Source organism: Anomaloglossus baeobatrachus, chromosome 2, assembly GCF_048569485.1.
Source record: "Anomaloglossus baeobatrachus isolate aAnoBae1 chromosome 2, aAnoBae1.hap1, whole genome shotgun sequence".
Taxonomy (NCBI): Eukaryota; Metazoa; Chordata; class Amphibia; order Anura; family Aromobatidae; genus Anomaloglossus; species Anomaloglossus baeobatrachus.
In genome coordinates, this window is record NC_134354.1 from 633820421 (window position 1) to 633964599 (window position 144179).

Here is a 144179-nt window from a genome sequence, read left to right on the forward strand (position 1 = left end):
CCCCACGCACATCATCATCAGCGCGGGGGGCAGTGAATTAGTATGGTATACTCACCGGTCACTGTTCCCTGCAGCATCGCGATGTCCTCCTGTCTGGCGGCCGCTGGTCTGTGTAGAGAGCGGTGAACACAGGGATGACGTCATCACTGTGTGCACCACTAGTCTCCACACACATCAGCGAGCCGGCAGACAGGAGAATATCGCGTTGCTGCAGGGGAACAGCTCCACACAGGTCAGCAGCGCTGCTGCTGACACAGAGGACGTGATTGATGCTGCAGAGAGTGAGGAAAGGTGAGTATAAACGTTTATTTTATTTTCTGTGTCATTGGATACAGGCCATATAGCAGGATAGGATATACAGCAGGATGAGGGCATATACCAGGATTGGGGTATTATGAGCAGGATGGCGGTATATAGCAGGATGGGGGTATATTATGAGCAGGATGGGGGTATATAGCAGGATGGGGGGCATATTAAGAGCAAGATGGGGGTATGTATATAGCAGGATGGGGGTATATAGCAGGATGGGGCTATATAGCAGCATAGGGGTATATAGCAGGATGGGGGTATATAGCAGGATGGAGGTATTTAGCAGGATAGGGGTATTTAGCAGGATATGGGGGCTATACAAGGATGGGGGTAGTTATCAGGATGGGGGTATTTATCAGGATGGGGGCTATACCAGGATGAGGGACATATATACAAGGATGGGGATCATATACAAGGCAGGAGGATCATTACCAGGATGGGGTACCTTAGTAGAGAATTTGGTGCCATTACCCCCATAACAGTGTCAGCAGCAGATCCTTGCCCCATAACAGTGTGTCATGACCACATTTCTTGCTTAAAATTTAATTTTCCTATTTTCCTCCTCTAAAACCAAGGTGCGTCTTATGGTCCGGTGCGTCTTATAGTCCAAAAAATACGGTATTTCTGACGCTATTCACCCTGCCGCATTCAACCCATCAGCAGTCTCTACACATTGTTCACAGCTCCATCCAGGCAACTTCAGCAGCTTTAGATTTATCATATTGTTCTATTATCAACTGTATTCATATATTTATACTATTGTACTTATACTGCTTTTTTTTTATCAGACTTTTTCTTGGGTTTGATTTTTAAATGGTTAATGGTAAGAGGTGGTTGTTCACATCTGTGGCAAATTAGCAAATTAACTCTACACCACCTACCTCGAAAGATTTTCTTTTTATTTCCCAGTGAAACAGCATTCTGTATCATGACAATGATAAAGGCATAAAGCCGAAACGCGTCTTGTCGTGCGTTTACAGCAGTAATAATTTTTTCCCTCTCTGCCTGAATTAACTTGTCATTTGCTGCTATCTGATATTTTTATCAAATATTGAAATTAAAAAGAATATTTTAGATTTCATCTACTGCTGAGCTCGCTGGATTTTGTCTTTCCTCTTCATGTTGAGTGTGGGCAAGAGCTCCTGCCATTCAATCCGATGCAGAGACTTCGCATGAAATAGCAGTATATATACTGGACTTTTCTGTACGGTAAGCTGGCTTCCTTCTGTTTTTTCATTGTTATTATTATGGTGGTACATTCCCCCCGTTGTTATTATTATTATGGTGGTACATTCCCCCCGTTGTTGTTATTGTTATGGTGGTGCTTCCCCCTGTTAATGGTATAGTGGTTCGTCCCCCCTGTTGTTATTATGGTGGTATGTCTCCCCATTATTATTATGGTGGTATGTCCCCCGATTATTATAGTGGTACGTGTCTCCTGTTGTTTTTATGGTGGTACGTTTCCCCCTGTTATTGTTATGGTGGAACGACCGACCCGTTATTGTTCTGGTGTCATCATGGTGGTACGTCCCCTGTTATTGTTATTATGGTACGCCCTCCCATAATTGTTATGGTGGAAAGTCCCACCCGTTATTTTTCTCTTGTCTGGTGGTAGATCCCCTCCTTTATTGTTATAGTGTAATTATGGTGGTATGCCCTCCGTTATTCTTATGGCAGTACATCCCCATCCATTATTGTTATGGTTGTATATAGAGTCCCCCCTTGGTGTCACATCCCCCGTTATTATTGTGGTACAGTCCCCCCCCCATTAATATTATGGTAGCACAACTCCCGTTATTATTATGGTAGTACGTCTCCACCTGTTATTGATAGGGTGGAACGACCCGCCCGCTTTTGTTCTGGTGTCTGGTGCTACATCACCCCCTGTCATTGTTTCATTGTTATGATGTCATTATGGTGGTACATCCCCCATTATTGTTATTGTGATTCGTGCCCCCCCCCCCCCGTTATTCATATGGTGGAATGACCCACCTGTTATTGGTCTGGTGGTACATCGCCCCCCGTTATTGTTATGGTGTTACTATGGTGGTATGACCCCTATTATTATTATGGCGGTACATCCCACCCATTATTGTTATGGTGGCATGTCGAGTCCCCCCATTTAAATGTTATCGTGATAATTCTTGGTTCACTATAGTGGTATGTTCCCCCTCCTGTTGTTATTAAGGTGGTACTGCCCTGTTATTGTTATGGTGGCAAGTCGTCGCCCCTCCCCCACCCCTGTTGTTTTGGTGGTATGTCCCAACGTTATTGTTATGGTAGTTTGTCCCCCCCTCCGTTATTGTTATGTTGGCACTCCCCGTTATCGTTATTATGGTGATACCTACCCCCCACCCCTCATTATTATGGTGCTGCGTCTCCCTGCTGTTATTGTGGTGGTACGTTCCCTCCCTGTTATTGTTATGGTGGTATGCCCCCCCCTCTCTTCCCCCTGCTGTTTATTGTGGTGGTACGTCCCCCCTGCTGTTATTGTGGTGGTACGTCCCCCCTGCTGTTATTGTGGTGGTACGTCCCCCCCTGTTATTGTTATGGTGGTACGTCCCTCCTGCTGTTATTGTGGTGGTACGTCCCCCCCTGTTATTGTTGTAGTGGTATGCCCCCCCTCTTCCCCCTGCTGTTTATTGTGGTGGTACGTCCCCCCTGCTGTTATTGTGGTGGTACGTCCCCCCCTGTTATTGTTATGGTGGTACGTCCCTCCTCGCCGCCGCTGGCTCCTCCTCCTTCTTCTCACTTCCATCTCTCGCAGGCTTGTGTTCACAACAAAGAGCGGCCGCCTCTCCCCAGTCCCGGATCCCCGCAGCCGCCACTGCCCGGAGCGGGCCTCACACAACATGGTGAAATTAGCCTTCAACTCGTCGCTGGCACAGAAGGATGGCAAGAAGGAGGATGAGAACAGCGAGGTGCTGATCATCCCGGAGAGCAAGGTGAGACAGCGGGGCACGGGGCCGGCAGCGCGTCCTGCAGTGTCATGGCGGGGCTGTGCAGGTAATGGCGGAGCCGCCGGCGTCACCTGTGCAGGCTGTGAGCAGTGCTGGCGCCACGTCCTCTGTCCGGGGAGAGGCTGCGCCACCTGCGGGCTCGGGTTACCTCTGGCGCCGTCTGTGCCCGGAGGAGGAGGAGATGTAAGATGGAGGCAGCTGCGTGTGCTAATCAGCCGGCAGCGTCAGGATCAGCTGTGTAAGATGGCGGACAGGAGCCGCATGTGTGTGCACAGTGTGCGGCGGTACCGGGGCTGTGCTCCTCAGTGTGTGATATGTAGCACTATGGCCGGCCTCCTAGGCACATTACCGGCCTCAATGGGGCAGATGTGCTCTATATGAACGGGCCGGCAGCGGCGGGGTCTACCTGTACCGTGGGGGTGGGGGGGGGTGGGGGGTGGTGGTGTCTGCCTGTAGCGCGGGGGCAGGGCCGGCAGCGGCGGGGTCTACCTGTACCGTGGAGGCGGGGGGGTGTCCGCCTGTAGCGCGGGGGCAGGGCCAGCAGCACAGTCTGTGCCCTCCACAGTTTCTGTATGGCCGGTATGGCGCTCCTCCGCACAGTGCCGGCGCCTGGCGTAGTATACAGCCGGCACCTGAGTTCACCTGTTGATGCCAGAGCTGGCGGGTTCATGTCAGTGTGACTTATGAAATGTGTAATAGACTTGAGGAATGACCCCTTTTCCCCCCTCCAAACTGCTAATAATCCCACAGTTCGCTCTTCTGAGACCCAAACACCGCTCATACAAACCGAGCAAGAAAAATCAAAAGTGGAAAAGCCGGAGCCGCCTGCGTGGAGGGCTCGTGCCATCTGTGACAGTGCGTGGACTCACAAGGTGCGGCTGATTTCTTGGGCACCGCTTTGTTTTGTTTTTTTTTTTGTTTCTCCAGGAAAGTGAGAACTAGAGGAGACAAAGTGTGGCTAGAATGGACGGGAGGTCGGTGACACCAGGACACGTTTCTCCCATTGCCACTTTTTTCGTGGTTATGACTGGTCTGGTTTTAGTGATGTGGGAACAATGGGGTGTTTTTTGTTTTTTTTTTGGGACTGAAAATGCTTGTGCCTTGTACTTTATTCTCTGACTGCTCTCCGTGGTGTCTGTGGCCTCCACACTTGTCACCCTCCTGCTGGGACATCGGGGTCACATCGTTCTGATAATGCCTAACCTCCCAGATTCCTCCGCCAGTGCTGGCAGAATGCCGCTACATCATTGTGGAGATTGTGGTTAAGCCGCTCACCAGATCTCTGTGGATGTGCCGAATACACAATCCTAAAATCTTTTGTCTTAGGACAAGTTCACACCAGCGAGCAAAACGATTATCTGGTTTTCATCCAGTGAAAAAAGCTGCCAATTCTCTGTATGACATTAGTCTTTACATTCGCAGCCAAAAAAAGGTGTCTGTGGGATGTCCTATTTTTGTTAGAGCAGTTGGACCAGAGATGCTCGTGTGACAGTGGCATAACCAAGTCTTGAAGAATGACTTCATTGTGCGGCCTCTGTTAGGTGTGATCAATCTCTACAAATGGAGGAACAGAGATTACGGAATGTGGGTTCGGGTCTTTGATAAAACGGATAACAGAAGCAGAGACACAAACTGCATACAGGCATAAGAGGTGGATTGCCAGGCAAGACATTGGAAAATGGGAGGAGCAATGTGTAAGGGGAAAGGAGATTCCAGTTCATATGGTGCTGGCAGAATGCACATGAATATTAGCTGCCCACAAAAAATTGGTGAATATAAGAATTGGGACTATTCCAAAAGCCTTTTTTTTTTTTTTTTTTTTTTTTTTTTTTTTTTTTTTTTTTTGTGACGCATAGGGTAAACTTTAAAAGGGTATTACCATCTCCAAGATCCCATCCCATCCCAATATGTGGTAGGTATAATATTACCAAATACCTGGAATGAGAAATGTATAGTTTTGATATAGCTATGTCTCTTGCCTCATGTGCAGGGCATTGCAGCAGCTTAGGTATCCATAATTACGTTCAATCACTAGCAAGTAACTGTGTGAGTGGATGTAACCATGCAAACCTGGCTGCAATGCCCTGCACATGAGGTAGGAGACATGGCTATTGGAAGCCCTGCTGAGCCCGCTGCAGTCTTCAGTGCTGATCATGATTCGGCATATTTCTCAAGTTAAGATTTCATAATCCAAAAACAAGTATTACAAGTGGACGGTTGAGAATTAGGAATGAGTTTGCACTTGCCGTGTGTTGCTGATAAGGCCGAGCATGCATATGTCGTGTGTCAGTGCTGCGGCCTGCGTTCGGTGACTAGGCCTGGGAGCATTTTGTTTTTTCTCTTCCCTCTGCCTGCTCTTGGTCATGATCCTCCATTCTGCCACTTGTGCTCTGATGTTCTCCATCTTATCTGCGCGGTTGGCATGATATATGTTGTTGTCGTCTCCTCAGGCTCTTGGAGCCGTCCTAGTTACATGTCTAAAGGCCCCTTTACACACAGACTTTCTAGCGATCCTGACCTGGCCGGGATTGCTGGAAAGTCTCTGGTGAGCTGTCAAACAGGCAGACCTGGCCAACAACGCAGCAGCGATCCGGACCTGCAGAGCGATCTCGCTGGTCGTTGGGGACGTGTCACACAGCAGCTATTGATGTTGTAATGGTGTCAAACACACCGATACATGCTGCGCAGCGGGAAACAAAGGTCCAAAGAATGGTCCTGAACGACTTGTAGCAATCAGCGACCTCACAGCGGGGGCCAGGGCGCTGACGCGTGTCACACACCGCAATATCGCTGGAGAGGTCGCTACTACGTTAGAAAACCGGTGACGTGGCAGTGTGTAAAAGGGCCTCAAGTTCACAGGTCCCTGCGCATTTAAAGGGGTTGTCTTCTAAGGAGCAGAGCTCATTGTGGTCCTCCTGGGATGGCGTCGATGGTCATCTGTGCTACAATTTTTCTGGAGCATGCCACCATAGGGAGAAGGAAGCTTGGTTAGAGTAATGCTGAGTCGCCCAGAACTAGAAGAGCGCATGGTAACCCACCTGTTCTCTGTATTGGGCCATGTTCACACACGCAGTATTTGGAGAAGTTGTTTACCTCAGTATTTGTAAGTGGGTAATAAATACTGAAGTGGTGACGTGCTTCTATTCTACTTTTCCTCTGATTGTTCCACTCCTGGTTTTGGCTACAAATAAAAAGGTAAAATCTCACCAAATACTTAATGTGTGAATGATTCCTTATAGTTGGGACCTCTAGGGGGAAGAAGTGTAGGGCAGTGCGGTGTCTCGGGGTTAGCACTGTTACTTTGCAGCGCTGGGGTCCTGGGTAGAGATGAGTGAACCCGTGGCAGTTCGGCGGGTGCAGCTGAACCAAACCTCCACTGGTGTGGACTTGACCCGAACCCCAATGGAAGTCACTGGTAGTGCTGATCTCTACTTTTTTAGAGCCAGCCTAAAGCAGGATGTCTCGGGGGATGGGCAGGGTTTACTCATATATTTACGTTTATTTACGTTGCACACTACATGTGATAACGCTGTTGTTAACCCCCATTGTGAGCCGTTTCAGACACTGCAAGCGGCTTGCACTGAGCGTCCCCAGCACAGCAATGCTCTCATACGTAAAGCACCCGAACTCAGTTTTTCTTGATAGTGCACACAATCAGGACCCGCTGCGTCCTGGACACGGTAGGTCCTGACCAGTGCGGGACTGCGAGTCTCCTCTCTCCTCTGCAGGAGATCACAGCTGCTTGTGACCACGATCTGGACTCGGGCAGTTGCAGGCTCTCACGGTGTTATCCTTGCAGAGAACACTTGCATGTCTGCAGCAAAGAATTGACATGCTGCGGCTTGGGAAACAAGCAGAGTGGGCACGGGATTTCTAGACATGCCAGCCGCTGTGCTTAAACTGTACAAAGCAGCATTTTGGATTCGGAGAAAACACTGCATCAAAACGCTGTGAACCCGGATCATGGGAGCGCAGCCTAAAAGCGGTGTTCGGCCTGAAAACCAGACATTGGGTTCGCTCATCTCTAATCCTGGGTTCAAATCCCACCAAAGACCATATCTGCCTGGAGTTTGTTTTTTCCCATGTTTGTGTAAATGTTATCCGGTCTCCTCCCACACTCCGAAGACCTACTGATGGGGAATTTAGATTGTGAGCCCCCAATGGGGACAGTGATTATCATGTCTGTAAGGTGCTGTGGAGTTAAATAGGTACCATAAGTGAATACAAGAAATGAAACACGGGATTATTTTCCATTGCTTACAAATGGAATAGGAGCTGCGCAGAACTCGCTGCTATTTCTATGCTCCATTGGTCCGGTCTTACAAGGGGCCCGGTCTCACTGGCACGAATATGGCTGTATAAGACATTTTATATGCTTTTTGGGTGCTCCAAGTTTTAGATAAGTTACGTGGGCCAAAGGTGATTTCAAGATTAACAGTTGTCTGCAAAAGCAGGAGTCCAGCGGTGGCTATTAAGTGCCCTTGCAGGCCAAGTTCACACATGTAATTTCTGCATATTTTTATTTTGTTTTTATATATACACTACATTTTCTTCAGATATCCACATAATGTGCAACAACAATCTTCTGGTGAATGCTTTGTTGCTGTTTTATATTTTTATTTTTTTTTCCTCCTTCTGCATTTCTTAGTGCAGATTTTTTTTTTTTTTTTTTTTTTTTTTTTATATATATATAGATATAGACTATATTAAAGGGAATCTTTCAGCACCTTGACCTTTTTAAACTGTTATGGGCATATAGGTTATAGAATGCTGAAAAAAGCAATATGCTAATGACCCTCAGCTCAGGCTCTGCTGCGAGTGTGAGCCGAGTGTCATGTGACTGTGAACCATTCCTGAGATCAGATCACAGTTCTGCAGGAGAGGGCGGGACTAATCTCCATTGTGAGCCTGTGCGCATCTCGCTCTGCACTTGAATGACATCCAAGTGCAGTCCGCTGTTTATCTCACACCCATAGACTTGTATGGGTGCGAGTGGCACGGCTCTCGCAGACAATCGCAGCATGCTGCTTCCCCCCCCCCCCCCCGACACACCCCCAACCTCGCAGATCTGAGCTGTAGCTTTGTCATAAATAAGGCAGAGTGCAATGCGAGTTATACACCAGTGTGACTCTGCCCTTATTGATACTCCTGCAGGTTCCTCTCAGCTTCAGCCTCTATCTCACATTGTTGCAATGAAGCAGAGCTCAGAGCTGGAAAAAGTTGTTTCATTTTCTCCTGTTACTTGTCTCACACTGGTGATGCGTTTTTTTTTTATTTTTTTTATTATAAATAACTCCGCCTCCAGAGCTTATCTTCCAGGCAACATCCACCCCCATAGCCTGGAAGAGCTCATTTAAAGTGATAAAAGATGATTTATCCACATGGCTTCTGATATGAGACACACAGGTATAACTTTTTTCAGCATTCTATATCCTGTATGCCCATATTAATAGGTTAGATAGGTCAAAGGGGGTGACAGATTCCATTTTACGTTGTCTATCTACACTGCTCAAACAAAGGTAACACTAAAATACCACATCCTAGATCTGTTATGAAATGTTTCAGTTGCAAATCGTCATTACATAGTAGAATCTGTAGGGAGCAATAAAACCTAAAAATAATGTATATCAAAATTAGTATCCCATGGAGGTCTAGATTAGGTATGATGCTAAAATCAAAGTGGAAAATCAAATTACAGCCTGCTACGTCTGTGGAAATGCCTCAAGACAAGGGAATAAGGCTCAGTAGTGTGTGGCCTCCATGTGCTTTATGAGCTCCCTACTATGCCTGGGCATGCTTGTGATGAGGCGGCGGATTCAAGGTATCAATGTACAGATATTAAAAAAAAATATATATATTTTTAGAAAAATGATAAATTACTGATAGTTAAATAGACCCAAAATAGTAAGTGATGAAAAATAAGAGTATACAGACTGATAATCTACATACCATCAAAATTAATTGCCATATGCAAAACCTGTGTACCACTATGCTACATACTGAAAAGGCCTTACCAATGAAACACCCTGACTTGTTTCGCCGTGGCTTTTTCCAAGGGCGTATACCTTTTATGTAATTTTCTTATTGTGCATCTGATTTTAATTTTTTTTTTTTTTTATATTTGTGATTTATTAATAAAGATGATTTTTGATGGTCATTGAACTTGATGAGCACTGAAGTCACGAGTTCAGCGGCGTTTATCACCGCAGGTGAAGAACTGAGCTAACCTCTTGACATCGATGCTCGTAGTGGCCTGATCTAATGATGTTAGCTCAGGTCACTGCACTGCTCTCCAAGCCAATGGGAACGTTCTGGTCTTTGACTGGGACAGTGAGTAGAGATCGTCGTGTGACCTCAACCACCCCCCCCCCCCCCTCCCCTAATGGGGATGGGGTGCGCCGGACCTAAATTTGTTTTTTCATTCTTACAAATTGGTAAAAGAGGGAATGTTTTGGGGAGTGTTGTATTAGTTGCTGTGACATCAGTAATGCCAGGTGACATTACGCAGCTGGTATCAACCCCGTATATTACCCTGTTTGCCACCGCACCAGGGCAACAAGATGAGTTGGGGCGAAGCACCAGGATTGGCGCAGCTAATGGATGAGCCAGGTCCAATAACCGTGGACCTCCCTAGTCTAAGAATGAGACCATAGCTGTCCGCTTAACCTTGGATGGTGATCCAATTTGGGGGTGACCCCCCCCCCCCCCCCCCCCCCCCACACATACTTTTTTTTTTTTTTGTTTTAAATCATTTAATTTTAAAATTATAGCGTGGGGTGCCCTCTGTTTTGGATTACTGCTTAACATTAGCTGTCCTCAAAAAATAGGGGGGACCCCCACATCGTTTTATTCAAATTATTTTTTTGGATAAATACAAGGCTAAAACACCCTTTAGTGCCATATGAAAGGCACTAAAGTGTGCAAGATTTCAATATGCTGGGGAGTGGAACATTGTCTGTCTTTTCTAATATCTATCTTGCTAGCTTTTGAGTATGTAACCCTCCTTCCGTTTTTGTGGGTGTTTTTTTTTTTTTTTTGTTGTCTGCAAAAAACGAAATGCACACTGGACCGTGAACAGAACAGATGTAGATGTCACTCGTGCATCCGTGGAAAAACAGCACTGTTCTTTGCTGATCGCAAAAATGGGATGGTCGTGTGAATGTTCCCAATAAGGATGAGAACAGAGAAATAATCTGGTCACCACCTGCAGAACCTCTCCTTTATAGGGGTTGTTGTGCTAATTCGTAATAATTTCTACCTGTTATATGCTCTGTTTGCGCAACAGCAAGAAAAATTGATTCGCAATCAGTGTTGCTTCATAACTTAACAGGTTGATTTCACAAAAGTGACTTGGAAGTACATTGTGTTGTTCCCTTTATTTGTTTGAGCGGTGTAGGTTTTTTTTTTTTGTTTTTGTTTTACAAGCCAATGAAAAAATGTAGTGAAAAACTGAAAGTTCAACAGGGTTTTCAAGTGTAAAGTTTCAGGAGTTTTCATGACCTCACATCCACTTTGAACAGTTAAAGCCATATTTCTTCCTTAAATGCAGTATTTACGCTGTGTGATGATGCATTTTTTGCTTTATAAGACGCACTTTTGTTCCCCCAAATTTTGGGGGAAAGTAGGGGGTGCGTCTTATAAGCCTAATATAGGGGGTGTATATCTATATATCTATCGCTGCAGGGTCCAGGGGAGGTGGGGGCAGCTCTGGAGCGCAGGTGAACGCTGCGGGCTGCAGCCTTTAATCTCCTGCTCTTGCTCGTATAACATGCACAGCCGCAGTCCATCTCCGTGGTGCTGAAACTGCACCGCAGTGACTGGCTGGGGGAGCGGTGCATATTTATGTCCCTGCGTCCCACTGTGATGGTACATGCCCCCCCCCCTGTGTTAGATATGGTCCCCATGCTGCTGCTCATTTAAAATAAAAAAGCTTTACTTACCCCCTCCAGCGTTTCTCCCCGGTGTCCCTGCTTCCACTGTGATCAGGCACGCAGAGATCTCACTCTGCTGTGCCGATCACATGACTGGCAGCAAGAACCAGGAAGTGGAGGAAGAGAAGCAAGGAGGGAGACAGGAGGGGCTTGTGCAATCCATAGGGGGCCATAGGCAGCACAGGGGGACTTGTGCAATCCATAGGGGACCATAGGCAGCACAGGGGAACGTGTGCAATCCATAGGGGGCCATAGGCAGCACAGGGGAACGTGGGCTATATTCAATATAAGGGGGCCGTATCTAGATGGGGGGCTATGAGGGACATATACCCTATATGATTTGTTAGGCCTAAGCCACACGGCGAGAAAATCGGTGCGAGTGGAGTGCGATAAAACATCGCATTCCCCTCGGACCAATTCTAGCCTGTGTGACAGCACACATGAGCGATTATTTTCTCAGCCCTAATTGGACCGAGAAAACAATCGCAGCATGCTGCGATTGTAATCCGAGACTCTTTCTCTCGCACCCATTCAAGTGAATGGGGCGAGAGAAAAATCGCACTGCACTCGCGGTACACCGGTGTACTGCCAGTGCAATGCGAGAATGTCTATAGCCGGCTACGCAGTAGAGAGGGAGAGAAATCCCTCCCTCCCCTCCTGAGTGCCGGCCCACCCCCCGCACCTGAGGTCTGCTCGCACGAACGGACCTCAGTTGCAAGGACACAAGCATGAGACTCGGCTCTGCTGTACTGCCAGTGTGAGCCGAGTCTCATGCAAGGGGATCGCAGTAGTGCCCGTGTGGCCCCGGCCTTAGACGGACACTGGCGTTATAAGATGGACCCCATTTAACATAAAAAAAAAAAAAAAAAATTCTTTTCCTTCACCAAAATTGGGGGTGCGTCTTATAATCAGGTGCGTCTTATAAAGCGAAAAATACGGTAAGTAGATTTTTTTTATGAAATGTATGGGAATAATGGACAGGCCAGGAGCTGAGACGTACAGCTGCTGCATTCACTCAAAATTCCTTAGGGCTGTTGTTGTGTTTTTTTTTTTTTTGTTTTTTTTTTCCTCTAAATCTGACTACGCCTTAAGAAGAATCGCTATTTCTGCCCATCTCTTGCCTGTTTTTAGGTCAAGCAATTGTTCTCCCAAGATATGTGTCCATTTGATGCCGGGAGATAAAGAAAGTTCCTGGCAGTACTTGCTTCTCCTCGTTTCCACAGAACAGTTGGCTGCAGAGTCATTTGGCACACCCCAGCAGAATGTTAGGAGTTTGGCTTCCGTCTCACTTTATCCCACGTCTTTTGTGCTTTCACTTTGGTTTTTATCACTGGTTCTGAGGATCAGGACTGGGTGGGATACGTGCGCATGGAAACTGTCAAAACAAGGTTAGGTCTGTGTGTACTGATGAACGTGTATATGAATCCTGAACTTTTATGGGATCAACATTCCCAACTCTTGGGTATGGTGGGTGTCATGGTACACACCCCAAAAAATGATATATAAGTTACTGGACAAAAATATAAATGCAACAGTTTTGTTTTTGCTCCCATTTTTCTTGAGCTGAACTGAGATCTAAAAAAGCCATTTTATTCACTTTTTTTTTGTCTAACTCTGTTAGTGGGCCCTTCTCCTTTGCCAAGATTATCCATCCATTTCACAGCTGTGGAATATGAAGATGCTGATTAGATAGCATGATTATTGCACAGGTGTGCCTTAGCCTGGCCACAATAAAAGGCCGCTCTAAAATGTGTAGTTTTACAGTATGGGCTGGGGGGGGCGGCTCCAGGTGGGTCAGAAACTGTCAATATCTGGTGTGACCACAATTTGCCAGTCCGCCATCTGCCCTGTACAGTGAAAACTGGGCTCATCCTTCAGGAGAATGCTTCTCCAACATTTCAGATGCCATCGTATGTGAGCATTTGCCCACTCACGTCGGTTAATATGACGAACTGCAGTCAGGTGGAGACCCCGATGAGGACGATGAGCAGCAGAGGAGCTTCCCTGAGCCAGTTTCTGATAGTTTGTACAGAAATTCTTTGGCTATACAAACCGATGGTTGCAGCAGCTGTCCGGGTGGCTGCATTCAGGCAGTCATTGCAAGTGAAGATGCTGAATGCTGAGGTCCTGGTCTGTTCAGTTGGATGTTATGCTAAAGTCTCTGAAACTTTTTGTTTGTTGTTTTGAGACTGCGTATGGTAGAAAAATGAGCATTCAATTCACAGCCAACAGCTCTGGTGGACATGCACACTCCCTCAAAACATACGACATCTGTGGCATTGTGCTGTATGATAAAACTGCACATTTTAGAGTTGCCTTTTATTGTGGCCAACCTAAGGCACACCTGTACAACAATTATGCTGTCTAATCTGCATCTTGATATTCTACACCTGTGAGGTGGATGGATTATCTCGGCAAAAAAGTGCTCACTAAAGGCCCAGTCACACTAAACAACTTACCAGCGATCCCAACAACGATCAAACCTGATAGGGATCGCTGGTAAGTTGCTAGGAGGTTGCTGGTGAGATGTCACACTGCGACGCTCCAGCGATCCCACCAGCAACCTGACCTGGCAGGGATCGCTGGAGCGTGGCTACTCTAGTTGCTGGTGAGCTCACCAGCAACCAGTGACCAGCCCCCAGCCAGCAGCGCGGCGTGGAAGATGCTGCGCTTGGTAACTAAGGTAAATATCGGGTAACCAACCCGATATTTACCTTGGTTACCAGTGCAAGCAGCTACACGTGCAAAGAGCAGGGAGCAGCGCACACCGCTTAGCGCTGGCTCCCTGCTCTCCTAGTTACAGCACACATCGGGTTAATTACCCGATGTGTGCTGCAGCTACATGTGCACAGAGCAGGAGCCGGCACTGACAGCTGAGAGCGGCGGAGGCTGGTAACAAAGGTAAATATCGGGTAACCAAGGACAGGGCTTCTTGGTTACCCGATGTTTACATTGGTTACCAGCCTCCGCAGAAGCCGCCTCCTGCTGCCTGCACATTTAGTTGTTGCTGTCTCGCTGTCACACACAGCGATGTGTGCTTCACAGCGGGAGAGCAACAACTAAAAAATGGCCCAGGACATTCAGCAACAACCAACAACCTCACAGCAGGGGCCAGGTTGTTGCTGGATGTCACACACAACAACATCGCTAGCAACGTCACAAAAGTTGTTCGTTAGCAGCGATGTTGCTAGCGATGTTGCTTAGTGTGACGGGGCCTTAAGGCCCTGTGCGCACGCTGCGGATTTACCACGGGTTTTGCTGTGGAATTGCTGCAGAAAATGTGTCTATTGCTGCAGTCATTCCCCAGCAAATCCTATGGGTTTGAAAAAATGCTGTGCGCACTCTGCGTTTTTTTTTTATTATACCTGTGGATTTTCTGCTGCAGAATTAATGAGCATGTCACTTCTTTTCCGCAGGTACCTGCGTTTTTTGCCATAGATATTGGTAAAAACCGCGGGGACCAACTTGTAAAAGGGACCAACTTGTAAAACCGCGGGTGCGGGATTCTTTCAGAGGGTCAGTTTTTTTTTTCTTCTTAAGAAAAAGGCACTTACTAGTGTGCACATAGCCTAATACAGATTTAGACAAATGTGTCAACAATATTTTGAGAGAAAAAGGCTTTTTGTGTGCATCGAAAGTCTTAGATCTAAAGAGTTTAGCTCATGAAAAATGGGAGCAAAAACAAAAGTTGCTTTTATATGTTTAAAATATATATATTTATTAAACATTTTTTTTGTGTGTGTGTGTGTGTGTGTGTGTGTATGTGTGTATATATATATATATGTATATAATATACATGTGTGTGTGTGTGTGTGTGTGTGTGTGTGTATATATATATATATCTCACACACGCACACATTATTATAGCGCCATTTATTCCATGGCGCTTTACAAGTGAAAGGGTATACGTACAACAATCATTAACAGTACATAACAGACTGGTATAGGAGGAGAGAGGACCCTGCCCGTGAGGGCTCACAGTCTACAGGGAATGGGTGATGGTACAATAGGTGAGGACAGAGCTGGTTGCGCAGTGGTCTATTGGACTGAGGGCTATTGTAGGTTGTAGGCTTGTTGGAAGAGGTGGGTCTTGAGGTTCCTCTTGAAGCTTTCCACGGTAGGGGAGAGTCTGATGTGCTGAGGTAGAGCGTTCCAGAGTATGGGGGATGCACGGGAGAAATCGTGTATGCGATTGTGGGAAGAGGAGATGGAGATCTTGTGAGGATCTGAGGTTGCGTGCAGGTAGGTACCGGGAGACTAGGTCACAGATGTAGGGAGGAGACAGGTTGTGCATGGCTTTGTATGTCATGGTTAGTGTTTTGAACTGGAGTCGTTGGGTGATGGGAAGCCAGTGAAGGGATTGGCAGAGTGGGGAGGCCGGAGAATAGCGAGGGGAGAGGTGGATTAAGCGGGCTGCAGATTTTAGGATAGATTGGAGGGGTGCAAGAGTGTTGGAAGGGAGGCCAGAGAGCAGGAGGTTGCAGTAGTCGAGGCGGGGGATGATGAGGGCATGCACTAATGTTTTTGCTGATTCTTGGTTAAGGAAAGCATGGATCCGGGAGATGTTTTTGAGTTGTAATCGGCATGAGGTGAAGAGGGCTTGGATGTGTGGCTTGAAGGATAGAGCAGAGTCGAGGGTCACTCCAAGGCAATGAGCTTGTGAGACTGGGGAGAGTAAGCAACCATCGAGTTTGATGGAAAGGCTTGTTGGAGGAGATGAGTGAGGAGGAAAGACAATGAATTCTGTTTTGTCCATGTTAAGTTTTAGGAATGTGTGTGTGTGTGTGTGTGTGTGTGTGTGTATAAAAAATAGTGAATAAATACACCCCCCACAATTTGCTCTATAGAGAGATAGAGATATATAATATATCCTTTTGAAAAGGAAAAAACATAGTATGCTGTCTCTTATGCTCTTATCTAAAGTAGTCGTGCACACGAGTATGGTAATAAAAAATGCTGATTTTCCTTGCTGCTACCTTGTATTGCTGCCTGGGTCCTCCTGGCTGCAGCTATCAGATACCTTACAGCAGAGGTCTCAAACACGTTGGCCGCATGTGGCCCCTGAGGCTCCTTGTTGTGGCCCGCAGACCCCATGATGATCGAGGCCCTATCCAGGGGTTTGGCGCTGACAGGACTTTACTACAGTTTAATAATTTGCGGTGCCGCGCAGAGCAGCTGTCTGCACTATACCAATGGCTACCGCCCGCCAATCGGATCCAAGAAGGTGATGTCGCTGTATGACGTCACCTCCTTGCATCTGATTGGCTGGTGTCAATCATCTGTATTGTGCAGAAAGCTCCTCTGCATGTCACCGCAAATGATTCCTTTTGTAGTAAAGTCCTGCCAGCGCCTACCCCCGGCATAGGGCCGCGATTGTCACGGATCTGGACGCGGCGGTTCCTGTATTGCGGGGCTGCTAGTCTCCTTCGCAGGAGACTGCAGCTGCCCATGCACGAGATCAGGGATCGGTGCTCTGCGGTCTCCTCGCTGTGTTCTAGGGAGTGCACGTGCAAGAAATGTTCTTGAGAAAAATCACTTTTCTAGTGCGCACATAGCCTAAGACCCCTTCCTTACAGGGTTGTTCTCATGTTATTAACTTGGTATAGTTAACCTGACAGCATGAAAATAAGCTTACCAATTGTAACTTTCTGTTTGCTGTGAGAAATGTTATCTTGCATAGCATATATTACATCTGGTTTCCTTTTATCTACCATCAGTTCCTGAGATGTTAACTCTGAGATTGAAGACAACTCTCTAGAGCCCATTTATTTCTATACAGCAGTCAGCAGTTAATTATGCTTGATTTTTTTTTTCCCATTGACTTCCATTATTCGTTATGAATACCGAGCACCCAAACGTGGTAGTGTTCGCTCATCACGAACTGTTAGGCCTAAAACACACGGCATGAAAATCAGTGCGAGTGGAGTGCGATAAAACATTGCATTCCACTCGGACCAATATTAGCCTGTCTGTCTGCGCCCATGAGCGATTTATTTTCTGAGCTCTAATCGGACCGAGAAAACAGTCGCAGCATGCTGTGGGTGCAATGCGTTCCTTTTTTCTCTATCACCCATTCAAGTCTATGGGGCGAGAGAAAAATCTCCGCGGTGTACCGCACTGCACTTGCGGTACACCGGTGTACTGTGAGTTCAGGGCGAGAATGGCAATAGCCGGCAACGGAGGAGAGAGGGAGAGAAATCCCTTCCTCCCCTCCTCAGCGCCAGCCCGCCCCTCCTCTGCGCCAGCCCGCCCCCCACAGCTGAGGTCCGATCGCATGACACTCGGCTCCTGCTGTGCTGCTAGCGAGAGCAGAGTGTCATGCCAGAATCGCACTAGTCCCTCGTGTGGTCCTGACCTTAACGCTGATATCAGCAGGTTCAGTGGATTTAAGCCTGTGATTGTGGCTAATTCGTGGCTCTTCCACATCAAATTCTCAGAAATGCTGTTGATTAACTGCACAGTGTAGACACAGATGTTCCTTGTGATTAGAGGTACAACCCTCCCTCCTCTCTCCCCATACATGCATTTAAATGTGAAATATTGGAAATTGGGCTAGGTGCCACAAATTAGATCCAATCTTTGTGAGTGGAATGTAATAAAAGTACTTCCCTTTTGCTTCTTAATTTTGAGCCATTGTGTATTTTTCCTGTTTGATAAATAATTTTTGTGCAATCTTCCACTTCGGTTCCTGTTTAACATTATGGAACATTTAAAAGCGCTTTCACGTTAAGCAACCAAAAAAAAAAAATAATTTTGAAAGGAAATCTGTTAGGATTTTGCTATGTAATCTGAGTAGCCTGCTGTAGGAGTTAACAGATCGGAGCTAGGAGTCTCTTCTCACTGTGGAGTTGTGTGTTTTAGCTTCAGGAGATTACCATATTTTTCGGACTATAACGCGCACCTGACCAGAAGACGCACCCTGGTTTTAGAGGAGGAAAATAGGAAAATAACATTTTAACCAAAAAATTTGGTCATGACAGACTGTAATGGGGCGAGGATCTGCTGCTGACACTGTTATGAGGGTAATGTCCCCAAATTCTCTACTAAGGTACCCCATTCTGGTAAGGATCCTCCTGCCTTGTATATGATCCTGCTCATATACCCCCATCCTGCTCATAATACCCCCCCATCCATCCTGCTCATGGTATACCCCCCCCCATCCATCCTGCTCATGGTATACCCCCCCCATCCATCCTGCTCATGATATACCCCCCCCCCATCCATCCTGCTCATGGTATACCCCCCCCCATCCATCCTGCTCATGGTATACCCCCCCCATCCATCCTGCTCATGATATACCCCCCCCCATCCATCCTGCTCATGATATACCCCCCCCCATCCATCCTGCTCATGATATACCCCCCCCCATCCATCCTGCTCATGATATACCCCCCCATCCATCCTGCTCATGATATACCCCCCCATCCATCCTGCTCATGATATACCCCCCCCATCCATCCTGCTCATGATATACCCCCCCGTCCATCCTGCTCATGATATACCCCCCCCCATCCATCCTGCTCATGATATACCCCCCCCATCCATCCTGCTCATGATATACCCCCCCATCCATCCTGCTCATGATATACCCCCCCCATCCATCCTGCTCATGATATACCCCCCCCCCCATCCATCCTGCTCATGATATACCCCCCCCCCATCCATCCTGCTCATGATATACCCCCCCCCCCATCCATCCTGCTCATGATATACCCCCCCCATATCCATCCTGCTCATGATATACCCCCACCCCCCCATCCATCCTGCTCATGATATACCCCCACCCCCCCATATCCATCCTGCTCATGATATACCCCCACCCCCCCATCCTGCTCATGATATACCCCCCCATCCATCCTGCTCATGATATACCCCCACCCCCCCCCCCCATCCATCCTGCTCATGATATACCCCCACCCCCCCCCCCCCATCCATCCTGCTCATGATATACCCCCATCCTGGTATATGGCCTGTGGCACAGAGAAAAAATAAACGTTTATACTCACCTTTCCTCACTCCCTGAAGCACCGATCTCTGTCTCAGCTGCAGCGCCGCTGTGTGGAGCCATCACCGTTGTCTGCAGCATCGCGAATCGATGTCTTCCTGTCTGTGCCGGTCAGCTGAGCTGGTGGACACTAGTGGCGCGCACAGCGATGACGTCATCGCTGTGCGCGCCGCTAGTGTCCAGATCAGCTGACCGGCACAGACAGGAAGACATCGATTCGCGATGCTGCAGGGCTCCACACGCGGTGACTGGTGAGTGTACTGATTAACTGCTCCCCGCGCTGATAATGATGCACGGGGGGCAGTGAATACAGCCGCACATGATCATTCCAGGCTGTAGTTGCCAGGGGTGATCACGTCCGGCTGTTATGCGCGCACCCAGCCGCCCATCACCCCCCCCACCTGTCAGCGCCGGTTTCGCTGAGAGATGATGGGCGGGAGGATGGGCGTGCATATGTAATGAGCGGGCCCACGTGGTCACGGCAGGTGCTGCTGCAGCCTGCTCGTGCCCCCGATGGCCCGCTCCACCGCAGCACCCACATTCCCGGCCACAGCCCTATAGTCAGACCATAAGACGCACCCCCCACTTTCCCCCAACATTTGGGGGGAAAAAGTGCGTCTTATGGTCCGAAAAATACGGTATCATTACTGGACTATTTCAGCTAATTCTGCACACCCATTGCTGTGATTAGCAGCTCACGGTCTATGGACATTGTATATAGAGAGCCTGAGCTCTACTTCATTGCTAAATCTAAAAACTCTGTGTTAGAACTGCTGCACCCAGTAATCGACCGTATTTTTCGGACTATAAGACGCACTGGACTATAAGATTCACCCTGGTGTTAGGAGGAAAATAGGAAAATTAAAATTTTAAGCAAAAAATGTGGTCATGACACACTGTTATGGGATGAGGATCTGCTGCTGTCACTGTTATGGGGGTAATGTCCCCAAATGCTCTGCTAAGGTACACCATCCTGGTATTGAACCTCCTGCTATATATATATATATATATATATATATATATATATATATATATATATATATATATATATATATATATATATATATATATATATATATATATATATATATATATATATATATATATATATATATATATATATATATACCCTATCCTGGTATATGCTCTTATCCTGCTATATACCGCCATCCATCCTGCTATATACCGCCATCCATCCTGCTATATACCGCCATCCTCCTATATGGCATGTTTCCTGTATCGCACAAAAAAAACGTTTATACTCCCCCTTTTTTTTTTTTTTTTTTTTTTCTCTACGTACCAGAATCACTGACATACACAGACCCATTTATGATCAATGGGTCTGCTCACACATCAGTGATTTTTCACTGACCTTGTCTCCGTGCGGCGTACCCGCGTGTCCGTGATTGCCGCACGGACACATGTCCAATTTTTTTCTGGCATCATTGATGTCCCACGGACCACGCAGTGGTGTGATCCGTGAAACACGTGCCAGAAAAATACGTGCATATAAAATAAAAATCATTTTTACTCACCTGGCTTCAGCGGCGCTCTGTGGAGCCTGGTCTGCCTGCTGCTTCTGAGCCAGCTCATTACTGTCGTGCATATTCATGAATGCACGACACAGCCGACCCGGAAGCATCCTGAGATCCTGCGGGGGTCAGCGCCATCCAGATGCTGCACCGCGGGAGCGGGCACAGGTGAGTTAATCTCTATGTGCAATCACGGAGAACTGAGCCCAGATTGCACTTAGACAACCCACGTGTGCCATGAATCACGGAACACGGAGGGACATGTGCGTGTTTTACACGTCAGTGAAGAACGTCTGTTTTTCACTGACAGTTTAAACTGGCCTTATGGTCAGAAAAATACGGTAAGTAGTGCATCATTATGGATTCAGGGTCTTTTTGTCTATATCATGCCGCTCTCAGATGAGGTAGCAAGAACCAGTTGACAGATTCCCTTTAATTGTTTGATATTTTTCTGTTAGTGGCATATTTGTTCTCATTTTCGACAGTCCTAGAGGTCCCATCACATCACCACTATTGTTAGTTATGGTATTCCACAACTATCTACATACATAATTGCCAGTTATGTCTGTAACCTTTTTCCGGGATGCACAGCGGCACTGTCTGTTGCGCAGGCGAGTTCGAACTGCGTGTGCGCAAGTAGCGGTGACATTACCACTCTTCCCACACATGCAATGCATGTATACACTGAACCCAGACACAGATGTCTACACTGAACACACACACACAAACTATCCCTAGCGATGCGGTCCCTGGCACTGAAGTCCCCAGCGCTGCTCCGGCTTCCAGCTCTTCAGTGGAGTGAATATTCAGTGAGTATAATGAGCGCGAGTCAGGAGCAGGAGGCAGCAGGGCCGAAGACCGCACCGCTGGATACAGGAAAATATAGAAAATATTTTTATTTCAGAGACCTGTGTTTTCTCCGGGGGGAGGGGGGACAGAACACGCACATGCGACACGTACACACCGCGTGCAGCCATATACACACAAGTACACAAACGACACATACACACAGCTATATACAGTCATGGCCAAAAGTTTTGAGAGTGACACCAAAATTATATTTTGACATGATCTGTTGCCCGCTGGTTTTTAATTGTTTGTCTGATGTTTACATCACATACAGAAATATAATTGCAATCATATTATGAGTACCAAAAGGTTATATTGACAGAATGATTTAATGCAGCAAGTCAATATTTGCAGTGTTGACCCTTCTTCTTCAGGACCTCTGCAATTCTCCCTGGTATGCTCTCAATCAACTTCTGGACCAAATCCTGACTGATAGCTGTCCATTCTTGCATAAGCAATGCTTGCATTTTGCCAGAATTTGTTGGTTTTTGTTCGTCCACCCGTCTCTTGATGATTGCCCACAAGTTCTCAATGGGATTAAGATCTGGGGAGTTTCCAGGCCATGGACCCAAAATCTCTGTTTTGTTCCATGAGCCATTTAGTGATCACCTTTGCTTTATGGCAAGGTGCTCCATCATGCTGGAAAAGGCATTGTTGGGCGCCAAACTGCTCTTGGACAGTTGGGAGAAGTTGCTCTTGGAGGACATTCTGGTACCATTCTTCATTCATGGCTGTGTTTTTAGGCAAGACTGTGAGTGAGTCGATTCCCTTGGCTGAGAAGCAACCCCACACATGAATCGTTTCAGGATGCTTTAACAGTTGGCATGAGACAAGACTGGTGGTAGCGCTCACCTCTTCTTCTCCTAATAAGCTGTTTTCCAGATGTCCCAAACAATCGAAAAGGGGATTCATCTGAGAAAATGACTTTACCCAGTCCTCAGCAGTCCACTCCCTGTACCTTTTGCAGAATATCAGTCGGTCCCGGATGTTTTTTCTGGAGAGAAGTGGCTTCTTTGCTGCCCTCCTTGAAACCAGGCCTTGCTCAAGCAGTCTCTGCCTCACAGTGCGTGCAGAAGCACTCACACCAGCCTGCTGCCATTGCTGAGCTAGCTCGTCGCTGCTGGTAGTCCGTTCCCGCAGCTGAAACAGTTTTAAGATACGGTCCTGGCGTTTGCTGGTCCTTCTTGGGCGCCCTGGAGCCTTTTTGGCAACAATGGAAGCTCTCTCCTTGAATTTCTTGATGATGCGATAGATTGTTGACTGAGGTGCAATCTTTGTAGCTGCGATACTCTTCCCTGTTCGGCCATTTTTGTGCAGAGCAATGATGGCTGACGTGTTTCTTTAGAGATAACCATGGTTAACTGAAGAGAAACAATGATACCAAGCACCAGCCTCCTTTTAAAGTGTCCAGTGGTGTCATTCTTACTTAATCATGACTGATCGCCAGCCCTGTCCTCATCAACACCCACACCTGTGTTAATGGAACAATCACTAAAACAATGTTGGCTGCTCCTTTTTAAGGCAGGCATGCAATGATGTTGAAATGTGTTTTGGGGTTAAAGTTCATTTTCTTAGCCAATATTGACTTTGCAAGTAATTGCTTTTAAGCTGATCTCTCGTTATGACATTCTGGAGTATATGCAAATTGCCATTAGAAAAACTTAAGCAGTAGACTTTGTAAAAATTAATATTTGTAGCATTCTCAAAACTTTTGACATGACTGTACACACACACATGTACACAGACGACCCGTACACACAGCACAGCTCAAGAAACGCAACACCAGATACTGATATATAGCACACAACAGAGACAATGCACAAGGGTGAAAGACGTCAAATAACGCAACACGTACAATACACAAATGCGCAACGATGACCTACAACAGATATATTGGAAAGCGCAAACAGTGTGATACACGTCCACTGCTCGTGTGAGCACCACTAAGCATAGCCAGATGTTCATTTCACCGCACTCCCGATGTGAGAGCATCGGGCCTATTTCTAGTCCGTTTATAAGATACTGATAAATGTATACTAAGCCACCCAAACCATATCTTTGGAAAATAAAAGCAGGTTAAAATGCCACTCAACACTTTAACACACGTTACTTTTTTTTTTTGTCTGTGGTTGCGTGAATAACAGTGTGGACTTTCCGTTTTAAAGCAATGGAAGGTGGTTTGCAGACATGGATTTTGATGCATCAAATTCAATGTATGCAAACCCTTATGTTAAAGACAACATGTCAGCAAGATTTAAAGGGAACCTATCAGATCCCATTTCCACGCCAACCCAGCTGCATTCACATCTGTATGACAAAATTCCCTGCCTAACCAGCCCTGTCTGATGTTGTTTAGTAAAATGAGAGTATCATAATGTAGAGACTGAGATCCTGATTCCAGCTGTGTTTCACTTACTGGGCTGCATAGTGTAGTTTTGAGTATCTACTGCTGATTAAACACTGATTTTATCATTAGAGGACTACTTGGCCTGCCGATAGGTAGTCCAGCTTATTCATGAGCTCTGTATAATTCCACCACTGGCAGCTTTCTATGTACACTGGCTATCTACGCATGCTGGAGCAAATTTGTTCACAAAAATCTGCACTTTTTTTTTTGCAGAAAAACACACTTTGATCCAGAAAACACAGCTAAAAAATGCACAACGAATTGACATGCTACAGTTTGTCAACCCAAAAATGCAGGCAAAAAAAAGTTATGTGCGCACAGCATTTCTGAAGTCTCATAGACTTTGTTGGGAGAAGGAAAGACATGCAGTTTTGGGCAACAAACTGCAGCGTGTGCACACAGCCTTAGCCTGGGTTCACATTTCCGTCAATTTCTGTCAGTCACAATCCGCGGCTCTGGTAAATAACTGAATCCGTTTGGCGTATTCCATTGTTCCCATAGACTTGTATGAGCGGCGGATTGTGACGACTGATGCTGCGTTGCATCCTCCATTCGACTGATCAGTCGTGGAATGACTGACCGCCGGGCGGAAGGAATGCAGCCTGTAACATTTTTTGAGCAGCGCAATCTGTAGGATTTCGCTGCGCATGCTCTCTCTGGCTCTAAGCACACGTAACCAAGGTAATTATGGGGTAACCAAGCAAAGTGCTTTGCTTAGTTACCCGATATGTACCCTGGCTACGTGTGCAGGGAGCCCGACGCTTCCCCCGCTCGGTCTCGCCCCCTCGCACACTCCGCTTGTAGACACTCACACACACTCACTCACCTGTACCAAGCCATGCAGTCACCGGCACTGACGTCCTCAGTGCCATGGCCCCACTCGGCTCCACCCACCCCAGACTCCGACACCCGCACACATTCTCAGCGGCCGAACGATCAGCTGATTTCCCGGCGGCCGGCACCTGTGAGCGATAGGCTGATCGCTTTCATTAGCCGGCCGCCGGGAGATCATCTGTTTGCTCTCAAAAGCCGGCCGGCTATTGTGAACGATCTCTCTTTTACAACGGAGTCCGACAATGAATTCTTCCGTTGTACAACGCATCACTCACAAGCGTCAAGCAACGCATGTGACTGATGCAAAACAACGGAAATGTGACCCTAGCCATACATGGCCAAAAAGTTGTCAATCATTGTTGTAGGTGAGGATATCAAGCTCCACATTCAAGAACTGCAGCAAAGAAAACATTGATTTTTATCAAAATGACAGCAAACAGCTCCGTAAGTGACACATCGCTGGAATCAGGGTCTCTGTCTCTACATTATGCTGCTCTCAGGGGAGCAAAAACCTGGTGACAGATTCCCCTTTTTTTTTTTTTGCACAGGTTGCTGCTTTTTTTTTTTTTTTTTTTTTTTTGTTCTTTGCAGATTTATATTTGCAACATGTCAATTCTTTCACCCATGCTACTGAACAGCACATGAAAAATGCATGCATTTTATGCTGAAGTTTTCTTTTAAACAATTGCAGCAGTTTTCTGCTGCAAATACTGAAGATGTGCACATAACCAACTTGGGTGTAGAAAATCTGCAACATCAAAAACTCACCAAATCCTCATGGAAATGTAGCCTAAAATGACAGATCTGCTGCATACATCACCTGCTTAGTAACAAACATGATGCATTTAAAAGGAATCTCAGTAGGATCATCCCTTTTAAGTTGAGATGGGCGAACCCGCAGATGTTCAGCCTGACTTAAAAGTCCAGTTTGGGACCAGACTTGACCACAGATGCCAAACCCCATGTAAGTATATGGGGACCTGAACTTGAGTGTTATAGAATGTCAGTAAGGGCTAGGGGGCTGCAAAAGGTAGATTTATTTAAATAAAAAAAAAAGCGAGCGGCCTCAAACACCCCCCCCCCCCCCCCACCTCATTTTGATACCCTGTTAAGATAAAGTGGACAGCTGAGACCTGGTATTCTCAAGCTGGGGTGGCAAATGGTTATTGGGCCCTCCCTAGCTTTAAAATAGCAGTTTGCCGTTGCCCCAGAATTGATGCATCCATTAGGTGCGCCTATCCTGGTGCTTGCTTGACTCAGCCTGATTGCCCTGGAGTGATGGCAATTAGGGTAACATAATGGGTTAATGACAGTTGTCATCAAGCCCCATTACTAATCGTGTAAGTAAAAATAAACAACACACAGAGAAAAATCCTTTATAAAGTAAAACAAAAAATACCATCATGCTCCACGCTATTACGGTACCACCCAAAACACCCCTGCAGGTCCGATGTAATCCATATCTCGACAATCCCATCTCTGCTACATATGTGGTCGCAGTGCACGGTCACATTAGAAAATGTGACCATGCACTGCAGCGTCAGGGACATGCTGACTGGGCCGCAGCTGTGACTGGTGATGTCAGTGAGTTCATCTGAAGTCACAGTTGGCTGTTCCCACGGTACTCCACCTGTGACCTCAGGTGAACTACCCTGTGGTGAACTGTATGCCGAATTAGGTGATGCGCTAACATTGAGTATTTGGTTGCAGACATTTCTGCATCTTTTGTTCGAAAAACGCACCAAAACCACATCAGACGCATTTGGATTCAGTGCGTTTTTTCTGCCAGAAGATGCAAATTTGGTGCAGAAATGTCTGCAGCCAAATAATCAATGTGTACACAGCCTAATCTGGCATCAAGTTTAATTACTTCACCTGAGGTGAGGTTAATGAGCTCACCTGAGGTCACAGCTGGGGCACCGTGGAACCCCCGTGGAACCCCAGCTGTGACCTCAGGTGAAGTCAATGAACTCCGTGCCGAATCACCAGATTAGGAGATATGTGCACGCTGAGTATTTGGCTGCAGACCTTTCCATATTCTGAGTTCGTACAGTCCGGGTTCACTCATCACTACTTTTAAGCCGTCTATATGGATATGTAGGTCATGGGAAGCTGAATAACCTGTTGCCTTGATATTTGCGATCCGATATCTTATTCCAGAGACATCTGTTTTTCTTAATATGTTATTGAGTTGTTAAGATTTATGGGCAAGGATAATCTTTATCCTATTGTAGAAAAAAATTGCATCTTTCAACTCATGAATGGCTTCTAGGGCATAATCGGGCACCACATGGCATCGCTGAGAGTTCACTACAGGGCCATAAGCAAACTTGTATTGTATGGCGCTGTATTTGTGTGTATATGTATGTATGTGTATATGTATATAATATATATGTGTATATGTATGTGTGTGTGTGTGTGTGTGTGTGTGTGTGTGTGTGTGTGTCTGGCATTAGTGGGAAAAGTCAGTGATAAGGAATCCAGCAGACAAGCCTGAGATACAGAATGACCTCTTGCCAGGCAGGTTTTTTAGCTCTGACCTGTTTAGTTTTATCTACATTTCCATCTAATTTTCTTCCTTTAATTTACCTAGCTGTCAACATAACATTTGTAATAAAATTGTCAGCCCCATTGTCCGGCCGTTCAAGCTTGAAGGGCCTGTTCTCAGGCTTCTGTAATGCTGACAGTGCACCTTGAGTAACCTTCACAAGAAAGATTACTTCACTCGTATTTATTTGTACAAAGATGTTTAGTGAATTTTTGGGTTGTGTGCTACTTTATAATATGTATGTGTTTCTATGGCGTCATGTATATAATCTGTACGCTGAGCAAAAATATAAACGCAATACTTGTGTTTTTTTTTTTTCTTCCATTTTTCATGATCCGATCTTAAAAATATAAGACTTTTTTTTTTTTTTTTTCCTCAATTATTATTCTTGATTTTGTAAATCTGTTAGCGAGCGCTTCTTCTTGGTCGAGATCCATCCACCTCACAGTGGTGGAATATCAAGATGCTGATTAGACAGCATGATTATTGCACAGGTGTGCCTTAGGCTGGTGTCACACTTTCATATAACTCGCACCAGTGCAATATGAGAATCTCGCATTAGCCTCGAACCAATGTTAATCAATGAGGCAGGTCCAATCTGTTTTTTTTTTTTTTCTCCAAGCTCCAATCGGACTGAGGAAAAAATAGAGCATGCTGCGATAGCAAGGGGTATCTTGCGTGAGAATTGTAAATGTATGTCTGGGTGCAAGAAAAAATAGATGGCACACAGACCATCCTAGTGACGTCCGTTTTTATGGATACAATTCTATCATGTAGCAGAGAACACTGTAAATGACATAGCGTCTGAGAAAAAAAACCAGCTTGCACATGGGTAACACGTGAGAAACAAATCGTCCTACTCTCCGGCATGAGACTCAGACCGATTATTCATACACAAGTGTGACTCCAGCCTTAGGCTGGACACAATGAAAGGGTCACTCTACAATGTTCAGTTTTTCAGTACTGGGGGAAGTCTGGAGGAAGGGGGTAAGAAAACCAGTCAATATCTGCTGTAACCACCATTTGCCTCATTCACTAACACATCTCCTTTGTATAGAGTTGATCAGGCTGCTGATTGTGGCCTGTGAAAGGTTTGTCGACTCCTCTTCAATAGCCGTATCAGGTTGCTGTATATTGCCTTGATCTTGAACATGCTGTCATATACGCTGTACCAGAGCATCCCAAACATGCACAATGGGTGACATGTCTGGTGAGTATGCGGCCATGCAAGAACTGTGTTGTTTTCAGCTTCCAGGACTTGTGTACAGATCCTTGCAACGTGAGGTGATGGTCGTGGATGAATGGCACAACAATGGGCCTCAGGATCTCATCACTGTATAGCTGGGTTTACACACTGCAACATCGCAAAGGACATCGCTGTAACGTCACCGGTTTTGTGACGTTATAGCGACCTGCCCAAGTCTCTGTTGGGTCTCTGTTGGGTCTCTGTTGGGTCTCTGTTGGGTCTCTGTTGGGTCTCTGTTGGGTCTCTGTTGGGTCTCTGTTGGGTCTCTGTTGGGTCTCTGTTGGGTCTCTGTTGGGTCTCTGTTGGGTCTCTGTTGGGTCTCTGTTGGGTCTCTGTTGGGTCTCTGTTGGGTCTCTGTTGGGTCTCTGTTGAGTCTCTGTTGAGTCTCTGTTGAGTCTCTGTTGAGTCTCTGTTGAGTCTCTGTTGAGTCTCTGTTGAGTCTCTGTTGAGTCTCTGTTGAGTCTCTGTTGAGTCTCTGTTGAGTCTCTGTTGAGTCTCTGTTGAGTCTCTGTTGAGTCTCTGTTGAGTCTCTGTTGAGTCTCTGTTGAGTCTCTGTTGAGTCTCTGTTGAGTCTCTGTTGAGTCTCTGTTGAGTCTCTGTTGAGTCTCTGTTGAGTCTCTGTTGAGTCTCTGTTGAGTCTCTGTTGAGTCTCTGTTGAGTCTCTGTTGAGTCTCTGTTGAGTCTCTGTTGAGTCTCTGTTGAGTCTCTGTTGAGTCTCTGTTGAGTCTCTGTTGAGTCTCTGTTGAGTCTCTGTTGAGTCTCTGTTGAGTCTCCAAACGGGAAGACCTGGCCAACGACGCAACAGCGATCCGGACCTGCAGAACAACCTAGCTGGTTGTTGGGGACGTTGTAAAGCTGCTATTTGAAAGGGAAGTCACTGTAAAGTCCCCTTTAGGCTATGTGCGCACTGGGAAATGGAATTTTCTTGTGAAAATTCCGCATGTCCTCAAAGATTACCGCACCCGCGGTAAAAAACCGCGGGAAACTGCATCCGAAAACCGCATGCGGTTTGCCGCGGTTTTACGGCGGTATTATTCGTGGTATTGCCGCGTGCGGGTTGGGATGTGCTTTATTGCATTCAATGCAATAAAGCACATTGAAGAAGAAGAAAAAAAAAAAAAAAGTCATTTAATTCTGAGATAGTAGATAGACAGAAGAATAGATAGAGGGATAGATAGTATAGATAGATGACAGATCGCTGCATTTCCCACGGTCGGCAGTGAGTTCACATTACCGGCCGTGGGAAATGACCGGTAATTACCTCTGCTGTCTGCTGCATTCAGCCTGTCTGTGACAGTCGCGGCTGGATGGAAGCAGTGCAGGACCCTGTGGATTACGCCGGAGCTTTGTTTCGGGGGGGTTAATAAAAGGGTGAACGAGGCTTGTTTGTTTTATTTAAAATAAAGGATTTTTCGGTGTCTGTGTCTTTTTCACTTTACTTACGGGTTGATCATGTCAGCTGTCACATAGACGCTGCCATGATCAAGCCTGGGGTTAATGGCGGTGGTCCCCCATCACCATTAACCCCTTGTATTACCTTGCCACCACTGCTACACGGTGGCAAGAAGAGCCGAGGACACGCCGGCATTGTCGCATAATGCATGCGACAATGCCGGGGCAGCTGCGGCTGATATTCTCGGCTGCGGGAGGGGGAGTGAGGCAGGGGCCATTATCCCTGCCCCTCTCCCTCCCCAGCCTGAGAATACCGGGCCGCCGCTGTGTGCTTACCTCGGCTGGACGGTGAATATGCAGCGGAGCCCACGTTCTTTTTTTTTTTTTTTTATATATTTCCGTTTTCTTTCTATGTGTCTGTGTCTGTGTTCTGTGTCTGTGATGTCTGTGTGTGTGTGTGATCTGTGTTTGTGTTTACTCTCTGCACGGCTTCCTCTTCCTGTAATGACATCACTTCCCTGCAAAACCGCAAGCAAGTGATGCACATTACCGGAGGTAAACCGCGAAATACCGCAGGGAATAACGCAGGAAAACGCAGTGAACCGCACAGAATTTGCTGCCTGCGTTATTCCCTGCGGGATTTCATGATTAACATTGAGTCAATGGAGGGAAATCCCGCAGCGACGTGCGGAAAAGAAGTGACATGCACTTGTTTTTGCTGCGGGATTCCCGCAGCAAAACATGCAGCTGTCAAATTCCGCCCAGTGCGCACAGGATTTTTTTTTCTCCATAGGATTTGCTGGTGATTCACTGCAGAGATGTTATGAACATTTTCTGCAGCGAAACATGCAGCAAATCCGCGAAAAATCCGCGGCAAAATCAGGTAAGTGCGCACATAGCCTTACACGCTGAAACTTTCTAGCGATGCATGCTGCACAGCGGGAAACAAAGGACCTAAGAATGGTCCTGAACGATTTGTAGCGATCATAACTTCACAGCAGGGGCCAGGTCGCTGATGTGTTTCACACACTGCAATGTCGCTGGGGAGGTCGCTGTAACGTCACAAAACCGGGGACGTTACAGCGATGTCGTTTGCGATGTTGCAGTGTGTAAACCCAGCTTATCTCTGTGCATTCAAAATAGCATCAATAAAATGCACCGGTGTTCATTGGTCATAACATATGCCTGCCCATACCACAACCCCACCTCCACCATGGACCACTCTTCACAACGTTGATTTCAGCAAACTGCTCACCCACATGATTCCATACACGTAGTCTGCCATCTGCCCTATACAGTGAAAACTGGGATACATCCATGAAGAAAACACCTCTCCAATGTGCCAGACACCATCGAATGTGAGCATTTACTCACTCAATTCAGTTAGTGACGAGCTGCATTCAGATAGAGACCCTGATGAGGATGAAGAGCAGCAGATGAGCCTCCCTGGGACGGGTTCGGACAGTTTGTGCAGACATTCTTTCGTTATGCAGACCTATTGAGACCAGCCTCCTGGACAGCTGCTGCAACAGACCATCTTGGAGGTGAAGTTCTGGATGTGGAGGTCCTGGGCTGGTGTGGTTACATGTGGTCTACGGTTGAGGCCGGTTGTATGGACTGCCAAATTCTTTTGGAGACAGCTTATGGTAGAAGAATTAACATTCAGTTCACGGGCAACAGCTCTGGTGGACATTATTGCAGTCAGGATGCCAATTGGACGGATCTCAAAAAATAGCAGCATCTGAGACATTGTGCTGTGTGATAAAACTGCACATTTTAGAGTGGCCTTTTATTGTGGCCAACCTAAGGCACACCTGTGCAATAATCTTGCTGTTTAATGAGCAACTTGATGGGCCGCACCTATAAAGTGGATGGATTATCTCGACAAAGGAGAATTGTTCACTAACCTAGATTTAGTAATAAATCTTTGTAATAAGAATTTGTAGTCTCGCATGAAAGTCAACTTGTGACTGCGCTTCAAAGCGGGTACCTTGATAGCGGTATCAGGGGTCTTCCAGCAGGATGCCGGCAGCCTTCGTAACCCATCACTGACCCACGATCGTGTTGTGGGGTGGGAGCACCTGCAACCGCTCATTCAAATGCCTGTCAGAGATTGACAGCATTATTTAAATGGTTAACAGCAGCTGCCGGAGCTCTGCTCTTGATCTACCCCCCTCCCACATGGCCACCCTAGCTCTGATGTACATGTATGTGATTTTTGTGCTAAGGAATTAAAGGGAATCTATCATGTCAAACATTGTGTGATCAGCCAGCAGCGTGTAATAGAGCAGGAGGAGCCGGGCAGATTGATTTATGGGTTTAAGCAATTTCTGACATGAATTAATGCTATAATTGTAAAGGTGCAGCATCGATTAGTTGTATTGTAGCTTATTCCGGACAGCTGCGACAGCCACCACTTGAGCCAGACTAGGGATGGGTGAAGTCTTCTGAGGATGAGGCATACATAGGGGAAGGGGGGTTAGTGATAGCCTTAGGGGTTTTGCATCCAATTTTGCATAAAAAGTGATGGTTTTTTTTAATAGTCTTGGTAACCCAGTGCAAATAATGAAAGAAAATTAAATACTAACATTTACAAAACATCTCGATTTTATTTAGTGTCAAATATGTGCAGAAATCCATACAGTTCCCCTCCTCGGATGCGATCAATGAGGTTATTAATGGTTGTCTAAAGGAGTGTTCTGCTACACTGAATGCAGTTGTGCATAAAAATAGTAAAGATCCGCTGCTGGCAGCTTCCTTTGCAATGGCCTGCCAACCAAGCCCCAAAGGTGCACGATGAGAGACGTCCAGAGATGATGCTGCTGTATTGTAGCAGGCTGCTCACAGTAGGATGAGCACCATGCAGCGTGGGGTTAACATGCTGACGCACCGCTCCTGCGACACTACTGATCAGTACTGACAATTTTGTAGTACAAGATATGCTGAAAACTGGTAATGGAATATCATCATCATATGTGCGCTGTGGTTTTGTTTTTCATTTATAAACCACTCCCTGCTTTTATCACCGGGTCCATGTGACCTATTTGCTGACACTCCTTAGTGTAATGACTTCCATGGTTGGATTGTTCCACCCTGTGTGTCATGTGCTATTTTTGATTGCTGTGGATTTTGCTCCTCATACCTGCGTACAGTCAACACCGTAATGCAATACTTCAGTTACTAAGCTATGTGCAGCTGTTTAGTTATTCATTGCTGTATGTGCTGGAGCCATAAGACAACGCATCTATCCTCTATCTACACAGTCTGAAGAATGGTTTTTATATTCAAAGTCTGTACTGTTGCAATCCACTCGTAACATATACTACGGTTTATTTGTAACGTAGAGGCTTTTTAAGTGTTTTTTCCACAGCTAAGAATTGCTCATCAATATCCGATCGATAGGGCTGCCGGCACATGGCATCGGTAGGGGTGTCCTCACATGGTACCCCTACAAATCTTCTGACAGCAGCTGGATATAAATAATGTAGGGAAGCAGATCAGCACGGGTCATTAACCTATTTAGTTGCCGTTCCAAGATACACAGCTCTGTTTTTAACCCTTGGAATAACATCAAAGTAAACAAGATATTAAAATTCTCCTGTAGACACTATAGATATTTACACTGTTTACTTTGAGCTGCTCTGTGGATTTTTAAATTTGCAGCATTTACGCAGATTTTCACTGTATTTCTACATCTACCATGCAAAGTATCAAATCCAACACCCATGGATTCATAAGGCTAAGTTCACACTTCCGTTGTTTTGCATCAGTTACAATCCGTCACCTTGAGGAATTATGGTATCCTGCAAAATATTTTGCAGGAATCCATTTTTTTCCCCATAGGCTTCTATTAGCGACGGATTGTGACTGATGGCCCTGCATTGCATCCGCGGCTGACGGATCAGTCGTTTACCGACTGACCGTCAGGCGGGAGCAACGCTGAATGTAACGTTTTGTGTTTTTTGTTTGTTTTTTTTTTTTTTGTGCATCGGATCGGTTTTTAACTGAGCATGCGCACAGTAAAATACCATGATGACTGTAAATTCGGTTCCAGCGGCCGGCTTTTGTGAACGAGCAGCTGATCGCCTGCTGGTAAAACAGTAAAAAAAAAACAAACAATAAACGGATCGTTTTTTTGCAGCATCAGTCACATCAGATGTGCCACTATCTGCAACGCATCCATTGCATCAGTCACACAACTGATTATGACTGATGCAAAACAACGCAAGTGTGAACTTAAGGGGGCTTTACACGGTAGCGATATTGCTAGCAATTTGTAGCGATAGCGAGCGTGTAAGTACCCGCCCCCGTCGCGCATGCGATTGTTTGTGATCACTGCCGTAGCGAACATTATCGCTACGGCAGCGTCACACATACCTGGTCGGCGGCGTCGCTGTGACTGCCAAACAATCCCTCCTTCAATGGGGAGGGACGTTCGGCATCACAGCGACGTCACCGCAACGTCACTAAGCGGCCGGCCAATCAAAGCGGAGGGGCGGAGATGAGCAGAACGTAACATCCCGCCCACCTCCTTCCTTCCGCATTGTGGCTGGCGGCAGGTAAGGAGACGTTCCTCGCTCCTGCGGTGTCACACATATAGATGTGTGCTGCCGCATGAGCGATGAACCACCTGGGTAAACAACCCTTACCGATTATTTTTTTTGAGTTTGGGACGACCTCTCCATGGTGAACGATTTTCACCATTTTTGAGGTCGCTGGTCAGTGTCACACGCTGCGATATCATTAATGATGCCGGATGTGCGTCACTAACAACTTGACCCCGATGACAAAACATTAACGATATCGTAGCGTGTAAAGCCCCCTTTAGGCTACGGAATTCAGAGATTTTTCCATCACATGAGAACATACCCTTGTAGTGCAGAGCTGCATTTGTAAGGCTAAGGCTGTGTGCACACGTTGCGGTTTTTACCGCGGAAACGCTGCGTTTAGAACCGCAACGTTTCAGTGGCAAATTGCATGCGTTCAGCTTTCCCATCAAAGTGTATGAGAAAGCCGAACAATCAGTGCACACGCTGCGTTTCTAAACGCAGCGTTTTGGATGCCAAAAATCGGTTCGGAAAGAAAAGCAGCATGTCACTACTTTTATGCGGTGTAGCTGCGTTCTCTCCCCCATTGAATCAATGATGTGGGGTCAGAACGCAGCTACACCGCAGTGAGCTGCTTTTTTTGTTGCAGTCCGCGGCCTTTGTCGGCACACAGAACGCATGCATTTACCTGGAAGTGAGGGCAAGAGGTTTCCTGTTGACCTCACTTCCTGGCAAAGTCCTTGAAAGCCCCCGGTATCGCCAAAGTGCCCGCCCCGACCCCCCCCTCCCGAAAATCCAACATGGCCGCGCGCACAGTAGCGCACCGGCCGCCCTGCTCCTATGATTTCTGTCGCATGTGCCTTGAGACATGCGACAGAAAAATGCCCCCCAGGCCCTGCCAGGTCACCCCCTATTCCCCCGGTATTCCCCCTTACGTGTCCGGTCGCAGTGCTGATCCCCCGCGGCCTCCACCTCCTTCACAGCAGACGCCGGCCGGTCACATGTGCAGAGCAGCTGACAGCCAGCACTGTGTTCAGTGTGAGCTGTGCTGGCTGCTCGCACTCTGCAGCTGTGACCCGGGGAGAGTGGGTGCAGATTTTTGGCACCCACTCTCCTCAAATGGAGGGTCTGCCCTCCTAGAAAATGGGGGATACGTTCCCTGAACGTGCCCCCATATTCTAGAAGTTCCAGAGCCGACGTGGGACGTCCAAATGGATACTGCGGACCCATTTTTTCAAATTTTTTTATTAAATTGGAGAACAAGGGAATGATTTGGGGAGTGTTTTTTCTAATAAAAAAAATTTTGTCTTTTTTTTTTTTTTTTGCTTTTGTTTACTGTCAATTAGTTATGTCTGGTATCTGATAGACGCCGTGACATCACTAATTGCTGGGCTTGATGCCAGGTGACATTACACATCTGGTATCAACCCCATTTATTACCCCGTTTGCCAACGCACCAGGGCGCGGGATGAGTTGGGGCGAAGCGCCAGGATTGGCGCATCTAATGGATGCGCCACTTCTGGGGCGGCTGCGGCCTGCTATTTTTAGGCTGGGAAGAGTCCAATAACCATGGCTCTTCCCACCCTGAGAATACCAGACCCCAGCTGTCAGCTTCACCTTGGCTGGTGATCTAATTTGGGGGGACCCCACGTTATTTTTTTTTTTTTAATTCTTTATTTATAAATAAAATAAAAAGCCTGGGGAGCCCTCCAAATTGATCACCAGCCAAGATGAAGCTGCCAGCTGTGGTTTGCAGGCTACAGCTGTCTGCTTTACCCTGACTGGCTATCAAAAATAGGGGGGACCCCACGCCATTTATTTTTTTTTTTTTTTTGATACTAAGCTAGGCACCCTTTAAAATAAAAATCATCATTTTTACTCACCCGGCGTCCAGCGATGTCCTCTGCAGCCCGTTCTCCCTGCTGCTTCTGAGCCGGCTCATTATTGTTGTGCATATTCATGATGCACGACACAGCCGACCCGGAAATAGCTGCTGCGGGGGTCAGCACCAGCCGGATGCTGCACCGCGGGAGCGATCAGCACCATGGAGAGCGGGAGCGGGCGCAGGTGAGATGATTACTGAGTGCAATCACGGGCCACGGAGAACGGAGCCCGGATTGCACTTAGACAACCCACGTGTGCCGTGATTCACGGCACACGGAGGGACATGTGCGTGTTTTACACGCCAGTGAAAAACGCCAGTGTTTTTCACTGACGTGTGAAACGGGCCTAAAAGTGAGAATATTGTTGCTACAGCAACATTTTGGGGGAAGTAGCTGTGGATTCAAAATGCTTAATATACTCCTGAATAAAATCCTTGAGGGGTGCAAATTCCAAAATGGGGTCACTTGTGGGGGTTTTCTGACGTATAGGTACCAAAGGGGCCCTGCTAATGTGACATGGTGCGCGAAGTTTATTTCAACTTTTCCAAAATTCAAATGGTGCTCCTTCCATTCCAAGCCCTCCCATTTATCCAAACAGAATGTGGAGAAGGAAATGACATCACAGGTTTTTTTTTTCCAAAGGTCTGTGTTCAACCAACTTTATTAACACTGACAAGTCTTAAAAAACGCACCTAAAAAACGCATGAAAAACGCATGCGTTTTCGATGCGTTGTTTCTCAAAAAGCATTGTTTACAATTCTCCCCTCTGCCAGAGGGTGCGTTTTTTTTCCGCGCTGAAAAAAAAGCAACGTGTATGTGTGCACGTTGCGTACTAGCCCAGCACCGTAAAAGGTGCGCTTCAGAGCGCAGCTGAAAAGCTCCATTCTGATGCGCATGGTGCCGGCGAGAACGTGCGCTCTGCCTGCAGCTTCTGCCATAGACGGAGCAGGAGCTGCCGGCAAAGCGCACGGAAGAAGTGAGATGTCCCTTCTTTTTGCGCAGCGCTTCGGCAGTAGCCGAAGCGCTGCGCTCTAAAACGCCACGTGCGCACGGCCCCTGCACAATCTCCATAGACTGTGCAGGGGACGCAGGACGCATGCAGTTACGCTGCGCTACAAAGCGCAGCGTAACTGCATGAATTTACGCAACGTGCGCACATAGCCTAAGACTGCACTTTGCGTTTCCACCTACATTTTTGGTGCTTTTTAGGTCCGTTTTGAGAAGCACCTTTTTTCTGCCAAAAGGCATGGGTTTTGATTTCCCAGCAAAGTCTATGGAAAATGTGGATTTCTAGACCACACTTTGCGTTTTAAAACGCTGCGTTTAATTTGCATATTTTGTGGCAAAAACCATGCGTTCAAAGAAGCAGCATGTCAATTGTTTTTGCCATTTTGGGTGTGTTTTGCTAACATTGAAGTCAATGAGAAATGGCAAAAACCAAGATTCCAGCAATTTCCTGCTTTTCCAGTGCAGAAAACATGGGTTTAGGACTTCAGAAACGCATGCTTTTTGGACATCAAAATAATTATTTCATATGTCCCTTTACACACATAGTCCGACAATTAAAAATAAGAATTTTAATAAATTATTGCTATTTTTCCATTAAATGTCATATTACCGCTATAATTTCATTAAATTAATCTATTTTCACAAAATAGATTTGTTTCTTTTTTTCCAATTTTTTTTTTATTGAGTTTGACTATTTAAACTTTATTTAGCAGTGTCATGATGTTCAAAACACATCTATCAAAACGCAGGTGGAAAAGCATGTAAATGGCGCTGAAAACGCATCTAAAACACTGTAAATACGCATGCGTTTTCAGCGCTAAATTTCTGAAAAAGGCAACTTTGGTCAAATCAATTGAGCCCAAAACGTGCGTTTAGAACTGCAAGTAGGTGAACGCAAAGTGGGGCCCTAGCCTAATTCTGCTGGCTGTAACCAGGCCTCAGATCATGTCCCAAGTGTGCGGTTGAGTTCCTGTGGTGCATTGTGTTCTACTGCACTGATTTGGACAGCCAAAAATCAAAGCATTGAGCTAACACTGTGCTATACGGCAATCTATACTCCACAAGTTTACAAAACTAATTATTTCTGACTTTTAAAGCACACGGTCCAATACATTAAAATAAGAAGGAAACACAAGGCCCTTTTTAATCAATGTCCCAGTACCAAAGTAAGGTTGTGTGCACACGGTGCATTTTTGCGCCATGGTTTTTTTTTTTTCTTGTAGATTTTTAGAAATCTGGAAGGATATCCCGATATCGGCTAAGTCTGGGAATTGAGGTGCTGTGTACGCATTCAGGATTTTTTTTTTTTTTTGTTGCAGAAAAAACTGCAGCATGTCAATTCTTTCTGCGTTTTTTTCCTGCGGTTGTACCATTTGAAAGATATAAAAAGTGTGGTTTTTCCGTAGCGTTTGTTTGTCCTGCCGGAACATGCAGATTATCTGCAACGTGTGCACATAACCTAAAGCGGTGATCCATTCTCGGCTCTAATTTAAAGTTTGCCTGCCTTGCGACCCCATCCGATGTCTTTAGAAGCTTCTGGTAGTAATGCAGGTATAGAAAGTCTCCGTGTCAGCAGTAATATGGTGTTTCCATCCCCATCATGGGGTAATAGGGCACAGCAGTGTGTTTGCTCTACTGTGGCTTTTTATAAAACTCCAAATTGTGGTAATGGAGTTCAGAAGGATCAGGGTCTCCTGCTTTAGTAATTGGCGAGTCCCAGGAGTAACCATCTCATAGAACTAACATTTACAGCCAGTTGATTGATTAGTTTCTGTATGAAATTCACCTTTAAATGCAATGTATCAGCAGAACATGTCCTGTATTAAAAAATAGAAATATTGTAATTTTCCACTGGAACGATTGTAGACTTTATCTTCCTGTTTCATGAACTCTACACGTATATTAGGCACAATGAACAGACCAAGACCCAATATTTTGTATTGAAGCATCTAATAATCGAGTGCTAAGGTTACTGGGAAGGGAGAGGAGCAGGGTCAGCTATTTATAGAGGGTTACCTGCCATTGTACCCCTGCCTCTGCTAAGAAAACTGCTGAAAATATTCCCTAAAAGATGATGATGATGATGATTATTAATCATCATCGTTATTATTATTATTAATTTGTATAGCGCTATTAATTCCACAGTGCTTTACATACAATGGCAACACTGTCCCCATTGGGACTCACAATCTATGTTCCTTTTTGAGTATGTTTTTGGAGTGTGGGAGGAAACCTGAGTACCGGGAGGAAATCCACACAAACACGGGGAGAACATACAAACTCCTTGCAGATGTTGTCCTTGGTGGGATTTGAACCCAGGACCCCAGCGCTGCAAGACTGCAGTGCTAACCACTGAGCCACCGTGCTGATCAGGAAGTAGGAGTCTTTAAAAAAAAAAAAAAAAAAAAAAAAAGTCTGTGGCTCGTCCACGCATAGTTGCTTGTATACGGAGCATGTTACATCTGAATCCGTCCTAAGGCTCTGTGCCCACGTAGCGTATTTTCATGCAGTTACGCTGCGATCTGCACCGCAGCGTAACTGCATGCGTCCTGCGTCCCCTGCACAATCTATGAAGATTGTGCCTAATCCATGCCCACATGGCGTATTAGAACGCAGCGGTTCGGCTGCTGCCGAAGCGCTGCGTTCTAAGGCTATGTGCGCACTGGGAAATGGAATTTTCTTGAGAAAATTCCGCATGCTCTTAAAGATTACCGCACCCGCGGTAAAAAACCGCGGCAAACCGCATGCGGTTTGCTGCGGTTTCACCACGGTATTGTTCGCGGTATTGCCGCGGTTTTGCCGCATGCGGGTTGGGATGTGCTTTATTGCATTCAATGCAATAAAGCACATTGAAAAAAAAAAAGTCATTTAATTCTGAGATAGTAGATAGACAGAAGAATAGATAGAGGGATAGATAGACAGACAGAGGGATAGATAGATGACAGATCGCTGCATTTCCCACGGTCGGCAGTGAGTTCACATTACCGGCCGTGGGAAATGACCGGTAATTACCTCTGCTGTCTGCTGCTTTCATTCAGCGCTGTGTCTGTGACAGTCGCGGCTGGATGTAAGCAGCGCAGGACGTCGGAGCTGTGGATTACGCCGGAGCTTTGGTACGGGAGGGGTTAATAAAATGGTGAACGAGGCTTGTTTGTTTTAAAGGATTTTTCTGTGTTTTTTTCACTTTACTTACGGGTTGATCATGTCAGCTGTCACATAGACGCTGCCATGATCAAGCCTGGAGTTAATGGCGGTGATCCACCACCATTAACCCCTTGTATTACCCTGCTGCCACTGCTACACGGCGGCAGGAAGAGCCGAGGACACTCCGGTAGTGCCGCTTAATGCATGCGACAGTGCCGGGGCAGCTGCGGCTGATATTCTCGGCTGCCGGAGGGGGAGGGAGGCGGGGGACATTATCCCTGCCCCTCTCCCTCCCCAGCCTGAGAATACCGGGCCGCCGCTGTGTGCTTACCTCGGCTGGACGGTAAATATACAGCGGAGCCCACGTTCTTTGTTTTCTATATTTCCGTTTTCTTTCTGTGTTCTGTGTGTGTGTGTGTGTGTGTGTGTGATGTGTGTGTTTACTCTCTGCTCCGCTTCCTCTTCCTGTAATGACATCACTTCCCTGCAAAACCGCAGACAGGCGATGTACATTACCGGAGGTAAACCGTGAAATACCGCAGGGAATAACGCAGGAAAACGCAGTGAACCGCACAGAATTTGCTGCCTGCGTTATTCCCTGCGGGATTTCACGATTAACATTGGAGTCAATGGAGTGAAATCCCGCAGTGATGTGCGGAAAAGAAGTGACATGCACTTGTTTTTGCTGCGGGATTCCCGCAGCAAAACATGCAGCTGTCAAATTCCGCCCAGTGCGCACAGGATTTTTTTTCTCCATAGGATTTGCTGGTGATTCACTGCAGAGATGTTATGAACATTTTCTGCAGCGAAACATGCAGCAAATCCGCGGAAAATCCGGTAAGTGCACACATAGCCTAAGTGACATGTCACTTCTTTCATGCGCTCCGCATGCAGCCCCCGCGCTGTCTATGGGAGAGGCTGCATCCAGAGCGCATGTCTGAAGCTCTGAATGTGCGCATCTCTGAAGCGCACATGCAGTGACGTTGCGCTGCTGTGCAGAGCACACACACGTGGGCACATAGCCTAAGACCTCTTCTAACACTGGCTCTATATAGACTAATGTGAATAACTTAACGTTTGGATCACTCTGCATTCAATAATTTCTTATAAATACTTTTTTTTGTTTTTTCTTTTTAGGAGGTGGAGGAAGTTGTACCACTTGGACAGAGGCGGGCCTGGTGCTGGTGCATGTGCTTCGGGTTGGCCTTCATGCTCGCTGGCATCGTGCTGGGTGGTGCTTACCTTTACAGATATTTTGTTTCACAGGTAATTTTTTTATTTTATTTGCAACAACTTCTGCTTGTGGCACTGAATGACGCTAACTACAGAGCAATTATATATGGAAAAAGTGAACCCATTGGTCTTCCATCCACAAGGGACCAGTATTAAACTTTGATTGACATCTAGTCTTTAGCAATAAAAAAACAAAAAAAACCTTTAGTCTTCAGCAATAGTGCAGTCTTTTCATAACCATACACATGATACTAAACGTAGATGTGGACAGTCCTCCATCAAAAGAAAGCATTTTGCTGTTTAGGGTTTCGTTTCATGCCGGCATTAGCTGCTGACCGGGCTCTGGTAGATGCCTTTTTTCCTATTGCAAAAAGCATGCACGCTCAGATGTTTGGGCATGCATGTTTATGGGGCTGGCGTTTGTCTGCTCCTAGTAAGGGACGCACGCTGGCCAATTACTATGGCCGAGCGGGAATGATCTTCCCAGTGGTTCTATTTTCACTTCTAGATTTACACAACTTTGTCACATTTGACGTTAAAGTAAAAGTCACAGTACACAGTATGACGGTATAAGATCTAAAGCTCCTGTTGTCATGTGAGCGGCGGCTCGTCCTAATATTTTATATATTTCTGTTCTGTTTGCACTGGTGTCTGTGTTGTAAAATAACTTAGAATATGTCCCCTTTCACACAGCACCTTACAGCAGCAGCACAGCATCTGAGCGAGCTTGAAGAGGTATGTGCAGACGTAACTAGCCTGGGCTATGGGGGCCTCTGTATGGAGGTCTCTGACAACTCGCCACTAACTGTAGGATCAAGATGTGCACTATTTACTTGCTAAACCTCTCTGCTCACTTTTGGGGAAAGAATGAACATGTGCTTCAAGCTTCAGTAAAAGTCCAGTACATATTGTTTTATTTTTTTTATTAATAATAATAATAATAATAATAATAATAATAGAGCATTTCCTTAAGAACTTATTAACCCCGTATCCCAAAGTGAGTCATGTAAGTCAGTGTTTGGGACTGCACAGGAACGGAGAACTCCCACATGTGGTAGAAGTCGATTATGGTGTGTATTAAGCATCTGTGTCAGCTCTGATCGCTGCTGTTAACCATTTACATGCCAGCGTCAATCTAGGACGGTGGTGTACAAATATAGCGTTTGCGTACTGGCTTCCATCGATCGCACCACACATGCACTCTAGCTCCTCACAATGGGGTCACAAGGCACTGATAGATTATCATGGCAACTGAGGGCCTGCTGAAGAATACCATCTCTGCCATCTTGGTACTTGGTAAAGCTCAGATTTAGGCTGAACTTCATAGGAAACCTCAATTTACACTACATACTGCAATACTGTGGTATTTTATAGTATAAGGCTCCTTTCACATTGCGTTTTACCTTCCGCTCACAGGTCCCGTCGGAGCATCCATCTGAGCCGCCCCTCCCCCACTCTGCAAAGCGTGTTCCGGACGCATGCACCCAACAGGGCCATTCACTGTTTGGAGCGCACTGCGTTAGCGTGTGCTCTTTTTGTGCCATTTTTTGCATATATACGTTTCTGCAGACGGACACCCGAACGTAGTGGACTACGTTCGGGTGTCCGTCTGCAGAAACGTATATATGCAAAAACTGGCACAAAACAGAGCACACGCTAACGCAGTGCGCTCCATAACAGTGAATGGCCCTGTCAGGCGCATGCATCCGGAACACGCTTTGCAGAGTGGGGGAGAGGCGGTTCAGACGGATGCTCTGACGGGACCTGTGAGCGGAAGGTAAAACGCAATGTGAAAGGAGCCTAAGCGATCAGATGATCGCTGGTTCGAGTACCCTAAGGGGACTAAACAGTAAATATAAAAATTAAATAGAGTATTTATTTTTTTTTTAAATTCCAAAGCAAAAAACATCAAAAAGTGTAACAAAAAATATAGCTGAAAAAAGGTAGCTGTATTTACTGCCACAGGTCACAAAACTAACTCGCATACAGGATGCAGAAGCAGTACATGTTCAAAACACTGAGGAAACCACATACATATATTCGATTGACCTACCCCTTTTCCCCCAAGAAATATAGACAAAGAAATAAATAAAATTGACATATTTTGGCACCACTTTAGCCATAAAAGTTCAATCTGTCGATATATAAAATTAATGCATATTTTAAACCCTAACAGGAAAATGTCAAACTTTGTATTTTTTTTTGGGGGGGGGGGGGGGGGCTACTGCAAAAGAAAATTAAAATACGCAATCATAACAATTTTAGACGTAAGGGGGCTTTACATGCTACGACATCGCTAATGCGAACTCGTTGGGGTCACGGAATTGGTGACGCACATCCGGCCGCATTAGCGATGCCGTTGCGTGTGACACCTATGAGCGATTTTGCATCGTTGCAAAAACGTGCAAAATCGCTCATCGGTGACATGGGGGTCCGTTCTCAAAAATCACTACTGCAGCAGTAATGAGGTTGTTCCTCATTCCTGCGGCAGCACACATCGCTATGTGTGACGCCGCAGGAACGAGGAACCTCTCCTTACCTGCCTCCCGGCCGCTATGCGGAAGGAAGGAGGTGGGCGTTGCTCATCTCGGCCCCTCCGCTTCTATTGGGTGGCGGTTCAGTAACGCAGCTGTGACGTCGCTGTGACGCTGAACGAACCGCCCCCTTAGAAAGGAGGCGGTTCGCCGGTCACAGTGACGTCGCCAGACAGGTAAGTATGTGTGACGGGTCTGGGCGATGTTGTGTGGCAAGGGGAAGCGATTTGCCCGTGTCGCATAACAGATGGGGGCGGGTACCCACGCTAGCGATATTGGTACCGATATCGCAGCCTGTAAAGCGGCCTTTAGTATTATCAGTTCAACAGCCAGAGTACAAAAAAGGAAAAAAAAAAAGCTCCAATGATGGTGAACATAAAATGCTACGTCTTTTACAACGGCGATAGAAACAAAATAGTCAAAACAATTTTTTTTAAAACCGTAAACGGCATAAAAAAGGCAAACAAAAAACAATGTTGTAAATAGCATCTTTTTCACCATTTCATGCCACTTGGCAATTTTTTCCAGTGCATTTACATCATAAATTGTTTACAGATATTAACAACAGCAACTCGTCTCGTCCTACAAAAACAAGGCTCCAAATGGCTTTGCCGATTCAGAAATAAAAAGTCAAGGCTTTTTGGGAATGGGAGGAATACCTTTTTATATTTTGGATTATAAGAAATTATTAAATTTAAGATTATGAGAAATTTTAAGAAGGGTTATAAAAAAAAAATGTAGGAAGAAAATGAGGGGTGCGTCTTAAAATCCGACTATAGCTTACCGGGAGGTCAAGAATTTGCGCGGTTGGCTGACAGCTGCCTCTGTGCGGGAAGGTGGCTGGTCGGCAACAGTGGCTGTATGGAGCAGGCCGGTGCGGCGGGTGTCCCAGATGCTCTGGGTTCAGATGATGGTGCCCGGAGTCAGTGCGTGCGCAGATGGAACTCTCAGCTGACACGGGGAGAACATACAAACTCTTTCAGTGTATCATAGACGTAAAAAGGTCCATACACCTGTTATACCGGTGCAGCAATATTGCCAAAACAGCCAGCTACTTGTCATTTTCCTTAAGTGATATAGTAGTAAGTATAGGGAAGGGACACCATCTAAGGGTATGTGCCCACGATCAGGACTCGCTGTGTCCTGGACGCAGCCGGTTCCTGACCTGCTTGGTACCCACAATCAGGGTTCAGTGCGCTGAGGTCTCCCGCTTGTGTTCTCCCTACAGAGTCGCGTGCGTCCTCCGCAGCAAACAATTGACATGCTGCGGTCTGGAAAGACGCACCGCAGGTCAATGTTTGCTGCAGAAACAACTAGCACAGTGGGCACAGAATTTAAAGAAATCCCATCCACAGTGCTGGTACTGTACAACAGTGTTTTGGATGCAGCTGAAGCACGCTGTGTCCAAAACGCTGCAAACACTGATCGTGGGCACGTACCCTAAGATTTCTGGGCCAGTTCATCAAGGATCATATAGAGAGGTCAGATAACCACATATGATTTATTGTAGCATAGTGAAGAGGCAAAAAGTATGTGGTAGGTTTCCAGTATTCTGGTTAGCGCTATTAGCACTTTGACTTAAAATTGAGGATAGATTCTCTTTAGGAAAATGTAATAAAGTCAGTAGTAAATTTTAGTTGGGTAATCATGTGAAATGACATAAGGAAAAAGTATTGGACACGCTTACTGAAATTTTTAGTTAATACGTATAAAAGCCTTTGTTGGTGAGAGCTTCAAGACTCCTCCTGTATTGAGAGACTAGTTGCATGCATTGCTCTAGTGTGATTTTTGTCCCATTCTTCAACACAAACGCTCTTCAAGGCTCCGTAGGCTCCTTCTATGAACTCTGATCTTTAGTTGCTTCTGTAAATCTTCCATTGGATTCAGCTCATTTGACTGGCTGGGTCAGTCTAGCAGATTTATTTTTTTTCTATGAAACCAAATGAGGGTTTCCTTGGCTGTATGTTTGGGATCATTATCTTGCTGAAATGTCCACCCTCGTTTTATCTCTATGGTTTTGGTAGATGGCAGCAGACTTTTATCAAGAATGTCTATGTATATTTGTCCATTCAGCCTTCCTTCAATTACATGGTTTGCCGATGCTGAAATACAACCCCATACCATGATGTTCCCACCTTCAAATATAACTATTTCTAGGGTGTTTTGGGGGCGGTATACATTGTCTTTTGGCCTCCAAATATGATGTACAGTGGAGATCAAAATTAGAGAACACACAATTTCTTAAATGTTCAGTTCATTGTGTCATCCTAACATGAGTAAACTAGCAGTGTTTTAAGCTTATGTAATTATTTTTTTTCAAAAGCACATAGTAAAAATGTAAATAAGATAATGAAGAACACGGTTCAAAATTAGAGAACACTTTCAGATGCCTGCAAGTTATTGGTGTTAATCTGGCACCTGGTGCTAATTTCCTTAATTATTAGAAAAACCCTATTTAACTGGCTCCTATCTTTCCAATTTGCACTGACTTTGCAAAAATAGGGTGCCACTTCAAAGTGACTGAAACCCTCCAGCAGCAGGTTGTCTAGATGAACGCCAAAGGGATGACCCTATCAGCCTCAGCAAGAGAAGTTGGTCATTCCAAGTCTGTGATTTTGAGAATATTGCATCTTTACAACATCACAAACTCTTCCAAGTCCCCCAAGAAGTCTGGCTACCCTCAAAAGACAAATGCAAGAGAGGACCGGATAATGCAGAGAATATACATTCAGTTCAACACTGCAGCTGGAATTGCTCGCCAGTTCAGCATTGAGCAGGGTAAGGATCTGTCTCGTCATACAGTGTCACGATGTTTAAGAGCATTTGGACTGAAAGCCCACTCTGCAGTGACCAAACCTCTAAGAGAATCAAAAGGCAAGGCTCATCTTTGATGAGGAGCATGTTGTGTTCGGACAGAGGAGAAGTAATCCACAGTTCATTTTAGTGATGAAAGTAAGTTTAAATGATTTAGGTCTGATGGGAAACATTATGTTCATCCACAAACTAGGGAAAGACTGGACCCAAAAGTCAGTGAAAGGTGGTGGAGGAAGTGTCATGGTTTGGGGAATGTTTTCTGCAGCAGGAGTTGGCCTCTCATACAGCTACATGGCAGAGTGAATGCAAATGTGTATCATAACCTTCTTCAAAAACACGGGGTTCCTTACCTGTGTTCACCCCACAATCAGCCAGTAATTTTCATGTAGGACAATGCTCCCTGTCACACAGCAAAACGGATAAAGCAGTTTCTTCAAACAGAATACATTAAAACCATGAAATGGCCGGCCCAGAGTCCTAAACCCAATAGAAAACCTCTGGAAAATCCTTGGTGACAAAGTTGTGGGTTTCTTGGCCATAACAGTCAAAGATCTGTGGTAGTGGATGGAAGAGTGGTCCAAAATCGCACCAGAGCAGTGTGAGAGACTAGTGATGTCCTGTGGCCGCAGATGTGCTGAAGTTAATCAAAGCAAAGGCCTGTAAACGTCCTACTAATTGGTGACTGCTGTTACCTTCAGAAAATTATCTTTCTCTGTGTTAGTTATTGTTGTTTTCTAATTATGATCATCACATTTTGGGCAAAAAAAAAGGTTTTATGTTTATTTAAACCTTGTATCTTTTGTAAAACTTTGTTCTAGAGGCATGGTGTACGGCTTACAAAAAAAACCTTCAAATGTTGATCAGTGTAGATTACAGTATTTCTGAAAGCAAGTGATCATGCATTGTTCTCTAATTTTGATCTCCAATGTATATTAAGGTATTCAAAGAGTTCATTTTTTGGTCTCCTCTGACCAGACTATATTCTTTCAGTATTTCACAGGCGTGTCTAAATGTTGTTGAACAAACTTTAAAACGTGCCTGCACATTTTTTTTCTTAAAAAAATGGAGTCTTGCATGTTGAGCGTGCATACAAGCCATGAAGGTTGAGCATATTATTGGTTTTCTTTCAAACCATTGTACCTGCTGATTCTAGGTCTCTCTGTTGCTCTGCACGAGCAGCTCTTGGACAACTCTTTTCACTCCTCTGAAGTCTTTAGTGGAGCTCATGGTCATGGCTGGCTTATGGTGAAATAATGCTCTTTCCACATCCTAATTATGGCTTCAACAGTGCTCAGTGGAACCTTCAGTAGTTCAGATATTATGCTATAACCAATGCCATCAGTATGTTTTTCAGCAATATGGTTGTGAAGGTTTTGAGACAGCTCACTCATTTTACCCATCATGAGATGTTTCTTATGGGGCACCTTGAAAATGAAGCACACTTTTTTTTTTTTTTTATAGGCCATCAGTTGAACCATATGGCATTATTTTTCAGTAAGCAGGATTGCTTTCCAATTACTGATTTAATTTGGTGTCATGACTTTCCATGGCTTTTTGCACCTTTCTTTGTGTTCAGTACTTTCACTTCCCATGATTTCACATTACTTAATTTATGGACATCAATGGTATGATTTTTTTTTTACTGTGGATTAGATGAGTTGTTACCGACATCTGGTGAGAAATTTATGGCAATAGTACCTTTTTTAGAAATAAATATATTTTACTTACAAAAATATTACTTTCTCTAAATGGGATATATTATTGTCAACATTTGGATCCAACAGTGATCTTTGCTAGTATCTCTTCTTTTTAATTTTTATCAATGACCTTGTGGATGGGATTGAGCATTAAGTATCAATCTTTGCTGACGACACCAAACTATGTAGGATATTAAAAACGGACCTTGATAGTACAATATTACAAAATGATCTGGATAAGATGTCTGAATGGGCAGACACTTGGCAAATGAAATTTGATAGGTGTTGAGTAATGCACCTAGGATGGCGTAATCCTACTGCTGCATATATATTACATGGACGTAAACTCTGCACTACAGAACAAAAGTACCTGGGTATTCTGGTCACAAGTAAGCTGAGCAGCAGCACTCAATGTCAGCCGGCAACTGCAAAAGGAAACAAAATTTAAGGGTGTATAAAAAAGAAAATCCTGTGATCCTAATGTATTGTTACCCCTGTATAACTCGCTTGTAAGGTCTTATCTAGGCTATGGATTCGGTTTTGGGCTCCACATTTAAAAATTATATTCAGAAGTTTATGCATTTCAAAGTTGTGCAACTTGATTTTTTTACAAGGGATGCAAGGCGTCCCACATGATTAGAGTTGGTAAACATGGGCTTTCTTAGCTTATAAATTAGACCTCCTGTAAGTTGTCTTGTGTGATTTTTTTTTTTTTTTTTTGTTTTTGGTTTTTTTGTCAGCCCCCTCCCTCCTTTTTCTATGTATAAATACCTTTTCCAATGAGCATAATTAGGACCAGGGGAAGTAGGACCAGGGGACACTTACCGTATTTTTCGGACTATAAGACTCCCTTTTTTCCCCCAAATGTTGGGGGAAAGTGTGTGTGGGGGGGTGCGTCTTGTAATCTGAATGTAGGGCATGGCTGCGGGGAATGAGGCTGCTGCAGTGGCGTGGGTCATCGGGGGCATGAGCAGGCTGCACCAGCGCCTACTGTGACCACGTGGCCTGCTCATTCCATATGCACGCCCATCATCATGGGCGGGGAATACGCACATGCTAAACAACATGATCACCCCTGGCAACTACAGTCTGGAGTGATCATGTGCGGCTATATTCACTGCCCCCCCCGCGCATCATCAGCAGCTCCGGGTGCAGTGAATCAGTATACTCACACATCACTGTTCCCCTGCAGCATAGCTTGTTCTCCTGTCTGTGCCGGCTGCGGCTGTGTGTGGAGACTAGCGGTGTGCACAGCAATGACGTCATCGCTCTGCGCATGTGTCCACACACAGCCACGGCCGGCGCTGACAGGAGGACGACCAATGATGCAGGGATCGAGGACGGCTCCACACAGGTCAGCGGCGCTGCTGCTGGCACAGACTGGAGGAGGAGCGATGCTGCATGGAGCGAGAAAAGTGAGTATGAAAGTTTTTTTTTTTTTTTCTTTTTTTTTTGTGTGTGGCACAGTATGCAGCCATAAACCAGGATAGGGGTATATAGCAGGATGCGGCCATACACCAGGATGGGGTCTATAGCAGGATGCGGCCATATGCCAGGATGGGGTATATAGCAGGATGCGGCCATACACCAGGATCGGGTATATAGTAGGATGCGGCCATATGCCAGGATGGGGGTATATGAGCAGGATGGGGGTATATGAGCAGGATGTGGTATATAGCAGGATGGGGGTATATAGCAGGATGCGGCCATATGCCAGGATGGAGGTATATAGCAGGATGGGGCCATATGCCAGGATGGGGGTATATAGCAGGATGGGGCCATATGCCAGGATGGGGGTATATAGCAGGATGGGGGTATATAGCAGGATGCGGCCATATGCCAGGATAAGAGCACATACCAGGATGACAGTATATAGCAGGATAAGAGTACATACCAGGATGACAGTATATAGCAGGATGGGGGCTATACCAGGATGAGGGACATACAGTATATATACAAGGCAGGAGGATAATTACCAGGATGGAGTACCTTAGTAGAGAATTTGGGGACATTACCCTCATAAGTGTGTCATGACCACATTTTTTGCTTAAAATGTTGTTTTCCTATTTTCCTCCTCTATAACCAGGGTGCGTCGTATGGTCCGGTGCGTCTTATAGTCTTGAAAAATATGGTATTACACGTGAAAAGGCGATTCCAGCAGCTACATAGGAAAGGGTTCTTTACAGTTAGAGTAGGCATAATGTGAATGCCCTTCACAAGAGGTGGTAATGGTAGACAAAATAACAGCTTTTAAAAAGAATGGCTGATTTCCTCAGTACACATAATATTGTGGGTTAAAGATAATTTAGTGACAAAAGAAAATTGGAAACAGGTTGAACTTGACGGACCTAGGTTTTTTTTGTTTGTTTTTTTTTCTCCAACCTGTGTAACAAATTAAAGTGTTCAATACTTATTTCACCTGCTGAAGAGATCTGGAATCTCACAACCGGTGTCTGAGGCATGCTGCCAGTGGATCGGGCATCATGCACCTGCTGTTTAGGTTCATTTTATTTTAAAATATTTTATTAATTTTTCAACAATCCAATACAAACAAGGCAAATAATACTTTCCCCTATCCGGGGTTCCTACAAGTGAAAGTACTTTATTATGAGAAAAATAAACGAGAGAAGAGAAAAAAAGACAGAATCTAATAGAGAAGTATAGGAGAATTGATAGGAAGAGGGGGAGAGTTGACCTGCACCTATTCCGTTTCATCGGGATCAAAGCTATGTATCCACGGCCTCTCAAGGCGGAGGTGGCTGATGGGGATAGGCGCAGTACTTGAGAAAGGTTGTTGCTACAATCCTGATAAGAATCTACCCAGGGGGTCCATACGTCCAGAAAATGTTCTACGTTATCTGACCGTGTTGCATCTATACGCTCATATAACCTCTTATCAAGCCTATCCCTTAAGGCCCAGTCACACACAACGACTTACCAGCGATCCCGAAAACATTGCGACCTGATAGGGATCGCTGGTAAGTCGCTGGGAGATCGCTGGTGAGATGTCACACAGTCAGATCCTACCAGCGATACAGGAACAATACAGGTTGCAGTAGCGACCTGTATAACGATCTCAGCAGTCACTGTGACCCTGTCACACAGTGTCAAACACAGCGATGTGTCCTGCTCAGCAGGACATCGCCTTTGAAGAAAATGGCCTGGACCATTCTGCAACGACTAGAGATCTCACAGCAGGGGCCTGATCGCTGGTAGGTGTCACACATAACGAGATCGCTAACGGGATCGCTACTGCGTCACAGAAACCGTGACTCAGCTGCGATCTCGCTAGCGATCTCGTTATGTGTGACGGTACCTTTACTGCCTGAATTGATAAGTGAGAGGGAAGGTGAATTTTCGTCGTCATTTTCATGTAGCAAAGGAGACGGAATGATTTGTTGGATAGTCCCACTGGCTTATCTCATAATAAAAGGGTGCATGGACCGGGATGTACGTTGCTTCTCAAGGTATTGTGGATTAGCTGCTTTACATTGTTCCAGAAGGCTTGATCCCTTGGGCAGTCCCACCATGTGTTTTATATCTCCAGTCATGCCACAGCCTGAAGCATTAATCTAAAACATGTGGGTAAAGAGGTTTAAGCCTAGCTGGGACATAATATGCTCTATGGAGCGGTTTAACTGCCGTTTCTGTGAGGGGAGGATTGATGGCTGCCTTTAGTGAGCGTAGTATAGCAGTGGTGCCATTTTCCGGGAGGTATGAGATACTCGGGTCACTTTTTTATCCTGTCATGAAGGGCAATTTTACTAGGTCTGGAGGGTTGTTAGAGGAGGAATAGAGCCAGGAAAGAATTCCTTTTCCAAAGGGGTTATTGGCAGAAAATGAGTCAAAAAAGGTAGGGGGTACGTTATTTGTACCTCGAGATATTGTGTTTCCAAAATTTAACTTGGTTAATCCTCATTGCCTCTCTTCGGGGTGCGGGTGATATTTTTGGATAGTCAGCTCTAGACAATACTTTGTGATTAATGTTCCTAATGTGTTGTACTGTACAAAGTTAGGTTCAATTTAAAACAAATTCTATTCATCCAGTTTTGAGCTTCACATAGCGTTATAGGATGAGTTGTGCAGAGTTTAGCCCTTGTTTTTGTTTGGGGTAAATTCATCAGTAAAATGATCTGAGCAGTCGGAGCTCTCGGTGGAGAACAGCTGGTATTTGGTGCTTTACCAGTAAGCAAAAAGAAACCTCAAGCTAAAGTGAAGAGCACGGACTTTAAGGGCCATGTTGGACCAGTGCATTTTCTCCCAGAAAATTGTTGCAACTGCACATGTTCTGTTATACATATGTTTATTTTCTTTAAGAACACCCCCCCCCCCCAAGCTAAATATAGATGGATGGATGGATAAAAATATATATAGAAAGAGAGATATCGATGGACAGTTTGTGCTGACAGTGATACACGCAACCCCAAAAAATGGGCTGGTTGAAATTGTCACCTTTCCAAAATTGTGGGTAAATAACTTTTATTTCAAGCATGTGATGCTCAGTCAAACTCACCTGTGGCAAGTAACAGGTGTGGGTAATATGAAAATCACACCTGAAACCAGATAAAAAGTGGAGAAGTTGACTCAATCTTTGCTTTGTGTCTGTGTGTGACACACTAAGCATGGAAAACAGAAAGGAGAAGAGATGTCTGATGTTTTGTTATGCACGTTTTTGTTTTTTTTTTTATTTTCCTTTAGAGTGTATGCGAACAACACAAAAAAAAGGGAAAAAGGCATATTGGACATAATTTCATCTCCAACCCCCAGAGTGGGCCTTAAAAAAAAATGTTGCCATTCTCCACTTAAGGCTGGGGCCACACGGGGACTACTGCGATCCACTTGCATGACACTCGGCTCGTGCTGGCAGTACAGCAGAGCCGAGTGTCATGCGTGTGTCCTTGCTACTGAGGTCCGTTCGTGCGAGCAGACCTCAGCTGCGGGGGGCGGGCCGGCACTCATGAGGGGAGGGAGGGATTTCTCTCCCTCTCTACTGCGTAGCCGGCTATTGCCATTCTCGCACTGCACTAGCGGTACACCGGTGTACTGCGAGTGCAGTGCGATTTTTCTCTCGCCCCATTCACTTGAATGGGTGCGAGAGAAAGAGACTCAGCTTACAAACTGTTTTCTCAGTCCGATTAGGGCTGAGAAAATAATCGCTCATGTGTGCTGACACACAGGCTAGAATTGGTCCGAGGGGAATGCGATGTTTTATCGCACTCCACTCGCACTGTTTTTCTCGCCGTGTGGCTTAGGCCTAATATTTGGTTTTACACCTTTAGGAATAAATAACTGCATTCAATTGCTTCCTATACCCATTAACAATCTTCTTACACCTTGCAACTGGAATGTTGGACTATTCTTTTGCAAACTGCTCCAGGTGTCTCCTTTTTGAAGAATGCCTTCTCCCAGCAGCAAATTAAGATCTCTCCACAGGTGTTCAAAGGGATTAAGATCATGACTGATTGGCCACTTCAGGACTCTCAAGCACTTTGTTTCCATCCATTTCTGAGTGCTTCCTGAAGGATGTTTGGGGTCATCGTCCTGTTCGAAGATACCTGACCTAGGCTGCAAACTCAGCTTTCTGACACTGAGCACTACATTGATACCCTAAACCCTTTAGTAATCTTGAGATTTCATGGTGCCCTGCACACAGTCAAGGTATCCAGTGCCAGAGTCAGCAAAACAACCCCAAAACATCTTTGAGCATTGCAATGTTTCATCAAGGTTTTTTTTTTTTCCGTCCACATCTAGGGAGATTAGCTACAGTGCCATGGTTTGTAAACTTCTTGATTTATGATTTGCAACGTGCACAAAGGAACATCAAGATCTCTGGAGTTAGACTTGTAACCTTGAGACTGTTGATATTTTTCAACAATTTTGGTTCTCAAGTCCTCAGACAATTCTCTTCTCCTTTCTGTTCTCCATGTATAATGAGTCAACGTCTCCCCTTTTTTTTATGTGGTTTTAGGTGTGATTTTCATATTGTCCATACCTGCTACTTGTCACAGGTGAATATGAAACAAAGTTGTTTACCCACAAGTTTGGAAATTTGCCAACAATTTCATCCAGCCCGTTATTGGGGTTTTGTGTAACCTTATGTCCAATTGGCCTTTATAGTGTATGTGTTTAAATACACACAAAGGAAGTAAACATATGTATGACAGAACCTGTGTAATTGCAATAATTTTCTGGGAAAAAGACTAAATTTTCTGGAACAATTTCAAGGGTGCCAACACTCGGCTATGACTGTACAATATAGAATCGTAGCTTAAAATTAGAACAATATTCTATGTTACTTATTATGGATTAGTAAAAAGTGTATGTATGTATGTATGTATGTATGTGTGTGTGTGTGTGTGTGTGTGTGTGTGTGTGTGTGTGTGTGTGTGTGTATTGTGAGGTAGCGTCGTCGGCTGCGCTGCAGAAGACACGGGATCCAGGCACCAAGGTTCACAGCACACGGTTTATTCCAAAGAAAAAGTCCACAATAGTACATCTGTGCCTTTCCGGCAGAGAACTCAGGGAGATGTGATCACTCCCTCACACCCGGCACACCTGCCCTCCTTCCTGTTTCCATTTAACCCTTCCTTAAGCCTGTAGGGAAACAGCATTAACCCTGTAGTGGATTTACTTCCTATCATGGAGTGAGCACAACCGGGGCGAGACATACCGGCCGTCATAGATAACCCCGGTCACAGTCTCACATACCCCCCCCCCTCAGTTCAAGCGAGCGGGGTTGAACTCCTGCCATCAAACACGGGCCGCGGGACAAGGCATCGGCGTTGCCCTGCAACCTACCGGCCCGGTGTTCAACCGTAAACCGGAAGTTCTGCAGAGAAAGGAACCACCGGGTAACCCGGGCATTCCGTTCCTTGGCGGACCTCATCCAGACCAGTGGAGAGTGATCCGTCACCAAGCGAAACTGCCGTCCCAGCAGGTAATAGCGTAGGGACTCCAAGGCCCACTTAATCGCCAGGCACTCCTTCTCCACTACGCTATAATTCCGCTCGGGAGGGGTGAGCTTCCTACTTAAGAAGGTGACGGGGTGTTCCTCCCCCTGAACCACCTGAGACAGCACTGCCCCCAGGCCGACCTCCGAGGCGTCAGTCTGTACTATGAACTCCTTCCGGAAATCAGGGTTTACAAGAACGGGCTGTCCGCACAGGACCCCCTTCAGGGCCCGGAAGGAGTCCTCGGCCTGCGGAGTCCAGCGCACCATGACGGACTTCTTGCCTTTGAGAAGGTCCGTCAAGGGGGCTGATAGTCCCGCAAAATCTTTTACAAACCTCCTGTAGTACCCCACGATACCCAGGAAGGCCCTAACCTGCTTCGTGGTCAGGGGTCTAGGCCACTTCTGGATCGCCTCAACCTTGTTAACTTGGGGCTTAATCACTCCTTGGCCTATTACGTAGCCCAAGTAGCGGGCTTCCGTGAGTCCCAACGCACATTTCTTGGGATTGGCTGTCAATCCGGCTGTTCGAAGCGCGTCCACCACCGCTTGTACCTGTTCCAAGTGGGTCTGCCAATCGGAGCTGTAAATAATGATGTCATCAAGGTACGCTGAGGCATACGCCTGGTGGGGTTCCAGCACTAAGTCCATCAACCTCTGGAACGTGGCCGGAGCGCCATGTAACCCAAAAGGCAAGACAACATAGTGGAAGAGACCCTCCGGCGTAACAAAAGCGGTTTTCTCCTTGGCGGACTCCGTTAGTGGCACCTGCCAGTACCCCTTGGTCAGGTCGAGCGTGGTAAAATATCGCGCCTGTCCCAGCCTATCAATCAGCTCATCCACCCGGGGCATGGGGTAGAGATCAAACTTGGATATTTCGTTCAATCTCCTAAAGTCATTGCAGAACCTTAAGGAGCCATCGGGTTTTGGTATTAGGACAATCGGACTAGCCCATTCACTCCGGGATTTTTCGATGACCCCCAGGCGTAACATTGTCTTTACTTCCTCCGATATGGCTTGTCGTCGAGCCTCCGGTACTCGGTATGACTTCAGGCGTACCTTCAGGTGGGGCTCGGTGACAATATCATGTCGTATCAGACTGGTCCTACCGGGCAGCTCGGAGAAGACATCGGGGGTTCTGCTGAACCAACCGTCTGGCCTCTCGCCTCTGTGTCTTGGTGAGGGCTTCTCCAATCCTTACTTCCGGTTCGTCCTCTCCGGAGGTCGCTGGAGCCGGATGTGAACGACCCGAAGAGGAGGGAGGTGGGGAAAAAACAGCCATCAGGCTTTCCCGTTCCTGCCAAGGTTTTAATAGGTTGACATGGTATATTTGTTCAGGTTTCCGCCTACCGGGCTGCAATACTTTATAGTTAACCACCCCGACTCTTTCCTTTATCTCGTAGGGGCCTTGCCACTGAGCCAGGAATTTACTCTCCGCCGTGGGAATCAATACCAACACCCGATCCCCGGGATTAAAGGTCCGCACGGTGGCTTGTCTATTGTAGCGGCTGCTTTGCGCGGCCTGAGCCTCCTGTAAATGCTCCTTCACAATTGGCATGACCGCGCTTATGCGGTTCTGCATACCCAAAATGTGTTCAATCACACTTTTATGGGGGGTGGGCTCCTGCTCCCAGGTTTCTTTTGCCAGGTCCAACAATCCCCGGGGATGTCGCCCGTATAACAATTCAAAAGGCGAAAACCCCGTGGATGCCTGTGGCACCTCTCGTATGGCAAACATCAAATAGGGAAGCATCATATCCCAGTCTTTCCCGTCTTTGGAAATCACCCTTTTGAGCATGGTTTTCAGGGTTTTATTGAATCGTTCCACTAAACCATCCGTCTGAGGATGATACACAGACGTACGCAACTGCTTGATCTGGAGTAGCCGGCATAGCTCTTTGGTCACTTTAGACATGAATGGGGTCCCTTGATCCGTAAGGATCTCCTTGGGCAACCCCACCCGGCAGAACACAGCAAACAACTCCCGAGCTATAAGCTTGGCTGCAGTATGTCTGAGAGGTATCGCCTCTGGATACCGGGTGGCATAGTCAACGATCACTAGGATATGCTGGTGCCCTCGAGCAGACTTTACGAGGGGCCCCACCAGATCCATCCCTATCCGTTCAAAAGGGACTTCTATAATGGGTAACGGTACCAACGGACTGCGAAAGTGGGTCAGGGGTGCGGTAAGCTGACACTCCGGGCAGGTTTCGCAGAACCGTTTTACCTCCCCAAAGACCCCGGGCCAATAGAACCTTTGCAATATTCGCTCCTGCGTTTTCTTGACCCCTAGGTGACCACTCATCAGGTGTTTATGAGCCAAGTCGAGGACCCGCCGGCGATACGGCTGGGGCACCACCAACTGCTCTACCCCTACGCCCCGTATTTCATCTACCCGGTAGAGTAAATCCTGCTTAAGAGCGAAATGGGGGTATCTTACCTGGGCACCAGGCAGCTGTGCCACCCCGTCAACTACTGTCACCCGACTCCGGGCATGTATTAATGTAGGGTCCTGGAGTTGGGCTGTCCCAAACGTATCCGGGGACGCCTCCAACTCCGGGATGGGCTCGACCGTCTCAGCCTCTCCTGCCAATACCTCTAGGGGCGACCTATCAGGTTCACATCCTGTCCCTATCATGGGGACCCCTACGGCAGGCGTCCCGGATTCAGGATTGTAGGGCTCAGGTCCCGGACTGACCAATATCTGAGGGGACTTAGGAGGTCCCTTCCATAAAGTCCAAAAATAGGGCAGATCCCTTCCTAGGATCACATCATAGGGAAGAGTATTAATAAGTCCCACCTCATGTTGCACCTGACCGCAAGGTGCTGTGATGGTGACTATCCCCGTGGGATAGTCTCGGCGGTCCCCATGTATGCAAACCACCCCCACGGTACGTCCTGTGGCCTTTACTTTAGCCCTTAGGGTTGATCGCACAAGGGTCACTAAGCTTCCGGAATCCAACAAGCCTGTAACCGGACATCCATTCACCTGAATTTGGCACAAGTGGGGCTCAGTCTCTGGGTAGACCAGGTCAGCGGTACACACCACCTGAGCATACATTGAACCCCGCCGGGTAACCCCACAATCCATGGGCTCCGTGGTGAGTGGACACTGGGCTTCCATATGTCCCACCCGCTGGCACCGCCAACATCTAATAGGGAAGGACACCCCCTTGACGAGTTGTCGTTTAGGGTACATAGTTTTCCGGACCTCAGGGACGGAGGGTGCGGCTTCAGACGGGACGGTAGCGGACTCCCGCACCGGTGTCAGCGGTGGGTCCTTGGCCCTAGGCTTGGAGGGGCCGGACCGACGGGCGGTACGCAAAGTCTCAGTGTCCCGTATCAAGTCCTGCGTAGCCACATGCCGCTCTACCAGGGACACTAATTGGTCCAGGGTACTCGGGTCACCCTGTCCGACCCACCGTTGAATGGTGACGGGTAAAGTGCGCACAAAATGATCCACTACTACCCTTTCCACCATTTGCGCCGGGCTCAGAGTGTCAGGCTGCAACCACTTTTTTACAAGATGTAACAAGTCATAGGCCTGGGAGCGTACGGGTTTGGCTTCCTCAAAGAACCACTGATTTACCCGCTGAGCCCGTACATAGGTATTCACGCCCAACCGAGCCAGTATTTCGGCTTTCAGGGTCACATAGTCAATGGCGTCCTCGGTACAGAGGTCCAGGTATGCTTTTTGGGGTTCCCCCGTCAGATAGGGTGACAATACCTCAGCCCACTGCGGGGTCGGCAGCGTTTCCCGTTCGGCCACCCGTTCAAACACCGCCAGGAACGCTTCCACATCATCACCCGGGGTCATCTTTTGCAACGCTTGTCTCACCGCTTTCCGGACGCTGCCGTCGTTACCCGGTCCCGGGGTTGTTGCTGCCGGTCCGGCACGGATCGACTTGGCCAGGAGAACCATCTGTTCTTGGTGCCTTTTTTCCTGCAATTGCAAGGCTTGCTGCTGACGTGCATTGGCCTGCTCCATCTGTTCTTGGAATTTTTTTTCCTGCACTTGCAAGGATTGGAGCAGGTGTGCATTGGTCTGTTGCTGCTGTGCATTAGCCTGTTGCTGCTGTGCATTAGCCTGAGCCAAATGCTTTATTATGTCCTCCATGGCGTCGCCGGGTTTGGGCTGTAGTATAGCCGCTCGAATCCAGGACATGCGCAGCTGGGTCACCAGGGATGGATGCTACACCTCACCGGCTGTCATGCCCGCATTCTCCACCATATGTGAGGTAGCGTCGTCGGCTGCGCTGCAGAAGACACGGGATCCAGGCACCAAGGTTCACAGCACACGGTTTATTCCAAAGAAAAAGTCCACAATAGTACATCTGTGCCTTTCCGGCAGAGAACTCAGGGAGATGTGATCACTCCCTCACACCCGGCACACCTGCCCTCCTTCCTGTTTCCATTTAACCCTTCCTTAAGCCTGTAGGGAAACAGCATTAACCCTGTAGTGGATTTACTTCCTATCATGGAGTGAGCACAACCGGGGCGAGACATACCGGCCGTCATAGATAACCCCGGTCACAGTCTCACAGTATGTATATGTAATATATATATATATATATATATATATATATATATATATATATATGTATGTATATGTATATATATATATATGTATATATGTATATATATTATATATATATATATTGGTGTGTGTGTGTGGTGAAGGCACAACTCCTTGTAGTACATATGCAAGGAAAAGGCAGCTACAGAACCATGCTGTAGAACAGGGTACACTAAAGGAAGATGAACGGCTTACAGTCTGCACTGCTGAAGATCCAATAACTGGATCGGGACATTTTGAGATTATGGTTTTATTCGTCAATGCATGTGCATTGGATAGAGTTGTAAGTATTAGAGGACTGCATTAGATGGATATTATAATCTTAGTCGTCATATACATTGATTTCCTTTGGGCGATCATTAACTTGTGTGACTGCCTCTATAATCCACAGCCCCACCATCTGCTAAGTTCTTACAGACACTAATCTTTTTAGGATCCTGATTTTAAGAGCAAGTGACATGTGCAGGTGTTTGGGAAGTCACAATGGTTTTATTAAAAGTCCCAGACATTGATCATGGCTCAGAAGATAGAGAAAGTTGGTGAATGTAATTTTCTTTCTATGGATTTGGCACTCACATAATTTTTCCAGAGAACACAATATAATAATCTCATTTGTGGGTCAATGGAAACCTTTTTTAATTTCTTTGTGGAAAATAGTCTACTTGTAGCCAGAGTCTTACCTTCTTCACCCCAGTTAAAACACTGTTCACTTTGCGCACCTTATACTGTTGTATCTACAGACCTTGTGCAGAATTGTGTGTAGAGAGAGAGAGTAAAACAAAACCTGTATGCCATATGAGATGGGAATTATTCCACTGCCTCCTATCTGATAGACTACAGGAAAAAGGTCAGATTTAACAAAAAAAAACCACGGCCGCAAGATCAGACTACGCAGAGTCTGTTAGTAGTCTGTATCCATGGAGATGCACAGGTAGAGGTGTGTGCTTGTGTGCATATGGCATAAAGGTAAGGTCTCATTAATTTGTTTATTTCTAAGTTTCTGCATGTTTATCGTATTTTTCGGATTATAAGACTCACCCTTCTTTTAGTGGAAGAAAAATAAAATGTCGTCATGACACACTGTTATGGAGGTAATATCCCCAAATTCTGTACTCATATCCCCTATTTTGGGCCCCTTCCAGGTGTGTACGTATGGCCCACATCATCGAATATGTATGTTCCACATCCTTATATGTGTGATCCTCCAACCTGGTTTGTGTATGTATGCATATGTATGTATAATATATATATATATATAATTACACATGTGATGCTCATCTAGCTTTCAGTTTGCTCCTGCCTCTGCACTAGAAACAAAGTCTCCCGTAACTCAACAGGACCTGCCGTGATGTAATGAAGAGGCGGGGCAATGCGAGAACTCGGCACAGAGACTGCAGGCTGTGCTGTGATGGTATGCTGTGCTCTGGCACCTGGACACTGCAGTGATCTGCACTTCCTCCGAGCCAGACATAACTACAGTGGCACCCTGCTCCTGCCTCCTTCTTAAAGGGAACCAAACATCAGGATTTTCATGTATAAGGTGCAGCCAGTGCAGTACTGGCACTATCAGGAACAGGCTGTACATACCATCAGGGTGCAGCTCGGGTGTTTAGTCAGTGAACTCCAACTTGATAAAGTTTGAAAATTCGTGCACTATTTGATTGACGCATGCACCTTAAACGTCCATAACACGCCCGGACATTAGGAGAGAGGTGCACACGTCAATCAAATAGTGCACGAATTTTCAAACTTTATCAAGTTGGAGTTCACTGACTAAACACCCGAGCTGCACCCTAATGGTATATACACAATGTGCCTGATAGTGCCAGTACTGCACTGGCTGCACCTTATACATGAAAATCCTGATGTTTGGTTCCCTTTAAGCAGCAGTTACAGAATTTCTCTAAACCCCCCCCCCCTCCTAGCTGCAGCAGGAAGCCGGGGGCTGGAGCACTCACGTGTGTCCACTGTCTAAGTTAAACAATTATTGATTTGCTGCTCCTCACACCCGCTTCTAGTCACTGACTGAAGAGAGCGGAGAGAGGTGGGCGGGGAGCAGCTAATGAATATTCCTTTACTTTAAATAGCAGGCACACATGGTTTCTCCAGCCGCCGGCTTCCTGCGGAAGCGACCCTCCCTGCCTCCTGTGATCCCACGCCACAGCCGCTGCCTCCCACGCCACAGCCGCTGCCTCCCACGCCACAGCCGCTGCCTCCCACGCCACAGCCGCTGCCTCCCACGCCACAGCCGCTGCCTCCCACGCCACAGCCGCTGCCTCCCACGCCACAGCCGCTGCCTCCCACGCCACAGCCGCTGCCTCCCACGCCACAGCCGCTGCCTCCCACGCCACAGCCGCTGCCTCCCATGCCACAGCCGCTGCCTTGGACTATAAGACACACACCCCACACTTTCCTCCCAAATTTGTAGGAAAAAAAGTGCGTCTTATAGTCTGAAAAATACGGTACGTCTTTATTTTTAAGATGCATTGTAGCAAAATGTAACTATTTTTTGGTTTCATAGATAAATAAGAGATTTTTGAATACTTGGAAAAATTATACATGGTAGCCAATCACAATGCAGCTTTCATTTTGGTTTTTTTCCCGTACTCCATAAGAAACTAAATCTACTAAGTGATTTTAATTACCGGATTCTTCCTAATTCAGTCTGCAGTTTTTCTTTTGTCAGGCCTTGTGTCCAGGTTGGTTTTTTCAAGCGTTTTTCCTTGCTTCCTTTAATCAATAAAAGCAAGGAAAGTCTATGGGAATCCTGACTTGCTGTGCCCACACTGCTTTTTTTTTTTTTTTTTTTTTTTTTTTCCTTGCAGTTTTTGTTGCTGACAAAACAAGCAACATGTCAATTGTTTCTGTGGTTCTTTTTTTTTTTTTTTTTTTTTCCCATGCCTTTTTTTTTTTCAACCAATTGACTTCAATGGAGTCACTAAAAAACGCATGTGTAATACTCACTTTGCCTTTTTTTTTTTTTTTGTCACTGGGGTTCTCTGCAGCCTCATCTCACGGTCTTTACCACGGGACCTATTGCATGTAACTCCGGTGACCTCACAAGGTGAATTGAGTTCATGCCGGCAGATCACAGGGGTTTCCTGAAGATCTGCCGGCATAAGCTGTTCACTTCTCTCTCCAGGGCACCTACGTCACCGGAGGTCCCTCTAGCAAGGTTCCACAGTAAAGATCGTGAGGCCAAGGTGGAGGAAACCCAGATGACGTCACAAGGTGAATGGAGTTTATGCCGACGGATAACCGGGGTTACCTGCAGATCTGCCAGCATGAATTTGGTTCATCTTGCGACGTCACCACAGTTCCTTGCACCTAGGCCTCAGTCTTTACTGCGGGACCTTGCTGGAGGGAACTTCGGTGACGTAGTTGCCCTTGTTTGTGAGGCGATCCGTACCTCAGTAACCCGGGGTTGTCATGGTGATGACCCAGGGTTACCATGGCAGTGATCAGGTCCCTGTGATCGTATTACAAAGACCCGATCGCCAGGGAGAGGTAAGCGATAACTCTCCCTGCCTCCTGAATGCAGCAATCACACTGGGGGTTAAACTGCAGGCTTCGCTACGGGCAGTGAGCTGGATTCTGGCTGAAAGATTAGCCAGTGACCGGGCAGCAACCGCACAGTACAGCGCCTTAACCTCCCAGGGTCACCATGACTAAAAAAACGCAAAAAAAGCATGTGAAAAACTCACAAATGCAATAAAAAATGCTCGTTTTTTTCAGCCAAGACATAAATGTGAAATAGATATAAGCTCCTCGCCCCTGGCCACAATGTCTCATCAAAGATTCAGGTTCATAGGAAATGACATTCCTGGAGCAGAAGACTGCCTGGAGTGTGTATGTGACCCATTGCCTGCACCCAAGGTTTTATGCCCTCCACCAATGTTCCTATCGCCGTGAAGCAGGTTAACTTGTAGTATTGCTACAGTAACGGCTTCAGTAGTTTCTCCACACCCATCTAATCTTCCGCAGCTACACCCAATAACTTCACCCTCCTCGGCACGGTTCCTGGGCTGCTTCCGTCCAGCAGCTCACCTGTCATCTTCCATGTGCAATTAGAAGGTTGGGGGGGGGGGACTCTAATACTCTACATGCTGAATCTAATGGAGACGTTAATCCCAAGGGCTTGCAGGACGAAGAGACCCTGGAGAGTGACTAATTCCCGCCCCCTCCCCTTCCACATCAGGAACCCTGAAAACCCAGACTTTAAAGGACAGAGGAGAGCCAGAGAGGCTGTCTAATGTAAATGGAGAGGGACCCTGTATTAAAACTAATCTTACTCATTGTATCATAAAATAGGCCATATATTGCCTGCACAGCCTCTTAAAGGGAACCTGTCACCAGAATTTTCGCTATTAAAATTAAAGAATCACCTCCTGCACCTCCTGGGCTGCATTCTATAAAGGTTCATCTTGCTACTGGCCCCCCTTCCAGACCTAAATAACAACTTAATAAAATATTATCTTTTGCTATGGTAATGAGGTTTGCTGGCCCCATGGGCGGGCTGTATTTCGTCAGTTATTCCCCCACCTGCCGCTGTTCGCTGTCCCCCAGTGTTCATTTACATAGATGTGGCCGCCGCACTTATGTTCCGCAGTTCTCCTGAAGTCTTGTGCATGCGCAGTGACACTATCGCGGGACTGAACACTGTTTTCAAATCGTGAGCGCCGGTGATGTTGTTGCGCATGCGCAAGATTATGGGCGGCTACTTGGATGACGCTGGTGATGAAAATGTCATGGCTATGATGTCAGCACAGGTCCTTCTAGTCAGTACAACGATTCTATAATATAATTAACATAAATAACAAGGGGAGGATGGATAGGCAGGGGGGGCGGGAATATGAATACTATGAATACCCATCACAGCTTTCAGCTGATCGGCAGCTGCTGTCCTTCAAAAAGCTACTCATTTTACAAACTTTACTTGCTTGTGTTTCAAAACCTATACATCCTAGCTGACAACTAAAAGTATCTATAGAATCAGCCTGATAGTGCCAGTATAGCACTGGCTTTAGGTTATATAGGAAAATCCTGGTGATTGGTTCCCTTTAAACAAATGCAAAGATTTCTACTGAACCATAAGAGAAAACAATTGTCTGCTCTCTGGGAAAGGGTTTGTGTGAGTTTCCTAGAACTGATCGCTGGTCTAGCAATCTTTTATTCCTGTAAGGTTTTCTCCTTTCCTTGATTTATTCTGGGTTTTCTATTGTTCATCTGTTTCCTTTTACAAATCTTTCAGTAGGTCTGTCTCTGGAATTAAATACAGAGGAAACTGGGACAGGGCTGTGGAATTCTTCTCTTTTTATGAAAAGCAGCTCAATATGTAAAATCAGGCCTGGACAAACAGTAGCCAGGGCCAAGAGCCAAGCCCAACAGCCAGGAACCAGCCGTGACACATTCTCAGGGCTACAGCTGAACATTGACGTTTTTTCATTTACTGTACAGAAAAAAAAAATAAATTCATAAAAAATTTCCAGGGAATTTTCATAGAGCTCTGGAGGAAAAAAAAAGTAAATACTACTTCTTAAAGGGAACCTGTCAACTACTTTATGCACCTAGAACTTAGGCTGCTTTCACACATCAGTTTTTTGGCATCTGGCATGATCCGGCGAAAAAACTGATGCGATGGATCAGTTGCATCCGTTTTTTCCATCAGTTCCTTCAGTTTTTTGACAGATCCGTTGTGATACTGAGCATGCTCAGTTCAAAAAAACGGATCCGGCAGTCGTATCAGTTTTCTTGCTGCATTACACCGATCCGGCGTCCATAGGCTTCTATGATAAAACATGCCGTAGGGCGCAGGATCCGGTGCGATATGGTTTTTCGACGGAGACAAAAAAAAAACATTCCCCTCAGCGTGCCATCCGGCTGCCGCACAAGCAAATTTTGCCAGACCGGCGAAAGCCGGATGGAACGCAAACCCATCCGGTGCTAATAGAAGTCTATAGGGGAGAGTACGGATCCGGCGGCAACAGACGCCGGATCAGTTTTTTTCAGGTTTTTGCCGGATTGTGCCTGATGGCAAAAAACTGATGTGTGAAAGCACCCTAAGAGTGGTTCTAGGTGCATATTTCTGATCGCTGCCTAACTGTTCCAGCCTATGGTAGTATAGATAAGGAGATCTGTACAGAAAGTATTTCTAAAGATCCTTTATGATATACTAATGAGGCCAGAGATTAGTCACAAGGGCGTTACTTGTCTTGGCTAGTTGGCACCTTAGCATGTAAGCACGATAATTAATGCACATAATCAGAGGCATGGTCGCTCTCACCTCTTTGCTGCCACTGTGGCCAACACTGGTTTTCAGCTTAGTGCGCATGATCAGAAGGATCCAAAAGAACGCAGTCCTGCACCACCCGTGTATGCCTACCACACCTGGGATCACTGGAGGGTAAGGAATATAGCACCAGACGTCCTTGTTGGAAGCCGGATCAGCGTGCAGGTCCAAACAGCAACAGTCAGTTCCATTCATCAATACAGAAGAAGAATAATAGGACCGCACCAATGCTGATGTCTTTTTCCGGATATGGAAATTACAGGCGAAACGGCCGTCGTCCATAGTGAGGAGCCGCATCCAGGTCTCCTCCACCCGCTGATTTTACAACACCTTTTAACCAAGTTTATGGAATAAAGATTATCCGGAAAAAGACATCAGCATTGGTGCGGTCCTATTATTCTTCTTCTGTATTGGCGCATGATCAGAAGTCCCTGGACTTCCAGTCATATGCACTATGTAGCTGGGTGTACGCGTCCTGGCTTCAAACTGGTGTAGTGCACATGACCGGAAGTCCGGGGTCTTCTGATCATGCACACTGAGCTGAAAACCAGTGACATCTGTGATGGCAGCAGAGAGGTGAGATTGACCATGCATCTGATGCTGCACGTTCATTAGGATGTTAGCACGCCCACAGGGGCATGCTTACATGCTAAGGGGGCAGACTAGCCAAGGGAAGTAACACCCTTGCGACTAGTCCCTGGCCTCATTAGCATATCATATGGGATCTTTAGAAATACTTTTTCTAAAGATCTCTTTACGCTTGTTACCGTAGGCAGGGATTAGAATTACACCCCCAGAACTACTCGTTGTTCTGGGTGCATACAGGACCTAACAGGTTCACTTATAAATTCACTCTGAAACCTTTCCCAAAGAAAGGGGTGGTCGGTGCACAACCGTGTGTGTGTGTGTGTGTGTGTGTGTGTGTGTGTGTATATGCGGTGCACAGCCCGATGTGTGTGTGTGTGTGTGTATGCGGTGCACAGCCCGATGTGTGTGTGTGTGTGTGTGTGTGTGTGTATGCGGTGCACAGCCCGGTGTGTGTGTGTGTGTGTGTGTGTGTGTGTATGCGGTGCACAGCCCGATGTGGGGCTGTTATTTGCAATGCTGTAGTGATGAGAGGTCAGGGCTGGGGCAGAATATACTGACGGGGACTGTGCAAAGGGCGGGGCTGGACACTGAGGCTGGGCGGTGCCAGCTGTGACTGGGAGGTTCAGCACAGGAAGTGGTCAGTTTGCTTGTGCTGAATGTAAACAAGAGCTGCCGAGAATAAAGGGATAATTCAAGAGGAACAACAGTTAGAAAACAAAAAATAACAATGTAGGGGTGTTTTATATGACAATACAGCACAGATTAGCTTAAACTCAAAATTTTTTGTTATGTCGGACAACCCCTTTAATCAATTCAAAGTTGCTCCAAAATTGTGGAGCATTTCTGGCTCAAAATGTTGGATTTTTAAGCTTTTTCCCCCTTTTTTGTGAAGCACAAAGTGTATATAATGCATTATCCCAGGAGAAGCTTATTTGGTTAAGATTAGGTTTAGGATCCCATCACAGAAAAGTATGCCTTGTCGTGGCTGGTGGGCTCACCTGAGTTGGCTAATTTGTGCACTAAGTACCTACATTTTTATAAGTGTGTTATATAGCTGAAATGCAATTTATATTTCATATATCCAATGTTTGCCTATATCTTGACGCTTACAGGTTGCTGCTGTATTCTTCTGTTTTGTGTAATATACAATATATTCTGGCACATATAGCCTGGGAAATCTCCCCATTATTGCTGCTTTTATAAATGTGTGACGTGAAGGTTAGCCTACCCAGATTTGTATGCCTTGTTATACCTTTTTTTTTTTTTTCATATTTCTCTTGTAGCGTGGCGTCTACTTTTGTGGAATAAGATACACCGAGGATGACATGTCACTCACTGAGCCTTACGCAGAACCTCGTGTCCGCTACCACTCATTTAAGGAGAGAATTCAGATCTTAGAAGAAGAAGAAGTTGAGTTGATCAACGTTCCTGTCCCTGAATTTGCTGACAGCGATCCTGCCGACATTGTTCATGACTTCCACAGGGTATGCTATATTTATTGAAGGCTGGGTGCTTGTCTGATATATAGAATGAACTTCTGTTTTGGTTTTGCTGTTGACAGATTTGCTAACTCTTCTGATTTTATGTAAAAGAAGCTTAATTACTGTATAAATTGTAAGGTGTACAACTGTAAAATTTTGTGTTTCCATTCCCAGGTTGTAAACCCCATGTATGACTAGTCCTGCTTTTAAGGTGCACTTATACTAAAAGATTGTGAATGAACTTTAAGAACATTTTATTTCATGATAATCTTTCAGCGTGGAAAGGCTACCGATCACCTGATGATTAAGCAAACGCTTAAATATTCTGGGCAGGAAGTTGGCCTGCGTAAGGCTGCTTTCACACTACTTTACTTTTTTTTAACATGCGTCATGAACGTTTTTTTGCTGTAAAAGTGGATCCTGTTTTTACAAAGAAAAACGCATGTGTTATTTTGTAGGATCCTGCCACTTGGTTTATGGGCGGGCATTGAAGTCATGTGATCGGGAATGAGGGGAACTGAACGTGATTGGGAGCCGGCATCTGACAGCTGCAGACGCTGGTAACCAAGGTAAACATCGGGTAACTAAGCGAAGTGCTTTGCTTGGATACCCGATATTTACCTTGGTTACGAGTAGAGTTGAGCGCGGTTCGTGGTTCGTGGTTCTCCAGTTCGCGGCTCGAGTGATTTTGGGGCATGTTCTAGATCGAACTAGAACTCGAGCTTTTTGCAAAAGCTCGGTAGTTCTAGAAACGTTCGAGAACGGTTCTAGCAGCCAAAAAACAGCTAAATCATAGCTTGGTTTCTGCTGTAATAGTGTAAGTCACTCTGTGAATCAAACTATTATCACATTTCAGTGTATAGTGTGCGTGAACAGCGCCTTCAGATCACTGCTGTTTCTATAATGGCGATCGCCATTTTTTTTTTTTTTTTTCTTGTCTTCCTTCCCTAAGCGCGCGCGTCTTGTGGGGCGGGCCAGCATGTCAGCCAATCCCAGACACACACACAGCTAAGTGGACTTTGAGCCAGAGAAGCAACGGCATGTGTGATAGGATCTGCATGTCACATGTCCCTGCATTATAAAACCGGACATTTTCTTCACGGACGCCATTATCTGCCTTCTGCGTCTTTGGTGTCAGACATCACTGTCGCAGCTCCGTCTTCCTGAGTCCTATAGCCGATACAGCTGTATGCGCTGCATACACAGCGTTAGACAGCTTAGGGAGAGCACTTTATAGCAGTCCTTTTAAGGGCTCCAACCGGCAGGGTCAGAGAGCCATAGGTGACAGGTCCTGCAAACAGCAACAGCGTCTGTGTAGCCCAGGTCAGGGATTTCCTACCTGCATTTCACCATTAGGAGGGAATAGAAAGGCAGGCTTCCATTCCTCTACCCAGAGCACCACAATCCTGCCACTGTACCCTCTTGTCCTCTGCACACTCCAACTGATAACTAAGCCATTATACTAGCAAACACTCAGTGTACCTAGTGGCATCCTATACGTGGCTATTGGACTTTGCTATAGTCCCACTAGTGCAAAGACATTTGCAGAGCGCGTCTGCCTGCATTGCACACTACAACTCATTCTAACCAAGCCATTATACTAGCAAACACTCAGTGTACCTAGTGGCATCCTATACGTGGCTATTGGACTTTGCTATAGTCCCACTAGTGCAAAGACATTTGCAGAGCGCGTCTGCCTGCATTGCACACTACAACTCATTCTAACCAAGCCATTATACTAGCAAACACTCAGTGTACCTAGTGGCATCCTATACGTGGCTATTGGACTTTGCTATAGTCCCACTAGTGCAAAGACATTTGCAGAGCGCGTCTGCCTGCATTGCACACTCCAACTCATTAAAACCAAGCCATTATACTAGCAAACACTCAGTGTACCTAGTGGCATCCTATACGTGGCTATTGGACTTTGCTATAGTCCCACTAGTGCAAAGACATTTGCATAGCGCGTCTGCCGGCATTGCACACTCAAACTCATTTTAACTAAGCCATTATACTAGCAAACACTCAGTGTACCTAGTGGCATCCTATACGTGGCTATTGGACTTTGCTATAGTCCCACTAGTGCAAAGACATTAGCAGAGCACATCTGCCTGCATTGCACACTACAACTCATTCTAACCAAGCCATTATACTAGCAAACACTCAGTGTACCTAGTGGCATCCTATACGTGGCTATTGGACTTTGCTATAGTCCCACTAGTGCAAAGACATTTGCATAGCGCGTCTGCCTGCATTGCACACTCAAACTCATTTTAACTAAGCCATTATACTAGCAAACACTCAGTGTACCTAGTGGCATCCTATACGTGGCTATTGGACTTTGCTATAGTCCCACTAGTGCAAAGACATTAGCAGAGCACATCTGCCTGCATTGCACACTACAACTCATTCTAACCAAGCCATTATACTAGCAAACACTCAGTGTACCTAGTGGCATCCTATACGTGGCTATTGGACTTTGCTATAGTCCCACTAGTGCAAAGACATTTGCAGAGCGCGTCTGCCTGCATTGCACACTCCAACTCATTAAAACCAAGCCATTATACTAGCAAACACTCAGTGTACCTAGTGGCATCCTATACGTGGCTATTGGACTTTGCTATAGTCCCACTAGTGCAAAGACATTTGCATAGCGCGTCTGCCTGCATTGCACACTCAAACTCATTTTAACTAAGCCATTATACTAGCAAACACTCAGTGTACCTAGTGGCATCCTATACGTGGCTATTGGACTTTGCTATAGTCCCACTAGTGCAAAGATATTAGCAGAGCACATCTGCCTGCATTGCACACTCCAACTTTTTTAAACTAAGCAATTTTACTAGCAAACACTCAGTGTACCTAGTGGCATCCTAAACGTGGCTATTGGACTTTGCTATAGTCCCACTAGTGCAAAGACATTTGCAGAGCACGTCTGCCTGCATTGCACACTACAACTCATTGTTACTAAGCCATTATACTAGCAAACACTCAGTGTACCTAGTTGTATCCTAAACGTGGCTATTGTACTTTTGTCTATTCACAGTATTGGAACGATATTTGCAGCACGTCTGCCTGCATTGCACACTCAAACTTTTTTAAACTCAGCCATTTATAGTAGCAAACACTCAGTGTACCTAGTTGTATCCTAAACGTGGCTATTGTACTTTTGTCAATTCACAGTATTGGAACGTTATTTGCAGCACGTCTGCCTGCATTGCACACTCAAACTTTTTTAAACTCAGCCATTTATAGTAGCAAACACTCAGTGTACCTAGTTGTATCCTAAACGTGGCTATTGTACTTTTGTCTATTCACAGTATTGGAACGATATTTGCAGCACGTCTGCCTGCATTGCACACTCTAACTTTTTTAAACTCAGCCATTATACTAGCAAACACTCAGTGTACCTAGTGGCATCCTATACGTGGCTATTGGACTTTGCTATAGTCCCACTAGTGCAAAGACATTAGCAGAGCACATCTGCCTGCATTGCACACTACAACTCATTCTAACCAAGCCATTATACTAGCAAACACTCAGTGTACCTAGTGGCATCCTATACGTGGCTATTGGACTTTGCTATAGTCCCACTAGTGCAAAGACATTTGCAGAGCGCGTCTGCCTGCATTGCACACTCCAACTCATTAAAACCAAGCCATTATACTAGCAAACACTCAGTGTACCTAGTGGCATCCTATACGTGGCTATTGGACTTTGCTATAGTCCCACTAGTGCAAAGACATTTGCATAGCGCGTCTGCCTGCATTGCACACTCAAACTCATTTTAACTAAGCCATTATACTAGCAAACACTCAGTGTACCTAGTGGCATCCTATACGTGGCTATTGGACTTTGCTATAGTCCCACTAGTGCAAAGATATTAGCAGAGCACATCTGCCTGCATTGCACACTCCAACTTTTTTAAACTAAGCAATTTTACTAGCAAACACTCAGTGTACCTAGTGGCATCCTAAACGTGGCTATTGGACTTTGCTATAGTCCCACTAGTGCAAAGACATTTGCAGAGCACGTCTGCCTGCATTGCACACTACAACTCATTGTTACTAAGCCATTATACTAGCAAACACTCAGTGTACCTAGTTGTATCCTAAACGTGGCTATTGTACTTTTGTCTATTCACAGTATTGGAACGATATTTGCAGCACGTCTGCCTGCATTGCACACTCTAACTTTTTTAAACTCAGCCATTATACTAGCAAACACTCAGTGTACCTAGTTGTATCCTAAACGTGGCTATTGTACTTTTGTCAATTCACAGTATTGGAACGTTATTTGCAGCACGTCTGCCTGCATTGCACACTCAAACTTTTTTAAACTCAGCCATTATACTAGCAAACACTCACTGTACCTAGTTGTATCCTAAACGTGGCTATTGTACTTTTGTCAATTCACAGTATTGGAACGTTATTTGCAGCACGTCTGCCTGCATTGCACACTCAAACTTTTTTAAACTCAGCCATTTATAGTAGCAAACACTCAGTGTACCTAGTTGTATCCTAAACGTGGCTATTGTACTTTTGTCTATTCACAGTATTGGAACGTTATTTGCAGCACGTCTGCCTGCATTGCACACTCTAACTTTTTTAAACTCAGCCATTATACTAGCAAACACTCAGTGTACCTAGTTGTATCCTAAACGTGGCTATTTTACTTTTGTCTATTCACAGTATTGGAACGATATTTGCAGCACGTCTGCCTGCATTGCACACTCTAACTTTTTTAAACTCAGCCATTATACTAGCAAACACTCAGTGTACCTAGTTGTATCCTAAACGTGGCTATTGTACTTTTGTCAATTCACAGTATTGGAACGTTATTTGCAGCACGTCTGCCTGCATTGCACACTCTAACTTTTTTAAACTCAGCCATTATACTAGCAAACACTCAGTGTACCTAGTTGTATCCTAAACGTGGCTATTTTACTTTTGTCTATTCACAGTATTGGAACGATATTTGCAGCACGTCTGCCTGCATTGCACACTCTAACTTTTTTAAACTCAGCCATTATACTAGCAAACACTCAGTGTACCTAGTTGTATCCTAAACGTGGCTATTGTACTTTTGTCAATTCACAGTATTGGAACGTTATTTGCAGCACGTCTGCCTGCATTGCACACTCTAACTTTTTTAAACTCAGCCATTATACTAGCAAACACTCACTGTACCTAGTTGTATCCTAAACGTGGCTATTGTACTTTTGTCAATTCACAGTATTGGAACGTTATTTGCAGCACGTCTGCCTGCATTGCACACTCAAACTTTTTTAAACTCAGCCATTATACTAGCAAACACTCACTGTACCTAGTTGTATCCTAAACGTGGCTATTGTACTTTTGTCAATTCACAGTATTGGAACGTTATTTGCAGCACGTCTGCCTGCATTGCACACTCAAACTTTTTTAAACTCAGCCATTATACTAGCAAACACTCACTGTACCTAGTTGTATCCTAAACGTGGCTATTGTACTTCTGTCTATTCACACTACTGCAAATCTATGTGCAGCACCTCTGCATGACAACCTCGTGCTCTGTTTTTAATAAGCTATAATGATAGCACAAAATACTGCCATTTTGTGGCATCATAGAACTGGCTGTTGTATTCCATTAGTGCCCCACTGGTGACAAGCTATTTCTAGCACCTCTACATCACACCCTCATGCACATTTAGCTACGCTAATGTTATAGCAAACTCATGGAATTCATTGCTGCATTTCATAATTCGGAGGGATAGAAAGTCAGGCTTCCTTTAGCTTTTCCTTCTGTTCATAGACAGCATCTCCAAGACAAATTTCCCCTCCACGTCTAAGTGTGGAGAGGCAGCTAGTGCGCATGCGTGTGCCGATGTACCCCAGCTGCAGCATAATTACAGTGTTTCGCCTAGTGAGTATGCTCAGCCTGACTGTGCCATTCCTGACGCTAAGTCTTCATTTCGGGATACAGCGCATGCTCCCACACTAAGTGTGAAAAGCCTCTTTGCACAGGTGCTTGCATTCTGTGCCGGGTCTAAGTCCTGTTTTGTGCCTAGACACCATGCTAAAGCTGATAGTCTTTTTTCAGAGACTGTATTTCATGCTACTGAGCATGCTCAGGCACTTCCTGCATCAGAGACTAGGTCCGGTAATGAACTCTTTGGCCCTGGCCCTGATGTGGGGGTCCCATATAGACCACAGGGCATCAGGTGTCCTCCCAAATGGCTTGCAGAGGCCCACACCTATGACTTGTCACCGCATTATTGATGGTCAGACGATGACTGGTGAGGTGTTTGGGTCATGGCAGCCATGAGGTCATCATTGAAGTTGCGTTTCCAAATAGGACGCTAGTTATGCCACTCATGACGTGTCACTCTGCTTTTGTCTCCAGGAGGTGCATTGTGGTTCACCCTGGTTTGGGGCGGACCCAGGTTATAAAAGGGGCTGGAGCCAACAAGGAGGTGCGCAGTCTTCTATTATGCTCCGAAAGAGCACACCTCCATGTGTTGAACCCATTGCGGCTTTAGGCCAGAGGTAGGCAGGGATAGGGTGGTGGATGCAGGCCACCACCACAGTTGGTAACGCAGAACGGTTAAGACCAGCTCCTGTCCTAACAGTCCTGCTTGTGCAGCCCAGTGGCATTAACAGGCCTGCTGCTGCTGATGCGCCTGCTGTCCACAGGTGTGGCCCCTACGCACACGGTCAGCGTACTCAATGGCCCCTGTGTTGTTAACAGGGAGTTCCTGGGCTGGGTGGGCATGTGGACCCTGTGACGCTAACAGGGCTCACAGTCTCCAGATCCGAATGGCGTCTAACTCGGTTCAGGCTACTATTAGTTTCATAGCCACACAGCTCTGTATCCTCCACCAAACCTTCAAGTTGCCAACCTCTCCTTTTCCAACTGGGAGCACGGTGGACACTGACTGCTGAAGGTGATATATACCTTTCTCTTTCTTTTCTTATTAATTTTTGTTATATAGCGGTCACAGATTATATACCACTTTATCCAAATCTGCCAGTCCCACTGTAACAGATGTTGTTTCTTCAGCAAATGTTACAGTTGTTTAACCACCAAATCCACGGACCAAAATTTTTTTCCCCTTTCCAACACACCTGTTCCCCTTTCCAACAGCATCTGTCCTTTTTCAACTCATTTTGGGATATGACCAAAAGTGCAACTGTGCAGGGACACCGTACTCAGCGCCATCTCAGCACAGCAGCCATCCCTCGGTCCCTCCGATGTGGACAAGTAAAAGACCATTTCCTCCTATCCATGACAAAGTGTTGAGATTCACTCTGTGCAGCACTGGTGTTTAGTGGAAAAGTAGATCTAAGATTGCGTACCACATTCTGCAGATACTCCTGTATACGTGCGTCTATTTCTATGGCAGGAATTAGTTCGCCAAATTTTGTCTTGTACCGGGGATCTAACAGTGTGGCAACCCAGTATTCAGGATTACTTCAAATTCATACAATCCGAGGGTCATGTAGGTAGTGCAGCAAGAAGGCGCTCATGTGTCTTGTGCATCCAGGAGGACCAAGTCCTTGGTGTGTTGGTGGCAGAGAGGTGAGAATCGTGCATCCTTCCTCTGCCCTCTACCCACAACCTCGCACAACCGAAATGTGAGCAAGCTCTCACTCATCTGCTGAGTCTTCCATGCCCATCGCCAGTTCGTCCTCCATTTCTTCATGGGCTCCTGCACTTTCATCAACACTTTTTGCTGATACTATGCGCCCTTGTTAATCCCTCTCCCTCACCATGACTGCCGCATAGGTGCCGCTGACCATCTGGACCTCGTAGATCTTGTTATCCCTTCCGCATATGACTCCTCCTGTACTTCCTCCCCTTCCTCTTGTCCCAACACCTGACTCCGAATAATAATTACAGTGTGCTCCATCATGTAGATGACCAGAATTGTCACGCTGAGAATGACATTGCCAGTGCTAAACATCTTCGTCGACATTTCAAAACTGTGTAGCAGGGTGCATAGGTCCTTGATCTGACACCACTCCAGCAGCGTGATCTGCACCACCTCTGGATCAACTTATCCCAGGCTATATGTCTTACCGTATTTCAGCAGGGCTCTGCGGTGCTGCCACACACGCTGCAACATGTGCAGATTCCAATTCCTGCGTGTCGGAACATCGCATTTCCGGCGTTTAACTGCCAGACCCTAAGACTTCCGGAGTGATGAAAGTTGTTGAGCTGCTGTGTGCGCACGATGGAAGTGAGCACATAGCGAGCGTGCCCGCTGCACAAGGCCATGTAGGCCGTGATGGTGTTTTAAAAATTGCTGGAGAATTCGGATCAACACGTGAGCCATAAAAGGCACGTGTGTCACATTGCCCTGAGGATGGCCCGCAGCCAGGTTTGCATCATTGCCGCACACGGCTGTTAAGTCACCAACGGAGTCCGCTCCGTCAATTTGTACTCCGGTCGCCAGGTGACAACGTGTTCCTTTCATGAATAGTGCTGATGATGGGAGAGTAGTCGATGCCAGCGGCGCAGGTGGACGCAGGTTATGCTCACCCACTGGGCTGCATTACCTTGACAGATGCAGAATCTCTGGCTGAATGTAGCTGGTGGGTATCTCACAGATGAAATACCATCATTCAGCTACAACCAATGGGAAGACACCACACCCTTTTTTATGCCCATCCTGTCTGCAGACCACTGCCAGACATAGCTATGAACCTCTGGTTAATTTTACCCCTAGTTCAGTTTTATGATTTTGTGTGCTTGTTACCTGACTACTTTTCCTGCTTGCTGTTTATGTACCTTGTTGGCCGATACGCATTTCACCTCTGCTTGTTTTCTGATTAAGTCCTGGCCGTCCCATTCTGTTCCTGTTCCTCAATTAATGTTTTGACCCTGCCTGACTACTATTCTCTGTAATAGCGGTGTGACTCACATTTCCCATACATTTCAAAGTAAAACTTTGACCGCCTAATGGCATTGAGCTCTGCTGCCAGCATAGTAAGGAGGTGTGTGGTAGTCCTTGTGCGCAGTTGCAAGGAAGGGTGGCCTGACCACACAGGGTTTGCGCAAAGGTAGAGGACCCACACGAGGTTGAAGAGGCAGAAGCAGTGTATTAACTTCTACATACAGAACAAGGATTGAAACAACTCGTGGGGACGGCAAGACTTGTACAGCAGACCCTTCTCCATCTCTCACCATAGTTTGCCAGTGCCCAGTCAGTGACATGTAATGACCCTGTCTATGCTTACTGGTCCAAGTATCTGTGTTGAAATGCACCCTGTCGCACACAGATTTTCTCAAGGAAGTGGTGATGTTGTGTGCGACATGCCGGTGTAGCGCGGGCATGCTTTTCTTGGAGAAGCAGTGGTGATTGGGCATCTGGTACTGGGGCACAGCGACAGACATAAGGTCTGTAAAATCCTGTGTGTCCACTACGCGTAAAGGCAGCATTTCGGTAGCCAACAGCTTACAGAGGGATAGAGTCAACCACTTAGCTTTGTCATGGGTCGCAGTAAGTGGCCTTTTATTTGACCACATCTGAGGGACAGAGATCTGGCTGCTGTCTGTAGACGGTGTTGAGTAGGGTGTCCCTGGAAAAATGCAGGTTTGTGAGAAAAGTGCAGGCGGAGACATGATGTTGGCTTCATCTTGCCTTCAGATCTGTTCATCTTGTATCATTTTTAAAAAACACAGCAAGCAAGGGTTACTCCAAGCGGAGTCTCCCTTTTTTTCCAAAAATTGGGCCCCACACAGACACCTTATCAGTGGCAGCACTTGTGCCCTAGTTGCAAACAGGATGTTTTGATTTGCATCAAGCACATTCCAAATCCACAAGCATTTACTCTCCCCAGGATGACACAGGGGTAGTAAATTCCTTCTGGATCCATGACTTGTTCATTTTGATGAACGTCAGTCTGTCCACATTGTCACTGGACAGACGCGTGCGCTTATCTGTCAGCACACACCCAGCAGCACTGAAGACACGTTCAGAGACAACGCTGGCAGCTGGACACGACAAAATCTTCGAGGCGTAACTGGAGAGCTCTTGACATTTTTCTAGATTTGAAGCACAAAAGGAGCAAGGCTCCATTTGCAAAGTCATTGCATCGATGTTCATTTGGAGATACTCCTGTATCATCCTCTCCATCCGTTGACTATGTGTCAGACTTGTTGTCTCTGGTGGCCTTGCAAAGGAGGGTCTAAAAAAATTATGAAAAGATTCCATAAAATTGCTGTTACCAGCACCAGATACGGTCCTACTGGTACGGGTAGACTGTTGAAGATGACGAGGCCGTCCCATGTTTGTCAAGTTACAACTGGGAGAATCACTCCCTTCACCTGCACGGTTGTTTGGTGGAAAAGCCGAGCTAAGATCGAGTAACAGCTTCTGCTGATACTCCTGCATACGTGCGTCCCTTTCTATGGGTGGAATTATGTCACAAAATTTGGACTTGTCCCGGGGATCTAATAGTGTGGCAAGCCAGTAGTCATAATCACTTCTAATTTTGACAATACGAGGGTCATGTTGGAGGTAGTGCAACAAGAAGGCACTCATGTGTCTTGCGCAGCCATGCGCACCAAGTCCACGCTGTGTTTGTGGCATAGAGGTGCTAACCGTTCTTTCTTCCTCTGTCATCTCCCCCCAACCTCTTTCAACTGAAATTTGACCAAGGTCCCCCTCATCTGCTGAGTCTTCCATGTCCATGGACAGTTCGTCCTCCATATCTTCATGTCCTCCTGCACCTTCCTCAACATCTCACCTGCTACCATGCGCCCTTGTTGATCCCTGTCCCCCATGGTCCCATGCCTGCCGCGTTGGTGATGATGAACGTCTGGACCTTGGTGATGTTGTTGTGTCTTGCGCATATGAATCCTCCTGTAGTTCCTCCCCTTCCTGTTGTCCCACCCCCTGACTACGAATAGTGTTTAGCGTGTGCTCCAGCATGTAAATGACTGTAATCGTCATGCTGATAATGGCATTGTCAGCGCTAAACATATTCGTCGCCATGTCGAAACTGTGCAGAAGGGTGCATAGGTCCTTGATCTGAGATCACTCCATCAGGGTGATCTGCCCCACTTCTGCATCTCGTTGGCCCAGGCTATACATCATGACGTATTGCACCAGGGCTCGCCGGTGCTGCCACAGTCGCTGTAACATGTGGAGAGTTGAATTCCAGCGTGTCGCCACATCGCATTTCAGGCGATGAACCGGCAGGCCGAAAGACTTCTGGAGCGATGCAAGTCGCTCAGGTGCGGCGGTTGAACGGCGGAAGTGAGCACTGCAGACAGTTTCCGTGCCCTGGTCAGAAGGCCATCTAGGCCGGGATAGTGTGTTAAAAATTGCTGGACAACAAGGTTAAACACGTGAGCCATACAAGGCACGTGTGTCACCTTGCCCAGGCGAAGGGCCGCACCCAGGTTTGCAGCATTGTCGCACACGGCCTTACCAGGCTGCAGGTTGAGTGGAGACAACCATTTATCAAAATCAGTCTCCAGAGCTGCCCACAACTCAGTCGCTGTGTGACTCCTATTTCAAAGACATGTCAAGCTAAAGACCGCCTGATGCCGTTGCGCTCTGCTACCAGCATAGTAATGAGGGGTGCGTGATTCCTTCTGCGCAGTGAGAACGCTGGTGGCCTGACCAGGCAGGCTTGGGGCGGAGGTGGAGGACCCAGATGAGGTGGAGGATGCAGAAGCAGTGGCGGAACTTGGACAGACAGAGGATTGACACACAAGTCGTGGGGACGGCAAGACTTGTGCAGCAGACCCTTCACCATCTATCACCATAGTTACCCAGTGGCCAGTCAGCGACATGTAACGTCCCTGTCCATGCTTACTGGTCCAAGTATCGGTGGTGAAATGCACCCGTTCACACACAGAGTTTCTCAAGGAAGCGGTGATGTTGTGTGCGACATGCTGGTGTAGCGCGGGCACACCTTTCTTAGAGAAGTAGTGGCGACTAGGCATCTGGTACTGGGGCACAGCGACAGACATAAGGTCTCTAAAATCCTGTGTGTCCACTAGGCGGAAAGGCAGCATTTCTGTAGCCAACAGCTTACAGAGGGATAGAGTCAACCTCTTCGCTTTGTCATGGGTCGCAGGAAGTGGCCTTTTATTTGACCACATCTGAGGGACAGAGATCTGGCTGCTGTGTGTAGACGGTGTTGAGTCGGGTGTCCCTGGAAAAATGCAGCTTTGTGAGGAAAGTGCAGGCGGAGACATGATGTTGCCTTCATCCAAAGTTGGTGCTATCGATGTCTGAGAGAGCTGTACACACTCACTTGTTTCCCCTTCCAAACCAACTGACGACCTACCAAGCAAACTGCCTGTTGCGGTTACAGTGGTGGAAGTTGTGGGTGGAAAAACAGGTGTGACAGCTGTCCCCACAGTCCTAGAAGATGACGAGCGCGCGGATGCACTGGAAGGGGCAGGCGGTGGATGGTTCGCTCCGCTAGGCCGCATTGCAGCACGGTGAGCTTCCCATCGGGCCATATGATATTTATTCATGTGACGATTCATGGAAGAAGTTGTCAAACTGCTGAGGTTTTGACCTCTACTAAGAGAACCATGACAAATTTTACAGATCACATAATTTGGGCGATCTTTTTCTATGTCAAAAAAGGACCTGGCTAGGCAAGGCTTAGAGGCCATGCGACCTGTTGATCCACCCCGAATAATGCTCAGAGGCAGAGTGGTGGCTGAGGATGCAGTTGTAGACGTGCTACCAGTGCTCCGACTGTGTCCAGGAAGGCGCCAGGTTACTTCGACGTCGGTTGCATCCTCCTCCACCGCCTCTGTTGACCTCCTCGAGTGTCTGACTGTGGGTTGACAGTAGGTGTGATCTAGAACTTAATCATCAATTGTTGTGTTTGCACTCCCCTACCCCTCAGACCGAGTTTCTTCTTGCCCTGACCGAATATTTAAGTTGTCATCCCAATCGGGTATCTGCGTCTCATCTTCATCAGTATGTTCCTCATTGCCTATAACCACAGTTGTTGGAAAGGCAGCATTTTGGTAGCCAACAGTTTGCATATGATGAAAGTCAACCTCCAAGCCATTTCATGCCCTTCTAAAAGCATGTAAAACACAGCGAGGGGACTCCAACCACAGTCTCCCTCGTTGCCACTAACTGGGCCACACACACCCCACTTGACTGGCATCGGTTGAGCCCCCTTTTGAAAAAGAAAAAGATGCTTTGCATGAAGCACTCTCAAAAATACGCGTGCCTTTCCCGTCCCCTGGCTGACCCAGGGGAAGAAAAGTCCTCTGAGAGCCATGACTTGTTCATCTTGGTTCTTTTAGAGACACAGCGAGGGGACTCCAACCACAGTCTCCCTCGTTGCCACTAACTGGGCCACACACACCCCACTTGACTGGCATCGGTTGACCCCCCCTTTTGACAAAGAAAAAGATGCTTTGCATGAAGCACTCTCAAAAATACGCGTGCCTTTCCCGTCCCCTGGCTGACCCAGGGGAAGAAAAGTCCTCTGAGAGCCATGACTTGTTCATCTTGGTTCTTTTAGAGACACAGCGAGGGGACTCCAACCACAGTCTCCCTCGTTGCCACTAACTGGGCCACACACACCCCACTTGACTGGCATCGGTTGACCCCCCCTTTTGACAAAGAAAAAGATGCTTTGCATGAAGCACTCTCAAAAATACGCGTGCCTTTCCCGTCCCCTGGCTGACCCAGGGGAAGAAAAGTCCTCTGAGAGCCATGACTTGTTCATCTTGGTTCTTTTAGAGACACAGCGAGGGGACTCCAACCACAGTCTCCCTCGTTGCCACTAACTGGGCCACACACACCCCACTTGACTGGCATCGGTTGAGCCCCCTTTTGAAAAAGAAAAAGATGCTTTGCATGAAGCACTCTCAAAAATACGCGTGCCTTTCCCGTCCCCTGGCTGACCCAGGGGAAGAAAAGTCCTCTGAGAGCCATGACTTGTTCATCTTGGTTCTTTTAGAGACACAGCGAGGGGACTCCAACCACAGTCTCCCTCGTTGCCACTAACTGGGCCACACACACCCCACTTGACTGGCATCGGTTGACCCCCCCTTTTGACAAAGAAAAAGATGCTTTGCATGAAGCACTCTCAAAAATACGCGTGCCTTTCCCGTCCCCTGGCTGACCCAGGGGAAGAAAAGTCCTCTGAGAGCCATGACTTGTTCATCTTGGTTCTTTTAGAGACACAGCGAGGGGACTCCAACCACAGTCTCCCTCGTTGCCACTAACTGGGCCACACACACCCCACTTGACTGGCATCGGTTGACCCCCCCTTTTGACAAAGAAAAAGATGCTTTGCATGAAGCACTCTCAAAAATACGCGTGCCTTTCCCGTCCCCTGGCTGACCCAGGGGAAGAAAAGTCCTCTGAGAGCCATGACTTGTTCATCTTGGTTCTTTTAGAGACACAGCGAGGGGACTCCAACCACAGTCTCCCTCGTTGCCACTAACTGGGCCACACACACCCCACTTGACTGGCATCGGTTGAGCCCCCCTTTTGACAAAGAAAAAGATGCTTTGCATGAAGCACTCTCAAAAATACGCGTGCCTTTCGCCTCCCCTGGCTGACCCAGGGGAAGAAAAGTCCTCTGAGAGCCAGGTCCACATTGTCAGTGGACAGACACGTGTGCTTATCTGCCAGCAGACCCCCAGCAGCACTGAAGACAGGTTCCGAGAGAACGCTGGCTGCAGGACACGACAAGATCCTCAAGGCGTACGTGGCGAGCTCAGGCAATTTATCCAGATTGGAAGCCTAAAATGAGCAGGGCTCAAGTTGCACAATAATGGAATCGATGTTTCTTTGCATATACTCATATATCTGTGTGTCTCCCTCTTTTTCCTTGTCCAGCTGTTTTGTTTTCACATGAGTATATGTCCTTGTCACTTTCCCATGTGTTTGTGTTATGTTGTGAGTTGTTTGTCACCTTTTGGACACCTTTCAGGGTGTTTTCTAGGTGTTTTACTGTGTTTGTGATTGCCTGCCATTGTTTCCTATGGGCTCGAGTTCGGTTCGTCGAACGTTCGACGAGCCGAACTCGAGCCAGACCCCCCGTTCGGCGAACCGCCTCGAGCCGAACCGGGACCGGTTCGCTCATCTCTAGTTACGAGCGTCCGTAGCTGCTAGGAGCCGGGCTGCCTGCTCCCTGCACACGTAACCAAGGTAAACATTGGGTAACTAAGCGAAGCGCTTTGCTTGGTTACCCGATATTTACCTTGGTTACGAGCGTCCGCCGCTCTCAGGCGGGTGAGAGAGGGAGGGAGAGAGACTGATCATGCCAGGCTGGTTTCTGGGCATGCTCAGTAGAGCAAGCAGGCTCCTGTCTATCAGCATGCCAGTGTTCACATGCGTTTGCGTGCAGTATAGTCAGGATCCAGTGAAAAACAGTATTTGGACGCAGCTCAAAAACGCTACAAGTAGCGTTTTTGAAAAAAGTTAAAAAACTGCAACTCGCTGGATCCTCACTATGACGTATGCAAACGCATGTGAATGCATGTTGACGCGAGTCCATTGCAAATGCATTGAAATGAAAACGCATTTGCACTGGATCCATTTTTGCGTTAAAAAAAAGTTCATCACGCATGTTAAAAAAAACGTAGTGTGAAAGCAGCCTAAATGGGACTCGCACTACCAATAACAATGGTGGTCTATGCGCATTGAGCGCTCTATTGTAGATCATTCAGATCACATAGCTTGGTGGTCATTCAATAACCTGTTCCCACAGGCAGATCACGGTAATCGGTAAATCTGTACTGATCGGTGTTCATTTAGTGTCACTGGTCGGTTTCTGTAAATAGACCCTGAAGCTTAAAGGGAATCTATCACCTGGTTTTTGCCACCTAATGTGAGAGCAGCATAATATATGGGCAGAGACTCAGATTCCAGCAGTGTCTCACTTATTGGACTGCTTAGTGTAGTTTTTATAACATTAATGATAATCTACTGCTGATATCAGTGGAGGACTACTTGGCGTGCTGCCAAGTAGCCCAGCATATTAATGTGCTCTGTAAAACTGCTAAATCTGCAGTAGAGAAAACATTGATTTGATCAAAATGACAGCAAACAGCTCAGTAAGTGACACATCGCTGGAATCTGGCTCTCTGTCTCTACATTATGCTGCTTTCAGATGGGGGAGCAAAAACCTGGTGACAGATTCCCTTTTAAAGGGAACCTGTCACTAGTTTTATGGCCTATAAGCTGTGGCCACCACCAGTTGGCTCTTATATACAACATTCTAACATGCTGTATATAACAGCGCAGGCCGCTGTGAGAACATAAAAAACACTTTAGAATACTCACCTAAACCGGTCGCTGCGGTGCTGGTTGGCCCTATGGGCGGCGCTGTTCTCCGGGACCAGCGTCCCCTCTCTCGACCATCTTAATCCTCCGTCTTCTGAAGCCTGTGTGCATGACGCGTCCACGTCTTACACACTCGCTGGCACTGAGGTCCTGCACATCACGTGACTTCCGATATCGGCCGGTGAGTAAATGTTTACCGCCGATGCCATTATAATGGCGCTGTCACATATTGACAGCGCCATTTAAGGGGTTAAACGGCACGGGCGGTTAATGATTCTGCTCGTGCCTGGCAGGCATACATGTCAGCTGTGAAAATCAGCCGAGATGTGCGCCGATCGCTGCCAGCAGCAGACCGCGGGCAGTAACACTATGACCTCTAGGACGTAAGATTACTGTCCGCGGTTGTTAAGGGGTTAAACAGCCAATCAGTAAATGTTTTACCGATCGGCAGTCATTTAAGTCCTTATCTCACTGATGATTTTCTACAATCTGTTAAGCTGGCCACACATAATATAGATGTCCGTTGGCAAAATGATGCTTCAGCCAATCATTTGGCGGCTGACTATCTTGGACAACTCCTATACACGAGCGCTTTTTTGCCTGAGCGCTCCTTTGTCCTCTATGAAAGTAACAGACTCATCCCTTCCACAATCTATCTCTGGGAGAACAAATAGACATATTCGATCAACCTCTTCCCCGTCAATTGGTCAGCCTGCCCCGCCATATATATGCATCTGCTTAACTAGTCGATATCAGCTGACATTAGTCTGAGGCTTTTAGTCTGTAGCCTAAGGCTATGTGCACACATTGCTTCTTTGTGGTGACGACAGAGATGTACGTTTTTGGTCCCAAAAAACCCACTCTCTCGGCATGCATTTTTTGCCGTTTTTTTACTGCGTTTATTTACAGTGTTTTTGCCCACTGCGTTTTTTAACTCAAATCTATTGACTGGAAGGGCTCAAAAATGCAGAAAGAATTGACTTGCTGCATCTTGGTGGTCACCACAAAGACACAGCCAAAAAAAAAAATGCTTCAATGTTCGCACAGCAAAAATGAAATCTCATAGAATTTGCTGGGGAAGGAAATGCATGGAGTTTTGGGAACAAAACTGCACCCAAAAAAAACGCGACAAAAAATGCAGCGTGTGCACAAGGCCTAAGACTTTTAGTTCACAGAACAAATGGCTTGTTTAGTAATTCCCACAAAGTATATTCAAGCTGTAGAACATCTAAGTTGGCCAGCAATAATTGTCCAATACGTTTATACTTATGACGGACCTTTGAGACATCTAGCACCACCTCCGCTATCACCCCGACTGGTCGTAAACCATGTATGGCGAGGAGCACAACGGCTTCATACACTTGCATCTCCACCAAGTTCGGCAAATGAGCTCCTATTAAAGACAATTGGAGCTGACAAGCATTACCCGGCAGTCACTAATTGTAAGCTTAGTACACATTAAAAATCCCAGCTCCATCCCATTTTTACCAGTAACCGGCGGGGATGATAACAGCGATGGGTGGGGGTGACAGGTTTTGGACTGCCTCTTACCTGATATTTATCACTTGTACTAAAAATAATTAAGGATATGAAACTGGAGGTTGTATTTACAGATGATTAAAAGAAATAACCCCAAAACCTTAAATGGAAGGTTTTTTTAATTAGAAATTCAACTTTTCATTTTTTGTTCTAAATATATTTTGTCGTCTTATTGGCAGAGGCAGTATTAAAGAGACGGGTAGTGTCACGCTTGTCCCTGCTCCTTCTTCCTTCACAATGACCTTTAGATGCTTCAATACAAAAGATGGGCTATATTGCTGCTTATTATACAAGTGAATTTACTGAAAGAAAAGGTAGTCAATCTAGAATAGCCCAAGTGGTCGTCAGTGTGACCATTAAACGAGTGCGAAATTGTATCTTCAATACAGATTGTGAATCGTACCATTCCCCCCCTATAGATAAAGAGCAAATCTGTTCTAAACAGTAGGTTGTTCTCTGCTGACCAATTCCCCTTTTAATGTTTGTAGCCATACACTGCCCATATCTACCGTATTTTTCGGACTATAAGACACACCGGACTATAAGACGCACCCTGGTTTTAGAGGAGGAAAATAGGAAAATAAAACTTTAAGCAAAAAAATGTGGTCATGACACACTGTAATGGGGCGAGGATCTGCGGCTGACACTGTTATGGGGGTAATGTCCCCAAATTCTCTACTAAGGTACCCCATCCTGGTAATGATCCTCCTGCCTTGTATATGATCCTGCTATAAACCCCCATCCTGCTCATATACCAGCATCCTGCTCATATTCCCCCATCCTGCTTATATAACAGCATCCTGCTTATATACCAGCATCCTGCTCATATTCCCCCATCCTGTTCATATACCCCCATGCCATCCTGCTCATATTCCCCCATCCATCCTGCTCATATACTCCCATCCTGTTCATATACTCCCATCCTGTTCATATACCCCCCATCCATCCTGCTCATATACCCTCATCCTGTTCATATACCCCCATCCATCCTGTTCATATACTCCCATCCTGTTCATATACCCCCCATCCATCCTGCTCATATACCCCCATCCTGTTCATATACCCCCATCCATCCTGCTCATATACTCCCATCCTGTTCATATATCCCCCATCCATCCTGCTCATATACTTCCATCCTGTTCATATACCCCCATCCTGTTCATATACCCCCATCCTGTTCATATACCCCCATCCTGTTCATATACCCCCATCCTGTTCATATACCCCCCCATCCTGTTCATATACCCCCCCATCCATCCTGTTCATATACCCCCCCATCCATCCTGTTCATATACCCCCCCATCCATCCTGTTCATATACCCCCCCATCCATCCTGTTCATATACCCCCATCCTGTTCATATACTCCCATCCTGCTCATATACTCCCATCCATCCTGCTCATATACTGCCATCCTGTTCATATACCCCATCCTGTTCATATACCCCCCCATCCATCCTGCTCATATACTGCCATCCTGTTAATATACCCCCCATCCTGCTATATGCCCCCATCGTGCTCATATACCATCCTGGTATATGGCCTGTATCCTATAGCACAGAGAAAAACAAACAAACATTTATACTCACCTTTTCCTCACTCCCAGCAGCCGATCATCTTCCTCTCTGCAGTGTGCAGCACTCGATGTCTTCCTGTCTGTGCCGATCAGCTGACCGGCACAGATCAGCTGCCCGGCACAGACAGGAAGACATCGCGTGCTGCAGTGGGACGGCTCCACACACGGGGACGGGTGAGTACACTGATTCACTGCACCCCGCGCTGATGATGACCGCGTGGGGAGCAGTGAATACAGCCGCACATGATCACTCCAGGCTGTAATTGCCAGGGGTGATCATGCGGACCAGCTCTTTACTATGCGCGCGTCCCCGCTCGTCCTCCCGCCCACCTGTCAGCGCCGACTTCAGCGCTGAGGGATGATGGGCGGGGGATGGGCGTGCATATGTAATGAGCGGGTCCACGTGGTCACAGCAGGCTGCTACAGCCTGCTCGTGCCCCCGATGACCCGCTCCACCGCAGCACCTCTTTCCCCGCAGCCACAGTCAGACCATAAGACGCACCCCCAACTTTCCCCCAACATTTGGGGGGGAAAAAGTGCGTCTTATGGTCCGAAAAATACGGTATAAACTGTCTGCATTCTGGAGCAATTGTATGAGCCATTCATCTGTTTCATGTTTCCATTATAACCTTTTGTCTCCTCAGAAACTCACAGCATACCTTGATCTCAGCCTGAACAAATGCTATGTTATCCCTCTGAACACATCAGTAGTTATGCCGCCTAAGAATTTCTTGGAACTCCTGATCAACATTAAGGTATTTATAGATACAAATAAAAATGCAAAATCAGCTATTAATGGCTCTGTGCACATTACCCATACCACATTCATCAAACGTATCCATAGAGCTACATTCACACTACACTGGCCTAAGGAACGTACTGTTAGCCACTGGGGTGATGTGCCGCTCGCTTACTGTTAATTAACTAGTCTGGTCCGAAAGCAGGGAGACAGAAGCAGGCGATAATTGGTTTTGGTGCTCGCGTGATGTCATGTGAGCACTGGAAACGCAGCACCGCTGGAATGGTGCCATGCGGGAGGGGAGTATAGGCTTTGTTTTACCTTCTGGGTAACATGAGGAGTCGGAAGAGGTTATCCTAGTAGTGGACAACTCCTTTAAGTCTCCGGTTAACCTTCTTAATTGATAGCTAAATATTCCGAGATCCTTTGACCATTCCTCATAGGACATGGTTTGCAGTGCGCTCAGTATCCTGGTAGCTATTCTCGGAACTTGCTCCAGCTTTTTCAGTGGTTTTTTTTTGTTTTTTTATTTTACAAAAAATTGATGCACTGTATTCCAGATGAGTTTTTAACTCAATAGGAGCAGAGGTGGATAATTACTACATGTACTTTAGACTCAGTGCTTCTCTTAAAACATCCCAGAACTGTGTTTGACCTTTTTGCTGCTGCATCACACTATTGACTCATGTGTAGTCTGTGATCTATTAGTATACCAGTCTTTTTCGCACATGCTGTTGCTTAGTTCTGTTCCTCCCATTATGTAGATATTTTCGTTTTTCTTGCCCAGATGTAGAATTTTGCATTTCTCATTACCCATTGTTCCAGCTAATCTTGATCCTTCTGAATCCTTCCTCTGTCTTCTCTAGAAGAGTTATCTAGTGTTATCCCTCCTAACTTTGCATCGTCTGCAAATTTGATTAATTTACCTACATTTCCTTTATCTAGGTCATTTATAAAAAAGTTGAACAATACTGGGGCCACTGTACCCCAGTGTACCCCACTTGAAACACTCTTCCAATTGCATGTGCAACCATTTATTACCACTTTTTGAGGACAATCACTGAGCCTGTTATGAATCCACGTAACCGTAGCCTTGTCAATCCTATACTTGGTCATTTGTTTTCAATAAGGATAGTATGAAATACTTTATTAAATGCTTTGCTGAAGTTGAAATGTACTATATCTACAGCATTTCCCTGATCCACTCAGTCACTGATTCTATAATAGAAAGAAATTAGATTAGACTGGCATGACTTGTTTGCTCCAAAGCCATGCTGGCTCTCGTTAATTACCGAATTTTTATCGAAGTACTTATTTACATGCCGTTTAATAATTTTTTCAAAGATCTTTCCTAGTATAAAGGTAAGGCTCACTGGCCTGTAATTTCCTTGCTCCATCTTACTTTTTTTTTTTTTTGAAGATTGGGACATTTGCCTTTCCCCAATCTTTCTCCTATTCTCCAGGAATTTTCAAAGATTGCGGTCATGCAATTTGCTCTTTCAGTACCCTAGGATGTAATTCATCTGGGCAAGAATTTTAAATCCACTTAAATTTAGCTACCTGTTCCCTCAACATCTGTTTGATAGATGGTGTTGATTCTTTTATTCCTTTGATAGTATAGTGAAGATAAGTTGATGTTACATTTGCTTTCTTAGAGAACACAGATGTAAAATAGGAATCTATAAGTCTGGCATGTTTTTGAATTTTGACATCACCCCCCGTGTTCTATGTTCATACACATTCACAGTGTGCAATCTGACAAACAGCATAAGCCTTCTTCTGTCTTCCAAATAAGCAGACTGTTTTCTGTAGTGTAACTTGTTTATTGGTCAGCAGTGCACGTGATGCGCATGAGTATATGGTAAAACTATAAATAACACAGATAAGTACTGAGCACATGGTCACACAGCTATGACAATTTCCGTTAATAAAGTGTACTACAAAATGGAGACTGTAAATGAGAACACATGAATTCCTAACAGACACAATCTCCCTGTGTAATGGCTGCTATGCAGCTTAATAACAGTTCTGAACATTATGATGTCACAATTAGAAGTACAGTGAAGGAAATTATTTGATCCCTTGCAGATTTTGTAAGTTTGCCCGCTGACAGACATGAACAGTCTATAATTTTAAGGGTAGGTTAATTTTAACGGGGAGAGAATATCCAAAATAAAAGCCAGAAAATCACATTGTATAAATTTATTTAAGTTTTCCAGCGGGATCAAATATTTACTTCCCTCTGCAAAATGCAAAGACTTAATACTTTGTGGCAAAATTCTTGTTGGCAAGCACAGCAGTCAGGCTTTTTTTTGTAGTTGATGATGAAGTTTGCGCACATGTCTGGAGGAATTTTAGTCTACTCCTCTTTGCAGATCATCTCTAAATCATTAAGCTTTTGAGGCTGACGCTTGGCAACTCTGAGCTTCAGCTCCCTCCACAAGTTTTCTATTTCTGTTAAGGTCTGGAGACTGGCTAGGCCATTCCATGACCTTAATGTGCTTCTTTTTGAGCCACTCCTTTGTTGTCTTGGCTGTATGTTTTGGGTCATTGTCGTGCTGGAAGACCCAGCCACAACCCATTTTTAATGTCCTGGCAGAGGGAAGGAGGTTGTCACTCAGGATTTTACGGTACTTGGCTCTATTCACTGTTCATTGATGTGGTGAAGTAGTCATGTGCCCTTAGCAGAGAAACACCCCCAAAACATAATGTTTCCACCTCCATGCTTGACAGTAGGGACGGTGTTCTTTGGGTCATAGGCAGCATTTCTCTTCCTCCAAACACTGCGAGTTGAGTTAATGTCAAAGAGCTCACTTTTTGTCTCATCTGAAGGCTGCACTTTCTCCCAATTACTATCAAAATCATCCAGGTGTTTATTGGCAAACTTCAGATGGGCCTGCACATGTGCCTCCTTAAGAAAGTGGGACTTTGTGGGCGCTACAGCATTTTAAGCCGTTACGGCGTAATGTGTTACCAATGGTTTTCTTGGGGACCGTGGTCCCAGCTGCCTTGAGATCATTAACAAGTTCCCCCGTGTAGTTTTAGGATGGTCTCTCACCTTCCTCATGATCCTGGATACCCCACGAGGTAAGATTTCCATGGTGCCCTAGATCGATGTTGATTGACACTCATTTTGTATTTCTTCCCTTTTTTTATTATTGCACCAACAGTTGTCTCCTTTTAACCCAGCGTCTTACTTATGGTTTTGTAGCCCATTCCAGCCTTGTGCAGGTCTATGATCTTGTCCCTGACATCCTTATAAAGCTCTTTGGTCTTGCCCATCTTGTAGAGGTTAGAGTCTGACTAATTGAATCTGTGGACAGAAGTCTTTTATACAGGTGACAATTTAAGACACTGTCTTTAATGCAAGTAATGAGTTGATTAGGAGCATCTTAACTGGTCTCTGTAGGAGCCAGATCTCTTAATGGTTAGTAGAGGATCAAATACTTAATTTATTTGCATTTTGCAAAGAGAAATAATATAATTCATACAATTGTGATTTTCTGGATTTTATTTTGCATATTCTGTCTCACTGTTAAAATTAGCCTACCCTTAAAAGTTATAGCCTATTCATGTCTTTGTCAGTGGGCAAACTTACAAAATCAGCAAGGGATCACATAATTTCCTTCACTGTAAATCTCACCAGATATACTTTAACCAGGATAATGGAGTTTCAATTAAGACCAATGCAGGAGGACACAACACACATGTTCCCTGAGAGGAATACTGCCCTAAATTGGTGGTCACTACCCAAAATGCCTAGGTATCTCCCATAATGCATTAGGACAATCTTACAAAGAATATTTAAACACTGCAGATAACAACCACTAGATGGTGCTCGAACAACATTTAACATCACTAAAAGGCTATTAGCAATTATGTGTGGCAATTATGAACTTTAAATCTGCTTTTAAACCTGAATGTGCAGAACACTCCCCGCTTGGCGTCAACTGTTGCCACTGAAACTCTTTTGGCAAAAACAACAAAACAAGTTGTGCTATTGGCCTGAGAAATAGTTTATTCTTACCAAGCTTACACAGTTTGACTTTGCATATGTTCCCATCTTTGCTTGGGAACGTCTTGGTGACTAGGGCTAGTGGCCACTAATTTCGGGTGACTGGCTGTATTTCATGAGTACATCATCAGCAGGTCTGATGTTTGGTTTGTTGTCCTCCCACTTCATACTAGTTTGTAAGGTAAAGAGGTACTGCTTTTTCCATGTGTCCCAGAAAACATTGGAGGTTATTTGTACTTGCCTCCATTGTCATCTGTAGAGGTCTTTGTCAATGACTTCTCAAAGTGGAACACTAGTTTTCTGAGTGAGTAAAATGGCATGAGTCAGAATTGCCAGATCTCCAGAATTACTAGAAAGTGTAGTCAACGGCCTGGCATTCATGATGGCTGAAACTTCTGCCAAGAATTCTGTCAGACTTTCGCGTGTTGTCTGGTACCCACTTGCAAGAAGTTAGTCTTAGATTCTTAGTATCCCTATCATTCTCTCCCAAGCACCTCCCATATGAGAAGAGTGGTAAATTGAAAGCCCACGTGCACCCTTATTAAGTTAAGTATCGTTCTACATTGGTGATTTCTAAGTTGGAAGGAATTTGAAGTTCTTTCGCTGCCCCAATGAAATTTTTTCCTGTGTCAGAGCGAATGTGCTTCACTAGGCCTCTGATGGCAATGAACGTCTAAGTGCGTTTTATGAAACTTGAAGTGTCCATAGATACAATTATTTTGATGTGAACAGCTTTGATGGACAAATATGTGAAAATCACTGCCCAGCACTTCGCGTTGGCATGGATTCCTCAAGTGTGCCGTGTAGCTAGAGACCAAGGACGGAATACATGTAGACCAACATTGGTGAAGGGAGGATCTGTACCAAGTCTGTCAGATGGGAAATGTCGACTTGTAAGACAGGACTATGAATTAAACAAGCCATTGTATGAACAAGCCTCTTCCAGGTTGAAAACCTGCAGAAACAATGTGACTTCAGGTGGTGGTCTGAAATCACCGTTAGGAGATTGGATACCTGAGGGCGGATTTCCTCATCAGCATCTGGACCTACCAGTTCAAATGTGTTGGATCCAATAGTGTGCGATGTTGAATGGTATAAGAACGCAGGACCTGTAAACCACGTTGTCCTTAACAGAACTCAGGGCTACGGATCTAGTTGCGTGGTCTGCAGGATTATGGTGTGTAGATACGTAGTGCCACTGTTTAGGACAAGTGGATGTCCTGATCCTTAGCATCCGATTGATAACTTAGACATAAAAGCATCAAATTTAGTTGCAGATGTACCCTAGTACTACCTTGCCGTCCGTGTAGAACTCTACAGCCTTGATTTCTAGGTTCATTTCTGTCGAGATAAGTTCAGCCTACTCAACTGCAAGCACAGCAGCCAGAGTTCCATTCTGGGCATTGTGTGTTCGCAGAGTGGCTCCCAGTTGTCCTGCTCATAAAGTATGCTACCGCTGCAATTGCGTTTTTCTCTTGATGGCATGGGAGCATATGATCTTATTTCTGTGAAGGCTGGTCAAAGCTTTGAGAGACTTCCTCCAATCTGCCCACAGGTCTCTTTTCTCCATTGGAAGCGGATCATCCCAATCGGGTGTATTTAACATCATTTTACCTTAAATGGTAACAGGAGCTACGAATCCCAGAGGATCATACAAGCTGTTTATAACACAACACCTCTACATGTAAAGGGCCTTTCTTCTTTGCTAATTTGGAATGTGAATGCATTTGACTTGCTTGTGCCAGGATCGGGTTACTCAGAACCGGGCCGGACTAGTCCGGAGATGTCATCTGTGGCGGTGCTCGGCTCTGTGACCCTGGCGGAGTCCTTTAATAAAAGAAGGGGGTGGTTGGCTATTTACAGTGGGATAAAAGTTGTGACGTCACCTGTGATTTTTGCAGCTATGAGGCTGCGACTGCTAGACTGGACCCCCGGGGATGGTGTTATGGCAACTGAGGTATTTCTGCTTCCCACAGGTGGAGCGGTTAACCCAGAGGCAACCGTTAGGAGAGTCAATGGTAGGAATCAAGTAAACTTCAGCAGGAGGATGTCTGGGAGTTGTAGTACTTCTAGCGGTATTCTTCAGGACTGACAGGGCGTGGGAAGAAGTAGACGACACAAGGGCTGCAGTTCAAGATGTCTTTACTCACATATTGTTCCTTGCCCGCAGGGTGCCGTTCTCCACCATGATGGGCTTCAGGCGATCCCAAACTCCTCAGTTCCTAGTGCCAGTTGTGTGACCTGGTGGGCTCTTCCTCCATGCACCTGTTTGTAATTGGTGGGTCCCTGTGGCCTGAAGTGTTCTGGGGTCCAATCTTGGTCTCACTGTCCTGGCCTGTACGGCAGGCAGCTTGAACCTCTCAATGGGTTGGACCTCTGTCCCAGTTCCCAGGTTATAGGTCTGCTGCTGTGCCCCGGACACTTTGGTAGGCCAAGAAATGTAAAATCTTCTCTCCCGGTAGATTTATTAGGCGAGTTTAAAGCGTCCTCTAATCTAGGGCTCTACACCCAGTCTGTGCTCTGTCCTGTGAGTACTGACACCGTACTCTCCTAGCGACCGTACTCCTTTTATCCACCAAAGTCACTAAGTGAGCTCCTCCCTTGACCGAAGTCCCTTCCTCACTGACTCAACTCCTGACTCACTCTGTCAACGGTCAACTGTCACTTGCCCACTAAGCTCCACCCCCTAGATATTTCTAGATACAGTGCACGGGGATTAAGTACCATAACCAGGTTACTGGTCGCAATGCATTAATAGGACCTGCCCCAGCCGTGATCTAATGTGTGAGCTAATTTGTTCTGTGTTAGGATGTGGTGTTGTGTGGAACAAACACTGATCAGCCAGTAATCCTAAAATCAGGTGCCGTACCTGTGGCGACTGAAGCCTCAGGGGCGCCACACATTCACCTTTAAATCCCAGAGCAAACCAAGACTCCGCTGCATGGGAAGGGAGTCAGTGCTTAGGTCCAAGACCTTTTAGATCACTTGAATAGTCTTGAGAGGGAAAAGCTTCCATTAATTCTTGGCTGTTGGAAGCAATTTTGTGCAACGTCAAATTAGACAGAACAAGCATTTCTTGAGCTCTGTTAAGGAAACTGGTTTGCACCTTCGTTCGTGGGTGTGGATTTTAGGCAGTCATCCACATAGATCCATTGTGGAAAAAGATTTCTAACGTCCAGCCCATACTTAGTTTCACCCTGTAGCTGAATGTCTGAGACCATAGATGGCAACTTCTTGGGAAGGACTGTACTTGAAGATGTGCACTCTCATTCTATACTCTGCAATGTTTTTGTCGGGGTCGTCGCAGTACCAGACGAACCTCAAGTTGTTTCTGTGTTCCTCTTTGACAAGAAAGCAGTGAAACATCTGTTTGTCTGCCATACATGCCACCCCATCTCTGTGAAAGCAGAGAAGTACTTGAAGGACTTCCAGAAGTCTTGTTGAGGTCTGGGCCTGACAGTAGGATATCCTTTAATGAAACACCTTCTCATCTTGTACATATGAACACATGAATTCCTAACAGACACAATCTCCCTGTGTAATGGCTGCTATGCAGCTTACTAACCGTTCTGAACATTATGATGTCACAAACGGAAGTAAATCCCTTACCAGATCTGCTTTACCAAGGATAATGGAGTTCAAGTAAGAAAAATGCAGGACACAAATACACACATTCCCTATGATGAATAGTTTCCTGAAATGATGACTACTACCCAGAATGCCTAGGTATCTCCCATAGTGCATTAGGACCATCTTACAAAGAAAATAATAAACACTACAGATAATCGACACTAGATGGTGCTCTAACTACATTTAAATATCACTACAAGGCTATTAGCAATTATGTGTGGCAATTATGAACTTTACATCTGCTTTTAAACCTGAATGCATAAGCAAGGATGGTTAACCTTAGGGAGATCAACATCCAACACCGCGGAGACACCATCACGTGTTTCTCAACGCAGTGATTCTAGAGCAATGCCCCCTGGGAAATATTCAAAACAAGAAGACCTATTCCACACTGATGAAGGGCAAATACCCCAAAAGAGCTGTCTGTGGATGGATACCATGTTTGGCATAGGTGGTCTCCTTGACTGGAGACTGCCCTTCCCGTGGTTGTTCCTTCCCGGTGAAAGACTTGGCTAGTTTCCTGCCAGCGTTGAGAAACGTGATGGTGCAGGCTTTCTTGTTTTAAACCTGAATGGGCAGAACACCCCAAAATTGTTATTGTTTTTGGTCTCCCTTGAAAGCCTCACTTCATTACTGGCTTCAGCTCTTCTAATGTTTGCCCTACAGACAGCATTATCACTATTCCCAGCCACCTCTACTTCCTCAACCATTTCTTCCCTTGAGTTGGGAAACACTGATGCAGAGTGTCGGGGACCAAAAGTTTTAAGTTTGCATATTCTACCTGTGTGAAGAGTCCGCTTGTCCACATTAGTTTATTTTTCACTTCAGCATATACTTTTGTTCTGAGATCCTCAACCAGTCTAATAGTAATGTATCATTGTAGAAGGCGATTTTTATCAGTAAACCTGGGATTAGCGTGGATTCAATCTGCATTGCAGGACTGTTTCGTTCAGCGTTGCTGCAGAGTTGATAACTGAGTAAACTATAAAATTGTAGCTAGCATACCGGATAATCCCTCCGGCCAGTGTTGTTGCTCTCTAGTACCATGGATCAGAATGCTCCAAGGTTTAATCACTAATGAATAATTTATGACACTCCTCATTGTATTTGTGCACATTTCACTTAAATCATTTTCTGTAGGACACGTTTGCTTTAACTCTTGGCATAACTAGTGAAGAGTTTAGTAACCTTCAGCACGCCAGCTGTTGGGAAACTACCGCTCCCAGCATTCCTTGACAGCCACAGGGACGTGTTAAGAGTTGCAGCTTCACACCTGGAGTGCCGCAGGTTGCTGATCCATGATTCCGGGCTACTTGTGCCATGCACATCACTTTGTAAACAAATTGAAATTAAATTTAAACCTTTGCTAAATTTCTGAATTTTTTTTTTTTGCACTCTAGAAAAAAAAATAAACCTCTCAAGACCTATTTTGAGATGTAACAAATTTATCACCACTTGTGTGGCTTTTAAGTTTGACTGACATATCGGAATTGTTGCCTAATAAATTAGAGTAATGCCAGGATAATGATGGCTTCAGTCACCAGTCTGTGTATGTCGGCGGCTGGAGGGAATATTGATCTGCTTTGTCCACTTTCAGACAGCAAATTGTGGTGTTCTCTGAGAAAAGCTGCTGGCAGAGATCTCTGGTGGCGACTTTCTCAAAGAGAATACAGGAGCGCTTGTCTGAATGAGTGCTCCTGTGTATAGAAGAGTTGGCAGAGATTGCTATTGGCTAAACCATTCTTTTGCCTACTTCTACTAACCCCTTTATGACCAAGAACATGCCTATACACCGTGGCTGTGTATGTCCCTTTAACGCGGGCTCATGTGGCAAGCCTGCATTATTCCCCACACATATCTGCTGATCTGATCAGCAAACATGTGCAGGTAACAGGCGCGGGTGGATCGGAGATCCACTTGTGCCTGTTACCTGCACATGTTTGCTGATCAGATCTGATCTCCGATCCACCTGCGCCTGTTAACCCCTTAAATCACGCAAACGCACTCCAGCGGGGATTGCACTCTTCCCCTCACAGGGCGCCAATGGGTTGCTATGGGATTGTGGGGTCACACGATGACTCCTGTTGCTGCCATAACATGTGAATGCTGGCAGAGCATTGGCACCAACAGGAGGACAGCATTTCTCCTGATCACAGCAATGCTGAAGCATCGCTCTGATCAGGAGACCTGATCGGCATGTGCAGTCATAAAGTCACCTCGGGAGGCTAGTAAATAATGTAAAAAAATAAAACAAAGTTCAAATAACCCCCCCCCCCACCCCTTTTGGCCCCATTAAAAATAAAGCCATAGTAATAAAAAAAAAATACACTTTTGGTATTGCCGTGTTTAGAAATGCCTGATCTATGAAAATATAAAATAAATTAATCTGTAAACAGTGTAGCGAGGGGAAAAAAAAAATCAAACTGCCCTAAGTTTTGTTGTTTGTTTTTTGTTTTTTTTTTGTTTTTTTTGGTCCTCGCAACATTGCATTAAAATTCAATAACATACTATCAAGATGTCGCTTCTATCAAAAAATAGTACAGTTTAAAACCTGAGCTCAAGGCACACAAAAAAGCCATCACTGAGCCCCAGATCCCGAAAAATGAGAATACGATGTGTCTCGGAAAATGACGACAAATGCAATTTTATTTATTTATTTTTTTGTTAAATTTCAAAAAAAATGTTTTCACCACTTAGATACTAAACATACATAGTTATTTTTATCTATGAACTCATACTAACCTGGGAAATAATAGCGCCAGGTCAGTTTTACCAAATTGTGATCATGTTAAATAAAAATTCCCCAAAACAGTCGTACAATGGCATTTTTTTTTTGCAATTTCTCCACACTTGGAATTTTTCCTCCCGTTTTTCAGTACAATTAAGGACAGAATGAATGGTGTCGTTCAAAAGTACAACTCATCCCACAAAAAACAAGCCTTCATATGGCTATATTGAGGGAGAATAAAAAAAAGTTATGGCTTTTGGAAGAAGCGGATGAAAAAATTGAAAAACTCCCAGGGGAGAAGGTGTTAAACATATCCAAGCACCCTAAATGCGAAAGTTCACATGGGGTACATTCTGGTTACATAATGAGGTGTGTGTATATATATATATATAATATATATATATATATATATATATATATATATATATATATGTATATATGTATATATGTATATATGTATATATGTATATATGTATATATGTATATATGTATATATGTATGTATATATGTATATGTATATATTTTTTAATATAAATCTTACTTTTTCTTTCTCTATATTTGTACAGGCTGGAACATACCTTCCTCAGTCTTATTTAGTTCATGAGCAGATGGTGGTTACTGATCGCATTGAAAATGTGGACCAACTAGGTGTCTTTATCCGTCGTCTTTGTCAAGACAAGGAGACTTACAAACTTCAACGCAGAAACGTCATTCTAGGTACTGACAATATTACACATAATAATATTGAAGTTTTGCAAATTCCAGCTACTTGTGTAGTCATAGTATCTTTTTTTTAAAAAAAAAAAAAGTGCTATCCACTATTGGCCAACCAATTCTAAAGTACCCAAAGTAAAAAAAAACGAAACAAAATACCTCTGTGACCAGCGCCGTTCCAACGATGTCAGCTCTTTGACTACTTGCAAACTTGCACTGACCTCACCAGGACGGCACCGGTCCAAGACAGGGTGAGTAGGTTTTTTTTTTCTTTTGTTTTTTTGAGGGGTTTTTTTGTTTTATTTTTAATAAAAAATGTTTTTTTATATATTTCCATAATGACCTATGTTTTTCACACGCCATGTAGCACAAATAAGTGTTGCTTATTCTGCAGTAAACTGAAAATTCCAATGAAAACTAATCAATACAACCACAAGTCTCTGAAGGCCTGCATGTGGACAAGAGCCAACTAAAGTAGGCTCCTACAAAATGGCCTGTGACTCTGACCTGCAGCATACATTTATGAAGTTGGTAAATGGATGCTCTGGGAACCACATACGGGGCTGTTAATTCTAGTTTCAAAGGTGCTCTGTCTCCTACAAGACAGCACTGGAAATATCTACTGGTTCATGCTTGTGGGTTGTACAGGAGGGCCACTCTGCATACAATACACATCATTTATTTGATACTAAGAATTATCTGATCCATTTTTCCTGCTGTGTAGACTAGAAAAGATCAGTAACCGACCTAAAAAAGAGAGAAGACCGCTGTCTTTATTACTAGTATTATGAGACGCATACACTGAGTGTAGGAGGAGCAGGAAGTCAGTGATGATTCAACTAATACCGTGTTTTTGCAAAAATAAGACACAAATAAGACAATTATACTTAATTGTTTTGTCCCCAAATAAACGCTAGGGCTTATTTTTGGAGTAGGTCTTATTCTTAGAGAAACATGGTTGAGGGTAAGTTTATTCACCAATAAAGCAGACCCCCATCCGTTCCCAGGAGACTCATACTTACCAGACCCTGGACGTCTGTGTGGCTCCCAGTTCCTCCCTGTGATCTCCGGCGGGTCCTCTCAGCAGCTTTGCTGGACGCCGTCCTCCCCTGCTTCTTGCTGACACACTCGCATACATCAGATCACACACACTCACTGGTCACTCTCCACATCCGGCAGTATAGAATGCCTCCGGCTTCAGGGAAAGATAGGAGGAATTTACGCATTGCAGGTCCTGTAAGCATTCCATCCACAGCCCAGGTCCTTACGCTCCACCACACTGCGTCTCAGGATTCTGCCTCCCAGATGAAATCTGTATTGCTGGATGTGGTGAGTGTGTGAGCGCCATCTGATGGGTGATTGTGTGTGGGTGTGCGATCCACTGCAGGTCCTCTGCTCGACATCTGGTGAGAATGATTGCAGCGTGTCCGCTGTCTATAATGAAGTGTCCTGCAGTATCTTTAACTTTTTTAGCTGCATGGACACTTCATTATTGAACCGTGACTAGGACTTATTTTCAGGTTAGGGCTTATATCGAAGTACCTTGCTCCAAAAATGCTGAAAATCTCTGCTAGGGCTTATTTTTGGGGAAGGTCTTATTTTTGGAAAAAACACTGTACGTGCAGAGCAGGAAGTGATGTCAGAGGAGGAGGAGTTTTGTCACTTTGTGCTGTACTGCCCAATAACATGGAGCCATTTTTATTTTCCCGTGAAAGTTTATCCACTAGAGCAGTGGTGCTAGAGTACCAGGAACGACACATTTTGCAGACCACTGCACATTGTATGAGGATGAAATGACTAAATGTTTAAGATACTTAACACTGAATTTTTCTCTTTATTTCCCAACAGGGAAACAAAAACGAGAGGCTGAGAATTGCTTAAAGATCTTTCACTTTGAGAACATATACGCGATGGAGACAACAATTTGTAACGTTTAAGAGGAGTCTTGTGAAGACCTTGTCAGCCATTTCTCACAGTATAGCCCTGCCCTTTTTGTTGTGTGTAGTCTTTATTTTAAGGAAGGGTTTTGTTCTTAGTGGCCAGACTTCTGCACAGCAGATTCACTTTCATCTCATCTGTTTCTAATCTACATCATTTCTTATTTTTTATTTTTTTTTTTTTCCCCTTCTCTCCAAATTCCATCCTCTAAGTGTGATATTTTAGATTTACATATAGCGAATAAGTCAGTCAATAAGACAATTTAGACCAACGTTCATTCCTGCTGATTTAGTTGATTTCTTTTTTAATTTTTTTTAATTTTTTATTTTTTTTTTACATGGAAATGTCACAGCATTTATCCACCGCACTATTGCACCACTTTATAAGGCTACACATATACTATATGAATTTATTTGCATCTTAAAGCCTGTTTGCTATTGCATGTTCAGACACCTAAAATACCTGATTTATTCATTTTAAAACATATGAAACTGAAGAGCTCAGGATTAAATATAGAAAGTCATGCTTAGGAAAATAGGAATAATGATTTTTATTTTTTTTAATTCTTATTAAATCCCTATGGCACAATAGCAGTTGTGGACTAGTACTCCCAGCTGAAAAGCTTATCAAACTCTGTTTTGGAAAACGCGAGTCCATAGGGTGATAATCTATGTCCTTAATGTACATTTTGACCTTTTTAAAGTACAGTCAGTAGCACTGTGATTTGTACGTGGAGCTTGATGAGCTTTCTACAGAATAATTGTATCAGCTATGCAGAAAACTTTAAGAGCCCAAATAAGATAGTAACAAGGCACTTTAGAAGGGATTGCAGCCAGTGTAGTCTTTGTGAATTTTCTGTGTACATAGGGTGGAAAGAACCCGTCCCCCCCCCCCCCCCAATGGCAATCCTATTATTTGACAGGCTACTTAGCATTGACATCTCGTTTTCCCTGCTAAGCTGTGTATTTGTGAAAAGCGTCAATATCAATTTTTAACAAGCTGTCTATGGTGCAGGGCAAATACTACAGAAGCCCTGTCAAGTGTATCTTTTTTCCATATAGTTGTCTTTTTAAGCTTTTGGTGTGCAGAAATGTATGTTAGAGGGATTGTGGTGATCACCCTGCTTATCATTAACCAGTGAAGTAGTTATTCAGCATATGTCATTTCTAATAAGAGGACTGGAAGTATATTCAGTATAATGGGATCAGAAGTGATACAGGAGCTGTAAAGCGGAGACGGCACTGTCTGTAAATATTTCGGGCCGTAAAGTAGTTTTGGAGCATCTGTGTAGATACATTTATTCATATGTGCATAATGGAGTATGTTAGAGTCTTGGCATTTACCAAAAAAAAGAGAAAAAAAATACACAATGGAAAAGCATTGTCGTTCTGGTAAGTAATGTGACCTCCAGCTCTAGTTCTTTGGGAACATATCTACAGCTGTGCATTTCCACCGACTAAAAATCAATTTTGTGTTCCTATATGCTTTGTTTTTAAGCTTTTCTTAAATCTGTTTTTATCTCTAGTTAATGGTTTGGTATGCCCACTTACTATAAAACAGGAGTGTCAATAAAGGAATTAGGTGGTAATGTGTTACTAATTTGTATATAATCGTACTTGTAAAAGAATAAAACTTACACCACCTGTTTAATTGCTGTCTGTGTACTGTTCTTTCTCTTTGCTAGGGGACGGATTGAGCACTTTAAGGTTATGTGCCCACGATCTGGATCCACTGTGTCATAGACACAGCGGGTCCTGACCTGCGGGGCCTCGAGTCTCCTCCGCAGGAGATCGAACTGCTCATACCCACGATCAGGGTTCAGTGCGCTGCGGTCTCTCGCTGTCTTTTCCCTGCAGAGGATGCTTGTGACTCCGCAGCAAACAGTTGACATGGTGCGGCTCGGAAGGTTGCACCGCAGATCAGTGTTTGGTGGGAGAAAAACAAGCACAGTGGGCACGGGATTTCTAGAAATCCCATCCACTGTGCTTGTACTGTACATCACAGCATTTTAGACGCAGCAGAAGCACGCTGCGTCCAAAATGCTCTGAACACTGATCGTGGGAACACATACCGTTAGGGTATATTCACTTGGAATATACACAACTGATTTTCTGCTGCAAATTTATGTGCTGAATACCTGCTGTGTACAGACTAGGTTTAACAGAATTTCATTCATGTTGCAGAGTAAATTTACTAGCACTAGTATTGAATCCTGCAGTATATACTTTTTTTTGCGTATATCACTATTTAGATACCATTATTTTTAAACAATTGTTTTTAATAGCTTTAAAGGTAACCAATCACCAGGATTTTCATATATAACCTAAAACCAGGCCTGTGGAGTCGGAGTTGTGGAGTCTGAGTCGGAGCTCATTTTGGTGAAGTCGGAGTCGAAGGTTTGGCTTACCGACTCCACAGCCCTGCCTAAAACCAGTGCTGTACTGGCACTATCAGGCTGATTCTATACATACCTGTAGTGGTCAGTTCAGATGTATAGGTTTTGAAATCGAAAAATGTATGGTTTATAAAATTAGCAGCATGTTGAGTGACAGCAGCTGAGGATCAGATAATATCTGGGGGGGGGGTATTTATACTTATCCGCTCCCCATTAGACTTGGCAGAAGTATTATACCTTCTATTTAACTTTACATTAGGAAGGAACTGTGTGAGGTCATACCCATGTGACCAATAAAACTGGATATCAGGTCACATGGGTATGACCTCACACAGGTCCTGCAAGAGACAAAGTGAATAGTTTGTATAATACTTATGCTAATTCTAACAGGGGGAGGGGATAACTATGAATATATTATCTACTTCTCAACTGCTATTATTCAACAAGCAGCTAATTTTATAAACTTTCTTGGATTTCAAAACCTAAACTTCCGAGCTGACCACTACAGGTATGTAGAGAATCAGGAATTGGATTGACATCTGGACTACTTGCAGGCCACGACATTGACCTTATGTGTCTTCTTTCAAGGAATGTTTTCACAGTTTTTGCTCTATGGCAGGATGCATTATCATGATTAAATGATTTCATCATCCCCAAACATCCTTTCAATTGATGGGATAAGAGAAATGTCCAAACTTTCAATGTAAACTTGGGCATTTATTGAAGATGTAATGACAGCCATTTCCCCAGTGCCTTTACTTGACATGCAGCCCCATACCATCAATGACTATGGAAATGTACATGTTCTCTTCAGGCAGTCATCTTAATATTGTTTAGCTTTTCTGTATGTAAATCCCAGAGGCCTCTGATCCTACATAGATATTGGGACAATAAAACTCTTCACACCCCTAGTAAAAGCTAATTAAGGATTCACTTTCTAAGCTCAGTGTTTCTTTATTAAAATGTCCTTTTATTATGCCATCCCTCTGCTCTGTTTGTGTATATATTTTTGTTTCTTCAGATATTTTGTCATACCATGCCTGATGAAGTTACCCGAGATGTCTCGAAAGCTTGCTTTGTAACTTTATTTTATTTTAGTTATCCATTAAAAGGTATCACAACTACAAAATTTTAATTTTGTTTCTCTCACTGAGAGCAATCAATCATTTTTCAACTGGCTAACACGGTACTAAAACTTTTTTCTTTTAACTTAGGGTCATTGTCTTGTTGTAAGGTGAACCTGCGGCCAAGTCTGAGGTCCAAAGCACTCTGGAAGAGGTTTTCTTCCAGGATATCTCTGTACTTGGCCGCATTCATCTTTCCTTCAATTTCAAGCAGTCGTCCTGTTCTTGCAGCTGAAAAACACCCCCCTGGCATGATTCTGCTGCCACTATGTTTCACTGTTGGGATTGTATTGGGCAGGTGATCAGCAGTGCCTGGTTTTCTCCACACATACCGCTTAGAATTCTCACCAAAAAGTTACATTTTCATCTCATCAGATCAGAAAATCTTATTTCTCATAGCCTGGAAGTCCTTCAGGTGTTTGCAAACTTTGTGGGCTTTCATAGGTCTTGCACTGAGGAGAGGCTTTTGTCGGGCCACTTTGCCATAAAGGCCTGACTGGTGGAGAGCTGCAGTGATAGTTTACTTTGTGGAACTTTCTCCCAAGTCTCTACTGCATCTCTGGAGCTCAGCCACAGTGATCTTTGAGTTGTTCTTTACCTCTCACCAAAGCTCTTCTCCCACGATTGCTCAGTTTGGCTGCATGGCCAGGTCTAGGACGAGTTCTGGTGGTCCCAAACTTCTTCCATTTAAAGGGGTTATCCGGCTTCTTTGACTTTTTTTTTTTATTTCCCTATTGGGCTACATTGGGGCAGGTAAGTAGATAGCAGGGCAGGTAAGTGGTCTCTATCAGCTCCTCTCCCCCGGCTCAGAGTGGTCATGTGACCGCTCCTGCCGCGATTTTGCTGCTTCCGGTCATTTCATGTCAACATGGGCAGGGCCATGTTGACATGCAAATGTGGAACAGTATGTTGTTTCCCTGCTGGGCTGTACAGTGCGAGGAGTCCCTGCCCCCTTCCCTGCACCCTCCCACACATTCCCCCGAACCTCTTTTACTCTCTGCTGTGGGGGTCTGTGACCTGGGGGAGGGGCCTGGCGGCGGCTGCCCTGGTGTCAGCGCCGGCACCGGGCCCCCTGCCCAGGATCGCATTCAAATGTACCGGCATCGCAGATCACAGATGCCGGTACATTTGAAAGTGCTGATGAGAAGGAGCGCAGCGCTGCTTCTCATCACTGTCTCTCCCGCTGTCTGTGCTCTCTTCAGCACAGCGGTGACGTTACTACTGTGCTGATATGTCCAGAGCACAGACAGCTGGCGAACGTGCAGGAGCAGCGGGGACCGAGGACGGGTGAGTATGTACTCCCTACATGTGTTCCCTATGGGGGGGGTGCGCAGAGCCATATGTGTGCGTGTGCAGAGCCATATGTGTGCGTGTGCAGAGCCATATGTGTGCGTGTGCAGAGCCATATGTGTGCGTGTGCAGAGCCATATGTGTGCGTGTGCAGAGCCATGTGTGTGCGTGTGCAGAGCCATGTGTGTGCGTGTGCAGAGCCATGTGTGTGCGTGTGCAGAGCCATGTGTGTGCGTGTGCAGAGCCATGTGTGTGCGTGTGCAGAGCCATGTGTGTGCGTGTGCAGAGCCATGTGTGTGCGTGTGCAGAGCCATGTGTGTGCGTGTGCAGAGCCATGTGTGTGCGTGTGCAGAGCCATGTGTGTGCGTGTGCAGAGCCATGTGTGTGCGTGTGCAGAGCCATGTGTGTGCGTGTGCAGAGCCATGTGTGTGCGTGTGCAGAGCCATGTGTGTGCGTGTGCAGAGCCATGTGTGTGCGTGTGCAGAGCCATGTGTGTGCGTGTGCAGAGCCATGTGTGTGCGTGTGCAGAGCCATGTGTGTGCGTGTGCAGAGCCATATGTGTGCGTGTGCAGAGCCATATGTGTGCGTGTGCAGAGCCATATGTGTGCGTGTGCAGAGCCATATGTGTACGTGTGCGGTACAGAGACATGTGTGTGCGTGTGAGGTGCAGAGCCATATGTGTGCGGAGCAGAGCAGAGCCATGTGTGCGTAGCCATATGTGTGCGTAGCCATATGTGTGCGTAGCCATATGTGTGCGTAGCCATATGTGTGCGTAGCCATATGTGTGCGTGTGCGTAGCCATGTGTGCGCGGTGCAGAGCCATATGTGTGCGGTGCAGAGCCATATGTGTGCGGTGCAGAGCCATATGTGTGCATGTGCAGAGCCATATGTGTGCGTGTGCGGTACAGAGCCATATGTGTGCAGAGCCATATGTGTATGTGTGCGGTGCAGAGCCATATGTGTGCGTGTGCGGTACAGAGCCATATGTGTGCGGTGCAGAGCCATATGTGAGCGTGTGCGGTACAGAGCCATATGTGTGCGTGTGCAGAGCCATATGTGCGTGTGCGGTACAGAGCCATGCGTGTGCGGTGCAGAGCCTTATGTGTGCGGTGCAGAGCCTTATGTGTGCGGTGCAGAGCCTTATGTGTGCGGTGCAGAGCCATATGTGTGCATGTGCAGAGCCATATGTGTGCGTGTGCGGTACAGAGCCATATGTGTGCAGAGCCATATGTGTATGTGTGCGGTGCAGAGCCATATGTGTGCGTGTGCGGTACAGAGCCATATGTGTGCGGTGCAGAGCCATATGTGAGCGTGTGCGGTACAGAGCCATATGTGTGCGTGTGCAGAGCCATATGTGCGTGTGCGGTACAGAGCCATGCGTGTGCGGTGCAGAGCCTTATGTGTGCGGTGCAGAGCCTTATGTGTGCGGTGCAGAGCCTTATGTGTGCGGTGCAGAGCCATATGTGTGCGGTGCAGAGCCATATGTGTGCGGTGCAGAGCCATATGTGTGCGGTGCAGAGCCATATGTGTGCGTGTGCTGTGCAGAGCCATATGTGTACGTGTGCGGTGCAGAGCCATATGTGTGCGTGTGCAGAGCCATATGTGTGCGTGTGCAGAGCCATATGTGTGCGTGTGCAGAGCCATATGTGTGCGTGTGCAGAGCCATATGTGTGCGTGTGCAGAGCCATATGTGTGCGTGTGCAGAGCCATATGTGTGCGTGTGCAGAGCCATATGTGTGCGTGTGCAGAGCCATATGTGTGCGTGTGCAGAGCCATATGTGTGCGTGTGCAGAGCCATATGTGTGCGTGTGCAGAGCCATATGTGTGCGTGTGCGGTACAGAGCCTTATGTGTGCGGTGCAGAGCCATATATGTGCGGTGCAGAGCCATGTGTATGTGTGCGGTACAGAGCCATATGTGTACGTGTGCGGTACAGAGCCATATGTGTGCGTGTGCAGAGCCATATGTGTGCGTGTGCGGTACAGAGCCATGCGTGTGCGGTGCAGAGCCTTATGTGTGCGTGTGCGGTGCAGAGCCATATGTGCGGTGCAGAGCCATATGTGTGCGTGTGCGGAGCAGAGCCATATGTGTGCGTAGCCATATGTGTGCGTGTGCGTAGCCATATGTGTGCGGTGCAGAGCCATGTGTGCGGTGCAGAGCCATATGTGTGCGGTGCAGAGCCATATGTGTGCGTGTGCGGTGCAGAGCCATATGTGTATGGTGCAGAGCCATATGTGTGCGTGTGCGGTGCAGAGCCATGTGTGCGGTGCAGAGCCATATGTGTGCGGTGCAGAGCCATATGTGTGTGTGCATGTACAGAGCCATATGTGTGCGTGTGCAGAGCCGTATGTGCGTGTGCAGAGCCATATGTGTGCGTGTGCGGTACAGAGCCATATGTGTGCGGTGCAGAGCCATATGTGTGCGTGTGCTGTGCAGAGCCATGTGTACGTGTGCGGTACAGAGCCATATGTGTGCGTGTGCAGAGCCATATGTGTGCGGTACAGAGCCATGCGTGTGCGGTACAGAGCCTTGTGTGCGTGTGCGGTGCAGAGCCATATGTGTGCGTGTGCGGTGCAGAGCCATATGTGTGCGTGTGCGGTGCAGAGCCATATGTGTGCGTGTGCGGTACAGAGCCATATGTGTGCGGTGCAGAGCCATATGTGTGCGGTGCAGAGCCATATGTGTACGTGTGCGGTACAGAGCCATATGTGTGCGTGTGCAGAGCCATATGTGCGCGTGCGGTACAGAGCCATGCGTGTGCGGTACAGAGCCATGCGTGTGCGGTGCAGAGCCTTATGTGTGCGTGTGCGGTGCAGAGCCATATGTGTGCGGTGCAGAGCCATATGTGTGCGTGTGTGGTACAGAGCCATATGTGTGCGGTGCAGAGCCATATGTGTGCGTGTGCTGTGCAGAGCCATATGTGTGCGTGTGCGGTACAGAGCCATGCGTGTGCGGTGCAGAGCCTTATGTGTGCGGTGCAGAGCCATATGTGTGCGTGTGCAGAGCCATATGTGTGCGTGTGCGGTACAGAGCCATGCGTGTGCGGTACAGAGCCATGCGTGTGCGGTGCAGAGCCTTATGTGTGCGTGTGCGGTGCAGAGCCATATGTGTGCGGTGCAGAGCCATATGTGTGTGTGAGGTGCAGAGCCATATGTGTGCGTGTGCGGAGCAGAGCCATATGTGTGCGTGTGCGTAGCCATATGTGTGCGTAGCCATATGTGTGCGGTGCAGAGCCATATGTGTGCGTGTGCGGTGCAGAGCCATATGTGTGCGTGTGCGGTGCAGAGCCATGTGTGCGGTGCAGAGCCATATGTGTGCGGTGCAGAGCCATATGTGTGCGTGTGCGGTGCAGAGCCATGTGTGCGTGTGCGGTGCAGAGCCATATGTGTGCGTGTGCGGTGCAGAGCCATATGTGTGCGTGTGCGGTGCAGAGCCATATGTGTACGGTGCAGAGCCATATGTGTGCGTGTGCGGTGCAGAGCCATATGTGTGCGGTGCAGAGCCATATGTGTGCGGTGCAGAGCCATATGTGTACGTGTGCGGTACAGAGCCATATGTGTACGTGTGCGGTACAGAGCCATATGTGTGCATGTACAGAGCCATATGTGTGCGTGTGCAGAGCCGTATGTGTGCGTGTGCAGAGCCATATGTGTGCGTGTGCAGAGCCATGCGTGTGCGGTACAGAGCCATGCGTGTGCGGTACAGAGCCATATGTGTGCGGTGCAGAGCCATGTGTGCGTGTGCTGTGCAGAGCCATATGTGTACGTGTGCGTGTGCAGAGCCATATGTGTGCGTGTGCAGAGCCATATGTGTGCGTGTGCAGAGCCATATGTGTGCGTGTGCAGAGCCATATGTGTGCGTGTGCGGTACAGAGCCATGCGTGTGCGGTACAGAGCCATATGTGTGCGTGTGCGGTGCAGAGCCATATGTGTGCGTGTGCGGTGCAGAGCCATATGTGTGCGTGTGCGGTGCAGAGCCATATGTGTACGGTGCAGAGCCATATGTGTGCGTGTGCGGTGCAGAGCCATATGTGTGCGGTGCAGAGCCATATGTGTGCGGTGCAGAGCCATATGTGTACGTGTGCGGTACAGAGCCATATGTGTACGTGTGCGGTACAGAGCCATATGTGTGCATGTACAGAGCCATATGTGTGCGTGTGCAGAGCCATATGTGTGCAGAGCCATATGTGTGCGTGTGCAGAGCCATATGTGTGCGTGTGCGGTACAGAGCCATGCGTGTGCGGTACAGAGCCATGTGTGTGCGGTGCAGAGCCTTATGTGTGCGTGTGCGGTGCAGAGCCTTGTGTGCGGTGCAGAGCCATATGTGTGCGGTGCAGAGCCATATGTGTGCGGTGCAGAGCCATGTGTGTGCGTGTGCTGTGCAGGGTCATATGTGTACGTGTGCGGTACAGAGCCATATGTGTGCGTGTGCAGAGCCATATGTGTGCGTGTGCGGTACAGAGCCATGCGTGTGCGGTGCAGAGCCTTGTGTGCGTGTGCGGTGCAGAGCCTTATGTGTGCGTGTGCGGTGCAGAGCCATATGTGTGTGGTGCAGAGCCATATGTGTGTGGTGCAGAGCCATATGTGTGCGGTGCAGAGCCATATGTGTGCGTGTGCGGTGCAGAGCCATATGTGTGCGGTACAGAGCCATATGTGTGCGTGTGCGGTGCAGAGCCATATGTGTGCGTGTGCGGTGCAGAGCCTTATGTGTGCGTGTGCGGTGCAGAGCCATGTGTGCGGTGCAGAGCCATATGTGTGCGGTGCAGAGCCATATGTGTACGTGTGCGGTACAGAGCCATATGTGTACGTGTGCGGTACAGAGCCATATGTGTGCATGTACAGAGCCATATGTGTGCGTGTGCAGAGCCATATGTGTGCAGAGCCATATGTGTGCGTGTGCAGAGCCATATGTGTGCGTGTGCGGTACAGAGCCATGCGTGTGCGGTACAGAGCCATGTGTGTGCGGTACAGAGCCATGTGTGTGCGGTGCAGAGCCTTATGTGTGCGTGTGCGGTGCAGAGCCTTGTGTGCGGTGCAGAGCCATATGTGTGCGGTGCAGAGCCATATGTGTGCGGTGCAGAGCCATGTGTGTGCGTGTGCTGTGCAGGGTCATATGTGTACGTGTGCGGTACAGAGCCATATGTGTGCGTGTGCAGAGCCATATGTGTGCGTGTGCGGTACAGAGCCATATGTGTGCGTGTGCGGTGCAGAGCCATATGTGTACGGTGCAGAGCCATATGTGTGCGTGTGCGGTGCAGAGCCATATGTGTGCGGTGCAGAGCCATATGTGTGCGTGTGCAGAGCCATATGTGTACGTGTGCGGTACAGAGCCATATGTGTACGTGTGCGGTACAGAGCCATATGTGTGCATGTACAGAGCCATATGTGTGCGTGTGCAGAGCCATATGTGTGCAGAGCCATATGTGTGCGTGTGCAGAGCCATATGTGTGCGTGTGCGGTACAGAGCCATGCGTGTGCGGTACAGAGCCATGTGTGTGCGGTGCAGAGCCTTATGTGTGCGTGTGCGGTGCAGAGCCTTGTGTGCGGTGCAGAGCCATATGTGTGCGGTGCAGAGCCATATGTGTGCGGTGCAGAGCCATGTGTGTGCGTGTGCTGTGCAGGGTCATATGTGTACGTGTGCGGTACAGAGCCATATGTGTGCGTGTGCAGAGCCATATGTGTGCGTGTGCGGTACAGAGCCATGCGTGTGCGGTGCAGAGCCTTATGTGTGCGTGTGCGGTGCAGAGCCTTATGTGTGCGTGTGCGGTGCAGAGCCATATGTGTGCGGTGCAGAGCCATATGTGTGCGGTGCAGAGCCATATGTGTGCGGTGCAGAGCCATATGTGTGCGGTGCAGAGCCATATGTGTGCGTGTGCGGTGCAGAGCCATATGTGTGCGGTACAGAGCCATATGTGTGCGTGTGCGGTGCAGAGCCATATGTGTGCGTGTGCGGTACAGAGCTATATGTGCGGTACAGAGCCATATGTGTGCGTGTGCGGTACAGAGCCATGCGTGTGCGGTGCAGAGCCATATTTGTGCGTGTGCGGTGCAGAGCCATATGTGTGTGGTGCAGAGCCATATGTGTGCGGTACAGAGACATGTGTGCGTGTGCGGTACAGAGCTATATGTGTGCGGTGCAGAGCCATATGTGTGCGTGTGCGGTGCAGAGCCATATGTGTGCGGTACAGAGCCATATGTGTGCGTGTGCGGTGCAGAGCCATATGTGTGCGTGTGCAGTACAGAGCTATATGTGCGGTACAGAGCCATATGTGTGCGTGTGCGGTACAGAGCCATATGTGTGTGGTACAGAGCCATATGTGTGCGGTACAGAGCCATGCGTGTGCGGTGCAGAGCCATATTTGTGCGTGTGCGGTGCAGAGCCATATGTGTGCGGTGCAGAGCCATATGTGTGTGGTGCAGAGCCATATGTGTGCGTGTGCGGTACAGAGCTATGTGTGCGGTACAGAGCTATATGTGTGCGGTACAGAGCAATATGTGTGCGGTGCAGAGCCATATGTGTGCGGTGCAGAGCCCGATGTGGGGCTGTTATTTGCAATGCTGTAGTGATACCAGGTCAGGTACAGGTACAGAGCCATATGTGTGCGTGTGCGGTACAGAGCCATGCGTGTGTGGTGCAGAGCCATATTTGTGCGTGTGCGGTGCAGAGCCATATGTGTGTGGTGCAGAGCCATATGTGTGCGTGTGCGGTACAGAGCCTTGTGTGCGTGTGCGGTGCAGAGCCTTATGTGTGCGGTGCAGAGCCATATGTGTGCGTGTGCGGTGCAGAGCCATATGTGTGTGTGTGCGGTACAGAGCCATATGTGTGCAGAGCCATATGTGTGCGGTGCAGAGCCATATGTGTGCGTGTGCGGTACAGAGCCATATGTGCGTGTGCGGTACAGAGCCATATGTGCGTGTGCGGTACAGAGCCATGCGTGTGCGGTGCAGAGCCTTATGTGTGCGTGTGCGGTGCAGAGCCATATGTGTGCATGTGCGGTGCAGAGCCATATGTGTGCGTGTGCGGTACAGAGCCATATGTGTGCGGTGCAGAGCCATATGTGTGCGTGTGCTGTGCAGAGCCATATGTGTACGTGTGCGGTGCAGAGCCATATGTGTGCGGGTGCAGAGCCATATGTGTGCGTGTGCAGAGCCATATGTGTGCGTGTGCAGAGCCATATGTGTGCGTGTGCAGAGCCATATGTGTGCGTGTGCAGAGCCATATGTGTGCGTGTGCAGAGCCATATGTGTGCGTGTGCAGAGCCATATGTGTGCGTGTGCAGAGCCATATGTGTGCGTGTGCAGAGCCATATGTGTGCGTGTGCAGAGCCATATGTGTGCGTGTGCAGAGCCATACGTGTGCGGTGCAGAGCCATATGTGTGCGTGTGCGGTGCAGAGCCATATGTGTGCATGTGCGGTGCAGAGCCATATGTGTGCATGTGCAGAGCCATATGTGTGCGGTACAGAGCCATATGTGTGCGGTACAGAGCCATATGTGTGCGGTGCAGAGCCATATGTGTACGTGTGCGGTACAGAGCCATATATGTGCGTGTGCAGAGCCATATGTGTGCGTGTGCGGTACAGAGCCATGCGTGTGCGGTGCAGAGCCTTATGTGTGCGGTGCAGAGCCATATGTGTGTGTGAGGTGCAGAGCCATATGTGTGCGGAGCAGAGCCATATGTGTGCGTGTGCAGTGCAGAGCCATATGTGTGCGTGTGCGTAGCCATGTGTGCGGTGCAGAGCCATATGTGTGCGGTGCAGAGCCGTATGTGTGCGGTGCAGAGCCGTATGTGTGCGTGTGCAGAGCCATATGTGTGCGTGTGCGGTACAGAGCCATGCGTGTGCGGTACAGAGCCATATGTGTGCGGTGCAGAGCCATATGTGTGCGTGTGCTGTGCAGAGCCATGTGTACGTGTGCGGTACAGAGCCATATGTGTGCGTGTGCAGAGCCATATGTGTGCGTGTGCGGTACAGAGCCTTGTGTGCGGTGCAGAGCCATATGTGTGCGTGTGCGGTACAGAGCCATATGTGTGTGGTGCAGAGCCATATGTGTGCGTGTGCGGTGCAGAGCCATATGTGTGCGGTGCAGAGCCATATGTGTACGTGTGCGGTACAGAGCCATATGTGTGCGTGTGCAGAGCCATATGTGCGTGTGCGGTACAGAGCCATGCGTGTGCGGTGCAGAGCCTTATGTGTGCGTGTGCGGTGCAGAGCCTTGTGTGCGGTGCAGAGCCATATGTGTGCGGTGCAGAGCCATATGTGTGCGTGTGCGGTACAGAGCCATATGTGTGCGGTGCAGAGCCATATGTGTGCGTGTGCAGAGCCATATGTGTGCGTGTGCAGAGCCATATGTGTGCGTGTGCAGAGCCATATGTGTGCGTGTGCAGAGCCATATGTGTGCGGTGCAGAGCCTTATGTGTGCGGTGCAGAGCCATATGTGTGCATGTGCGGTACAGAGCCATATGTGTGCGATGCAGAGCCATATGTGTGCGTGTGCTGTGCAGAGCCATATGTGTACGTGTGCGGTACAGAGCCATATGTGTGCGTGTGCAGAGCCATATGTGTGCGTGTGCGGTACAGAGCCGTGCGTGTGCGGTACAGAGCCATGCGTGTGCGGTACAGAGCCATGCGTGTGCGGTGCAGAGCCTTATGTGTGCGGTGCAGAGCCATATGTGTGTGGTGCAGAGCCATATGTGTGCGTGTGCGGAGCAGAGCCATATGTGTGCGTGTGCGGAGCAGAGCCATATGTGTGCGTGTGCGGTACAGAGCCATATGTGTACGTGTGCGGTACAGAGCCATATGTGTGCGTGTGCAGAGCCATATGTGTGCGTGTGCGGTACAGAGCCATATGTGTGCGGTGCAGAGCCATATGTGTGCGGTGCAGAGCCATATGTGTGCGTGTGCGGTGCAGAGCCATATGTGTGCTGTACAGAGCCATATGTGTGCGTGTGCGGTGCAGAGCCATATGTGTGCGCGTGCGGTACAGAGCTATATGTGCGGTACAGAGCCATATGTGTGGTACAGAGCCATATGTGTGTGGTACAGAGCCATATGTGTGCGTGTGCGGTGCAGAGCCATATGTGTGCGGTGCAGAGCCATATGTGTGCGGTGCAGAGCCATATGTGTGCGGTACAGAGACATGTGTGCGTGTGCGGTACAGAGCCATATGTGTGCGGTGCAGAGCCATATGTGTGCGGTGCAGAGCCCGATGTGGGGCTGTTATTTGCAATGCTGTAGTGATACCAGGTCAGGTGCTGGGAAAGAATACTGACAGGGACTGTGTGTGCAGGGGGCGGGCAGGGGGCGAGGCTGGACACTGGGGTGGGTGGTGACAGCTCTGACTGAGGTTTTGCACAGGAAGTGGTCAGTTTGCTGGATCGGAATGTAAACAAGAAGCTGCAGAGAATAAAGGGATAATTCAAGAGGAACAAAAGTTAGAAAACAAAAAATAACAATGTAGGTGTGATTTATATGACAATACAGCACAGATAAACTCAAAAATATTTGTTAAGCTAATGTCGGACAACTCCTTTAAGGATTATGGAGGCCACTGTGCACTACTGCAGAAATTCTCTTGTAACTTTGGCCAGATCTGTACCTTGCCACAATTCTGTCTTTGAGCTCCTTGGGCAGTTCCTTTTGACCTCATGATTCTCATTTGGTCTGACATGCCCTGTGAGCTGCGAGGTCTTATATAGACAGGTGTGCGCCTTTCCAAATGAAGTCCTATCAGTTTATTAAAACACAGCTGGACTCCAATGAAGGAGTAGAACCATCTCAAGGAGGATCACAAGGAAATGAACAGAATGTGACTCGAATATGAGTGTGAGCAAAGGGTCTGAATACTTATGACCATGTGATATTTCAGTTTTTCTTGTTTAATAAATTTGCACAAATTTATACATTTTGTTTTTTTTCTGTCAAGATGGGGTGCACAGTATATATTAGTGAGAAAAAAATGAATTTTTTTGAATTTACCAAATGGCTCCAATGAAACAGTGAAAAATGTAAAGACGTCTGAAATTTTCCGTACCCACTGTATATAGGAGCTCACTGATGGTGGACGCAGCGTATAGTTGCCAAATCTGGTGACAGGTTCTCTTCAATACAAGAAAAGAACATTTTCACAATATACTATTGTTTAGAAGGAAACATACTGGGGTACATGAACTTTATTTTGTGACATTCAATATTTCGTGCTTAAAAAAAAAAACCAAAACATGGAAATAGCCTCACTAAATTCCTCAATGCAATATCTAAATAGGTTGTAAATCACAAAACATTAAGTTTTCAGTTTTGTGCACTTTATTACCTGGTCTGTCTCTTTTTATGTAGAGTTGCATCTTTTATGCAGGTTCTATATACAGTATTTATATTATGCATACTGAGAGACCTAGAATTATAGAACACTGCAGATTAGTTTTATTTGGCAGAAATAGGACTGCCAAACTCCTAGATAATAACAGGAGGCATGACAAGCAATTACATAGCACTGAAACAAGGGGAGGAAACCCCTCACAAGATGTAAGACATCACCAGATCCAAGATTCTTAGGGTATATACATGTTGTCATGTGAATATGGCCTAAGAATAGCAAAGTCTGAACAGAGCTAATCTCTAATAGATATTCTTATTAGGCTGTGTTTTCTATTGTGCTATAAATTCTAAAGCCATGAAGTAAGAATTCTTTATACTGATTTTCAGATTATGGTGGACAATATGCAGGGCCGGTTTTGGAGAAAGTGGGTCTCCGCTTGCCCAAATACTGCGTCATCCCCAATCATTTTGGATGCATCTCCATTGTCAATTTCAGGTTATTAAATGAGCCCTGCTTGACTATATACAAGTGCATCTCAAAAAATTAGAATATCATGAAAAAGTTCATGTATTTTAAGTAATTCAATACAAAAAGAGAAACACATGTTGTATAGAGTCCTTACAACAGATTGATCTATTTCAAGTGTTTATTTCTGTTAATGTTGAGGATTATGGCTTACAGCCAATGAAAACCCAAAAGTCATCTCAGAAAATTAGAATATTATATAAGACCAACTGAATAAATGATTTTAAACTCAGAAATGTTGGCGCCTACTGAAAAGTCTGTACAGTAAATGCACTTGTTCGGGGCTCCTGTGGCACTGCTGAGGTGTTATGGAAGCCCTAGTTGCTTTGATAGCAGACTTCAGCTCGTCTGCATTGTTGGGTCTGATGTCTCATCTTCCTCTTGACAATACCCCATAGATTCTCTATGGTTTTAGATCAGGCAACTTTACTGGCCAATCAAGCATAGTAATACTGTGGTTATTAAACCAGGTATTGGTACTTTGGCAGTGTGGACAGGGGCCAAGGCCTGATGGAAAATGAAATTTCCATCTTCAAAAAGCTTGCTGGCAGAGGGAAGCATGAAGTGCTCTAAAATTTGCTGGTAGATGGCTGCTCATTTTAGTCTTGATAAAACACAGTAGACCTACACCAGCAGATGACATGGCTCCCCAAACCATCACTATTTGTGAAAGCTTCACACTAGAGCTCAAGCAGTTTGGATTGTGGCCTCTCCACTCTTCCTCCAGACTTTGGGACCTTGATTTGCAAATGAAATGCACAATTTACTTTCATCTGAAAACAACACCTTGGACCACTGAGCAACAGTCCAGTTCTTTTTCTCTTTGGCCCAGGTAATTCGCTTCTGGCATTATTTATTGGGCATAAGTGACTTGACACAAGGAATGTGACAGTTGTAGCCCATGTCCTGGATATGTCTGTGTGGTGGTTCTTTAAGCACGGACTCCAGCAGTAGGTCACTCCTTGTGAATCTCCCTCAAATTTTTGAATGGCCTTTTCTTAACAATCCTATCAAGGCTGTGGTTATCCTGATTGCTTGTGCACCTTTTTCTACCACACTTTTTCCTTCCACTCAACTTTCCATTAATATGCTTGGATACAACACCCTGTGAACAGCCAGCATCTTTAGCAATGACCTTTTGTGGCTTACCCTCTCTGTGGAGTGTGTCAGTGACTGCCTTTTGGACATCTGTCAAGTCAGCAGTATTCCCCATGATTGTGTAGCCTACTGAACCAGACTAAGATCATTTAAAATGCTTAGGAATGCTTTACAGGTGTTTTATGGTAATTTATTCTATTTTTCTGAGATAATGACTTTTGGGTTTTCATTGGCTATAAGCCATAATCATCAACATTAACAGAAATAAACACTTGAAATAGATCACTGTGTTTCCCTTTTTGTATTGAGTTACTGAAATTAACTTTTTGATGATCTAACTTATTGAGATGCACTTGTACATGTCGATCATCACTTGTTTACTAGACTGATTACAGCCTGACAAAGGACGATTGTGACAGAATGATGGCTAATATGATTGTACTGTCCCCATATACATTGCATGGTATCGGCCGTATATCCCTTTTATTACATCGGGCGATAAGCCGTCAACAACAATAATCGAAACATGTAACAAATTAATGTTTTGCTAAAGTAGATGGTGTATGTTCATATAGAACACAATATACTGTATGCTATATATACAATCATTGTCTACAGTCTGTTATATACACAATCTACGCTCTGTAGATAGTTTATAATATAAACTATACTATATACCCATCTATACTCGTCTCATTCCATACTTTAGAACCAGGAGAACCATGAGTCAGTACCAAAAATTATTTTTAAAACCACACTTTTATTAAATTCATTAACATACAAAAATACAATGATTATTACCAAAATATGATCCTAAAACACATTATAAACCAGCTGATTGTTCCAAAAATATTATTTCCACCTTTTATATATACCTCCTCTGCTGCACTGGCAAAGACCAAAGAAATAACTTAAATTTATTTACTGATCACCAGATTGTAGTATGGTTCAACATGTCACATTGTGCAATAAAGCATTATATATATATTAAGTGACCAGTGCATAATGAATGAATATTGCTCTTGCCCACATAGTGTAGAATATACAGTTAGGTCCAGAAATATTTGGACAGTGACACAATTTTCGCGAGTTGGGCTCTGCATGCCACCACATTGGATTTGAAATGAAACCTCTACAACAGAATTCAAGTGCAGATTGTAACGTTTAATTTGAAGGTTTGAACAAAAATATCTGATAGAAATTGTAGGAATTGTACACATTTCTTTACAAACACTCCACATTTTAGGAGGTCAAAAGTAATTGGACAAATAAACCAAACCCAAACAAAATATTTTTATTTTCAATATTTTGTTGCGAATCCTTTGGAGGCAATCACTGCCTTAAGTCTGGAACCCATGGACATCACCAAACGCTGGGTTTCCTCCTTCTTAATGCTTTGCCAGGCCTTTACAGCCGCAGCCTTCAGGTCTTGCTTGGTTGTGGGTCTTTCGTCTTAAGTCTGGATTTGAGCAAGTGAAATGCATGCTCAATTGGGTTAAGATCTGGTGATTGACTTGGCCATTGCAGAATGTTCCACTTTTTTGCACTCATGAACTCCTGGGTAGCTTTGGCTGTACGCTTGGGGTCATTGTCCATCTGTACTATGAAGCACCGTCCGATCAACTTTGCGGCATTTGGCTGAATCTGGGCTGAAAGTATATCCCGGTACACTTCAGAATTCATCCGGCTACTCTTGTCTGCTGTTATGTCATCAATAAACACAAGTGACCCAGTGCCATTGAAAGCCATGCATGCCCATGTCATCACGTTGCCTCCACCATGTTTTACACAGGATGTGGTGTGCCTTGGATCATGTGCCGTTCCCTTTCTTCTCCAAACTTTTTTCTTCCCATCATTCTGGTACAGATTGATCTTTGTCTCATCTGTCCATAGAATACTTTTCCAGAACTGAGCTGGCTTCATGAGGTGTTTTTCAGCAAATTTAACTCTGGCCTGTCTATTTTTGGAATTGATGAATGGTTTGCATCTAGATGTGAACCCTTTGTATTTACTTTCATGGAGTCTTCTCTTTACAGTTGACTTAGAGACAGATACACCTACTTCACTGAGAGTGTTCTGGACTTCAGTTGATGTTGTGAACGGGTTCTTCTTCACCAAAGAAAGTATGCGGCGATCATCCACCACTGTTGTCATCCGTGGACGCCCAGGCCTTTTTGAGTTCCCAAGCTCACCAGTCAATTCCTTTTTTCTCAGAATGTACCAGACTGTTGATTTTTCTACTCCAAGCATGTCTGCTATCTCTCTGATGGATTTTTTCTTTTTTTTCAGCCTCCGGATGTTCTGCTTCACCTCAATTGAGAGTTCCTTAGACCGCATGTTGTCTGGTCACAGCAACAGCTTCCAAATGCAAAACCACACACCTGTAATCAACCCCAGACCTTTTAACTACTTCATTGATTACAGGTTAACGAGGGAGACGCCTTCAGAGTTAATTGCAGCCCTTAGAGTCCCTTGTCCAATTACTTTTGGTCCCTTGAAAAAGAGGAGGCTATGCATTACAGAGCTATGATTCCTAAACCCTTTCTCCGATTTGGATGTGAAAACTCTCATATTGCAGCTGGGAGTGTGCACTTTCAGCCCATATTATATATATAATTGTATTTCTGAACATGTTTTTGTAAACAGCTAAAATAACAAAACTTGTGTCACTGTCCAAATATTTCTGGCCCTTACTGTAAATAGGAATTCATTAGTTTAATATTTACCAGCATTCACATTAGTTTGAAGTAAATGAAAGGAGGTCAATATTTACCCATGTTCAGATGTGGATCTCCTCAGCTGTTTCCCTGACGCGTGTTTTGAGTAGCTCACTGTCTCAAGGGGCTAGTGAAGAAGGGACTCTGAAACTTACAAAGCCTATAGGGACAATGCAAAAACTGCCAAAAATTAGGATACCTAAAGAAGGGCCTCATACACATTCAGTTAAAATTGTTAAGTAGTGGGACTCTGAAACTCAAAGTTTATGCACTATGTGCAAGGCCTGCAAAAACTTAGGAGGGACTACAGTACACCCTGGAAGATGCATACAGGAGGTATTCAGAATATTTTTTGGGATAATTTTAAAAATTATGGGACTTTTACTGTGGTAAAGCCTATATACCAAGTGTAAGGCCTAACAAAAATGTAAAGGAGGGATCGTAATACACCCTGGAAGACAGAGATAGGCCTCAAAAATGTTTTATTCGCATTAATAAGCCTCAGAAAACCTTTTTTCCCCATTAAAGGAGTAGGACTCCTAGACTGGTAAAGCATGTGCAAGGGCTGCCAAAAATGAAGAGGTATTCTAAGCTACCCTCGAACACACAAAGTAGCGATGCTGCTCTGATCAGCAGAAATTCACATGCGATTGGACTGGACAGTGATAAATACCCCTAGAGGGACTAGTAAAATAGATAAATGTACAAAAAAAGTTCAAATTACTCCCATTTCACCCCATTGAAAATAAAACTGTTAAAAAAAATAAAAATATACACATTTGGTATTGCCATATTCAGAAATGCCCAATCTATCATAATCTAAAATTAAATAACCTAATCGGTATATGGCGTGGCGATAAAAGTTTCCAAAATTACATTTTTGGTCAACACAATATTTCTTTAAATGCAATAATGGACGATCAAAAGATCGCATCTACACAAAAATGGTATAATTAAAAACGTCAGCTCAAAACGCAAAAAATAAGTCATAACTAATCCCCAGATCTCAAAAAATGAGATCTCTATGGGTCTCGCAAAATATCAAAAAAAGCACTATTCTTTTTTTTTTTTTTTTGGACAAACTTCTGATTTTTTTTTCACCATTTAGATAAAAGTAAATGTATACATGTTTGGTATCTATGAACTAGTACCGACCTGAGGTATCATACTGACATATCAATTTTACAATAGTGAACATGTGAATAAAAAAAAAAAATAAAATTGACTTCACTTTCTTCACTATGTATCCATAATATGGCAATATTGATGGCAAAATAAAAACGTTATAGCTCATGGAAAAAAACAAAAATGGAAAATCACCTGTAGATGAAGGAGCTAAAGAAAAAAAAAAAAGTTTGAAAATTGCGAGATTTTCATAAAATTTCCGATATTTTCACAAATAAACGCAAATAATATCTTAAATTTACCACTATCATGAAATACAATATGTCACGAAAAACAATCTCCAAATCGCTGGGATCCGTTGAAGCGTTCCAGAGTTATTACCTCATAAAGTGACACTGGTCAGAATTGAAAAAATTGGCCTGGTCAGGAAGGTGAAAACAGGCTGATGGGTGAAGGGGTTAAAATAGTCTGCCTGTACTGTCTTTCAACAAAACTAAACCTCCATAAAAGCCACTGTAAGTGAGAACAGCCATAAAGTATACTCATGTTATCACATATTAAAGCACCACTCCAGCATCTCTTTATTTCCCCACTGGAGTGGTGCTTGAAATGTGTCAGTACCCTGTGTTATACTCGCCCTCCCCCCATTTTTATCTTATTCCAGCACCACTGCTATCAGTCTTTGGCAGTTTGTGACCTGCCGCCATCTCCAGTGTTTCATGGTGCGCACTGGAGGTCACAACTCTATGAGAGCCTCATTCTTGTTGTCATAGACTGGCATTGAGCTTACCATGTAACTTCTGATTTCCAGTCAGTCAGAATCCATTGGAACAAGATGGTGACGATGGACTGGAGCAGTGCTGAATAAAGATCAAGACAACGAGGGACTTACATTTAAGGTGCCACTTTCTGTGTTTAGCTGTAATTTTGTTAAAACTATAGCCAAAACCCCCTCAAAATTGACCAGGCTGGATTTTATGTATGGAAAGAGACACTTGCAGATTTTTCACTGATAAATTTATCCAGTTGGACAGTGACTACGAGGTGGATTTTGTCTGTGACACAGGGGAAGCAGCCAAACACTGCTGTAGGCCACTGCTACTCCATAGCATAGTGCAGGTGAGTGGTGTAGTACTGTAATCCACAAGGTACAGCACAATGTGACCCCATTCACACGCATTATTCTGCCATGTGGCCGCAGCAAACAGAAATATTTGGCTGCTTGACCTGAATCACGGACAAAACTGCCTCGTAGCACAAGCTAGCATTAGGGTATGTGATGGTTGTTCACTCACAAAAAAACAAACCCTGGAGTATCACTCAGAAAATGATTCCTCTAATCCATTTCTATTGAGACTCTACTTCCTTCTCACATGTTCAGTCTTTTGAATGTTTGTAATGATTTTCAGGTTTTCATACATGGCCAGCAATTAAAGGGAACCAATCACCAGGGTATTCGTATATAACCTAAAGCCAGTGCTATACTGGCACTATCAGGCTGATTCTATACATACCTGTAATGGTTAGCTGGGATATACAGTGTGTCCACCCATATCCTGTCCACCGCCATTAACCTGAGAACGGCGGCAGCTATAGGAATAGAAGTGGTGTTTAGGTATAGTAAAGTAGCCATGCACTATGCAATGAAACCACTTATAGCGCCACTTGGTGGAAAACATTTAGCATTTTTATCTCGAAAACTAAACGAGAGAGGAAAAAAAGTGAATTACAAAGTTGTAGGGCATCATCAATTCAATACGAATCGACACCTTGCATACAGAAATGCTATGATTAGAACGTGTAAAACTCAAGTCTGCATACGTGAAGCGATACCTCATGGAGACCTTCCTACAAGTCATTGGGTATGGTGGCTGCGTATAGTGGCCTCCATGCTCACCTGACCTGACCCCATTGGACTTCTTTCTGTGAGGTCACATCAAACAGCAGGTGTATGCGACAACCCAACCAACATTGCAGGACCTACGACGACTTTAATTACAGATGCTTGTGCAAACGTGTCACCTACCATATTGCACAACGTGCAGCAAGATACAGTATGCTGTCCAGAGTCCAGATGTGCATTGCAGCTGACGGTGGCCACTTTGAGCATCAAGGTAAAATGAGCGCCATATGTGTGACCAGCATTCAATGTTTTGGGGGCATCATGGGTTTCATATCATAGCATTTCTGTATGCAAGGTGTCGATTTGTATTGATTTGATGATGCCCTACAATTTTTTAACTCACTTTTTTTCTCTATCTTGTTCTGTTTTTCGTTTAATATTTCTTTATTATTTCAAAAGTTTTCATATAACAGAAGATAAGAAATGTATAAGGGTCTTTCATGTTACCCAATGTTACAGCATATGAAGATTATAAAATAACCTATGTCTTTAAGTCTCGTAAAACGTATGGTACTATGAAATGTATCGCAACTCATGTGGAAGGTAAAATCTGTATAACATCCTATAGAACATCTTAATTTTAACATGTAATAATCTTCTATGTTTATATTTATTCCGTGTAAAGTGTTAAAGGCAACTTCCTTCTGTATAGTCTGGTTCAATAGGTATGAAAACATGACCCTATGTGTATCAATTAGGTGAGAAAGAGATATAGAGAGAGGGAGAGAAAGATAGGTAGAGAAAAAGGGAAGGAGGGGAAGACATGAGGAAATGGGGGGGAGGAGGAGAAGGTCTGTATTGTGATGCCGCCCAACTTCTGTGTCCGGGAGCCCATCCCGGCTTCTTGAATATTTATTGTGATAGAACGCCTGTGAGTAACCAGGTTTGAAATTGCTGTGTTTCTCTATACTGAAGCCACGGGTACCAAACCGAGAAACACAAGGAGTCTTTCCCTTCGTCAAACGCTCTCAACTCCTCCAGACGCCGCAGGCCATCCATAGCCTCTACCCAGTCTGCTCTCCTCAATGTACAGGGGGATCTCCAATGCCTCGGTATGATTTGCCTCATTGAAATCATAAAGTACGAGAGCAAGCCTTTCTTCGCCTTGGAGACTGCCCCTGTATACATTGATAACAGGGCCACTTCCGGTGAGGGTGTCACTTCCGTGTGATGTAAATGGTTATAGAGAGCAAAGACATCTTTCCAAAGACCCTGTATCCCTGGGCAGGTCCACCAGATATGTAGCATTGTGCCCACTGAGGTCTTGCACCTCCAACAGGCGTCAGATACCTCTGGGAACATTTTATGTAGTCTGGCGGGTGTCCTATACCACCGTGAGAGGATTTTATAATTGAGTTCCTGCATTCTACAAGAAATGGTGGATTTATGTGTTAGGTTAAATGACTTACACCATTGTGCCTTGGGAAAAGTCTGGCACAATTCTGTTTGCCAATGTCTAACGTAGTCAGGCAAGTCGTCTCCTCCATCCCCCTCGGGCACTGCTATGTTGTAGATTATTGAGACTATGTGAGGGGGTGTTTCTCTAAGGAAGCATAGTTTTTCAAATGGAGTCAGATCCTTATGTATCTCAGATCCCGGAGCCAGAGAATCTATGAAACTACGTAGTTGTAGATATTGGAACCAGTAACCTGGTTCCCGTGGCCGGTCTCCAAGCAGGGATATCAGTGGTTTGCATCCCTGTTGGGTAATTACGTCTTTAACTCGTGGAATCCTTCCCATTGGCGTTGAAATCAGTCTGGGATGAGGTTCGTGAAACCAGCATTGAAACGCGGGGTTGCCCACCAGAGGCGTCATAGGACCCGGTTCTCCTGTCAATCTATATCGTCTATTGGCTGTCCTCCACGCTGTAGCCAGGGACAAGAGGATCGGGGAAACTCCCAGGGTCCCAAGGTTAGTTCTAGATGACAACCAGAAGATTCCGTGTGCCATATTCGGGCATAGGTCACATTCAATCTCCACCCACAATTTTCTGTCTTTACTGTGCAGGAGATCCAATATGCAACCACCCACCGCTGCTGCGTGATAAGCTTTAAGATCCGGGAGCCCCGCCCCTCCGTCCCAGCGAGATTTAATCAGCATTGAGTATTTCAGTCGGGGTTTGGTGCCACGCCATATAAAATTGCTGATCATCTTCTTTAACTTGAGGAAGACATTTTCTCCTAGGTTCAGTGGGATAGTTTGAAACAGGTATAGTATTTTAGGTAGGACATCCATTTTAATTGTATTGACCCTGCCGAACCAGGAAATGGGGAGGTTATGCCATGCTATGAGGTCTTTGTGGATATTTTTTAAAAGGTCTGGGAAATTGTAATTATATAGATCTTGGTGGTTGGGAGAAACCCTGATCCCCAGATATTTAATGTAATTGCTGGCCCACTTAAAGGGGAAGGCGGGTTTGAGAGTATTCTCTTCTACGGATGGTAGCGATACATTTAAGATCTCTGTTTTTTGTAGGTTTACTTTAAAATTGGAGAGTCTGCCAAAGATCTCAAACTCCTGCAGTATGTTGGGCAAACTAGTCTTCGGCTGTGTCACATATATCAAGAGATCGTCCGCAAATAGTGCTAATTTATGAGATGTTTGTCCTATCTGTATCCCTTTTATCGAAGGGTTTTTCCTGAGTGCATTTGCCAGGGATTCCATTACCAGGATGTAAAGGTATGGCGATAGGGGGCATCCCTGTCTGGTACCGTTTCTAATATTAAATGGAGCTGACAGGCGTCCGTTCACGCCCACTTGTGCCGTTGGTTCGTGATATAATGCTTTTATCCATTGTAGTAAGCGCGAACGGACGCCGATTGCCTGCATCGTGGCTTCTAAAAAAACCCAATGGACTCTGTCAAATGCCTTTTCAGCATCTACTGTCAAGAGGCACATTGGGATTTGACGCTGACGTGCCTGGGCCACTAGGGACAGGGTTCTAATAGTGTTGTCCCGTGCCTCCCTCCCTGGGACAAATCCCACCTGGTCTTTGTGGATTAGTTTGGGTATGAGGGGGCCTAGTCTCAGGGCTATCATTTTAGAGTACAATTTAATATCCACATTTATTAGTGAGATAGGTCTGTAATTAGAGCAGGTCAGTGGGTCCCTGCCAGGCTTGGGGATTACAGTTATTCGGGCTTGGAGTGTCTGTTTAGGGAACTGGCATGTGTTGGTTATGGAATTGAAGGGTTTCAGCATTATAGGGCTGCAGGCCCCTCCACATATTTTGTAAAACCGGGGGGTGAACCCATCAGGACCAGGGCTTTTACCCACTTTAAGGGTTTTAATGGCATCGCTTAGCTCTGTGTCTGAGAAATCCTCGTCTATGTCTTCAGCTACCGCATCTTCAAGGGGGTCTGGGGCATATTTGTTTAAGTATTCCCAAATGTCGCGATGTCTCGCATCAGGTGATGGGGTATGTGGGGATGGGATGTTATAAAGTTTTGTATAGTAGTTTCTGAATTCTTCTAATATGTCAGGGGTGGAATGTATCTGGGTACCTGTCTGTGAGTTTAACGCTAATATTGGGGTTTGTGCCTGTCTGGGGTGAAGGGTCCTGGCTAACAATCGTCCACTTTTATCTCCAAACTCAAAGATATTCCTACGAAATTTATCTCTGATACACAGAGATTTTCGGTCAAGGATAGATAATATTTGTTGGCGGATAGTAGAAATTTCCGTTTTAATGGTGTCACTGGATTTGGTTTTGTTTATCGTTTCTTTATGGCCTAGTTGTGCTAACAGTTCTTTTAGTTCCCTTGCACTTTCTTTTTTAATTCTGGAACCATGGGATATGCAGACCCCCCTGATCATACATTTCAACGCTTCCCATTTGACCGGGGCAGGTGTGGGATCTGCCATATGATCTATTTTGAAGTTTGCAATGGTTTTATGAATATCCTCCAGGCATTGCTCATTCTTGAGCAGGTTGTCGTTCAGTCTCCATGTGTGTCCCACCCCCCCCATATCTCTCACCCCAATTTCCCCATATACTGGTGCGTGGTCCGACCAGAGAAAAACATCCATTGAACAACCCGGGGATTTGTCTAGCAGGTCGTGGGATATGAAAATGTGGTCTAGTCTGGTGTAGCTATTATGAACTGTGGAATGAAAACTGTAGTCTCTGACTCCGGGATGTAAGACCCTCCAAAGATCGACTAGTTTAAGGGATGTTAGTTCTCGTTTTAATCTGCGTAGTGCCGAGGAAGGGATTGCAGACCTACCAGAGGACGAATCCATGGCTGGATCCAGCACAAGGTTGAAGTCTCCTCCCAAGATGATACAGGTGCCACCCGCAAACTCTGCCAGCTTCTCCAGAGTCTCCACTCCAAAGGATACCTGGTCCTGATTTGGGAAATAGATGTTAGCGATTGTATAAGTATTATTCAGGAAAGATATTTTAAGAAATAGCCAGCGTCCCTCCGGGCTAGTGAGCGTGTCGAGAACTGTTGGCTGGAATGTCTTGTGAAAAGCAATGGAAACCCCACATGCCTTCTTGTTGGGGTGTGGGCCATGGAACCATGTCGGGTAATTCTTGGTTTTACAGTTGGGAGTGTTGGAGGCTATGAAGTGTGTCTCTTGAAATAGGGCTATTTTAACTCCCTTCCTGTGCAGGCGATATAGGATCTGACTTCTCTTTTCGGGTTTATTTAAGCCTTTTATTGTAAGTGCAAAAGGTGAGGTGCGACATCACAGAAAAGGGTAGGCAGGGTATAGGGAAAACCAAGGGGAGAAGAGAAAGAGCAGAGATAAGATAGTGGTGAAAGGTAAAATTAGATAAGCTAAGTAGGACTAGGGTGCCTACTGATCTTAGGTATCTACTGGTAGACTATTGTCTAATGTGGCACTCTGCCACGTCCCTAATAGAGGTGCGGGAAAGCCTACGGTCTTTCAGGAACTCCCCTCTGCGGCGAACGCCCACAAGTAATATGAATAACAATCAACGTATACAGTCTAGTAGTGATTAATCACTTTTCCATTCCCCTCCCCCACACCCCCAATTACTTGGTGTGTTTTGGGTATGGATCGCACATCGGCAGGAGAACACGAGGCTATCAACTCAATATAAAATGCCATTAAACCAGAGCTCAGTATCAGATCCAGATGTAAAGAATGAAAGGGGGAGCAACAGATTGAGTGAGACAATAAAAAAAAAAAAAAAAAATAAAAATATGAAGTGGTGTAGGGCAAAGGACCAGGGGGGAGGACGTGGGGAGAAGTGGGAGGACGGAGTGTAGGAGGCATATGGAGGGGTGTATGTAGAGAGCATGTCTAAGAGGGGAGGAGAGGAAGGGGGTAGAAATTAGTGTAGGGCATGTGTCCTTTGTAAGTATGTGTGCTGGGGAGGGAAGATGGGTTGAGTAGAGTTAGTTTGTAGGAAGTAGTGCGCTCATAGAAGGTGTGTGAAGAGGAAGGCGCAAGGTGGGAATGATACGAAGGAAGGGGTATAAGGGGAGGGGAGAGGGGGCGAGTGGTGGGGAGTAGGGAGAGAGAGAAGGAAAGAGAAGAAAAGAAGAAAAAAAAAAAAAAAGGGGGGGACTAGGAAAGTAAGCGTGAGGAGAGAAGATACTGATACATGACGCTCTATGAACAGGTAAGCAGTCCAATACAATCAATTTATATCTCGCCTCCTGGTTTTCCAAGAAGTTTTTGTCCTTTTCTTTGGATGGTCAGCGATATTCAGCGGTGTATATCACGGGGGGATCCTCCACCCCTTCTCTTCTGGACTTGGCAGGGCCTCCCGGGGTTGGCCAATCTGGCAGGCTGATCATAGGCAGTTCAAAAGTCCCTAGGAAGTTGGGGAGGTCTCCCAAGGACCGGAAGACCGCCGACTTCCCATTTTTCTTTGCTGTGAGTTGGAACGGATATCCCCAGCGATATGGAACATCCTTATCTTTGAGGGATTGGAGTAGTGGTCTTAAGGCCTTGCGTAGTTGCAGTGTCCTCCGTGCTAGGTCTGGTAGGACAATCAGAGGTGTCCCTTTATATGTACCCGCTCCTTTCTCTCTGCATCTTTGTAGTATGGCCTCCTTTTCTTTATAGAAGTGGACCCGACATATCACATCTCTTGGTCTGGCCGGGTCAGGGGATTTGGGACCCAGGGATCTGTGGATGCGGTCCAGTTCTATGCGTTGTTCTGGGTCACGTTGGAGGAGACGGGTAAAGAATTTTTGTGCCCATTCATCCAGCTGTGGTGGTGCCACTGCTTCTGTGAGGCCTCTAATTCTTAAGTTATTACGGCGATGTCTGTTTTCAATATCGTCTAAGTGGGTCAGAATGTCCTGTATCTGGGCCGTGTGCTCTGATAGGACTTGTTGATGTGATTCTATATGGGAAAATACCTGTTCCTGCACCTCTTCTGTAGCTGCTACACGCTTGCCAATTTGTTTGATCTCTGACTGTATAGCAGCCATGTCTTGCTTATGGGATTCCCTCAATTTCCCCAGCAAAGAGTCCATTTCCTGCCTGGTTGGAATTGATCTGATATGTGCTTTCCAATCCCAATCTTCTTCTTCTTGCTCCTGTGTCTGGTCTGATTTATTCTTCTCTCCCTTGTTTCTGCGGGTGGAGGTGTTCGAGGTGGGGGGTCTTTGTTCTTTAGGTGATGTGTGCTGTTGTTGTGGTATTACAGGCTCCTCTCCGGGTGTCACAGATCTGCTTCCCATGGCTGCTGGGGTCTGCTGTATCACAGAGCTGGGGCCCTGCTCTGCCTGCAGTTTATCTGGCAGTCGCTTTTGTGGCTGGGACAGGGGGTTTTCAACACTCCCTTCTGTAGTGTCCTGCTGTGCCTTATCTATGTTTATAGCTGAGCTGGCTGCTGTTATGTGAGGAGACAGTGAGGTTGCTCCACTGCATGTTTGCTGAGCGTTATCTCCTGCCTCAGTGTCTGCCAGCGCCATGTTGGAGAGAGCAGAGGTGTCAGGCTGGGAGGCTGAGGTCCCGAAAAAGCGGGTGATATCTGTACCTTCCCCCTCTGGAGTCTGTACACTCGTCGCCCGTCCTCTCCTGCGTGCCATTACTGATCCTGGACCCGGTGAGTGCCTTTGAAGTGTGAGAATTCACCGCTGGTGTGTGGGAGCTCCTTCTTACAGCATCTCAGTGTGCCATCGGCTAGCTCCGCCCCCCTTGTTCTGTTTTTGAGATAAAAGTGCTAACTCCGTTGTCTTCGACCAGATGGTTTAATTGCGTAGCGCATGGCTAATTTACTATACCTAGACACCACTTCTATTCCTATAGCTGCCGCCGTTCTCAAGTTAATGGTGGTGGACAGGATATGGGTGGACACACTGTAAAGGTTTTGAAACCCAAGAAAGTAAAGTTTATAAAATCGGCAGCTTCTTGAGTGATAGCAGCTAAGGATCAGATAATGGCTGGGGGGATATTCATAGTTATCCCCTCCCCCTGTTAGAATTAACTTAAGTATTATACAATCGACCTAGCAGGACCTGTGGTGAGGTCATACCCATGTGACAAGAAGGGGTAGGGCCTCAGACAACAAAGCTGATACTACTAAGCAACATTTTTCTGTTGGCTGAGGCCCTGCCCCTTCTGGTCACATGGGTATGACCTCACCACAGGTCCTGCAAGGGAGGGGATAACTATGAATACTCCCCCAGACATTATCTGATGCTCAGCTGCTGTCACTCAAGAAGCTGCCAATTTTATAAGCTTTCCTTTCTTGGGTTTCAAAACCTATTCATCCGAGCTGACCACTAGAGGTATATAGGAGAATCAGCCTGATAGTGCCAGTATAGCACTGGCTTTAGGTTAGGCCGGTTTCACATGTCAGTGAAAAACAGACGTTCTTCACTGACGTGTAAAACACGCCCATGTCCCTCCATGTGCCGTGATTCACGGCACACGTGGGTTGTCTAAGTGCAATCTGGGCTCCGTTCTCCGTGGCCCGTGATTGCACTTAGAAATCAACTCACCTGTGCGCGCTCCCGCTCTCCATGGTGCTGAACGCTCCCGCGGTGCAGCATCCGGCCAGCGCTGACCCCCGCAGCAGCTGCTTCCGGGTCGGCTGTGTCGTGCATCATGAATATGCGCGACAGTAATGAGCCGGCTAAGAAGCAGCAGAGAGCACAGAGCGCCGCTGAAACCGGGTGAGTAAAAATGTTTTTTATTTTAGAAGCACTTTTTTTCTGGCACGTGTTTCACGGATCACACCATAGTGTGGTCCGTGGGAAATCCGTGATGCCAGAAAAAAATGCACATGTCTCCGTGCGGCAATCACGGACACGCGTGTACGCCGCACGGAGACACGTTTAGTGAAAAATCACTGATGTGTGAGCAGACCCAGTCATTATAATGGGTCTGCGTATGTCAGTGATTCTGGTACGTTTAAAAAAAAGCACAAACGTCCCAGAATCACTGACGTGTGAAAGGGGCCTTGTATATGAAAATCCTGATGCTTGGTTCCCTTTAAAGGAAGCGACTTGGCAATTGTTCAAACATTTGCCGCTATGAAGCTGCTCCACTCTTTACTATAAAAGTCAATGGGAAGGCTACAAAAACGCCACAAAAATACTTATTCACTCAAAAAATAAACCATTTGCAGGAGGAATAGAATGTAAAATATAACCTTTATTATTATAACAAAATTGTAATAGGGTAGGAAACAAGGACTGTACACTAGATGGCAGCACATCACAACAGGAGGAGACAAAATGATCATAGAAGGTACAAGTGCTTCTCAATAAATTAGAATATCAAAAAATTAATTTCAGTAATTTATTACAAAAAGGGAAACCTATATTATGTAGAATCATTACAATCAGGGATCTATTTCAAGAGTTTATTTCTGTTAATCCTGATGATTATGGCTTACAGCCAATGAAAACCCAAAAGTCATCTCAGAAAATTAGAATATTTACCACAAAACACCTGCAAAGGCTTTTTAAGTACTTAAAATGGTCCGTTAGTTTGGTTCAGTAGGCTACACAATCATGGGGAAGACTGCTGATTTGACAGATGTCCAGAAGGTAGTCATTGATACAAACAAAGAGGAGGAGGAATCGCAGCCACAATAGTAGTTGCAATGGATATAAGGGTGCACTATTGTCAAGCAATGGCAACACACAAGGGAGAAAAAGCGCTTGACAAAATATGGCACTCACTCAATGAATAAAAATTACAAAGTTTTATTAGTGCATAATTAAAACCATACAGCAATACATAAAAATTGACACCACCATATAAACCAAGGGCCCCTTGTGCACCTAAGCTCCTTAAATACATAATGGTATAAGTCTTGCCAGAACCAAATAGCAGAGAAAGCTCCTAATATAGCACAAGAAAATATAGCGGAATATCTCAATACTATCAGAAAATGCAAGGTTGGACAAAGTCTACAAAACAACCATATGAACATATAGAGGTGAAGCACACCAAGCATGTAATATAGCTGATATAAATTCCCACTATAACCAGATAATGTATAGAAAAAGCCTAGCTTGTATCAAAATTAGCATAAGCATAGGATAATAAGCCAAATCTAGTACATAATTGAGAGATGCAAATATCATTAAGCAGCAAGATAAGGTGCAAAGGAGACCTGACCCAACGCGTGTCTCCTAGCACAGCTTCATCAGGAGCAATAGTCTGGTCCTATTATCATATGCCTATGCTAATTTTGATACAAGCTAGGCTTTTTCTATACCTTATCTGGTTATAGTGGGAATTTAGATCAGCTATATTATATGCTTCGTGTGCTTTTTGTCCCTTGTCAGAAGGCAGTCATTGACACACTCCGCAAGGAGGGTAAGCCACAAAAGGTCATTGCTAAAGAAGCTGGCTGTTCAGTGTGCTGTCTCCAAATAGATTAATGGAAAGTTGAGTGGAAGGAAATAGTGTGGTAGAAAAAGTTTCACAAGCAACCAGGATAACTGCAGCCTTGAAAGGATTGTTAAGAAAAGGCCATTCAAAAAGTTGGGGGAGATTCACAAGGAGTGGACTGCTGCTGGAGTCAGTGCTTCCAGGGCCATCACACATAGACGTATCCAGGACAGGGGCTACAACTGTCGCATTCCTTGTGTGTCAAGCCACTCATGACCAATAGACAACGCCAGAAGCGTCTTACCTGGGCCAAGGAGAAAAAGAACTGGACTGTTGCTCAGTGGTCCAAGGTGTTGTCTACAGATGAAAGTAAATTGTGCATGTCATTTGCAAATCAAGGTCCCAGAGTCTGGAGGAAGAGTGGAGAGGCCACAATCCAAGCTGCTTGAGGTCTAGTGTGAAGTTTCCACAATCAGTGATGGTTTGGGGAGCCATGTCATCTGCTGGTGTAGGTTCACTGTGTTTTATCAAGACCAAAGTCAGCGCAGCCATCTACCAGGAAATTTTAGAGCATTTCATGCTTTATTCTGCTGACAAGCTTTTTAAAGATGTAAATTTCATTTTCCAGCAGGACTTGGCACCTGTCCACACTGCCAAAAGTACAAATACCTGGTTTACTAACCACAGTATCACTGTGCTTGATTGGCCAGCAAACTCGCCTGACCTGAACCCCATAGAGAATCTATGGGGTATTGTCAAGAGGAAGATGAGAATCACCAGACCCAACAATGCAGACGAGCTCATGGCTGCTATCACAGCAACCTGGGGTTCCATAACACCTCAGCAGTGCCACAGGCTAAGTCAGTGGTGGATATATAGCCGGTGCAACGCCACCGGGGCCCAGAGGGGAAGAGGGGCCCTCGCAACCAGGGTCTCACTGGCCTGGTGGAACAGCGGGTGATCCCCTGATGTCCCAGAGTCCTCGGTGGGCCCCCGTGCTGGATATAGAGAACGGACCTATGTGCCATGAAACATCACTGCTATGTGGAGTGCAGTGACCTCAGCATGCAGTGACAATTACTGTCCACCGGCCTATTAAAGGTCGCGCGTCTCAAAGAGCAGTTTCTGATAGGCCAGTGATCGACAATTGAACTTCACTGCTATGTTCCTTGAACTGCTGTCAGTATGCAGTGCATAGCAATATCGCTTAATGGCATTCATTGCTTATGGCATTCATTGCTTATCGCATCACGCTGTGCCGTGGAGGTGGCAATGACAGACTGAAGGCAGAGACTGGGAGTACACATTATGGAACAGTGTGATAGAAAGCAGCGTGGGGTGAGTGCACCATATGGAAAATGAGGGGCGCAGTATGAAAAAGGGGGGAATAGTATGGAGAGGTATGAATTTGGGAAAACAGTATGGATGAGTGGTAGCCTTGGGGGCAGTATGGATAAGTGGGAGCATGTGGGGAGGACAGTATGGATAGGTGGGATAGGGTTATCATACAGTCATATGAAAAAGTTTGGGCACCCCTATTAATGTTAACCTTTTTCTTTATAACAATTTGGGTTTTTGCAACAGCTATTTCAGTTTCATATATCTAATAACTGATGGACTGAGTAATATTTCTGGATTGAAATGAGGTTTATTGTACTAACAGAAAATGTGCAATCCGCATTTAAACAAAATTTGACCGGTGCAAAAGTATGGGCACCTCAACATAAAAGTGACATTAATATTTTGTAGATCCTCCTTTTGCAAAAATAACAGCCTCTAGTCGCTTCCTGTAGCTTTTAATGAGTTCCTGGATCCTGGATGAAGGTATATTTGACCATTCCTGTTTACAAAACAATTCCAGTTCAGTTAAGTTTGATGGTCGCCGAGCATGGACAGCACGCTTCAAATCATCCCACAGATTTTCAATGATATTCAGGTCTGGGGACTGGGATGGCCATTCCAGAACATTGTAATTGTTCCTCTGCATGAATCCCTGAGTAGATTTGGAGCGGTGTTTTGGATCATTGTCTTGCTGAAATATCCTTCCCCTGCGTAACTTCAACTTCGTCACTGATTCTTGCACATTATTGTCAAGAATCTGCTGATACTGAGTTGAATCCATGCGACTCTCAACTTTAACAAGATTCCCGGTGCCGGCATTGGCGACATAGCCCCAAAGCATGATGGAACCTCCACCAAATTTTACTGTGGGTAGCAAGTGCTTTTCTTGGAATGCCGTGGTTTTTTGCCTCCATGCATAACGCCTTTTTGTATGACCAAACAACTCAATCTTTGTTTCATCAGTCCACAGGACCTTCTTCCAAAATGTAACTGGCTTGTCCAAATGTGCTTTTGCATACCTCAGGCGACTCTGTGGTGTGCTTGCAGAAATGGCTTCTTTCGCATCACTCTCCCATACAGCTGCTCCTTGTGCAACGTGCGCTGTATTGTTGACCGATGCACATTGACACCATCTGCAGCAAGATGATGCTGCAGGTCTTGGGAGGTGGTCTGTGGATTGTCCTTGACTGTTCTAACGATTCTTCTTCTCTACCTTTCTGATATTTTTCTTTGCCTGCCACTTCTGGGCTTAACAAGAACTGTACCTGTGTTCTTCCATTTCCTTACTATGTTCCTCACAGTGGAAACTGACAGTTTAAATCTCTGAGATAATTTTTTGTATCCTTCCCCTGAACAGCTATGTTGAATAATCTTTGTTTTCAGATCATTTGAGAGTTGTTTTGAGGAGCCCATGATGCCACTCTTCATAGGAGATTCAAATAGAACAACTTGCAAGTGGCCATCTTAAATACCTTTTCTCATGATTGGATACAACTGCCTATGAAGTTCAAAGCTCAATAAGGTTACAAAACCAATTTAGTGCTTTAGTAAGTCAGTAAAAAGTAGTTAGGAGTGTTCAAATCAAGAAATTGATAAAAGGTGCTGTGAGACTGTGACCGGGGTTATCTATGACGGCCGGTATGTCTCGCCCCGGCTGTGCTCCCTCCATGATAGAAAGTAAATCCACTACAGGGTTAATGCTGTTTCCCTACAGGCTGAAGGAAGGGTTAAATGGAAACAGGAACGAGAGCAGGTGTGCCGGGTGTGAGGGAGTGAACAGAACTTCCTGAGCTCTCTGCTGGAGAGGCACATGTATATTGTTGTGGACTTTTGTTTTGGAGATTAAACCGTGTGCTGTGAACCTTAATGCCTGGATCCCGTGTCTTCTGCTGCGCAGCCGACTGTGCTACCTCACATATGGTGGAGAATGCGGGCATGACAGCCGGTGAGGTGTAGCATCCATCCCTGGTGACCCAGCAGCACATGTCCTGGATTCGAGCGGCTATACTACAGCCCAAACCCGGCGACGCCATGGAGGACATACTAAGGCAGCAGCAACAGACTAATGCACAGTTACAAGAGGCTAATGCTCAGCAGCAACAGACCAATGCACACCTGCTCCGGGCGTTGGAACGTCAGCAGCAATCCTTACAAGCGCAGGAAAAAAGGCACCAAGAACAGCTGGATCAGACCAATGCACGTCAGCAGCAATCCTTACAAGCGCAGGAAAAAAGGCACCAAGAACAGATGGTTCTCCTGGCCAAGTCGATCCGTGCCGGACCGGCAGCAACAACCCAGGGACCGGGTGACGACGGCAGCGTCCGGAAAGCGGTGAGACAAGCGTTGCAAAAGATGACCCCGGGGGATGATGTGGAAGCGTTCCTGGCGGTGTTTGAGCGGGTGGCCGAGCGGGAAAAGCTGCCGACCCCCCAGTGGGCTGAGGTATTGTCGCCCTATCTGACGGGGGAACCCCAAAAAGCGTACCTGGACCTCTGTACCGAGGACGCCATTGACTATGTGACCCTGAAAGCCGAAATACTGGCTCGGTTGGGGGTGAATACCTATGTACGGGCTCAGCGGGTAAATCAGTGGTTCTATGAGGAAGCCAAACCCGTACGCTCCCAGGCCTATGACTTGTTGCATCTTGTAAAAAAGTGGTTGCAGCCTGACACTCTGAGCCCGGCGCAAATGGTGGAAAGGGTAGTAGTGGATCGTTTTGTGCGCACTTTACCCGTCATCGTTCAACGGTGGGTAGGACAGGGTGACCTGAGTACCCTGGACCAATTAGTGTCCCTGGTAGAGCGGCATGTGGCTACGCAGGACTTGATACGGGACACTGAGACTTTGCGTACCGCTCGTCGGTCCGGCCCCTCCAAGCCTAGGGCCAAGGACCCACTGCTGACAACGGTGCAGGAGTCCCCTACCGTCCCGTCTGAGGCCGCGCCCACCATTCCTGAGGTCCGGAAGGTTCTGTACCCTAAACGACAACCCGTCAAGGGGGTTTCCGTCCCCATTAGATGTTGGCGGTGCCAGCGGGTGGGACATATGGAAGCCCAGTGTCCACTCACCACGGAGCCCATGGATTGTGGGGTTACCCGGCGGGGTTCAATGTATGCTCAGGTGGTGTGTACCGCTGACCTGGTCTCCCCAGAGACTGAGCCCCACTTGTGCCAAATACAGGTGAATGGATGTCCGGTTACAGGATTGTTGGATTCCGGAAGCTTAGTGACCCTGGTGCGATCCACCTTGAGGGCTAAAGTAAAGGCCACAGGACGTACCGTGGGGGTGGTTTGCATACATGGGGACCGCCGAGACTATCCCACGGGGATTGTCACCATCACAGCACCTTGCGGTCAGGTGCAACATGAGGTGGGACTTCTTAACACTCTTCCCTATGACGTGATCCTAGGAAGGGATCTGCCCTATTTTTGGACTTTATGGAAGGGACCCCCTAAGTCTCCTCAGATATTGGTCAGTCCGGGACCTGAGCCCTACAATCCTGAATCCGGAACACCTGCCGTAGGGGTCCCCATGATAGGGACAGAATGTGAACCCGATAGGTCGCCCCTAGAGGTATTGGCAGGAGAGGCTGAGACGGTCGAACCCATCCCGGAGTTGGAGGTGTCCCCGGATACGTTTGGGACAGCCCAACTCCAGGACCCTACATTAATACATGCCCGGAGTCGGGTGACAGTAATTGACGGGGTGGCACAGCTGCCCGGTGCCCAGGTAAGGTACCCCCATTTCGCTCTTAAACAGGATTTACTCTACCGGGTAGATGAAATACGGGGCTTGGGGGTAGAGCAGTTAGTAGTGCCCCAGCCGCATCGCCGGCGGGTCCTCGACTTGGCTCAAACACCTGATGAGTGGCCACCTAGGGGTCAAGAAAACGCAGGAGCGAATATTGCAAAGGTTCTATTGGCCCGGGGTCTTTGGAGAGGTTAAACGGTTCTGCGAAACCTGCCCGGAGTGTCAGCTTACCGCACCCCTGACCCATTTTCGCAGTCCGTTGGTACCGTTACCCATTATAGAAGTCCCTTTTGAACGGATAGGGATGGATCTGGTGGGGCCCCTCGTAAAGTCCGCTCGAGGGCACCAACACATCCTAGTGATCGTTGACTATGCCACCCGGTACCCCGAGACGATACCTCTCAGACATACTGCAGCAAAGCTTATAGCTCGGGAGTTGTTTGCTGTGTTCTGCCGGGTGGGGTTGCCCAAGGAGATCCTTACAGATCAGGGGACCCCATTCATGTCTAAAGTGACCAAAGAGCTATGCCGGCTACTCCAGATCAAGCAGTTGCGTACGTCTGTGTATCATCCTCAAACGGACGGTTTAGTCGAGCGTTTCAATAAAACCCTGAAAACCATGCTCAAAAGGGTGATTTCAAAAGACGGGAAAGACTGGGATATGATGCTTCCCTATTTGATGTTTGCCATCCGTGAGGTGCCACAGGCATCCACGGGGTTTTCGCCTTTTGAATTGTTATACGGGCGACATCCCCGGGGATTGTTGGACCTGGCAAAGGAAACATGGGAGCAAGAGCCCACCCCCCATAAAAGTGTGATTGAACACATTTTGGGTATGCAGAACCGCATAAGCGCGGTCATGCCAATTGTGAAGGAGCATTTACAGGAGGCTCAGGCCGCGCAAAGCGGCCGCTACAATAGACAAGCCACCGTGCGGACCTTTAAACCCGGGGATCGGGTGTTGGTATTAATCCCCACGGCGGAGAGTAAATTCCTGGCTCAGTGGCAAGGCCCCTACGAGATAAAGGAAAGAGTCGGGGTGGTCAACTATAAGGTATTGCAGCCCGGTAGGCGGAAACCTGAACAAATATACCATGTCAACCTATTAAAACCTTGGCAGGAACGGGAAAGCCTGATGGCTGTTTTTTCCCCACCTCCCTCCTCTTCGGGTCGTCCACCTCCGGCTCCAGCGACCTCCGGAGAGGATGAACCGGAAGTAAGGATTGGAGAAGCCCTCACCAAGACTCAGAGGCGAGAGGCCAGACGGTTGGTTCAGCAGAACCCCGATGTCTTCTCCGAGCTGCCCGGTAGGACCAGTCTGATACGACATGATATTGTCACCGAGCCCCACCTGAAGGTACGCCTGAAGTCATACCGGGTACCGGAGGCTCGAAGACAAGCCATATCAGACGAAGTGAAGACAATGCTACGCCTGGGGGTCATCGAAAAATCCCGGAGTGAATAGGCTAGTCCGATTGTCCTAATACCAAAACCCGATGGCTCCTTAAGGTTCTGCAATGACTTTAGGAGATTGAACGAAATATCCAAGTTCGATCTCTACCCCATGCCCCGGGTGGATGAGCTGATTGATAGGCTGGGACAGGCGCGATATTTTACCACGCTCGACCTGACCAAGGGGTACTGGCAGGTGCCACTGACGGAGTCCGCCAAGGAGAAAACCGCTTTTGTTACGCCGGAGGGTCTCTTCCACTATGTTGTCTTGCCTTTTGGATTACATGGCGCTCCGGCCATGTTCCAGAGGTTGATGGACTTAGTGCTGGAACCCCACCAGGCGTATGCATCAGCGTACCTTGATGACATCATTATTTACAGCTCCGATTGGCAGACCCACTTGGAACAGGTACAAGCGGTGGTGGACGCGCTTCGAACAGCCGGATTGACAGCCAATCCCAAGAAATGTGCATTGGGACTCACGGAAGCCCGCTACTTGGGCTACGTGATAGGCCAAGGAGTGATTAAGCCCCAAATTAACAAGGTTGAGGCGATCCAGAAGTGGCCTAGACCCCTGACCACGAAGCAGGTTAGGGCCTTCCTAGGTATCGTGGGGTACTACAGGAGGTTTGTAAAGGATTTTGCGGGACTATCAGCCCCCTTGACGGACCTTCTCAAAGGCAAGAAGTCCGTCATGGTGTGCTGGACTCCGCAGGCCGAGGACTCCTTCCGGGCCCTGAAGGAGGTCCTATGCGGACAGCCCGTTCTTGTACACCCTGATTTCCGGAAGGAGTTCATAGTACAGACTGACGCCTCAGAGGTCGGCCTGGGGGCAGTGTTGTCTCAGGTGGTTCAGGGGGAGGAACACCCCGTCACCTTCTTAAGTAGGAAGCTCACCCCTCCCGAGCAGAATTATAGCGTAGTGGAGAAGGAGTGCCTGGCGATCAAGTGGGCCTTGGAGTCCCTACGCTATTACCTGCTGGGACGGCAGTTTCGCTTGGTGACGGATCACTCTCCACTGGTCTGGATGAGGTCCGCCAAGGAATGGAATGCCCGGGTTACCCGGTGGTTCCTTTCTCTGCAGAACTTCCGGTTTACGGTTGAACATAGGGCCGGTGGGTTGCAGGGCAACGCCGATGCCTTGTCCCGCAGCCCGTGTTTGATGGCGAGAGTTCAACCCCGCACGATTGAACTGAGGGGGGGGTATGTGAGACTGTGACCGGGGTTATCTATGACGGCCGGTATGTCTCGCCCCGGCTGTGCTCCCTCCATGATAGAAAGTAAATCCACTACAGGGTTAATGCTGTTTCCCTACAGGCTGAAGGAAGGGTTAAATGGAAACAGGAACGAGAGCAGGTGTGCCGGGTGTGAGGGAGTGAACAGAACTTCCTGAGCTCTCTGCTGGAGAGGCACATGTATATTGTTGTGGACTTTTGTTTTGGAGATTAAACCGTGTGCTGTGAACCTTAATGCCTGGATCCCGTGTCTTCTGCTGCGCAGCCGACTGTGCTACCTCACAGTGCCCATACTTTTGCACCGGTCAAATTTTGTTTAAATGCGGATTGCACATTTTCTGTTAGTACAATAAACCTCATTTCAATCCAGAAATATTACTCAGTCCATCAGTTATTAGATATATGAAACTGAAATAGCTGTTGCAAAAACCCAAATTGTTATAAAGAAAAAGGTTAACATTAATAGGGGTGCCCAAACTTTTTCATATGACTGTATGGATAAGTGGAAGTGTGCCACCCCAGGAGCGCCGGTCCTGTTCGGGGACGCCATAGTGCAGGGAATCTTGTGGCCATGGGTAGGTCAGGTTAACTTCTATGGGGATCGTGACGCCACTCTCGGTATTTGCGGTCAGGGATGACCACCACTGCAGTTTAGGGGACGCCTGGGGCTGATGTTAGATGCAGTCAGTTGTTGTGGCCTCCCGAGAGTGAGTCTGGCCCCAGGGCCCTGTGTAAGTGTGTAGTACAACAGGTCGCAGAAGAACTCACACACAAGCAGCAATGTCTTTCACGGTTTTTACTCACTTTCAGATGGTAGCTGTGAGTCAACCCAGGCGATGCTATGATGAAGCAGGAGGAACCAGGTATCCCTTCAGCTGATGTAGGGGTGACTGCTGACTCGCTTTTCTTGCCCTCTTTTTATTGGGGTGACCCCGACTTGAAGTCTTGTGGGATTCACCCAGGGAAGTTGCTTCAGCCTGTTCTCCCCTTTCTGGCCCGTTTGCGGGCAGCGTTGACCAAATAATTCTGGCTGCTTACTTTGTCACTTATAGGCCCCCTCGTTGCTGCTGTAGCTGCGGACTCTGTGTAGGTTTGGTGAAGGGCATGCAGTGCCCTCACCAGCAGGTTTAGCAGGCCTAGTAAATGGGTTCCTGCTCTGGGAACCTGTTTTGCCGTGCGGGCCTGGTCCACCGGCAGTCCCCTTACTCAGCCACCTCTCGGCACCCCGGCCCTAGGTGGTTTTCAGGCAGCACTGCAAGGTGGCCGTTCTCCCCCGCTAGCAGCCACTATAGGTGCAGTGTCGGCCTAGCTACTCTGCACTCCACTTCCTTGCTCTCCCAGCTCCACTAGCCGACTGGCTCACTACTAGCACCCCTCTGTGCCTGCCTCTGCACACTAGTGATGGGCAGTCCGGCTCTTTTTGGTGATCCAGTTCCCATGGCTCCGCTCACCAAAAAGAGCCAGATCTTTCAGATCGTTCTTGGCTCCTTATTAAATATGTGTTCACCCCAGGTGAACACATATTTAAAGATTATAGTGACGCCTCTTAAACCCCGCCCACCCATGGCAAACCCCGCCCATTCACAAGTGACCAATTAGATTGTTGTGTAGGCGGAGTTGAGCCATGGGTGGGCGGGGTTTCAGCAGCAAAAAGAGCCGTTATAGAATTTTATTGGCTCACACTAGTGATCCGGCTCCTGTCAGTCACTGCAGGGTGCCGGATCTTTGTGTCGGATCGTTCGGGACCGACACATCACTACTGCACACTCCTCGTCTCCAGTCTCACCACCTGCCATTAGCTGGGAGGCGAACCCCACGCCCCCTCCCTGAGTCTGCTCAGGGGTCCCCTCTAGCTGTGTGTGTGTTACTAGTTACTGGTGTCTGTGTCCCCACACCCTAATCAGCCTTCAGGATTACCTGTATTGTATTGACCCAGCATGGGTGCAGTACTCAGTAGTGCCTGACCAGGTCAAGGGCGCCACAGGAGCATTGGGGGCCAGCATGGATAAGTGGGAGCTTGGGGAATTGTGTGGATAAGTGGGGACTGTATGGAGAAGTGGGAGTGTAGGAGGGATAGTATGGACAAATAGGGGAAGCATATGTTGAAGTGGGACCATGGGGACAGTATGGAGAGGTAAAGCTGATTTTTTCTGGTAACAACCTTACCATTGTTAAAAAAGCCTTCCATTGAATTTTGTATTTATTAAATGTGTGTAATTGCATG

General features: G+C 46.2%; 1 protein-coding gene across 1 annotated transcript; it reads left to right on the forward strand.

Annotated features, from left to right (window-relative positions):
• The first annotated feature begins 3043 nt into the window (after window positions 1-3043).
• On the forward strand, window positions 3044-103556 carry ITM2B (integral membrane protein 2B). Its single transcript, XM_075336893.1, has 6 exons — window positions 3044-3254; window positions 41733-41861; window positions 68559-68759; window positions 88787-88897; window positions 99821-99971; window positions 101817-103556. Exons 1-6 carry the CDS (start codon window positions 3162-3164, stop codon window positions 101903-101905), a joined length of 774 nt encoding a protein of 257 aa, XP_075193008.1. The 5' UTR covers window positions 3044-3161; the 3' UTR covers window positions 101906-103556.
• Window positions 103557-144179: the final 40623 nt, after the last annotated feature.

What these genes read in the sequence shown, in the direction of transcription:
- ITM2B (XM_075336893.1), top strand. Translation starts at nt 3,162, where the DNA reads ATGGTGAAATTAGCCTTCAACTCGTCGCTGGCACAGAAGGATGGCAAG. An exon ending in ACAGATATTTTGTTTCACAG is followed by an intron (nt 41,862 to 68,558) that starts GTAATTTTTTTA and finishes TTTCTCTTGTAG; the next exon opens with CGTGGCGTCTACTTTTGTGG. An exon ending in AACTCCTGATCAACATTAAG is followed by an intron (nt 88,898 to 99,820) that starts GTATTTATAGAT and finishes ATATTTGTACAG; the next exon opens with GCTGGAACATACCTTCCTCA.